Source organism: Tyto alba, unplaced genomic scaffold (genome assembly GCF_018691265.1).
Source record: "Tyto alba isolate M040663 unplaced genomic scaffold, T.alba_DEE_v4.0 Super-Scaffold_2, whole genome shotgun sequence".
NCBI classification, from domain to species: domain Eukaryota; kingdom Metazoa; phylum Chordata; class Aves; order Strigiformes; family Tytonidae; genus Tyto; species Tyto alba.
Genome location: NW_024881282.1, coordinates 19,399,671 through 19,520,024, shown reverse-complemented (window position 1 = coordinate 19,520,024; position 120,354 = coordinate 19,399,671). Strand labels below are relative to the sequence as shown.

At 42.1% G+C, this 120,354-nt stretch overlaps 2 protein-coding genes across 6 annotated transcripts; both read left to right on the top strand.

Annotated features, from left to right (window-relative positions):
- Positions 1-2,129: 2,129 nt before the first annotated feature.
- CRYL1 (crystallin lambda 1) lies at positions 2,130-63,032 on the top strand. Of its 3 annotated transcripts, none has more exons than XM_032990765.2 (8): positions 2,130-2,355; positions 5,541-5,648; positions 20,234-20,360; positions 33,780-33,941; positions 38,005-38,199; positions 46,735-46,840; positions 58,722-58,828; positions 60,835-63,032. In XM_032990765.2, exons 2-8 carry the CDS (start codon positions 5,566-5,568, stop codon positions 60,946-60,948), a joined length of 894 nt encoding a protein of 297 aa, XP_032846656.2. In that variant the 5' UTR covers positions 2,130-2,355; positions 5,541-5,565; the 3' UTR covers positions 60,949-63,032. The 3 variants fall into 3 exon arrangements, with proteins under 3 accessions (XP_032846656.2, XP_042649102.1, XP_042649103.1); XM_042793168.1 differs by lacking the exon at positions 2,130-2,355 and adding an exon at positions 2,578-2,722; XM_042793169.1 differs by lacking the exons at positions 2,130-2,355; positions 5,541-5,648 and adding an exon at positions 20,073-20,141.
- A 30,633-nt stretch (positions 63,033-93,665) lies between these two features.
- Positions 93,666-104,815, top strand: LOC104365701 (gap junction beta-6 protein). Of its 3 annotated transcripts, none has more exons than XM_042793214.1 (3): positions 93,666-93,839; positions 94,245-94,363; positions 102,996-104,815. In XM_042793214.1, the coding sequence occupies exon 3, from the start codon at positions 103,018-103,020 to the stop codon at positions 103,807-103,809; it is 792 nt and encodes a 263-aa protein (XP_042649148.1). In that variant the 5' UTR covers positions 93,666-93,839; positions 94,245-94,363; positions 102,996-103,017; the 3' UTR covers positions 103,810-104,815. The 3 variants fall into 3 exon arrangements, with proteins under 3 accessions (XP_042649148.1, XP_042649147.1, XP_009970835.1); XM_042793213.1 differs by having other exon boundaries at positions 93,667-93,839; positions 94,245-94,319; XM_009972533.2 differs by lacking the exons at positions 93,666-93,839; positions 94,245-94,363 and adding an exon at positions 102,391-102,470.
- Positions 104,816-120,354: the final 15,539 nt, after the last annotated feature.

Here is a 120,354-nt window from a genome sequence, read left to right as displayed (position 1 = left end):
GGACTTAGAAGAAGGAATATATATGCTGGTGAGTGCATATTTGCTCCACTTGGGCCTTTCCTGCTGCCAGTACAAGCCCTACTTTTCGTTCTCTACTGGAGCCCAGGACCTTTCACCATATTATTGGCTACTGGGCTTTTATGTTTCTGGGCTTAGGGTACCTCCTGCCCTTCACATGTGACTTGCATAAGAGGAAGGAGAATCACTGTCCCTTATTTGTGGAGGCTGCAAGTACTGGGCCTAAAAATTCTTATGCTATTACACAAAAATGAAACTTTGCCCTTTTTTAAAAAAAAATCCTATTTTCTTCCCTTGATTTACACTTCTGAGAATTTAATTCCTTATATTTTCCTTTCTTCTTGCAAACTTCCCTCTGTCTCCATTTCTGATCCGTTCGTTTGGACCTGCCAGTGTCTCATCACCACAAACAATGGGGAAAATGGCTGCTGTCATACCCTAATCAACTAATGCAGAGCTATGTGGCTTTGTCACTGGTATATGAATAATAATAATATAGCGCAGATTTCATTGCCACAGACCTCTTGTTTTGTTCACCCACAAAAGGCCCTGCAATTGTTACTATCGCAACAGTGATTAGCTCTCAAACCCCTGTAGGAACACCTCCTGAACACTTCAACTGAGCTTTTAGTTTTGCTGAATCCATTTGTCTATCTGTAATGGCTTTTGTCTCTAATAGTCTATTACTTAACACAACGTATAAATACACATCTCAGGAGGTCAAAGAATATTAAAATAACCTCTAAATGGGAGTGATGGTGAACTTGTTCTAAAAACCATGCTTCCAAAGCCAAGGAGACATCAATGTTCTAGGAGCATTTTTTTTTTATTTGAAGTAAAAATCTGAGTACACAAAGTAAATACACATTGGTTGCTTCAGGTACTCTTCGGCTAGTCTTTGTAACATGTACCACGTCATGCCATTTCAAATTAGTCTTCAAAGGCACACAATTGGTACTTGCTACAATTATAAAATTATGCTTTCTATGCCAGCCTACACAAGCTATGAGCAGTAGAATTGGCATGACCAGATGTCCTCCATGCTGCTGTCCCACTTCCTTAAATCTTCCTGTTGCCCAGTTATGACCACTTTCTTCCACTGCCATTTCCCATCTACTGGTAGGTCTCAGGTTACGTGGGTGGTGTTAAGGTGCAGAAGTCAAGGCCATACTTGTTTGGTTTTCCACCTGCTGTGCATTGAGTGGTCTTCATGAAGCCTTTAAGAACTTAGATCTCTGTCTCCTTGTTGAATGTGGCTGGAATTAGCAAAAGTGCTAGTGAGGGGATTGGATGTACAAAGTGATTATATAAGTGTTTGTTTTGTTTTGTTTTGTTTTTTTTTCTTGGAAACTAGAAGAAATGGTAGCAAAACGTTCACTGAACTTTGTCAGTAACTACGAAACATTTATTCTGGGAACAAATGTATACATTTTCTACTTATTTTTTTTTCAGAAAGCCAGAAACATGGGAAAACTTGCAAATATTTCTCAGCTATATTAAGAGTATAGTAATATAAACTTTGATAACAAGTAAGCATTTAAAAAGTTAACTTTTGTTTCTTTTTAGGAATATCCAGCAAGATTTCAGAGCAATATGCAGATGAATAGGAACTACACAGAAATAGAAAAAATGAGTAATACAGCATGCCAACAGGAACAGTAAGATGTAGAGCAGCTTAAAGAATTATGTTGACATTGTAATGTCACATTTTTGCACAGTTTTAAAAAATTATTGTATGAAAACCAAGAACAGCAAAAACATTTTTAATTCGGAATTCAAGAAGGAAGTATTTTTAAGAATAATAAGGCCTTGTTTAATGTGGAAAAAGTATGAAACTAGTTTAAAATGTGAACTTTGCTTTGGCATTCATCTGTGCCCATGTCAAAAAGTAGAAAGCAACAGGGTTTGATGTATTTTTGTACTGTCCCTGGCCAAAGCGTGATGGGGTCTTTGCATCTCCACATGTGGCTGTGAATCCCAAGGCCCAGACGCTCGCAGGTGCTTCAGTTTAATTCTGCCCTCTTCTGAAACACCTTCAATTACGTGGCCATAGGGGTCTACCCTTTTTAACTGTAGGGTAAAACCTTGGTCTTGTCCCACCAGAGGTGGGGATGATAGGCAGGTCTCTGTCCCGGCAAAGACTGAGTTCCTGTCGGCGACCACCCTCGCCTGCTACATCTTGGCGCAGCCTGAGGGGGAGCACGCAGGGCCTGCCTTTTCACGGGGGCCGCAGAAACGCTACCGGCTCCTGGAGTCGGTGGGGGAGGACTGCGTCGCTACAGTGAGAGAAGATGTCACGGCCGTGTGCCCCCTGCGGAGCAGCGGGAGGGGAAGGAGGTGAGCTGGGCCTCAGCCCGGGTGAGGGGCAGCGGCGGTGTGTCCGTGCAGGCCCGGGGGGGGGGGGGGGGAAGAGCGGGAGCCGCTCTGGGCCGGCCGCTCCGCGCGCCGCCTCTGGGCGGGTTCTTCCCGCGGCGGGGGAGCGGGGACCGCTGGGCGGCTCGAGGAGCGGCCGCTGAGGGGCGCGGCGCGGAGCCAATCGGAGCGCTCGTAGCAGGAGCCAATCGGGGTTGCCGTGACATGGCGGGAGCGGTAGGTGAGGGGCGGGCGCGCATTAAGGCAAAGGTGGCTGCGGTGCTGCTGCTTCGTCCCGCGTCTCCCGGGCCCCCGCAGGCATGGAATCTTCGCAGGTGGCTGTCATCGGCAGGTAAAGTCTCTCCTCTCCCGCGGGGAGGTGTAGCGCCCCGGGGAGGAGGTGCCAGCCCAGCCCGGCTCGGGCCTCGGGGGCTCTGGGAGTGGATGCCTGGGGACGCGCGAAGGCGCTCGGGCACCGGCCCGGCGAGGGCCGGGCTGCGGGGCGATGGGCTGCGGGGCGATGGGCTGCGGGGCGATGGGCTGGCTGCCTCAGCTCGCCCCGCTGCGGCTGGCGCCGGGTGGGGCAGCGAGGTGCTAACCAGGGGCAGCCGCGGGGTTTCGGTGTGAGCGGTGTGCCGGGGCGGGCCAGGCTGGGGCAGGGGAGCAGTGCCAGGGAGGTCTGGCCAGTTGCGGCTTCGTGGTGCTGCTGTAATTCAGGATCCTGGGAGGGAATGCAACTGTCTGGCTCGTTAAAAAGAGTGTATTTGCTTAAGGCCTGACAGCTCAGTGCTACTTTAAAAAAAACCCGACAAAACAGAACAAACAAGCATCCACAGCATCTCTACTTGAAGTCATCCTTTAGCTTTGAAGGACTGCAGCCCTTTTTCATTGCAGTGTTTTGTTTGCATAAGAAGACTGGAGAAATCCAAGCACAGCTTTAAGATCCTATTTGTCAACTGTGTCAAGAAAACTCCTAAGTTTCTCAGGCACTCCTGCAATAATACTTTCTTGCCACAAGGTACAGCAGTATTTCTGACCTGTGTGTAAGTGCATTGCTTCATCTTCTGCTTCAACTAAAACTGAAGTTCTTTATTTGAACAAGAATCTGGTGGGGAGAGAAAACACATGCCGGATGGTAATAGTTCCCTACGCACCGCTGTAACTTGGTGTTAGAAGCATGGGCTGCAACAAACTTTTATTATGGAGATCACTTGAGGTCTCAGGACATGTGTCTTGGTGCTGGCATGTGGCAGAGGCAAAGCTGACTCTTACTGGTGGCACTTGGGGTACTTTTTATTTGCCATAGGTGTGCGAAGGGTCAGGAGAGCTGGGCTCTCGCTCTCTGTGGCTGCTGTGGTACAATTGCACTGAAAGCAGAAAAACTTCCTGGTACTGGCCACAGCAGTGGTGTGAACAGATCATGTTGTTAACACATTGTCACTGAACCCAAAATGACAGTGCATAAAGTGTCAGAAAGCACTGTCATGGTGTCAGATATGCTAACATATCTGGGTTGTAATGTTGCTGTCACATACAATGGAGTAACAGTGCAGGTGTGATTCCTACAGTTGACTTATTTTGTATGCTCTGTAGTTCAAAGGAAAAACAAACCCCCCAATCCTAAAAACCTGTATTAAAATAAAATAAACTTTTTTTGTCAAACACTGATTTAAGGCAACTTAATTTAAAAATGCAATTTGATTGAAGTTATGCTAATTTATAAAGATACTGGTAGCTCAGATATGCTTGCTTAAGGTTTAAGTGATCCAAATGCTTTTATGTTAGAAATCCTTGTTGGCCAGGAGGCTACAGTAGCTAACAAACTTTGATCCAAACCTTACCTTTTCCATAAGTGTGTTTGTTCTGTAGTTTGCCTGAGAACTGCTGAGATCTGGGCATACTACCATGTGAAATTGTGTGTGTGTTATAAATGGTAAGCTTTGAGTGAGAACTTACTGTCTGCGCAACAACACTAAATGCAGTCTTTTTTTGTTATTTCCACTGATTCCTGTTATTTCCTGAAGCTTCGTGTTTTGTTCCTTTTTTTCTTTACATCTTTTTTCTCTTCCTTCTTTTCTCATGTGGCCTGTTGCTTTATCTCTGACTCTTACTCCCCTTTTAATTCTTTACTGATGCCCTAGTGGCCTTGTGTTATCTAGTTGCCAGAGGTCGATTCAGTGCTACAAATACAGTGATCTTGGAAATGGCAGGAAATGCATGTAATTATCAACACCCTGCCTCATGACAGCCATAAGCATGGAATTCCGCTCTTGTCTCTGTGATGGAGGTTTTGGGGTTGTTTTTTTTTTGTGCTCTCAGGTTATTTAAGCTTACTACACTACTGTTCCTCAGTGCTTCCATCTGAAGAGGCTGATGCCTGCTATAAATCTAATCAAGACCTGCATTGCTTTAAGAGATGTGATAAAATTGTCCATTACTGCAAGTTTCCTCTGTCTATTTCTCAGTAATGTGACTTCACCAAAAGATGTGAGCAGAACATTCCTGCATGCCTCCAGCATGGTAGGGTGCTTCATCTAGAAAAAAGGATAGTGCTAGAGGTCAGTAGGTGGAAAACCAGTATCAAATCTGTGTTGCAGGGATATTTTTGTTGTTGTGTTTTTTTGTTTTTTTTTTTTTTTCTTTTCACATGCTTATGGTACTTCCTGAATTGAGAGGACCCATGACTTTGGTAGCTGGGCCTTAGGTTTTCTGATCGTCTCTGAAGCAGGATCCTGAACTCTTGGACCAATGGGCTGGTGTCTGTCTTTAGGCTATGAACTGAAGACATGAGTTTTTAAATAAATAAATTTTTAAATCTCTAATGTAATTCCATATAACAGCTCCACATTAAGATTGCAGCTGGCAAAGCTGTTAATACTTGAGTCCAGTGTCCCAAAGTAGTAGTTCCTATGGATTTGAATTTTGCTGTCCGTTTTCTATTTCATCTGTCTTCCTCAATATCTTTCTTCCAGTTCTCAGAGAAGCTGCTACACAGCTAGGAAAGGCTGTTTCTCTGCTAGAGAGAGATTTGTTTCTTATCAATATGTTACCAGTTTTTTCATCAAATATTGGAGAGTCCCAACTCTGTTTTCCTTCGCAATGCTTGTCAGACCGCCTTCCCCAAAACAAATGCTTATTTATTAATTGGATTATATTTATTTTCTTTTCAGTGGACTGATTGGTTGCAGCTGGGCCATGGTGTTTGCTGCTGGAGGCTTCAAAGTGAAACTTTATGATATTGCACAACAACAGCTAACAAGTGCACTAGAAAACATTCGGTAGGTCATCTGACTTGAAATGACTGGGATTGTAAAGAAGCGGTGAGATTTCTGTAATTATGAATGAACAGCTATATCTTACTATTCAAGGGAACATAGATTTTAAGCTTGGAAGAAGGCTTGAACTTAGAAGTACAGATCCTGCTAAGATTACAACTGTGTTCCCAAATCTCTTAATGACACTTCTGAAGAACACTTTAATTTTGAAGTAATGATTTCAGACCTTAAGTTTAGATCCAAATTCTTGAAATTATGTTTAACCATGATTAGGTTATCTGTGGGCTAAGCTTAAAATACTTGAACATAGGAGATTTTGCATACAAAGACAACAAATACTTTCAACATGGAAGTAGGTTAATATGGATTGCTTGATACAATTATTAATATACTATAACTAGAATTTTTTAAATTCTTACACTGGTATTTTCTAGAGTCCTAGAAGAACAGATTGCTAGATCCACTAATGATTCAACTACTGATCAGTTATAGTAGAGGCTGAGAAGCATCTTCAGAAGGAGCAAATTTGAGTGTGAGCACAAGAACAATCACAGTGGTTCAGACCAACAATCCTCCAGCCCTTTACCTTGTTGCCTTGTGGCACTGCGGTTAAAGCCACATGCTTTTGGTACATGACAGAGCTTCAAGTTCAAGTCCTGCCTGTCTGCTCCCCTCCCCTAACCTTTAGTGCCCAGAAGTTGCTTATGTATTCAGTAACTCTAACTAGGTTTCATCCAAGTGTTTCCCTAACCTTCCCTTGAACCTGTGTAAATCTTTTTGCAGCCTCCTTGCCAAAGGACTTTGTGTTCTGAAGATTTACTGCTTGCTGCATGAAGAGCTATTCCCTTTTCTTTGTTCTGAACCTGGCTTCTTAGTTGATTTGTTTGACCCCTAGTTGTTACGATAGAAGAGAAAGTGTCTGGTTGGTCCTATTCACCCTTTTCTTGCTTGCCCTGGAAATACATCTTTGATAGGCCTGTGAGAGAAAGTTCATTTATAGAGTGGTTCTGTGCACAACCTTATGTTGCTTATATCCTTATCAGCATTTAATGCTAAAATTCAGGTTGCTTCATGATCAGCATTAACCTAAGTGCATCAACCCTTGCTTCATGATGCCTTGGAATGGAATATGTCGCCTCCTGTGCATCAGCTGGTATGGAGAGTAAGCTGCATCTGAAAAATGGTTATGCTGTGTTGCATCCTGATGGCTTTCTGTAACAAGGCTTACAGCAAGGTGGTGTGGCTTCAGGAGCCCCTTATATGTCAGTTCAGTTGCTGGAGTTTGGAAGTTAAACAATATGTGATATGTAGTGAGATTTGCTAAAAAAGGCTTGATAATAAAAGCCAGGAAAAATCTATCTCCTATAACTTTCTTAATATTTTTTTTCTTTCCCCAAACCTCTCTTTCCAGGTAGATGTTAGACCTGTTAGTCTCTGTTACTAGACCTAGATGACAGACACTTGTTTTTTGCAGAATTGCTGTCATAGCAGTAGCCATGATGAGATTCCGGATTATTGCAGAGGGGCAGTTTTGCAGCATATATTCCTAAACAGCACTCACCCCTCTTTTTTGCTTTTTCTAATAGAAAAATGAGGACTTTAGCCTTCTAAGGTTTTCGGCTTGGAAAAGTGAAGCATAAAATGTCCTGTGTAATTGGCTAGAGTGCTATTTGAGTGTGTCTGTGCTGTCTTGTGCCAGCATGTGCTGTCCTGTAGGAGTTCAAGGCCGGTTTTGCCTTTACATAAGGTGTTCTTAACTCAACTTATAATTAACTTGTGTATCCTGGCTATTACAACAACCTGGTTAAAAAGCCTAATTTCAGAACAACATGTTTTTTTATGACAAGAATACAAGTTATGCAGTTTCTTCAACTGGTACTCGAATGATCGTATCTTTCAAGATACAGTCAAACTTGAACTCCTTTGCACTGATTTCATAGCACAGAATCTGCAGTAAACTGATTTTGGGTTACTTGGGTAAGAGCTGTAGATTGAGTAGGTAACGAGGGCTCCCAGGAGAGAGCAACAGACCAAGCCAATTGGTGGCTACTTCTCTGGACTTGCTGGGGTTTGCTTTCCTTTTTATCTTCAACTATCTTGTTGTTTTAGGGAACTTTTTAGGCTTAGGGTTTATGTGGGTTTTTTTGTTTTGTTTTTGTATTGTGAAAAGTATTTGTTCTACTCTAGTCTGCAATGTGTGAACTTTTCATGTATGGAGGTACTCTACATATTAAGGAGAAACTGGAGTGTTGAGAGGACTGTTTCTAGTTTCCCTTTTCTAAACAAAAGTGGGATTTGAGTGGTAAACAACATTAACTTCTAAGAGGAGATGATACACATTTGACAGAAATGATACTTAAGTATTATGGGATGGACTTTTAGTACATTGACTTGTAACTCATTGTTATTTATGTAAAGGGCATCTCAGGGCTCATTAACCTAATGAATTCAGTTCACACAACCATAGGTGGGCAGCAGGGGTTTGCAGTCCTTAAAGAGGACTGGAGTGAGTCTGGGGTGGACCTGCAATGATCATGACAGACTACATATATCTGTATGAAAAATCTGAAATGTACTCTATAAATTTATTCAAAACACTTGGTTATGGGTAAAAAATAAGATTAAAGCATGGAATTTGGATCTACTGAAACAAGTGGAAATACATACCAAGTTGCCACAGTCAGTAGACCAGGTACAGAAAGAAAAGGAGAGTATGTTTACCAAGGCCTAACATGGTGTGATGGATTTGCTATCTATCTACCTGTTGCCAGACACGTGGCAGTGGGTGCCCTGACACACAAAATGACCACATACTGGATTGAACTGGGTGTACCAGTGGCATTATTAACCAGTGCCTGCTCTAATGGAACAACCTTTTGTTCTGCTGAAGAAACAAACTAATGAACAGCTTTATGCAACACTTGATCTACTGAATACATGCTGTAGTAACCTGCCTTGGACAATGTAACTTTTCATATCCAGTATGCTTTCTTCTAAGTCAGCATGATTCTGGTTTGAATTACAGATTGTTGAATTCTAAAATAATGAGAATTAGAAAAACAAGTAATATCTTATTCCTGAAAATAATCCTAAAACATACAATGTATAAATTCTTTAGTGCATGCCCCTCCTCAAACCTCTATAAATCTTGTAAGATGTAAACTTTTTTCAAATAGTTACTGTGCCAACGTTCCAAACATAATTATGTTGTTGATGAAGACTAATTAATTACAGTGGAAATGCTGTATTTTTTTCCCTATGTAACTTGCTCTTGTTTTATATAGAACAATCTTTGCACGTATAATGAAAGACTATTGTAAGGGGAAAAAGTTCAGTTGACTGTCGAGGACATTAAAACTTGTATATTTGCACATACATTTTGTCAATTCTTTCTAGAAGTAGATGTTGGTTAAATATGGTATTTAGTTAGATACAAAACTCTCTCCTCCAAGACACAGGAGCTGGTAACTGTTACGAGTATATGAAAAACAAGCAGTTAAATGCATAAAGGCTATAGCTACCTTCAGAAAAAAGTACGTAGATGATCTTAGGAAGTAGTCTGTGCTAAATATAAAGACAAGATTACTTTTAAAGCTACATTATTATATTCAACTGCATTAAACAGTAAATTTATACTAAAAGCTTTTTTTTATATCCTGATCCTTCCTTTCTTCTCTTAGCCTAAGTAGAAAAATTTTCTGGGACAGACTGAAGTTGTCTTCATGAAGTAGTAGTTGTTTCTAGGGATATGGACACATAAAATTACTATTGCTACTTCTATTACATAGGTACAAGTGAAATGAAATAGTAGTAGCAAATCATAGAAATATTTGGTTGGAAGGAAAGCATCTTTGACTCTCTCTTTATTAAATTATAGGTACCCTCTCCTTTATATTAATTGAAATATAATGAATTGAAAAGAAGTTATTAGGGAGATATGTTCTTGCAGAACAGATTTCCATAGAACCCTTCTTTATGAAAATTGATATATGGTGCTAAGATTGTATGGTACTGAATCTAAACTCCAGAGTGTTGCTGTTCAGTGAGAATTACTTGTATGTCGGCTTTATCTGACTATAGGTTGCGCTTCTGCATGGTTCAAAGACTTCAGGCCTTTATAGAGTTGGAGCCAAGCAGTCTTGAGATCAGAATATCCTACTTCCTCTCTTAAGTATTAATTTAACCATAAATTTTATTGGACTTGATATATAGTAAAGTGCAGTATTGCACTAAGCAACCTTAACTTTTTCTGTGCTGTGGGAGCACAATTGCTATGAAAAACAAACAAGATGTAGTGGCTAGAAAAAAAGTAGCATTTCCCTGCCCACTCCTGGACAAGTAGAGAGAAGTACTTTGAGTTCTGTACTGTTGTGCCTGGCAAATCGGGAACTTCTAATGAAGTGCCTGATATATGGCAGGTTACAAGTCTGAGGAAGTAAATCATATCTGTGCATATGACTTTGTTATACTCAGAGATTTGAAAGGTTCTTCCTCCTCTATAACTCAAGCTCATCATCTTTCTCATTCCAAGAGGAGACTAGTCTCTAGAACATACATTTGACTGTACATTACTACTTGCTGTCTGGTGCCCTCTTACGCTGTGTTTGTATAAAAAGGGGAATAGCTTACTGGACTGGTTTTGTAGCGTGAGGAGTATATTCATGTAGGCTTTGCTCTTGTTTCCTAGCTCATGGCATGTTCCCTGGCTGCATGGTTAGATACTTTTCCAAAGTGGAATTTTAATTCCAGTCTCTGGTTTGTATTTCTGTATTGTATTGACATCATATTTGTATCAGGGGCAAAATGCAGTTTGGCTTACGTCTTTCTTGATCATAGAATCGTAGAATGCTTTGGGTTGGAAGGGACTTAAAGATCATCTAGTTCTAGACCCTGGGCCATGGACAGGGACACCTTCTGCTTGTCCAGGTTGCTCAAAGCCCCATCCAGCCTGACCTTGAACACTTCCAGGAACAACAACTTCTCTGGGGAACCCGTGCCAGTGTCTTACCACCCTCACAATAAAGAGTTTCTTCCTTCAATCTGATCTAAATCCATTCCCTTTCAGTTTAAAACTGTTGTCCCTTGCCCTATCACTACACTCCCTGATAAAGAGTCCCTCCCCATCTTTCCTGTAAGACTTCCTTTCAGTACTGGAAGGCCGCTATAAGGTTTCCCTGGAGCCTTCTCTTCTCTAGGCTGAACAACCCCAACTCTCTCAGCCTGTCCTCATAAGGGGAGGTGATCCAACTCCCTGATCATCTTCGTGGCCCTTCTCTGGACCTGTTCTAGCAGATCCATGGCCTCCTTATGTTGGGGACCCCAGAACTGAACACAGTACTCCAGGTGGGGTGTCAGCGGAGCAGAGGAGAGGGGGAGAATCACCTTCCTTGACCTGCTAGTCACGCTTCTCCTGATGCAGCACAGGATGTGGTTGGCTTTCTGGGCTGCAAGCACACATTGCTGGCTCGTGCTCAGTTTTTCATTTGCTAATACCTGCAAGTCCTTCTCTGCAGGGCTGCTCTCAATCCACTCATCGCCCAGCCTGTATTTGTGCTTGGGATTGCCTTGACCCATGTGCAGGACCTTGCACTTGGCCTTGTTGAACTTCATGAAGTTTGCATAGGGCCACCTCTCCAGGTCCCTCTGGATGGCATCCCTTCCCTCCAGCGTGTCAGCCACACCACACAGCTTGTTGTCATTGGCAAACTTGCTGAGAGTACACTCAATCCCACTGTCCGTGACACTGACAAAGACGTTAAACAGCGCCGGTCCCGATACCTGCCCGTGAGGAACGCCACTCGTCACTGGTCTCTGCTTGGACATCGAGCTGTTGACCACAACTGTTAGAGTGCGAGCATCCAGCCAAGTGGTCCATCCATCAAATCCACGTCTCTCCAATATAGAAACAAGGATGTCGTGAGAGACAATGTCAAATATGTTGCACAAGCCCAGGTAGATGACATCATTTGCTCTTCCCTTATCCACAAACACTGTAATCTTGTCGTAGAAGTCCACCAAATTTGTCAGGCACAGTTTGCCCTCAGTGAAGCCATGTTGGCTGTCACTCATCACCTCCTTGTTCTCCGTGTGCCCTAGCATAGTTTCCAGGAGGATCTGCTCCATGATCTTGCTGGAAACAGGTGAAGGCAACTGGCCTGTAGTTCCCTGGGTCTTCTTTTTTTCCCTTTTTAGAAATGGGGGTTATGTTTCCCCTTTTTCAGTCAGTGGGAACTTCACTGGACTGCCACAACTTCTCAAGTATGATGGATAGTGGCTTAGCCACTTCATCTGCCAGTTGCCTGAGGACCCACAGATGCATCTCATTGGGTCCTATGGACTTGTGCACCTTCAGGTGCATTAGATGGTCTCAAATCTGATTTTCTCCTGCAGTGGGCAGTTCTTTGTTCTCTCAGTCCCTGCCTTTGCTTTCTGTGTCTCTGGTGGTGTAGCTGAAGCCCTTGCTTGTGAAGACTGAGGCAAAAAAAGTCATTGGGTACCTCAGCCTTCTCCATATCCCAGATAACCAGGTATCCCGTTTTCTGGAGAGGGCCCACATTTTCCCTAGTCTTTCTCTGATTGAGGTACCTATATAAGCTTTTATTGTTTCCCTTGATCTCTCTGGCCAGATTTAATTCTATCAGGCTTTTAGCTTTCCTAATCTGATCCATGGATGCTTGGACAATTTCTCTGTAGTCCTCTCAGGCTACCTGTCCTTGCTTCCACCCACTGTTGGCTTCCTTTTTGTGTTTGAGCTTGTCTAGGAGCTCCTTGTTCATCCATGCAGGCCTCCTGGTGTCTTTACCTGACGTCCTCTTTGTTGGGGTGCATTGTTCCTGAGCTTGAAGGAAATGATCCTTGAAAATTCACTGGCTTTCTTAGACCCCTCTTCCCTCCAGGGCTTTATCCCATGCTACTATGCCAAGCAGATCCCTGAGGAGGCCAAAGTCTGCTCTCCTGATGTCTAGGGCAGTGAACTTGCTGTGCGCCCTCCTTGCTGTCCCAAGGATCTTGGGACTCCACTGTTTCATGGTCACTGCAGCCAAGGCTGCCCTTGAACTTTGCATTCCCCACCAGCCCCTCCCTGTTGGTGAGAACAAGGTCCAGCATAGCACCTCTCCTTATTGGCTCCTATATCACTTGGAGAGGGAAGTTATAATCAAATTGATAGTTTATTAAAAAAATTGCTTAATTTCTGTATCGCCTCTGAAGGGATACCTAAATTGACAATTCTTATCAAAATATATTTTGATCTTGAGTGCCTGACATTCGCACACCAAGCTTGTGCTAAATCATAGGCTTGATTTTTACCTTTCAGTTTTATCCACACCCCCAAAAAGTGCAATTAACTAGCTAGGGAAAGTTGCTTCATTTGCAGAACTAACTAAAGAATGTGTTAGTAGGCATTGGAAGGGGATAGAGTCGGTCTTTCCAGAGGCTCTGCCTGGCCTTTCTGTAGTAGAAGACACCTCCAAAGGGAAATGTTACCTTCTCACCTCATTGCTGTGTGGCAGCTGCTTCCATGGGCAGCTAGAATATGTGATTTAAATAAGACTTATTTTTGCAATTACAAAGGCTGTGTTTTGAGAAATGCTACGGTGTTGACATTTGCCTGGTATTTAGAACTAACAAGTTGTCCAAAAAGCTGGTGAAATCTGCATCTTCCGAAGGCCTTCAAGGCTTGACTACACCAAACCAAGGCTAACCTCATCTCATGTTAGCATTCTGCTGCAGGTACAAGCTGGGCTGCAGACTTTCCAGAGCCCCTTTCAGCCATTTTTCAGGCTGAGTCTGCATGGTCAGAAGTGGGAATGTGAACTGGGGGTCTCCATTTTAGGTAGGCCAACTTTGGTTTTGGTGAGAATTTCCAACTTGAACCTAAACTTCAAACAAACAAAATATTAAGAACCATAGATAATGCTTTCTAGCAGAAGGTTTTCCCAGCATAAACTTGTCAGTTCTGATGCCAGGATGCTAAAAGAATCTTGACAAACCTAACAAGTTAACTTACTTAGCTCACTAGATCTGGAGACAGCATTGGAATTCATCTTCTAAGGAGAAGTGACATGTAATGGCTTGCAGACCCTGCTCAGACTTGACAATACTTGCGACTCTGCATTTACCATGGAAAAATGTAATGGGTGTAACTGCGTTTTCCTGTTACAAAATCTTTGCTCTCATTGTAGCATCCAGTTTGTTTAATGCCAGTATAGACATCCTGAGAGTGCCACGGCTGGAAAACAGTTTGTGTGTGTGATAACTTTAGGAGATCTCAGAACTTTGATTGGCTATTGTGCATCACTATGCTCTTACACTGTGTCCCAGTTCCTCTGTCACCCTTTGCTTTGTGTCTCTTCTAAACTGTGTCAAAGGCAGATGTGTAACTGTCCCTCCTTAGTATACTGCCATTGCTGTGGATGAAGTAAATTTGACAATGCTGGATCTGTCTTGTCTGGACAGAAACATGCGTACTTACGTGGTCCAGCTTGTACTGGTGTTTCAAGAAGGTGTAATGTGTAACAACTTTTCCATGGTGGTGTGCTGTGTGATTACCTTTAGTGTGGGGAAAGCAGGAAGAGGAAAGGTGATTTCTAGTGCATTAATATGGCCAATTGCAACTTGGTATTAGCTACTTATCATTTGGCTGTTGCATGTGTGGACAGTGAGCTGTCAGGCTTTTGGTTGCCTACTTGGTCTGTTGTGTCTTAGGGTAGATACATTGGCTGGTGATGGTTTGTTGTTTTGGGCTTTTTTTTCCCATGCCAACTACCCTCTTATTTATCAGACAGCACTAGATAGCAGTGTGGTGCTATGACTGGTTAATGGTCCTAGTCTTTGGGCAGTGGTGGTTGTCTGAATTTGTGAAGAATAATATTGGTGATGTCTTTTCCTCTCCCTTCTGCTTGCTCATTTGGGAAGTAAGTTTGTGATTAAGTGGTCTTTAATCTTGTAAGTATTTGCTTGTTACAACAATGTGTGCTGAATAGTATGACTGTACAACAGTAGCTGTGGATAAAGGTGAGGCAATGGGACTTGAACAAGATGGGTTAAGTATTGCCACCATTTGCAAGGCCCTTCTGTAAAAACTTTTAGAGTAGAATTTGTAACCATGAGCATCCCAGGCAGTTTATGTGATCAGGGGTGTTCTTATAGATTGGGTGCCTTATCTTGAAGCAAATACTGGCTTGGTTCCTAGAGTAGTATTCGTGTGGTGTCCTGGGTTTGATTGGGTTAGAGTTAATTTTCACAAGAAGCTGCGACAGGGTGTAGCCAGAACAGCTGACCCAAAATAACCAAGAGAATAATTGATGCCATGTGACAACATGCCCACTGTATGACTGGGAGAGCTGGCTGGGGGGAGGAGGGATCATGGCTAACAAACGGGCTGAGCTTTGGGTTCTGGGGGGTAAGCAGGTACATTGTGCATCACTTGCTTTATACATTCTTTTATTCGTATTATTGTTATTACTTCTTCTCTCCTTATGTTGTCCTATTAAACTGTCCTTATCTCAGCCCATGAGGCTTTACCTTTTTCTTTCAGTTCTCCTACCCATCTGACCAGGGTGGGGAGGAATGAGCAAGTGGCTGCACGGTGCTTAAACCATGACACGTGGGCGGTCAGGTACAGCAGTAAACCTGGAGGTAGACAAAGTGTGGGCTCTAAAATGAAATAGTATTTTTATTAATGTAAATTCTTCATTCTTCAAAGACCTTACAGGTATTAGTTAAACTCTTCAAACTGTGCACATGATACAATGGCAAAGTGAAGTCCTGTGGTGTGTTCTGTGGATATGGCTGCAGTGACCTCGGTGCTCATCCTCAGGGGTGGTCACCCTGAAGTCTAGGCTGCACCAGTAGAGGTCAGTGGTGTACTGCTGTATGTACAGACCAGTCTGGTTGGTGCCTTAATGTACGATAAGTACGAGGGGAAGCTCGCTTCCTTTGCCACAGAAGTGTGGGCAGTCTACTACCCCAGAGGAATATAAAGAGGATTTAGCATTTGGAAGACTTAAGATTAAGTTGTGGAACAAACCAGTCAGAATGTCAGTAAATATACTGGGGATGGGGAGAGGTGGGGGCAAAAAAAATTTTCCTGGGAGGGAAGGCTAAAATTCAAGTAATACACAAACTGCATTTCCTATTCCATGCTTTAAGTAACTATACTAATTTAAATAAATGTCTAGCATGAAGATTGGTGATGTTAACAGGAAGATTTTTGTTTAGGAGGAAAAATTAGTCCAGCCTTAAGTTCCAAAGTATGAGGATGGTGGTTTTGCAGGTTAATTAAGAAATGGTGTTCTTGGTGCACAGTATAGTGTGTAATAGCTTATGACAGAGAAGCAGAAATGACAGGATGGCCATCACTGGCAGAGAAGGAAAGGTATGGAACAGGAGACAGCTGCTACAAACTTCTGTAAAAATTTGTGGAAGAAAAATAAAAGTCAGATCTCTTAGTCTGTTACTCTAGCCTTTTTGAATCCCTCAGTTACCAGTCATGGAGTGGAGTTTCAGAGGACCAGGGAGGATGAGACTAGTGTCATATTGCATGGAAAGTGAACTTCACCATCTTCTTCCAAGAAATAAATAATTATGTTGTGGTCTCTTTAAACTTAAATTTTGGGTTTGTTTTTTAAAAGCAATATGCAACCTGTGAGCAAGAGGAGGATCCTGGACTTAGTCAGGTGTACCTGGGGAATGGACTTCTGATGAATAAATAGTTAAGAACTTTTGAATTAGAGGAAATGGCTTCAAGTTGCGCCAAGGGAGGTTTAGATTGGATATTAGGAAAAACTTTGTCACTGGAAGGCTTATCAAGTACTGGAACAGGCTGCCCAGGGAAGTGGTTGAGTCACCATCCTTGGAGGTATTTAAAGCACATGTAGATGTGGCTTCTAGGGACATGGTTTAGTGGTGGGCTTGGCAGTGTTAGCTTTACAGTTGTACTCAATGATCTTAATGGTGTTTTCCAACCTAAATAATTCTATGATTGCTTCCTTACCATCTCGCCTTGCAAGGTGTGAAGGAGCCGAAGTTTGGATACTCTCATTTAGGTGTACCCATTTCTTTACAGGTGAAGCACTGGCACCTTTTTTGTGCTGGAAGCCTTAAGTCTTGGATGGAACTCCTGTCTAGCAAGTGGTGGCATACACCTTCAGCTTGGAAAATGAAGCTGAAGCTTCCTGTTTCCTGTTCTTTACCACACAGATGGCTCAAAGGCAGAAGTCAGTGCTTTCCAGCTGTCCATTTGCTGTGCTGTTAAGAAACCAAATGGGGAGATAATCCAGAAACTTGATGGATTTCCTGCTTCTTTCTGTGACGCTGCCTGGAGGGGTGTATATTTGAGCACTTTTTTACTATTTTTTTTTCTTCTCCTTTCTTGAAGTGCTTTTAAACAAAACCTACCAGAAAATAATTTCTGTCTAGTTTACCTTTGGGTAGGAAAGGTCTGGGTTTTTGAGCCTAAATCCATGTTTGAGAATAAAGGCAGAAAGCTGTTAATGAAACTCTTTTCAACAGTTTCGGACTGCATAAACTGGTAGGAATACTAATTTTGGCACCAAGTCTAATGGATTCCAGGGAAGCAAACAGGACAGACCTGAGCAGTGTCTAAAAATCATATGATTCTTGGCTTCATTTTCCAGCTAAGGATGAATAGAACCTTTTCAAAGCTTTTGTCCAATGTAAACAATGCAACGCCTAGCTGTTTACCCAGGAGTGCTCTGCCTAAGAGTCAAAAATCATTGTCCGTAATTAGCTCTGACAAAAATAAAGGGGAAGTAGTACTTGCAGTACAGAAATTATTATCTGGAGTTAATTGCTGAAGCAATTCATTGGAGAGGAGAAAGTTATTGCTTGTGGAAGTTAGTGCTGTGTGTGCACATGCACATGGTTTGGTGGTGTTGGTTTTGTTCTTCCCAATTCGAAATATGGGTGCATATTCTGGTTTAGAAGGTGTACTGTCACCTTCACCAGCTTCAAACAGAGCCTCTCTTGAAATCTTACCTACTCTCAAGTTACAGGAAATTCTTTGATTTAATGTACAAAGTCCACAGTGATCTGCAGGTATTTGTTTCTTCTTGCTGCTGTGCTAAACCAGGAGCAGAACTGCTCTATGCAATTTTTGGCTACTGCTGAGTGGCTACTGAGTGCTCCTTACCATGATTTTTGATGGGGTTGCTCTCAGAATAAGGTATTGGTGCTCTGGATTGGTGTCAGAAAGGTATATTAGGAAGCTGTTTTGTTTGCTGGGAAACAAATGTTGTCTTCCACTAGTTTGATTGGAAAAAAGAACATCGAAGTAACTTGCAGAGCAGAAGATGTTTATGACCTCTTAATAAAACCACAATAAAAGTGGTACAGCCTTTATTTGCTGTATTTTCTTGAACACATCACAACTGCGTGCTGAAGTAAAATTCTGATTCTTTGGAAATTAATGGTAGACTTAGTGAGCCAGTTCAAGCTAAAGATCTGAGTGCTCAGTGAACCTCGGCTGAGGTTTGACTTGCTTCTATATAGTTAAATAGGAATTGGATTGTCTTTAAATAAATCCCTGCTAACTTTCATCTTTGGTGACTACAGAATACTGTGATCTAAATGTCTCATTCTGAGTTATTTTCTTTGGGGAGAAATAGGTACTTCCTTTATAAGACAAGACAGATTGCATTCTTGGATGCCCAAAAAAGATCAGACAAATGTACCTGAAACCCTTCTCTAAAAGAAAGCTGAAGATGATTGGCTCAGATGTGCATGTTGACAGAGTATCTGAGATGAATCCCACTCATTTTGTTTAGGAAATCTGGAGGAGGAAGCTTAATGTTTTTATTTGATCTGTGGACTCAGTGCTTGTTGACAGGAGTGAGCTCTAAATAAATGGATGGTTTGACAAAGTGAGAGTGCATTATCACAAGTTGCTCAGCAGATGGTCTGGAAAGAGTAGGAAGAGAAAAAAGATAGACACAATTATCTACATCCCTCTCCCTTTTCAATTAATGTAAAATGTTGCTTGAAAAATATAGATGACATTTCCTGTCACTTCATAAAGCAACTGAGAGCTGAAGTCCAGTTGTTTCCTGTATGGTTTGTTTGGGATTGCTGATATAAAGGTGGCTGCCTTGGTGTCACTGACAGGGGGTGAGGAAATACTGCCTTGGGATATAAATGCTGGAGCTGAACTGGAAAAGTGGTCTGGGGCTGACATCCCAGTCTAGTGGCTGCTGCCTGCCCTGCTTCGTAAGTGGTAAGGATGGTGTCTGCCTCTGGCTGCTGTAGATTGTGACAAATTTATGGCGTCCCATCTCATCTGAGGTCTCTAGATATAAAAATAAATACAGTGCTACTGTCTGGATACATGGAGGGGCCTGGACAGGTGTGTTAAGTAAGGATTGAGATGTGGCTGGGAGTGGAGATCATCTGGGCCTGTATAAATAAATTCTGCCTGCTTAACATGTACTGTGCTGTAAGCCCCTAATGAAGACTGTCATGTGTGCCCCAGTGCCACAGTCACTTAGGAAACACATGATGGATTGCTGGTTATTTTTGTATGCAGTGATATGATTTGTGAAATTCAAAAATACACTTTTTCTTGGCTGTACAGCTTCTCTGTTTGCTACAGATTTTTCCGCCCTCCAACTGGGTGGCAAGTGCAATTCATTTATTGAGTAAAAGGGCATCCAAAAAAAAGCCAAAGCTTCAGAACTACTTTGGTAGGGAGTAGAAATGATTATTTATTTATTTTTCCTGCTGCTAATCATTAACTCAATTTTCTCCTGTCTTCAGGATAAGCCATTTTTGCTGAATAATAACCAAAGGCTCAGAGGAGCTCTGGCTTGAGATAACTGACGGATTTAACCATGATAATGGCTACATCAAATAGCTTTGGGTTGATCGTGATCATATAGTTTAATCCCACTTAAATTCTGTGGAAATTGCTCCTCAAAGCGACTTATAACAGTTCTGAAAATGGCTTGCTTGCTCCGGACTTCAAAGGGTTTCAAATTGTAGAGACTTTTTCTGAGAAGGTGGCATGTCCAGCCCCTGCAATGGTGTATACTTGAACATTCATTTCAAGCTCTGGTCACTCAGTTTAGTAACTATTTAAATTTTCTGACACTTGCTCTTGTAGTCATTACTTATGTAGGGGTATGGTTTTTTTAGGAAGGACTCCTGGCTGTACAGAATATATTTATTTATTTCAATACAGTTAAACAGTGTTCCAGCAGTGAGGCTTCATAACAAAAGAGCTGTTGTTTGTGAAAATGGATGAAGTATATTAAAGGGCCCTCTCTTCCCATTAAATGCGAGTATAAAAATTCTTGCTGATCCTGCACTGGTGAAAACAGGTTTGAGGTGGTGACAGACTTGCATCTAGGAGTAGATCTTAGAGCTGTTCATGCTTGAAGACAAGAAAAGTGTTGTAAGATGAGGGAAGCAAAGAGGAATGACTGAAACTAACCATTATAGTTTTTGACTATAAATATATGCAGTGGCATGGCAAATAATGTAATACTACTGGTTTGTTAAGAAGCTTTTTTAAAAAAGAATGGTGGTTTAACAGTGATGAAGTACTTAAACGTGTATGTTGTTTCTATCAGCAAACAAATGAAAGAGCTGGAGGAGTCGGGATTCCTGAAAGGAACTTTGAGTGCGGAGCAGCAGTTGGCTCTCATTAGCATCTGTACGGACCTGAAGGCAGCAGTAGAGGGTGCTACTTTCATTCAGGTAAGCAAAGATTTAACAACTCCTAGAAAACAGTTTAGAAAGATGATCAAGAGCTGTGCTGTGCAATGGAGAGTTCAACATTATGACCACATAAGGATAGTTGTGCTTGTTAAAGTTCTTTCTAGCCTAGTATCTTGACATGGGAGATGATGCCTCTTTGCAGGATTTCCCTACTTGAGAGTCCTTGCAAGTTTCTTTTGGGTTATGTTGGAGAGGCTTGTGGCTGGCTAAGCCAAGAGAGAATTGCTGATCTCCATGTGTAACAAAGACTGTACCTGTTAGAAAGATGAATGTGGGGGGGAGTGGGAGACAGGAGATTCTTGGGGGCTAGATTATCTCTTAGGGAACACCATACATTCTAGTGCTGGGAATAAAATGTATTGTTTCCTCTCCAGGTACTTTGGGAAGGCAGGGGTGACTTCTGTTCTGACTGGGGGGAGCACTGTAGCCAAAAGCAGCTATCTGACAGAGTGTTAAGAGTATTGTAAACAGGGTTGATGTATAGAGCTGGAATCTGTGCTGTTAAATAAAATTAGAACGGGGAACAAGCAGTATTACTGAACCTGATAGTCTGTGACTGCTTAACTATTAGTATGCTCACTGTCATGGGGCATAATTCAGTGAATAGGTGAATTGGGGGGATCATTTCTGGGGTAAAATATGAATGAATTTGCATTGGACTTGGCATCTTCTACCCTACATGGTCCCCCAGTATTATTCCAGTGTTGTACCATTAACTGTTCCTACATGTATGTGTGCTGCACCCAAGAGTTTACAATTTATACCGTTTCAGACTGTAAACCCCACAGTCTGCTTAGCTGCAATACATCCCTAATAACAAATTGGATTAAAAGGGGATAAATTTCTAGAACTTCTCTTCCTCACAAGTTGAAGTGGAGGGCAAGAGAACGTGAGGCAGAGCAAAGCCTCACACAGGAGTCGAGGTGTGAATGCAGTATAGATTTTTGCAGTGGTATACTATTTTTGTGTTCACTTCCTTTTTTCCAGATCACGGAACTATATACTGTTGCCCCCATATCTTACTCCTTCATCAGTAACAAGCTCAGAGCTTGTTAGTTCATATTATCGTTTTCGCGTATGTATTGCCTACTTCTACGGAATTTAATCTGCAAACTTATTGTCTAGTCATTCAATCCTGTAAAGTCCTTCCACAAATGTTTGTGGTTGTGATGATGGTCACGGACTTAATTTTATGAGCTAACTTTCAGGTCAGTTATGAATGGATGTAGCAAAGGGCACAGATCTCTGTGAAACAACTCTGGTCAGCATCTTCCACTGAGTAAGAACTGATTGTTCTTCCTACTGTCTGCTTACTACCTCTTCACCAGTTACTGTCCATGAAAGGACCTTTTATCTCACGTATGACCAGTTACCTTCCTTGAAAGCTTTTATTATTTTTTGTTTCAAGACTTCTGGGCATTCATGCTGACTGCATCGGCTGCATGACTCCTGTGCCTGTGCTTCCTGCTTCCTTTAGAGAATTCTACCAGGTCTGTGAATCAGAACTTCCTTCTGAAAAAGTTGCTTTGATTCTTCCCCATTTATGTAATACTCATTCAGTGTTACCCTTTTCTCTTAGCATTCTTGATGGAGACATAAGGCTTACAGTCTTATTATTGTGATCTTTCCTGATTTTTCCCTTAAATGCTGCATCATACTTGCCATTCTTCTGCTTTCTGGTGCCAAAATGGTGTACATTCAGCTTTTCTTCAAGTGAGCAGTTGTATATCACGGTTACTGTGTTGGGTATTCAAACCATATCAAAACATGTCCTAGTACCTTGGTTCTGGCGCCTCTTGACTCTGTTCTATGACTTGAGACAGACCCTGGGAGTCCCCAAGACTAAGACTTCAGTTTTCTTCAAGGATTAGAAGGAGAAACAGAACTGTTGCAAAGAAATCACTGTTCTTTGTGTGTTTTCCAGATGATCATCCTTCTGTACTCTGATCGTATCTTGGTTCTATACATTCTTCTCCATGCATTTTGAAGAAAGAAGGGAAAAATTTTATTTAATTATTCCTCATGTAAATTACAGGGGGCCAAGGAAAGGTCTGCTTTGTTTTGTCTTATTTTGATAAATTAACAATCCTACATGGCCATGTTCATTTGAGTACTGCTTCAACTTTGTGAGGGCTGCCTCCTTGTTTCTAGTAGATTCTCCTAGTTCTGCCTGTTTTGCTCTTTCAGCTGTTTCTTACTACCTGGTATGACCATATGGTATCTTTACTTTTCTCTGTACGCTACCTGTAATGATCTGATTCTTCTTACTGTCAGGTTTGCACCTCCTTAGTATCCTTATTTTTGTTTAGTATCTTCTTTTGAAGCTAAATACAGCTGTGACTGAGTTCTTGGCTGTTGTTGCTCCTACAGAGATGCTGAATCTTAATATGCTATTGTTTCTCTTGGAGAGGCTCTTCAGCAGTAAGATTTTTTGAACAAGGTGCTGCATGCTACTTCAGATTAAATCAGGGGCTGCATTATTCATCCCTCTCACCATCAGCTGATCTATGAAACAGGCATTGGACAAATGTTGCAGAATCAAGGTAATTTTTAGTTGGAAGAGACCTGTGGAAGTCATCAGGACCAACTTAGATCAGCTTGCTCAGAATTTGTGCAGCTGAGTTTTGAATATTTCTAAGGATAAACACTTCTGGTCTCTTTGGGTAACTTGTTAAAATATTTGATTACCCTCACTGTTAAGCTTATTTCCTAATATCTCATTGGAATTTCCTTTCTTGCAACTTTCACCTCTTGCCCCTCATCCTGCCATCATGGACTTCTGAGAAGAATCTGGCTTCTCTGTGTGTTCCCTTCAGGTAGTTGAAGACAGCAGTGTTGTGTTGGTAGTCTCTGAATAGCAGCAATCTACCTGGGGTAACTCAAGCTTTCCGGTACTATTTTATGTTCCCTTAACCCTTTTAATATCTCTTAACATGTAGTCGTTAAGCATATAAATAAATGGAGTAGCTGCAGTATGCCTGTGAGTAACAAATTGTATGTGCAAAACACTGTGGTATTCATTATGAGCTCATCAGTTTCAAACCATAGCATCGAGTTTTGGTTTGATACAAAGTGTTAACAAATACACAATGTAAGTGGGCAAATTATTTGAACTAGTCTTTAATTTGCTCTTGGAAGCGGGGTGGAATAGATATAAAAGAATCTTAATTCCAGGCTCACAGTCTTATTTCAGCTATGAACAGACTACTTTCTGGCTGACTATTAAACTTTAGAAACATTGCCTATTGAAGCTTTGAACATGGAAGGACAAAATGCACTAATTGTAATTTACGACTGCAAGTGTTCTGACTTTTTAGTTACTTTAATGCAACTGATGTGTTATTTTTTATGTTAGTTGAATATAGGGGACTCTATTTTCTTGTTTAATGATATAACCTACTGATTAACTTGTCAGAAGACTTCCATGAGAACTACGTTTCTTTACTCTAGATTTCAGCTGGTTAAATCTTACCTTCTTTTCAAATTTGGGCTTAGTAGACTAAGTCCGCTTCGAGCTTTAAAAATGTACTTGATGTTTGCACTCCTTGAATGAATCCTGCAGACAGTTGCCTTCTGTGTCATTTTCATAGGACTTAAACTTAAAACAAATGGGAAGAAGTAGTAAAAAGTGGAACTTCTTAAATGACATTAGTGAAGATATGAGTGAGAAATATGCAAGAAATAATTAGAAGGACTGAGTGAGAAGAAAACTCGTAACAGTAATGCCATGAACCTTTAAAAACAAGGTATGCCTTGATGCATATTATTGTATATATTCCCTCTCCTGAGCATTTTTATGAAGTAACTTGTCTTCATTAGTGTGCTTTGTATCAACTCCAGACAGAGATCAGTTTGTGTTTTGCTCTAAAAGTGAATATCCACCTAGTTTCACTTCTAAAAGCTTTTCTGTGCTACTTAAAGTAGATAGCCTATGGCATTTAGGTGAATGTGCACTGCAAGCTTCTTGCATCACTAAAAGCTTTAATTCTGAAATAACTTTTTCCATTAGCTGAAAACTCCATGGAGACAAAATAATGAATACATTTGTACTATAATGTCCCTCGCGTGGAACTATCATGGGTGAGGTAAATGTTTCTTAATACTGTGCTCTTAACTTCCCTATATGATGACTTTTGTCTTTTGTCCTTATGTGACTACTGGGAACTGAACCTGTTAGTACTCTTTTCACTATTAAAAACAGACTCGGGCAGATGTGTGTCTAGTTCCTAAATAATATAAGCTGAATAGAAATCAGTGCAGCACTTGTATGGTATTTTACCATAATGCTAGTAAAATGTAAACATCTTTTTAAATGCTCTGCTTTGGAACAATTTACTAACAGAATATTTAGTAAAGTTTGCTTTATCTTTATCTCCGAGAGGATAAGATGATGAACTGTTGGTAAGATCTTACCCTTGATGCCTGACCGACTGCGTAGACTTGTGAGTTGAGTCCTGGCTGAGCAGGTTGAAGCCACACATGGAGGGTAGCTGGGAGGTGATCTCTGAACCTGTCAGTCGTGCTGTGGCATGGGACAAAGCAGATTGGCAAGGGGTGAAATTAAGCTTGCAACGTATACCTTATGGTCTGAGGTATTTATCGTTTTTCAGTTTAAAGGAAGTCTGCTTATAAGCCTTACAATAGTATCTTTTTTTTTTTTTCCCCTGCCTCTTTAAAAAGAGAGGACATGCCCTGTGGCCCCTTACACCTGCAAACTCTTTTGAACTGGTGATAACACTACAATGGATCTTCAGCCTGGTCTCTTTTAGGTCTTGCTTGTACTTTTATCTCTGCCGGTTAGACATACTGTAGAAAAACAGTGTTACCAGCTTAAAAACAGTTTTCAAAAAGCCTGATGGTGCCTCAGACTGGGAAACCAGCATTGACTTGGGAGCCTTGACAGTAGGTCTCTCATGTCTCCTGTCATAAAAATTTGTCTTTGATTGTCCTGTACCAGTTTTTGCCACTAGCTTTTGTTTTACTTTCATGACGACTCTCAAGAACCTTTTTACTTGTGTGGATGAGGGAATATCTGCAGACAGCAATGGGTGAAGGTGTCTTCAGCTGCCCTGATCTCATAGGATAGACAACCATCCTGGTTTAGAAGCTGCATTGATGATGTTCCTCTGTAAATACCAACCTGCTGGAAGGCAGAGTGTGCAAGCATTGTGGTAACATGGCTTCTTCTGGACTAGTCACTGGTCAGCTCTGAGCACTGGACAAACAAACATGGGTTTGTTTTCTCTCAGCTGGGTAAATATAACCTTAGGCATGGTTTTACCCTTAAACACTGCCCTGAGGCACCAGAAGTTATGTTTTGGCTTCTGGGGGAGCTGGTTTTAAGCATGTCATCTGACTTGCTGTCGTAGAGGTTTTAAGAAAACTTTTTTTCTGTTTTTAGGGTTTGAAACAGTCTGATATCAAAGACTTCCTGTAAAAATACTTTATCAAGTCAGTGTTTGAGTTGAACTGAAAGATGATGTTTGGATAAACAGTTTTCCAGTGTCACTGCTGTGGTGCTGCTGCTGAATGGACGTTTGTCCTTCCAGACTTTTTAACATTCACACCTCATCTATCCTGTGCATATAACAACTGTTTTGTCTACCATTACAGACTTGAATATGGTTTTGGTCCCCATTACTGGTGGTAGTCATTGCTATAACTATCATCCTGCCCAGCAGTTAAGCTTGCTCTTCAGGTTCAGTTTCAGTGCTCCCTGGTCTCCTTTCTAGGGCTGTATTGTATTTCCATTGCCTTTCCTAGATCACTTCCCCTATTTTTAAGGGTGGATGGGATCACGGTAGAAGGAAAGAGAAGGTTTGATCCTTTGCGAAAGAATGTGGGGAGGAGGATGTCAATCAACCTGTTTGAGATACTACTGCCCTTCCCTAAGGAAACAAAAAGGATCTTCATCTCATCTGTAGCAGCCTGATCAGCTTGTCTGTCTGTCTTTTGAAAGTTTTGTAGGGGACATAAACATCGTGGAGAAAGGTGGTCCTCTTCATGGCATGATACTGACACTAGTTGGAGCAAAACTTGCCTTCATTTGTTGTATGTGTTTTAAACAAAACAAAAAATACCACACAGTCCCCTACAACACTCCCAAATCTGCAAGTTTGATTTTAGAAAATGTAGTTCTGAAAACTAGTACTTCCTAAAATCCTGTTTTGTATTTTGTACTAAAGGTTGAACAGACACTTATAATTCAGTCATTTATTCTGAACAGTGTAAAATGGCAGTAACTTGATACTCTTATTGCTCCCGTTCCTTAACAGGGTATGTTTCTGAACTGTAGGAAAGTACAAAATGTTTCCATCTAAATGCTGGATTTCACCTCACCAAAGTGTTATTTACTTGTACGGTATCATGTGATAGTCTTTCATGTCATGCAGGAGGCAGTGATTTAAGAAGCATCAGATTTCACACTGGTATGAGCTCATAAATTCAAGAGAACTGAGAAGTTATCACTTCTTTAGATTTGAAGTGAGTTATAGCTCTAATTTTTTTTTTTTAATTAGATTAACCTGAAAGTACTAGTGTTTTAACTGATGCTTTTGCAACTGCTCTGTAATAATCTTACTCATCTACTGTCCTTTAGTTGATGGTTTTGAATTCTATTAAAGCTTTTCTGAGTATGAATTTACTACTGTTCTAAATGCCAGGCACTTGTAGCTTTGCTGTAAGACACTTTTATAACTTTATTTTGAATGGAAATTTGAACAAGTTCAAACCCCATGAATCAGAGTTAAACTCCTATGGTGGGATTTTCACCACATGCCCCCCCAGTCCTCTACTCCTCAAAAGAACAGTGTATGAGAGGACCCCACCGTTATCAGAAGATTCACATTTACCTGTGCTGCCCTACCAATTACAGAGTTATCCAAAATCAGGCTGAAAGGGGCTTCAGAGGTTACTTAGACCAACCCCTGCCCCAAGGCAGGATCAGTCATACCTAGACAACAGTCTGTCAAAAATGGGTTAACCTGTTCTTAAAATACTCATGTGATATGATTCCTTCTCCTCCCCTGTGTTAAGCATTTTACTTCAGTGCATACCTACCCTGTAGCAAGTCTGTATGTAACTGAAGCCCCAGGATGTGAGTATATGTGACCATGCCATTCTATTTTATGGGGGTTTTTATAATTGTGTCAAATGGGGATAATGTGGCCCTGTCATTAACGAATTACCAGTATGCTTTTCAGTTAAAGGAGCTGCTGTCCTTATCCTGCTTTCTTACCCTTGGCTTACAAGATAACAATTCTTGTTCAAGTTGAAAATAAAGTTTGGTTGCCAAGGTTTTGTGGTGTGTTTTGGACTAACTTACAGCTGTTTTGCATCTAAGGAGTGTTTTGTTGCCAAACATTTTTGTTAACAATCTGGTATTTGGACATGTGCTTGAAACCATCGTGGAGGAAGTTGTGTACCAATGTATGGAGAATGAAGATCTGCAGGGGGAAAAGGGGCAATCAACCTAATGAGCTTCTGTTCACTTATGTATATCCCATATGGTTTGGGTTCATGCATCACTTCCAAGTGTTTCAGGGTCAAGTCCCACTTAACCTTACCTCCCTGCTGTGGTGCACTGCCAGGTTGCTCCCCCTGCTTTCCCCACGACCCTAGCTGCTGGGGGCTCAAGTTCTAGTTATGCTTTAACATAATCACGTCAATTATCAGTGTCTATGCTGCTGGGTGTTTTGGGGGACTTTTTTTTTGTGTGTGTGTTTTTTTTTTTCCTTATTTTAACTGCTCAAAATGCACTGAAGGGTTTGCAATAGCCTGAGGACTCCTTCAATAACAGCTGTATGTACGTCTCATGTTTCTGTGCTGTGTCCCAAACCTGTAGAGCAGTGAGAAAAAAGTGTGTCTCCTGCCCAGCTGCTGTCCCTGCCATGAAGGTAACAGCACTTTCTAAAAGGAGGCTGAAGTAAATAGGTTTTCCTGCCACCATGTTTGCAGTTTGAAATGATGCATTTTCATTTGGCACCTTGTCTTAATGAATATTCTGGTATATCCACGTACTATCCATCTTTAAAGTATCTCAGAATAAGCATCTAAAACTACTTTGCTGCTTTGCGGGGGAGCATGACAGGAAAGTAAAAAATACTTGCAGTCAAGTATTTACCTTTGACATATGTAGTAATTTTTAATTTTGTGAAATTACCAAACCAATTTAATGCATGAAAAATTTATAGATAGTTGACGTAAATCATAATGATTAACAATAGTATCAGAAGAAAAATTTATATTCTGATGTAATAATTTGTTCTAACATTAAAAATACCGTTTTATTTCTCTGCTTGTTTCACTAGCTGAACTCACAAACTCAATTCAAAATGTCACATTTTTTAATTGCACGTGGTGTAGTTCCTCAGATTCATGTGCATGATTTTTTACTGAGTAGAATGTACATCAGTGTCTGACATGGAACACAAAAGAAATAAGATCTAATTTCCTTAATAGAAGGTGCATCTTCAGTCTTCCAGACCAGAAATACAGACCTAAACCTTACAAGGGAAGATCAAACTAGCATGTCAATACAAAATCCTAAACAGAAATAATAATAATAATAATAATAATAATAATAATAATAATAATAATAATAATAATAATAATGATCATCACTGAAATACTAATGATAGTAGTGAGCATTTTAAACACTATTTTGCTTAAAATATAATTTGACTTTAATATGGATTCTGTAACATGGTGTTAACGACCATTTTGCATCTGCAAGTGGAGCAAATAGATGCAATCTTGCTTTGATAACTTCAGTAACCTCAGCTTTTTGTATTGGGGTAAACAGGATTGGTTGTAAAATTTTAGGATTTAATTTGCAGAGAGATTATTTTAGCATACGTAATTTTTCTTTCTGAAGTCAACTAGGTTTTTACAAGACTATTATTTAGATGAGGTTAAATTATCTGGAATAATTGTATTTGACTGTGCAGTCACTAGCTATAGTAATAGTGCTTTGAATTCTGTTTGTCCCTGCTTCATGTAGATTTATGTTAATCAGGCTTTGTTTTAGAAATGCAACATTCCAAATACAATATTCTAAAATGACTTGGTAGATTGAAAATAGAACAATTATGCCTGAAGTCTTTTTGGAAAGTTCTTTTTCCAATGGATTGTAACTGTAGAAGATAATGAAAGTATTTGTATAAATGGATTAGTCACCAAAGCTTTCAGAAAAGTTGCTTTTCTGAGATTCAGAACTCTTTTTCTTAATCCTGTGAAGATCTTCATATTTCCACAAAAAGCTGGACATAATGTGGTTCCTGTTGCAGGAGTGCTGACAGTCTGGGTCTAGCTTGTGAGATAATTCAGAGCTTTGAAAGCTGTTGCTATGTCTTCGTTCTACAAGCGGAGAGGATTGTTGTTGCTTGACTCTGGGAACTATTCCTGAGAAGTGCCTCAAAACTATCATCTAAATAGCATCACTGAAAAGCTGAGACCACTTAAAATGCTGTAACTTGTATGTATATAAATAGAGGGACAGCCAGCGTTTCTGACCCATTTGGATATCCTCATTTAACTGCTGAAGATGAAGGGTGTCCTTGTAGCAATCAAAGTAGCTATGGCTTCTAAACAATTTACCTACTACTTGAAGCCCTATTGAATTTAGTGGGAAGAGAGAAGTCATGGAACTCTTGAAAATAATTTCCTACCTCAGTTGTGGTTAGGGCAAGGCTACAGGACCCTTTTTGTTGTAGCAGCTGCAGCATGGTAGTAAAGTGCAGCTTTTGGGGGTTAAGTGGTGCAAGATGGGTAGGAGAGGAATAGCTGTGTAGGGTACTTAGCACATGCTGTGAGCTAATATGCAGAGCTCTGCCTTGGTGGGAATGAGGAGCCAGTTGAGAGCTTATGAGTCAGGGTTGACAGGACCACCAATGTGGAAGACGTTGCAGTAGATGTCTGCTACAGACCACCTGATCAGAAAGAAGAGGCCTTCAGACAACTGGAAGAAGCCTCACATTCACAGGCCCTTGTCTTCATGGTGGGACTTCAACCACATAAATATCTGATGGAGGGACAGCACAGGAGAGCGTAAATAATTCAGGAGGATTCTGGAATGCATTCCTGGTAACTTCCTGACACAGCTGAGGAGCTGAAGAGGAGACATGCTGAGCTGGACATCATACTTACAAACAAGGAAGAACTGGTTGAAGATGTGAAGGTTGGGGCGAAGCTTTGGCTACAGTGACTATGAGATGGTGGAGTTGAGGATCCTTAGAGGAGAATCACTTACAAACAAGGAAGAACTGGTTGAAGATGTGAAGGTTGGGGCGAAGCTTTGGCTACAGTGACTATGAGATGGTGGAGTTGAGGATCCTTAGAGGAGAATCCACGGCCCTGGACTTCAGGAGAGACAACTTCAGCCTGTTCAGCCCCAAATCTGGAAGAATCCCGTAGCATAGGATACAGTACTGGAATGAAGAGGGTCTAGGAGAGCTCAAGATTGATCTAGCTTCACTTGTAGGAATTTACATTATCATAAATCTTCATATTAAGAATGCCGGGGAGACATTTTTTCTTGATTATGTTTTGAATATGCAGCAGCCAGAATCTAGTCAGGAGGTGGGAACTCAACATTGTGTATCTGGCTTTCAAACTTCTTTATACAGTGGTTCCTTATGCTTGGTGACTACAGTCGGACTTTATACTTGCTGTTGGAAGGGCTCAGTGCTGCTCCTTGCAACAGTATCTCCAGATGTTCTTAGAGAAAGTGGCTTGCTTGTTGCTGAATGGTTGCTAATCTTTGACCTTCTCCATGCCAGTTTAAATCTTTGACTTTCATCTTGTGTAGGACAATACTTATTTTAGGACCATACCACTGTGTTGCAGTGCTTTACTTCAGGGCATGCTTTGTTTCTAATAAATCCATGGCCTTGGCAGCAAATCCCATTGCTAGTGTAAGGAGAAGGTATTTTGCAAGGTAGTGCTTTGGGGAGTGTTTTCCTAGAAGGTGGTACAGGTAGGTTGCTATCTTGGCATATCTGAGAATGGATGGGAAGAACCTGGGTAGATGCCAGCATTTTAAATATCGGTAAATGAAGTTGTGCACTTAAGTGAGTGTGGACGTGTGTGGGAGCACAGATGGTGGATAGCATGGTGGGAAAAGCCTGTACAAAAACAGAAAGATACTGGATTTAAATAGATAAAATTCCCTAGCTTTCTGTGTACTGCCATTAAAGGTGTTGTGTCATATGAATGCAACTTTTTAATGAGGGGCAAGATATCAGCATTGTCTGCTAGGGAGAGAGTCTGGTACATGTTTATCTTTGTGTAGTTCTTTTAGGAGTTCATAGGCTGGTCAAATAGCTGCTATGTGTTCTCTGAAATGCCTATTACCTTTAAGCCTTTAATTCAATACAACTCTTCCAGGAGGTGTGTTTTCAAAATTAACAACTGTCATGTTCTGATCAGGCTGTTAAAAAAAGATGTCTAATAAAGTTTAAATTGGAAGACAGATTAGTAGCAATCTTGTTCAGGTGTTCAGGCCTTGGAATAAAGATGTCCTGTTCACTGCAAATGAGAAGTGTGATCTTCTCTACAAAAAGTGAACAGAAATATACAGTGTCACTTAAAATGCGTAGAAGTCTATGCTAACCTTTTTTGCACTGATTCTTTAAGAGAGACTGTGGTAGCTTTAAAACAGTGTCTTATCTGCTCACTGTTTGATCTTCTCTTTCTCAGGGTAAACAGAATAGCTTCAGACCTCTCCAGGCTCCATAACTGACAGCAAGTGAGGTTCCTGTTTAATGGATTGTTTAGAGCTTAATTTTCCCCTTGTTCTTCAGGGAATTGGTGCCTCTGAGAAAATAATTGCATGCTTGATGAGGACAGAAACTTTATTGCAGTGGTCCAGCAACCTGAATACAATTGTGACACTATTCGAGAAACTTCAAGCAAATGGCCCATTCAGAAACCTTACGTAACTGTGGCAGGTTTGAGTTTCCAGCAGATTTGAGTTTGCCTTTTTGATTATTGTCTGATGTGAGAGGAGGCTTAGAGTTTCAAGTTCACAATAAACCTATTCAGAGCAACTCTTTTATTAGCTTGAACAGTATCTGCAGGGTTCTCTTCATCTTTGGCTTTACTAAAAGAAACTATTTAAACTTAACCAACAAGCAGGGATCCTGGAATTATAAACAGAGTATCATTTTGTTTTGATAAGGCTGTCTACTACTTTGGGCTCTATCTGGAGTTCTTAAATGACCCCATTTATCTCTTCTGTATTGTGGAACTTTTAGTACTGTCCCTTGCAGCTTGCTTATTTTTTTAAAACTTCAAATTACTTTTAACCCATTTACTAGGTTAAAAACTCTGGCCCTGGGCATACCTGCCACAGAGGCTGAAGCTGCAGATATTAAATTTTTTTGTTATATTAAATGTAAAGCCTTTTTCCTACCCTCGTGCAGTTCAGCATAACAGGAAGGACAGAATGAAGTACTGACAGGTGGGAGAGGGTTAGCGTTGGAAAAAAGCAGGTATTTTCTTGTGTGTTTTAAGGGAAAAGCTGAGGTTTTAAATGTTTGGGGATCCTGTTTGGATTTTTTTTTTTTAAACCCTTCCAAAAAACCCAGAAAACAAGCTGACTGTGTTCCCCCGTTTTCTTCTTGTAGACTGAAGTCTTTCCTGTTGATTGTGGAATCCACTGTAGTTATTCTCCCATGTCCTCAGTGCTCCCAGACTGGTGGACTTCTGCATGCTCTCCTTTAGGCAGCTCCTGGGGATAACTTTGAAATTCTAGTGACTGTAGATTGTGACTCTTAGCCCATACATTTGAAACATGCTCAATATCTTTGGGAGAAGTTCTGATAACATGCATTCTACTTCAGAAATATTTCTCAGAGTTGAAGTGAATGGAGGTATTTAAGCTTTTGAAGTGTGAGGGTCACTGAGAGGTGTTTCAGTGCAGGTTCCAGAATTGTACCTTGGAATTTCCTGCCATAGTTCTGGAATTTGTAAGTTTGTTTTCTTTTGAGATACACCTATTCATTTCCATCTTGTCTGAGAGAGAATACTGACTTATATCGTGTGAGTTTCTCTTTAAAAAAAAAAATTAAAGCTAGGTCTTATTCCTCCATACTGTTACCACTGTGTGTGAGTAAACGTCTGTATTTTAGATGAAGCAGAATCATTTGTTTTATGTTAAATCTCCTGTGGTGTGTGGTGGTCCATCTTCTAATATAGAGAAACTCTTGGGGGTTTCCATTTCCTTATATGTGGGAAGGTATTTTAGTGTTATGGCTCACTGGTATATCTAGGCTAATTAAAATAGATGGTTTGTGCTTTGTTCCTAGGTGTCAGGGTAGGATCAGTGAAGTCTGAAATATACAGATAAATACTATTGAACTAGTAGACTTCTAACACTGATTTTTGCTTTTATTCCAGGAATGTACACCGGAGAACCTAGAACTGAAAAAGAAGATTTTTGGTCAATTAGATCTTATTGTTGGCGACAATGTTATCTTGAGCAGCTCAACCTCTTGTCTCTTACCCAGCAAATTGTTCACTGGCCTTAAACATGTTAAGCAGTGTATTGTATCACATCCTGTAAGTATGATGGCATGTTTTGTTTTTGTAGTAGTAGTACAGGTGTCTAGTTAAACTGCATCCCAAACTCCTCCCTGCAGACTGAAGGATATAGGAGGATATTTGGACTGTTTGTGTGATATTGTTAGTGTGCAGGAGCCTCGCTTATCAGAAAAACTTTAATGTGGTCATTCTGTGAGCAGCAGCAGCGTCTACTAAATTGAGAGCATGTATGCATGTTTCACACTGTTGGCTCAAGACACATTCTGTGTAAGCTGTTGTGCTCATATTGTGTGTTACTCAAACTACTGGCTCTCAAAGCGTAGGAATTCTGTGTTTTGAAGACAAACGTATAATATTCCCCACTTTCTTCTTGTGGCATCTTTAGTCTTTACTAGTACCCTTTTTCAGCTGCTGTTGTGTAGCAGAAAGTATCCAAACAGTGAACTGCATGTGCTTGTCAGGTAATGTCAATGAAAGACTCTGGTTTCTTCAGACTTCTGATGCAGAAGCAGTCTACCTGAAGAGGAAAAGCAGGTGGATGAAATGGAACAGACTGTGCTTGGAGCTGAATTTGCATGCTTTGTGACCAGCTGGGACAGGGCAGTGATGCAGAAATGGCAGGACTAGACGTGGCTGCAGAACCTCAAAAAGCTGAAGGGCACCTGTGAGCCTCTGTAGAGGTCTACTTGGGGCTGCCAAACAGCAGTTTGTCACATCTCTCCTCAGCATGGAAAAGCACTTTGTCTTGATCACTGGGTTTCTTACTGTTTCTGTTTTTCACTACTCAGTAACTAATGAGTTTGTTAGTCTGGTGTTTGACAGATCAGTTAAGAGGACTGTTGTTAGGAAGGTTTGCAGTATCTGGAGAAAGGTACTGCTCTGCTGTCTGCAATTTGGTAGCTGCATGTTGTCTCCAGGGCATCCCTCAGGTATAAAATAAATGTCAGTTCCCTGGGCATGCTCAAGAGTGGCAGTATGAACACAAAAATGCATCACTACTTTACTGTAATATCTCTACAGCTACCTGTAGCCTAATGCTACAGTGTCAAAGTATTTGGTCAGGCCCCTTCTGAGACCACTCCACCACCACCATTGTGTCTTGATGTGATTGGGAAGCGAAAGGAACAAAAGGATTCATTTCTTTCTTTATAATTATTTTTTATCCCCTTTTAATTAAAAAAAAAAAAAAGTCGAACTTCAAATTGTGTATCTGTGCCTAGGTTTAGCCTTTCTCCAGTCTAAAATTCAGTAATTCCTTATCTCATATTTCCAGTGTTGTAACTTTCTGTAGTGCAAGAGAAGAGATTATGTCCCTTCTAGGCTTCTGTATTAAGTAACTATAGGTAGGATTTTATTTTTTTTTTAATCCCTGGGCTTCTGCCTACTCTCTGTTTGTCAGTCTTTGGTTTTACATTATTCTTTCTTACTGTTTTCCCAAGTTGGTCTTTACCAGTTGACTTGTTTAGTCTGAGCTGCAGTCTTTATGGGAGCCACTTCTGAAACCGGGTTTTATCAGATCTGGAAGGGTAGCTAGTACCTGCATAAACATTTTCTATGTTGCTGTTTTGAGGATATATGTGTTTTCCAAAGCAAATACTCTGGAGTGACTTAAAATGTCTGATCATTTTGAAATGGTTTTGCAATCCCACTGAGAGTATTTTCTTAGTAATCTCAGCTTCACTCAGAGGGGAGTGCACTGGAGAAACTGTGAGCCAGTGTGCTCTTCCAGGGGCCCTTCTGCATCTGTTGTATCAGGAAACATGCATGCTTTGTAGTAGTTGTTGGCTTTTGGTGTTTTTTGTTTTAACCATGGCCTTACTAACATCTTGAGCATGACAGTAGGACATGGGGAGTGGTAGCTGCAGGAGGCTGGCACTCTGGAAGACACTGTGAAAACAAGAAGTGTGGAATTTGATATATGAGAAAAATTAAAAGCTAAAGTTGTAAAGCCTCTGGCACAGGTAAGCATGTTGAGGAGAAATTAAATTAAATACCCAAAGGGCAGGAGGAGTTCATTGATTTGCTTGACATAGCAATAGGTTCAGTAATTAGAAAAAATAAGTGATCCCATAGCATAGCTGTATGATAGAAATGCATGCCACGCTTGTAGGTACAGCTGCTCTCTCTGCAAGCAGTTTCAGGCAGTGTATTGGTAGAGGTCTTCTGCAGAGCAGTTCATTTCTCATATACTATATATGCCTGCTAGGTCACACAGCTAGAAATACAGAGCTAGACGAGACTGTGCCATTAAGTGAAGTGCCTTGCTGTACAGGAAGCCATGTAATCAAATCACCTTAAAAATGTATTAGGCTCTATCTGTTAGATTATTTTTTTTTTAACTCCACTACTCCTGTTGAAGTTGTTTGTGTTTTACAGTTTTTGTTCCAATCTTATTAACAGTCCATTAAAATTAATTTTATGTTTGTTGGCTGCTTTTGTGTAGCTTAATTCTTCCTCTGTACTTTGTCATCTTCTTTCTTAGCTTTCATTTTGTTAGGCTGAGTAAGGTAAGCTCTTCTGAAGAAGGGCTTTGCATTCGCCTTCTCATTATCAGAAAGCTTCCCCCACCCCCAATCTAATCCCTGTTTTACCACTTTCAGTTTTTACCAACATCTGTTGTCTCACTCCTAAAAATTGTCTTCCTAAGTCTCCTCAGTGTGCTCATGAACACACCCATGTACTCCCCGAGCCAAGTTCATGAAATAGAATATTTCAATAAGATGACTGTCAACACTAATCTTGGAAGAAATTTATAATAGCCTCAGTCTCTCTCAGGAATTAACTTGTCCTCTTCGTGATTGGAACCTGTGATATATTTAAGAGTTAGAAAAGCCTTCAGAGAACTTCTTGGTGCTTGCAGTGTTTCGGATCTTGCTAAATTGCCTGGCACCACACCTGCGATGGTGTCCATCGTGCCATTCTCAGCATTGGTGGTGGCACTGCCAGAGAGACTGATGTGAGAAAGGTTATGTTGGAACACAAGGCACTTTAAAGGGAATGAAATGTGTTTCATCAGTAGTTAGAGTAGATGTGACCTACATCAGGTTATGCGTTAGTCAGACCCTACAGTAAAGGGAACCATGTAAGCACTGCAAAGAAAGAACAGGCAGAGGGGAAAGACTGCCTGTATGCTGCTGTGACTGAATCCTGTACTTGCTTTTACATGACAGTTGATAGAGCAGTTGACTGTAAGGGAACATGGTGAAAGAATTAGTAATTACTGTCCTTAAATACCAATGTTATTTCTGGTAGTAGTTTATGATACGTTAGCTCCTTCAACCGCCTGGAATCTAGACCAAGAACTGAGTTTAACACCTTAAGATATGGCTGAAGGACTGCTGCTTTTGGAAAGAGTATGCAGGCAGTGACCTAAAGAACTTCTGGCTGTTTCTAGGATGTTCTTTAGAATTTTTTGTTTATTACTTCAAAAATACATTACACAAAGGTCTTGACTTGATGAGAATTTACATTTGGGAAGAGTCAGGGAGAGGTAATTTAAAATTTTTAATTTTTTTTTAAAGTAGGTGCTGTGTTTGAAGGTAACCTGTTCTGCAACTTTTTTGAAGCACGTTTTAGGTGATAGCTGTTACTGTGTTTAGCATATATTTACAAGCTTGGGCCAGTAGCAGCTTGTCTGTTAGGTGTTACATCTTACAGGTGGTGTTTAGCAATAATTTTGTTACAAAGTTCCTGAATATCTAAAAGGAAATGCCTTGCTTCATTTGGAAAGACAGATGCTGACCTAGAACAACAAACAGCGTGGATATTGAGAAAGCATCAGTTACTCAAGTCAGTAAAAAGTTTTCTAGTACTGTTTAAATGCTGTCATCTTTAGTGTAGCTTCGTGAACTTTGAAGGGGTTAAACAGAGTTAGATTTAATGCAAGATTAATTATTTCTTTAATTTGAATTAATACACCAGCTTTTATTGGATTGATGCAGTCTTTCAGGGACTGAAGATCAGGCTTTCTGTGTTCACTGGAAAATATCCACACTAGTAGCAAGCTATAAAGATAATTTACATTAACTTGTTCTGTTAATCTGTCGATAACTGACATTCTTCTTTTGTGTTTCTTCCTGAGGTAAATCCACCTTACTTTGTGCCGTTGGTTGAAATCGTTCCTCACTCAGAAACAGATCCTTCTACCACAGAGAGAACATATGCCCTGATGAAGAAGATTGGTCAATCTCCTGTCAAACTAAACAGAGAAATTGAGGGGTTTGTTCTGAATCGGCTGCAGTATGCAGTGATAAGTGAAGCCTGGAGACTTGTGGGTGTATGTATTTTATTTTTTTTTTTTCCACACACACACACTCTGTCAGTTTTGTAGATGTGACAAATGAGATTGCATATTTAAATTTCCCAGAAATTTGTGTCATCTTTGTTAAACTGTCCCTTATGAGCATGAAATATATATTAACATGTAAATTAAAAACAGTAGGAAGTGATGTCAGTTATAAATAACAAAGACAAAATCAAAGTGATATGGTCACAACAACTGTCCTTTATCCTGCTTTCTTTTCAGAATACTGTCATTTTCAGGACAATCAACAGTCCTAAAAGCACAGAATTCAAAATATTGATTTTTCTTTTATCCAGATTGTCTCATAATTTCCTGTTATTTTCAGAGTGTTGCTGGCCTACTGCACAGTGGTTATGAAAACAGTGTTTTAAATTATTTTCTCTTTGGCCTCTCGAGAATTGCATTCATAGGTTCAACAGTTATTTGATACTTGCAGGTAAAGACAGATTTCTCCTCCTCCTGCCCATTCAGACTTCTAGCTAAGAATCATCTGTTTGTGTCCCTTCAGTTTTTCCCAGTTACCTCTTCTGTGCTGCAAAGTCTGATCTTTCATCAGGAAGAGCTGAATTATAAGTCTATTGCTATTTTGTTGAGAAGAGACTCAGCTTGGATTGAGTAGTGCTTACATTTTTGTCATGGAAAGTGTTTTGATTTTTCAAGTGGTTTAAAACAACTGTGCACACAAATATAGGTAAAGATCTTAAAGCTAAGTTAGTATTAACATCATGAACAAAGCAACTCTTTTTTTTCCAAAGCAGTATCTAAAAATAGCTGCTGAACTGATTTTGATTACCTGTAGGTTGCTTCCACTAGCAACACAGTAGAACAGTATAAAGGAGGTGTTGAATAATAGTATGTAAAACAATGTTGTTAGGAATGAACTGATCTTCTACTGGAGATGTTTCTTTAGATTAAAAAAAAGGTTTCTGTTACAAAAAAAATTAATACAAAGTCTTAAGTATATGATAAGAAAAATCCTTTCAACATGACTGCAGCTTTTTGAAAGACACAGAATAAAAAGGATAGTAACTTCTAAATTATTTTTGAAACTGTAATAACACTGGTGAGAAAAAGATTTTTTTGAGAATAAGAATGGAAAAATAACTAGTAAAAACTGTGAACAAGGAAGGTAAGTTCATGGGGAAAAAGCTAGCTGAACTGCAATGTTCAATGTAAAGGAGGTTCCCACACTGTAACCTTCCCTTGAAAGGAAGGGATCTGATGTAGAAGTAGAACAAGTCATGCTAAGAACAAAATTTTTGGAGGAGGAAAGAGTAAATGAGTAATGGCAGACTGTAAAGGAGAAATGGAACTTTTCTGAGAATCCCAAACCTCAGATATTAAGTCGATGAAATACTGATTTAAGCCCCTTTTTACAGACTAACTAGCATAATACTGCAGAAATGGAAGTTAACACACCTTAGCTCTTTTAAGAGTTCAAGGAGTCGTTGGGAAACCATGGACCAGTACGTCTGGTAATAGGTAGGCATATTGATACAATACCCTTAGTCAGTACAGGTATCCAGGGCAGAAACACCTTAAAAATCTACTAGGATTTTTTCATGTCTCTGAGAGGCATAAACTGAATTGTGGAAGTTGTTGCCATAGGAACCTAGGATGCTAAAAATATGAATGCATCAGGGAACATTTAGACACATTCATGTTAGAGGAACACTGCAGAAGCAAATTCCAGCTGTTGAAGTCTCAAAAGACTGGACTTCTCAGAGCTGAGGCAGTACATATCATTGAAAGTATCACTCTGTATTTGGTCTTTGGTTACAGAAAGAGTGTAAGAACAGTTCATGGGCTACTGTTGGAAAAGGTATTGATTTGAGGTGAACCTTTAGTATGAACTTGTACAGATGCTTTTGTGTGGGTGGTGGCATGTAAATAGTAACAAAATAGTGCATGAAGCACCGACAGATAATGAAAGTTGCTTTCATTGTGCACCATCAAAGTTTCTAAGTTGTTCTGGTTTTGTATAATTTTATTTCATTTTAGGCAAATACATATTTAAACTGTAACAACTTTGAAGCTGTATTTCCATTCCAAAAGCCTGGACAAATAACAGCTATCAAAGGTGTACAGTTTCAGCTGTGTGACTTCAGGCTACACACTGCCTTTGATGGAAGGAGTATCACTGCAGATAGATGAGAGCTGCAGGCCTGAGGCAGTTTCTGTGTTTCTACTCTTGTGCTGCCAACTCAGCAATTTTTATTGCAAGTCATATTCTTTTGGTGTTTTCCACTTTCAAAGTGGGGAAAAATACTTCTTGCTTCTGATTTTTAAGTCACTTTTCAGTCCTTATTGTTAGGGGGTTAAAATAGTGAAAAAGTCAGCCTCTCTACCTCACAGTCTTTGAGAGGCTCCTAAAAATCAGGTTTTACTCACATTGATTCTTTCTGGTAACAAAAGTTTTCATTATTCTAAAAAGCACTGGGAGTGGAAGATAAACTATGAATATTAGCAGGAGGGAACATACTAATAAAGCGTTCTTGTCCAAAGTGACCACACTATCAATCCTTCTGTGGCTAAATATGTAAATCACATGTATTGGATGAGTTAATCCAAGTCAGCTTGGATGCAGAACACAGACATTCTTACAAAATTATGAACACTGTGGTATTTTGATGCTAATAATTGTATATTGCTTTTGACTATTGTAAACGAACAATGAAACAGAACCATAAAACATAATTTTGATGTAAGTTGTTTTATTAGTGGTTGTAAAGTTTCTGAACAAGTATCTTTGGATGCCTACAGTTACATGTCATAAACTGATCAGTGCTCCTATTTCTGTTACAAGTTATGAGAGAAGGTAATTCAGGGCAAAGAGGTGAAAGCAGCAGTGAGAAACCTGGGTATTTGGATACAGTTTGTCTTTGCCAGAGGTGCTGGGGTCCCCAGGAGCATACGCAGGGAGGCTGAGGTTTTGAAGCTGGGCACAAAATGAGTGCTGTGGATGCAGGAATGAGTCAGATGTGGGAGTGGGAAGTATGGAGTTAGGGTGGTGAAAAATTAGGAGTCCTGAAGGTTGACATCTCAATTTGTAGAAAAGTAGGAGAATGAAAACTCATTTGGACACATGCAGTTGGGTGCTGAGAACTTTGGCCATGTGGATAATTAGGAAAATGGAGTTAAGGATGCAGACACTTGACTTTATAAGAACTTAGAAGCGAAGACTGTAGATTCATTTATGGGCCTAAAAGAAGGAATTCAATCAAGTGCTCCCTTTTGAGGCAAGAATGCTACAATGAGATGTTTCATTTTGGATCTGAGTTAGTCTTTTGTGTGACAAGATGTCTTTCTGAACGTTGTTTTGACTTGCAAGTCATGAGCACTTGGGTAGTGCAGGTGTTTGCGGCAGCAGCTTTTTACATCAGTTATCTCTGTCTCCCCATGCTCCACACTTATTCCATGAAAATGCAGATATTGGGAACACTTCAGTCTGTCTCTTTAAGTTCATGTATCTGAGAACTTTCTGTAGGATCACACAGTATGTGGGAGAATGACGTTCTTGTAGGTTTCTTATTTATGTTTTTAATTCTTAGGTCTCTGATAGAAGTGTTTCAAAGCTGATTATGATGACAGTAAAAGATGTGCTGTGAGATGTTGACATTCCTTATTCCTCTCTTCTCAACCCTAAATTTTGATACTACAGGTTTGGAACCATTAGAATAATCTGTAGCCGATTATAGGAAAATACCTCAAACAGCTTTCTTTGTTATTCCCTTTTACCATTTATTTATATTTCATGCCTCCATTGACAGTGGTCACTGGTATATCCTATTTTATTCATAACTTCTTGGAGCAGAGACTTACTGCCTTTATTTGCCTGGGAAAACACACTGTGCACTGCTGACACTATTATTTTTGTATTTTTACCATTACCAGTATATTCTATAGTATTTTGGGATTATGTTGCAAAAGAGTGTTAGTTAAATAGCTTAGCTTTCTCTTGTTCTGAAGGTAAAGTTTTGGTTGACTTCATCCAGAAAATAATCAAACAGTTCCACCAATGCTTTAGATCACAGGTCTCAAACCTTACTCTGAACACCTAGGACTGTCCTTTTACTGTGGATTACTGAGTGGAAGCTTACCTTGGTGAAATATTTTTCTAAGCATTACCTGGAATTTCCAAGGTGGTCATGAAATACAGCAGCAGAGATAGTGAGGAGAACATGGCAATTTTTCAGCCCTGATCTAATTTAGAAGTTTCAGCTACTTTTAAGAACCAACTAAAAATATTTCACATGGATCATATGATAAGAGTCTGTATTTTCCTCTATATAAGCTTTTTATACTGTCTTAATTCATTTTTTTCTTTAAAAGTAGGTTTTCTTTTAGGTTATACTTATTGTAGAAGACAAGAAGAATAGGCAGACCTGCCATTTTTGTCGATCTTTTGGAAAATAGTCATGGTTTGGCTGCATGTCCACTTTAGTTCATTTTCACAGCAATCAGGTACATTGGCTTCAGTCCCTAATGTATGTACCTCTCCCTTCTCAGGTGACTAGCTTGGCAGTCCTTAAATGCTGGCAAGACTTTTAAAATTCCAAATTCCTTATTAATAATAATTGTATTACAGTACTATACAGAGGACCTTTCCAAAAGATCAAAGATAAGGTAGAGGGTTAAACATCTAGTTACAGTGCCCCATAAAAGGGGGATATCATAAAAGGAAGTTTAAAGGGCCAGGGAGAAAAATTATGTGGATACTAAGTGTGTCTTGCAGGGTGAGGTGAGTGAGGGTGCCATGGAAGAAGAAAGATAAAGGCCACCAAAGTAAGGAGGTGTGAGGTGTGTAGGACAACAAGTTTTTCAAACATGAGGAAATGGAAAGAGATAGAGCTGGTAGAGGGATCTAGGAGAAAAGTCATATGCTGAAAATGACAGGACTGGAAAAAGATGTCATCAGGGTGTGGATCGAAGTGACTTGATTAAAGTGATAGTGAAGAGAAGGGTGTGACAAATGCTGCTGAGAGAGAATGCATATATTAGTGGCAATCAGAAAAAAAAAATACTGGATTTGAGAGATACAGAGGGTGAAGTGGCAAATTTGGAGACAAAATATGTGGTCCGGGAGGGAGTAGAGTCCAAAATAACTCTATAGACAGACTGGAGTGAGTAGGAGAACATAATGAATTGGTAGTATCAGAAAAATTAAGATTGTGGGTTTTGGCCATGTCACTTTTAATATCATTACAAACCAAGTCAGTGACAGAAGTTGCGTTGTGAGTGGGACTCTCAGATGTAAAAACTATTGATTAAAACCAGGCAGGTTGGGTCAGGGCCTAAAGGTGGAGACTGCAGGACTGCCACAGGTTTTTGGAAAGGAAAAAAAGGGTCCCTGCATAATGAGAAGCACTAATAAAATACTGAAGGAGCATTAGGACAATATTGTGGCATCACAGGAGATTAAAATCTCTAGGAAGATGAGATTGTGGTATATAAATGGTGTCATAAGTGTGGAGGATCCTGAACTAGTCTAGATCTTGAAGTTTGGCTGGCCTCTGGGGTCACTAAGGATTTCAGTGGAATTTTTTTTACATTAAGATCTTAATTCTGTAGCTGTGAAAGCTTCTGGTGAACTCAAGTGTGTTACACTTCCCTCTGACAAGTGCTCAAAGCGAAGACTTAGAGGAAGGGTTTCCCCAGGATGAAGAGGATGAAAAATCCCCTTGGGAAGATTGTTTCACACCTGGACTTAAATGAGGAAGAGTTCCAACCAAGTTTCATTACTTCTTAGCATAAACACCGATCTTTGTGGAAGACACCTTGCTGACCTTGCACCCACCGTGCTGAATCATTCCACCCACTTATGATCTCCTTAACATAAGTGGGAGTAGGGTTATTCCCTAGGGAAGGATGGTCTAACTTGTTTCTCATTTATGTGTTTTTCATTTCTGAAGAGAAAACGTAAAAGGCCTTTCTTTAAGAGGATCTATATGACAAGGAGAAAGAGCTCACATGTATAAGATAATACATCTCTCAACTAGAGATATCTGTCATGTTTTCCTTCTGGTAGCAGCAATTTTTGCCTTTTAGCATGTGTAACCATAAAATTACAGCTATTGTCAAAAGGCCAAGAGCAAAGCACTCATCTCATGGTTTTGAGGGCACCTAGTATTCAAATGTCAGTACCGAAGCTGAAGGCTACAATATGAAAAGAAATAAATCAGTTTTCAATTTTAAAATTAATTTGCAATCATTCTGAATTGTTTCAAGAGCCTGTTAACTCTTGAACATTATGTTTACGGTTTTTAACTGCTGCTGTGGTTCAAATGCTTGTCTGGAATTTGTGGTTAATCTTTTGTCCACAAATCCATGTCAACCAGGAAGAAAAAAAAACAACACTCATCAAGCACAGCTTTACCAGCACAACTCATTGTTTAGATGAAGCACTCCCAACAGAAGAGCTCTTTTGTTGACTTTGCTGATATCGTTCAGAGAAGTTGTGTTGCCATGTCAGGGGAAAAAGCTTTCACGGAACGTATGGTGCCTGCTGGTTCTGTAATCTGAACGCTGTCTCAGGTTTTTATTTAGTCCTGCCTTTACACAGACTTTCCTGTCTGCCTCTAGATGAGTGAGTTCACAATGCCTATGCCTTACCTTTAAGTTGAAGAAAATAATGCTACCTTATCCCTGCCATTTTTTGTCTAATTAAATTGTTACAAGAGCTGTGTGTTCCCTATATGATGGGTAGATATAAATTACATTATATTTTCTTTTCAAGATAGTTCAAAAGCTACCTGCAGCAGGGATTCAGCCAGGCTTATTTTTGCCTACTAACAGATTGAGACTTGAGGCTGAGTCTTATAAAAGGCTCTATTTAACCCTGAGATGATGAAACTTGATGTCGGTGGCCAGCTGTAGAATTTATGTTGGTCTCTGGTTTATAACTTTCTTTAAAGTAACTGTAGATGATGTAGTTGATGAACACATGAAGACACTGTAAGTGGGATTCAGCTCACTTAAGGTGGGATTTCTACAATGTAGACATTGACATCCAAGCTCCTTACTCATCTTTCAGCTGGTGAGGAGAATTAGGCCCTTTTAGGACACAACTCATTTTACCTATTCTAGATACCTGCTTTAGGATTCTGATTTCCTTTTTCTTCCTAGTGATTATAAAAAGAGTCTAGATGTCTAGCTCAGATGTCAGTATCTACAGCAGGTCAGGAGAGCTGTCCTGCATGCCCGTAACTCTAGCTGATCACTGTGTGATATGAAGGAGCATTCAGACAGGGCCCTGCAAGAGGGAAATTTAACAGAGAAGGACATGTCTTTGGCCAAGCAGATGAGTATACATACTTGCATTCTGCAGCAAAAAGGGGCTTGTGGAGAAAGAGGAACTGAGTAGGGAGAGGACCTCAAGGTAGGGTGACAAGACAAATTAGAAGCAGCTCATCATCTCTTCCTCCTTCTTAACCAGAAGGAAATGTTTTTATGTCTCTGGGAATAAAGAGGACAACTCTTGAAACCAAGCTTTATCTGATGGAAGTGGTTAGAACAGGTCTTAGTTAATTCATATCTTTCTAGTAGGTGGAAAACAACCTCATACAATAAATATTATTCTTCTCAAGTAAATCTGTTAAGGTAATGAACTGTAACTTTTTTTTTTAACAAGCCTTCATGTGCTTGCCCTAACCTGATGGGGGCGTTGGCTTTCTTGGAAATGATACCATGTGGGTGGAACAGCAGTGCTCAACTTTTAATAGGAGAAAGGCTTTATTTTCCATGCTCTGTATCCTGCCATCTGAGATGTGAGGCTGGCAATGAACTCGAGGACCTGGGCAGGTTGAGGCTGGATAGGTTGAACGTTCGGTGAGTTTTGAGGGAGGGAGTGGCAGCTGCATTGCCGGCATGTTTGGTCCCAGCCTTTCTTGCATGTGGCCTGCACCCCCATTCTGCTGGTTGTGACTCTGCCCAAAAATCCAGCACTAAGAGAATATGAAGTGAGGTGTAAGATTTAGCCCAAACTTCTGTATTTAAAAGGGCTGGTATAGTACTTAGCTTTGATATAAACTCTTTTGAACATGTGCTATTAAGAGTGTCACTTTCGCTCTGTGTTCTCTGATGCTTAGTTTCAGAGGAAATAGTATATTGGTTAACATGAACAGCTCAGTTTAGTTTTAGTACATTAATTATTGTAAGTAATAAGTATCAGGCAAATTAGTGTGTACAAATACTACGTATTTATGAAAAATGTATTAATTTCTAAATTTAAAAATAAGATACTATCAAAATATATCAAAGTGTATTTGGATTATGAAATACAGCAATCTTAGAGATGTGAATGAGTGATTGTACTTAACAATAGGAAAGCTTGCATAATAGATGGACATTTCTGGCAAAAAGCTGTTTCTGTTTGCAAGCTAACTGCTGTTGCTAGCCTTATTTTTTATTACTATTTTAATTTTTTAATTATATGCAAAAAAGCAGGCAATTTTTCATTAAAATCAAACCTTCACAAATCTTCCTTCCTGTTCTACTTTTGCTACTTAGGAAGGAGTAATATCTCCTACTGATCTAGACCTTGTGATGTCTGATGGATTGGGAATGCGATACGCATTTATTGGACCTCTGGAAACTATGCATCTTAATGCAGAAGGTAGGTAGTTTAAAATGATACGAATATAAGGGGAAGACTTATATTGCACTAGACTCTGGAAATGTTATGTAACAAACCAGGTTAGGATTACCGCAACTATTACTTGTCTCTCTCTTTACTGTAATTATAAGAACAGGAAAATTTATCTAAAACTTGAGGTCAGATGGAAGCAAATGGATATTGACTATCCTATTGTAAGAGATCAGATGAAAGATGGCAAATCACTGAAATGCTAGCAGTGTACTTAATTTTTTTCAAGATTTGTCCCAGTGCTTTGCAAACATTGCTATACCCGTAGTTCAGGACTGTCTGAGTGTCAGGAAAAGAAAGCACTGAAACAGTTCATCTGATAATCCAGTGTCAACAGAAACTTTATGTAGATGAATGACTTCTTTTTTTTTTCTTGCCCAGAATTTGTAGCAGAGGCTCAGTGTAAATATTACTGGAGCTGGCTTGCTTTAAGCTGGCTTAGATCCTGAGTGAAGTAAAATTGCTTCTGTCTGCAAAATACTGTGTGTATTGTGTGTATTTGTCAAGTTGACTTGACAAAGCAATCAAGTAACAGTTTAACATCTGTTTTGTATAATCAAGACAGATTTTCAGATGTTCTTGGAACAGTATACACGAATCCCAGCTAAATAAAAAGTGAATTGCATAAAATGAAATAAAAATTATGGATTGGGGCTTACAAAGGTTTGAGCAATTAATTTAACAAAACATGAAAATTTCAGTAAGTGAAGCTCAACTAAATAGATTTTTAGCCCACTATATTATGGGTTGTATCTTTATTCTGGTTTTGTATGGTCCCTGACATGGTGGAACCCTGATCCATTACTTGATCATTTAGCCATTGCAATGCTTGATAATACAATAATAAAATAAGAAACCAAGGTCATAAAGTATCAGTGCACAACTAAAAGTGTTATTCTGGATCTAGCTGTTGTTAGTTACTTGACAAAAACTTTATGTCTCTTAAAGTTGACTAAGCAATTTTGTCATGAATGTGGAATTGTGGATCTTCCACCACTGTCCTTCAGCTTGTCAGTTTGATTGTATATCAGTAAATTAAATGTCACAAAGTATTTGCTTTTGTACATTGTTAGGTAAACAACATCCACCCTCTGAATAGAGGCACCTTCCTAAAAGTTTCCCTCTCCTGATCTATTAATTTCTGGTAGTTTCCAGTTCTCTCTAGTGATTTTAGTCTTACTCAATGTAAACCATATACATTCTTTACACAGAACAGAACAGATGCACATAGTACTAGCCTTAAGCACTGCAATCTACCTGGTCTTGCAGGCCAGGGTTGTCCAGTCCTGGCCCCACCACTCCACTAAGTTGCCATGCCACCCTCTGCAGGAACCATCCACACACAGGGTCTTCTGTCAGACTAACTTGCTCAACTGCCTCTACTAAAACAGAAAACCAAAACAAAATGCTTATTCATACCAAAAAACTTGTAATCCACTTTAGAGATCAAATCATACTTTTGAATACTATTTTTAATCCACGTTTTAGACTCCTTAATTCCAAAACAATGTTCACTTGAGATGAATTAAATTGTATCGATCATCTGGGTTGATTTTGATGTTCTTCCTGGAGTGCCCTCTGGCATTTGATCATGATCCACCTTAGTTTCCTTCCTTCCATCAGGAAGTAGTCATTGTTACAGAAACATTTCTGAAATTCTCCATCTCAAACCAGTTTTAGGTAGTACATACAACTGGCAGGTTTCTTGTTGATGGCAGAGATTATCCAGCTTCTAGAATTAATGCTACCTTCTGTTAGGAATTTTAGTATTCCAGGTCAGAGGAAGAAAAATTATGAAATATAATCCAGGAGGCTGGTAAACTGAAAGACTAGTCTTGTGGTAGACTTGTGAAATACAAAACCAAGATATACCTGTAGAGTTACTTTAACATTCTATAATATTCTCCATTAAAAATAACCCTAAAATAACATAATTAGTACACTTGTGAACTGGGCCACTTACACAGAAGCACCTTGTCAGCTTGTTCAGTAAGCTGGATCACGAGAGGTGTTGCTTCACTCCCAGCCTTGCAGATGCATTGTCTCTGAGTCTAGAGCTGCTCCTGTTTATGTGCTGGCAGGCTGACTCAGGCTGTCACTCTCATCAGAGATAGTTTAAATCAAAATTGCTGATGTCAGGACACATGATGGTTTATGTTCATAGTTCATACCAGTGCCAGCTTCTCTTTGGATGCCCAGTATTGCTTCACACATACATAATACGAAATAGTATAGATCTCCTGTTGATTGTCCAGGGCAATATGCTCTGATGCATTGTACTAATAGTGGCTGGTTTTTATCAGTGGATGGAAATGGAGGTAGAGATAAGAAACCCACTCTATTCTGTTTGTTAGTCTGTCTATCAGCTTCACCAACTTCACAGCAGCTTCCTGCCTTTACAACCAAAAGATACTAGTTACCCACAATTAAAAACTCTGTTAATCAATGAGAAAGGACGGTAGGGATGCAGGAAGCATGTAAGAGAAAAGAAAAATAGTGTTATTTGTGGGAGATCTTGGAAGATGAAGTCTGTCTTTTATTTTTGAGCATGATATGATATTTTTATTTGATTTTGAATAAAGAATCTTATTCCAGTAATATTTTTTTTTCTGAGATCGGTGTTATTTCTTTCCCTGTGGGATGCCTATGTAAAGATCCTCCCATGAACTTCCTATGTGCTAATACATGGTTTCCCCGTGTTAGTTCTTGCATCCTTTCTTCCATATTCTTAAATGGTCCTATCAGAAGCCACTATCCAGGCTGCTTTAGATTACTCATTAATCCATGCATGAATATTAGAAATTTTGATAATGTGGCAGTGATCCAACAGCCTTGAACATGGAACTAAAATGACAGCATCAAGTCACTAAGAGGAGCAGAGGCAGCATCAACAGTTTGAGAACAGAATTGCAACAGACAGGAAAGAAACAGTTTTTTGGGGAAAAAAAAAGCACATCCAGATTGCTTAATGTTATAATGTTGATTGCTGTTTTCAATAAATAAAATTAATATTGATTTTGGTTTCAGAGAGCTCTGTCTTTTGAGTCTGTCATTTCATGATTTCACAGGCAGCATCACAAATGTTACTTATCAGGGGATTATGTTAGCAGACACTATGTCCCTCCTACATATATATACCTGGCTATTTGTGAATATACTGAAGATGATTCAGCCTCAGTAAGATTGTATCTCCTGAATCTCGTTTCTTGAACTGTCATCTCCTTTTAAGACCTTGCAAAAAAGGTCTGTAAAACCATAGGCTAGATTATCAGACCGTGTCTTACATCTTTGCAGCAAAAGTTCCTTTATATATTTTTTTCACAATGGGCTGTCTTAGATCAGTTACTTTATTAGTGACCTATTTAGTGAGCTATAATTGGAATTTAATCTTGATCTAAACTGCTAATATTAGCAGAAAAGCTGGATAGGGGGAGGTTGAATGGCCTTTGTTGATATTTTCTCTCCTGCGTTTACAAAAACATATTCTACCTATCACTCACTGTGGTATTTGTACAGGTGTATACAGGAGCTGTGTTGAAATGGGGGCTGATGTAATGTCCCTGTAATATAAGTGGAAATATCTGGTAAACTAGGAACGAGTCTTCATGGTCAAAATTGTATTTCTCTTACTGGAAGTGGGATTGCTTGCTTGTCTTAGAAGCACCTGCCAGGTTAATTGGTTTTGGATGATAGGACCAGAATGATTGTGCTGTATGAAAAGCACAGAACATGAGAAGGAAAGAAAGGAGGGAATCATAAGCCATAGTTCAAAGGAAGGGAATTTTTCTTGTCTGGCTAGGCAAAACATAGTTTTTTAACAGTTTTTTAAAAAACTGTTTTTTAACAGTTACTGTAGAGAAGCATGCTGCCTCTGGTTCAAAAGCAGAGATTGTTTTCATTGCTATGGCCACTGGTTTAATGCTGTCATATAGGGAGCAAACCAAGCTTTAACCCAGTTCAGGAACTTTTGTACTACAAGCTAGTAAGCAGAGGGTATGAGAATCTCTAAGTTAAGGTAATGAAATCTAAGAAAAGGAAGATTGCCTCCATTTCTGTCCAACCTGTGTATTATGTTTTAGGATCATAAAACATCTCAACTTAATTTATGAATACTTGTAAGAGAGTAATACTGAGATGAAATGCCACAGTGTGGTATATAGTCATACAAAACCTTCTTCTTTCATGAGCCCACCAGTTAGTTCATACAGGTTGACACACATTCAGTTCACTTCCCAGTAGGCTGATGCAAGCAGTTTCTAGTCATTCTAGAACTGCTGTTTGCCTGTATGCAGCTACAGGGCTTTTCTGTGTGAAAAAGTTTGTGTGCAGTAAGCAAAGGTGTGAATTTTTCAGCATACTGGCTGTTGTGCACCAGTTTCCTTCTATGGAATCATAGGTGTAAAGTGGTTCCCTCCACCTTCTGAAAGGAGCACATGACTTTGCACAGGAATTCTTAATGCTTCATTGCTCAAGTCATTACAGATGTGTCCTGAAGAATACATCTCGGTGTATCTTTCTCCCTGTGCTACAGAAAGAATGTATATGGTCACCAAGTGGCTTAGACTGAGGAATTCATCCTAGATTTGAAACTGTTCTAACAAAGTAAGTGGTTCATATTAACTCAGTTTAATTCCTTGATCCAGCTCACAGCAGTCCTGCACAAATATTTGTGCACTGTTGTTGAGATGATAACACAGGACAGTGAGAATAAAGCTTTTTTTGGTGTTACTGCTGTCTTAGGGTAGTTGAAAGTATTCATGCAACTACAGTCTGAGAGAATTCATATGGGAATTGATGTAGAGTAGCAAGCATCCTATGAATTCACACCCTAACTAAGAGCATGCATCTGTGTTCAGACACACCCTTGAGGAAGATAGGATTACATTTAGAAAGTTTTCCTTGGAGCTATAATGTCTAGATACATAATCTCACAATAAGCAAAACAAAGAGGTTGGGTCTTTTTTTTTTTTTTCTCTGAACATAACCTAACCATGACATCCCTCCACAGTGTTCCTGAAATATGCCTCTTTTCTGTTCTCATCCATACTCATCTTCAGTTTTATCAAGTGCATCCTCTTCTTAGATTTTTACCTGCTAAAATCAACCCCACCCCAGTCGTTTCAAATTGTTGATGCTATTACATCAGTAGCTTGACCATCTCACCTACTCTTTTTGAGTCATTACAGTATCTTACTATGCTGCTCATCGGGTTCAAAGTCATCAAGTTAGTACTCGGTATCGTGAGGCACCCTCTGTCTTTGGCATGTTCCCTGTCCATGCCAGTAACACTTGCTTCTGTCTCTTGTTTTCTCTCACAAATACCTCCATGCCTTCCTTGTTCTGCCCCTTGTGTAGGGTCCTTGCCAGACTGGTTTACCAAGTTTGCTTGCTTGCATCCTTCAGCCTTTATGCCTGTTGCCTTTCTTATGAAGAGGAAGGAATGAGACTTAGTGTACAAGAAGCTAAGATACTTACATACTATAATGAATGAACATACTACATTTTATACTGTCATGTTTTCCCTTCTTTTTTCCTACTACTCCCACCACCTTTATGTTTATGAACTTCACTTGTGAAGAGGTCTTCTCAGGGCAATGAAGCATTTTATGCATGCTTTTAAGCTAAATATCTGTCCTGAGTTCATTTCTCTTCATCAATGTTCATCTTGATGATGCAACTAGCGGCATTTCACTGATACCCATGTTTGCACCACACCAGTGCAAGTCCTTTGGGTAAGGACCTGAAAACCTGAAGTATAGTTATATGAACAAATTCTTCTGGGACAGTTCATTAGCTGTTTTGGAAACTGCCTGGACTCTCATTAAAGCTAAATAAACAACAACTTACTCTTCCTTTCATGGTGGTATAAAGAGCCTTGGGTTTCCTAGATATATATGGGCAGCTGAAGAGCCTTGAAGTGTCTAGCTGTAACTATACTGTACAAGTCAGAAATGCTGAGTGGGTTTGGGACTAGAGTATTTCCCTTTTCATCTCTATAATCCTGTATTCACTACTCCCTTAGAACATTTTGTTACTCATTCCTCCTTCCACTCTACTGTAGTTGTAAGCACGTGATGGAAGGAAGATTCGGGGAACTTGTACCTTCCCTGGAGATATTTCTGTTCTTTGTTCATGGTTAGGTGCCTTCTGCAACATCTGCCTTCTCCCACAGCCACTTCCCTCCAGCAGTGATGAGGTGAGTGCGCAAGGAAGATGGAGGTTTAGACAGGGAGCCAGCAAATCACACAGAGAAGAGGAAGCTATTGTCACTCCTGTGCTGCGAATTGATTCCTCTCTGTCTCAGATGCATCTTGCATCATTCTTTTTCTCCAGTTGGAGATAGTGGGGTACAGTGTGGGCACAGCAATTAAATGGAAGGAGAGATGTTGATTGTTTTTAACAGCCGCATTTGCCACCTTACTGTTTCTCCAGCTCCCAGGTGCTGCCCTGTCTGTCTCATACTGTTTATAGATGCTATTTCTTCCAGCATTCTTCCAGTTTAAGCTGCTCCCTGGGCAGTATCAACAAGGATTAAAGTCAAAGGGATTCTGTCATATTTGTTTTCCATCTTCATGTCCCTGTGCTCCAGTCAAGTGCTCTTTTCATCCACCTTTGCAATAGCACTGACCTTTGAACCAGAAGACTCCTAAATCTAAAGGCCTGGAGTCAAATATTTGCCAGTTTTCAGTTTGCGGTTGAAAAGCAAAGTGGTTTTTCCAGCAATATTCCCCATTGCTCAAGTGCCTTCTTGAAGCTGGCAGCATAGGGTTGATCTTGATTACTGAAACCAAGTTAAAGATTGCACTAGTCTCCACTGACATTTCACACTGGGAGTGCTATCTTGAGTGCTATTTTGAAATTATTTTTTTAATCTTCAAGTGAGACCATATGTATATACAAACTTTTGGTATATTTCCTTCATTTGAGACTCAAAAGATTTTGCAGTGTCTACCCTCTGCTTGACATGCAGCATGCATGCTTGCATGTTGCCATTTCAGCCACAATGTTGAGATCAACCATACTAATGTTGCTGCTCTTCTCTAGAGCCTCACTATTAGAAGAAAAAGCTAATGTGAGCAAGGTGAAATGTAAATATCATCATCTTGTGGTTAGTGCACACATCTCATCCAGAAGTGTCTTGGGTTCCCAAGATTGCTCACGTGGATTGCATATCCTTTGGCTTCAGTTGCCAAAATCTGTGAGCCCAGCTGTTAAGATCTAACAGACAAGCACTTATGTTAGTGACAGGGTATGGTCAGTAAACCCTGATAACCAGTGGTCCTTTTCAGAGTGCTTACAGAGGTGGATGGTCTCTGCTATTCTCTCAGGGGAGAGAGAAAATTATATCACAGCCTGTTCCACATCCCACAGTAATGCTTCTCTTCCTGAATCTCACTTCCTGCCAGTGATGTTTTGGAGCCCACTAGGCAATTTGAAGGTTTTTGCCTGTGTGTCAGTCAATAAAATTGAGTAAAATACTAAATTTCCATATAATTAGAGCACCAATATACCTGTATGACCAGCTGACCTCCCTTTTTGTGTTGGAGAAGGTCAGAACATGCCAGAGTGTCTTCTACAAACACATATGCTCCATGGATAGATGACATAAGGAAACAGACTAACTAAATGCTGTTTGGCACACTGTTGGCACCAAATATAGGTTCAAGCTACTTAACAAGGCTGCTGTTTTTCTCAGAGCCTTGTTCCTTCTGATACTAGAGGATGTTTCTAGTCCATTTTTTAAGAGTTGAATACTCTCAAATCTCTTCACATTGTTCTCATGCAACGGACATGTTCTCCCATTCTGTCCTTTCAGTTGTTTATCTGATGGTCACCATGACTTCAGTGTGCTAATTTCTTAAAGAAAATTTAATACTTCTGTGAACATTTGTCCTTTGAAAGTTCTTCTGTCTTTAGTCCAGAAACAAGAGTGTTCTCTGTACTTTTACTGACCTCAGAGGCCTTTTGGAAAACCTGTACTTCAGCGATTTCAGAGATGTTGAGCAGTGTAAGTGTTGTAGTTTATGATTCATAGTTGCCAGTAGCCAGAAGTCTCCATTCGTCCACCTTTCAACCTCAACCGTGTAGAGTTAGACAGGTGTGACTTCTATTGATACCACACAGTATTGCATTCCAGGGGACTGTCTGCAAGCCGTTCAGGAAAGAGACTGCTTAATGACTCTTGACCCAAGTTGCATTCTTTTGTGTGGTAGTCAGGCCACACCACTTAAATTGAATGCATTTTGTGGTTGGATAAGACCATGAGCAGTTCAAGTTCATGCTTTTCTGTCTGTACGATCTCCTGAGTCTTTGTGAAAGAGTTGGTGACTGTAACTGCTTGTCTTTGTCTTCTGCATCTTTCTCCTATTTGCTTTGTTAATTAGCTAATAAAAAGAGTTAAGGACGCAAGTTTTTCAGCCTCTACGGTTCTCAGAAAAGGGAGATGTTTGTCACAAGCTTTTACTGGATATTCAGAACTTCCCTTCTCAGATCTAGGGTGTTCATCAGGATAATCACAATCTTCCTCATGTTGTCTTGCTTACTTCCATACAAGCATTGATCATTTACTGTTGTGGTGCAGCTCATGACTTCTTGATTGATGCATAGTGGGAAAGGCTGCCTTTTCCTTTCTTGATTATGTGGTAGTTAATAGCACTAAAAAGTCTACTAGATATATATGTCTGGCTAAAGGACTGATTTCTCGTTTTGGTCCATTTATCATTCCAGTTCCTCTCTAGTGCCTCAACAGTAATTTTTTTTGAGAATCTTACTGGAGCTGATGGAAGCTAGACCTTTCCCTAATTCAGCCAAGGTCTATTTGACTGCTGTTTTACCCATTATTACTAGTTACGTGGTTCTCAGGTTCTCTGACCACATGTTTTTTAAGATGTTCACAGCAGGGTCAGCTCTGAGGTCTGACCAAGCTGCTCAGGGTTTCATCCACTGTTTAAAACCCCCAGAGATGGAGACTGCACAACCTCTGTGGGCAACTTGTGCCAGTGCTTGAGTATCCAGTCTGAACCTCTCATTTCAGATGTGCCTTTTGTCTCTTGTCCTCCTGCCATGCAACAGCTATGAAAAGCCTGGCTCCCTTTGCTCAGTGACCTCCCCATAAGCACTGGGAAGCTGCTTTTACATCCCCTTGAAAGCTATTTGTGCTCCAGGCTGAACAAGTCCAGCTCCCCCAGCCTTTTCTCACAGAGCAATTGATCCATCCCCCACCGTTTTGGTGGCCTCTGCTGAAGTTGCTCCAGTTTGTCAATGTCTTTCTGGTGTTGGGGAATCCCAAACTGGATGCACTATTCCGGATGCAGTCTAATGAGTGCTGAGTTAAGGGGGTTAAATCACTTCCATGAATCTACTGGCTGTGCTGTTAACACAGCCCTCTGCTGCCAGAGCACACTGTTGGTTCACATTCAGCTTGATGCCTACCACAATGAGGAGTTCTTGGGGTTCAAGCCTGTGTTGTTGCAAGGAGCTCTTCCTTCTGAGGTGTAGGGTCTTGCATTTGTCCATGTTCAGTTTTTTAAGGTTTTGTACGGACTCATTCCCCCAGACTGTCTAAGGGCAACCCTGACCTCCAGTGTATCAGCGGGTCCATCCCGGCCCACCTGCCACCCCTGCACAATTTGGTATTAGTCACAAATTTTATGAGGAAATGCTGTTAAGCAGTACAGGTCTCAGGATAGATTCTTGCAATGCTCCACTTTTACTGGCCTCCAGGTAGAGTACAACCCATCAACCACTACCTCTGAGCCCGAGTATCTAACCCTTTTTTTGTCCATCTCATTTTCCAAGCGTACAGACCTTAATGTCCTAACTTTGATACCGGAATATCTTGGGAGACAGTGTCAAATGCCCTTCTAAAGTTGAGGTAAATTATAGCCACTACTTTTCCACAAATCCAATGATTTTATCATCAAAGGCAACGAAGTCAATTAGACATGATTTACACCACGATGTACCCATTGGTGACTGTCACAATCACTTTATTCTTATTTATGCACCCAGGAATTTGTTTTAAGAGGACTTGCTCCTTGATTTTTGTCAGGGACAGAAGTGAGATTGATGGGCCTGTAGTACCCCGGTTTGTTCTTTTGACCTTTTCTGAAGATGAGTGCAATATTTGCCTTCATTCATCTGGGCATCTCAAATGATGACATTGATGCATTGACTGGCATGATTTTTAAAATACAATAGAAAGCAGCCTTGCAAGGGCATGGGCCATTTCCCTCATATCCTTGAATACAGTCAGTCTCATCCCGTGGTCTCAGGTGGGGCTGAGTTCTTGCAGATAGTCACTGACTAGATTGTCATCTACTTCTGTTAGATCTTCTTGAACCCTTCTCTAAGTGCAGAGGCATAGGAGACCTTGTCAATGAAGACTGAAGCAAAGAAGGCAATGTGTAACTCCGCTTTACCTCTTTCTCCCATCACTAAATCACCCCCCCATTCAACAGCAGGCCCACACTTTCCTTGTTCAGCCTTCTATTACTAATGTAACAGTAGAAGTCCTTCTTGTTGCCCATAACGTTCTTGCAAGTCTCAGCTGGATCTGAGCTTTGGCTTTCCTGACACCAGCCCTACATGCATAGGCAGTGTTTCTGAATTTCTTCTTTACAGCCTGTCCCTGCTTCCACCTCCTGTATGCTGCTGGTTTGCACTGGAGCTCATTCAAGACAATCTTCTTATACACTTACTTGTCTTCCTGAGTATCGGGATGGACTGTTCTTGCCCTTGGAGGATGCTGGCCTCTCCGCTGATGCTGACCCACAGGGTCTCTCCCAGCCAGTTGCTCATCTCATCTGAGCTGCTCCTTTACAGAGATAGCACACTCCCTCCTTGTCTCTCCTGCTTGTCCTTCCTGAAGTGTGTATCTGTCTGCTGCAGCACTCCAGTTGTGTGAGCCATCCCACCACACCTCAGTTGCTCCAACAATGTTGTAGTTGTGTGGCCACGCATGGAACTCTTATTTCCCCTGCTTGTTTCCCAGGCTGCACACATTTGTGCACATACACTAGAGGTAGACTCCTTCTGCCTTTTTTTATACTTTCTTGAGGTTTCTCTTGTACCTGTTGCCCTGCACTCTTTTCTTTCTGCGCCCATACACCCCCTCCTCACTTGACTACAGGATGTAATCTCACTTTTCCAGTGTTCCTAATATAAAGCTTTTCTCACCGCATTGGCCAGGTTTTTGGCAAAGATGCTTTTTGTCCACTTTGTCAGGTGGATCCCATCTCCCCCTAGCAGTGCTCAACCATGAAAGAGGGTCCTGTGGTCATAAAAGCCAAATCTTTGTCACTATCCCCAGGTGCAATACAAGGTGTTCATATGCAAGATCCATCTGTTTCTCCTTAAGCCTTTCTCATGCACTGGAGACCACCTGGGTCTCCCTGCCTTTGATTCTTTCCCCCTGAACCATGTTGCTCTTGATACACTCCAGGTCAATAAATAAAAATAATAACAGGAATGTTTCAACTGATACAGCACCAAACTGAGGAGGTGAGGGCACCCTCCTTGTGGACACTGGTTGGGGAAGCTTTCTGGTCTCGAGTAGCAAAGCACAAGTATATCCATGGTTGTGTACTATACCCCTCGCGTAGCATTGCCTGCTGGTATGTAACAGTAACTGGTTTTGCAGTGAAGGCATGTCCTACATGATTTTTCCATGAACCTTCATGGAAATGTAGTGGATAGAATCCATTTTTCCTCAATGACAATTAGGTGTCTTAAGCATAAGAACACACCTTTGTTTTGGACTCTGGTTTAAGAGGGTGCTTAAGCACAGGCAGCCTTACTGAACTTGAGTAGGAGTTTCTGTTGAAATGTAATTTCTCACTCTTATTTTTAGGTATTTCAAATTATTGTGAAAGATACCGTGAAGGCATGAGACTTGTTCTGAACACCTTTGGACCAGTTCCAGAATTTTCAGGTGAAATTGAGCAGAAAATTAATCAGGTAAATACACAGTTGATAAATGCAGTGACAGTCAGAACAAAGAACATTAGCTTTTATTCTAACATTTGTACCATTTCAGTTTACTGTTAGAAGTATCTGTAGTCTGTATTTCTTGTGTGAATGTGTACTTTAAATGAAAAAATCAGTACAGCATGCATGTAAGTCCCTTTTCAAAGAACTTTGGCATACATCAAGGGAAAGTGATTTAGCAGCCGAGTAACATTATGAGACAGAGGAGTCAACTGCTAACAACTATGGGTTATTGACATTAAATCCTCCCCACTATTTCTTACCACTTCTGTCCTGTGTCCTCAACCATAATATGCACAGCTCCATTTTCCTTTCCTACATGACTTTTCTCCCCGTGTCTTCCTTCTACTCCAGTAGCTTTTTTCTTCTGGGTTTTCTTTTTCTTCTTTTTGTATACTTTACAAAGTAGAGCTTCAGTCTGTAATGTGTGCAGATACATGTTTAAGTTAAGCATGCAAACAGTCCGGTAAGGTTACTTGCATGTTTAAAGATAAGATGTGTTTAAGTGCTGTGTTGGATTGGGACCTAGTTTGTCTGTTGACATTTCTAAGCTCACAGTTTGTTTATAGTCATTATATAGGCTATTTTGTAAGACCATAGGAATTAACAGAAGTATTGTAATTTCCTAACTCTACCTTTCCATAGTTGCCTTTTTTAATGCTTCACTAAAGAACACGTGTATGTGTTGAATCATTCCTGATCAGCTGTCAAAAATTAATTCCAAATATGGAGGCAGTCTGTCTGGAAGATAGCATTTTTCATTCCTATTTATGTTAATGCAATTTCAACATCAGCTATGTTAAAAAGGAAAGAGATTCTTTTATCCTTAAACAACATAGACTGCTTATAATAACAGTCAATAATAATTGTGGAGTTATTCACGATTAGAAGCTTTTAACTGATATGAAACAGTTTGTGTTTCTTTATAGAGATCTGAATTCCACTTCAACATCTGTTTCTGTCTCTTTATTATCTTCCGTCTTCAATGCCAAAGATGGGCTTGAAGGAATCCTCTCGTCAGAGTAAAACATTAAACATTTCTTATCTTACTCCTCTGTCCCTCCCCCTGATTTTCTTCAGTCATTGATAGCAGGTCCAGGTTTTACCCAGTTTCTCAACACTTGCCTTTTAAACCTAAGACCTCAGGTGATATTTTGGTAAAGGTGACCTTTTGAACTCTACCTGCAGTCTCAGAACAGCTTTTTTCCTTTGAAAGAAAATCTGTTAACAATGTACTATCTGGCCAGAGCTTACTACCACTTGTTCTCCTTTCAGTCATACATTTAACTGGCACTTCTGAGACAACTTTGATTGTGCACTCAGAAATACTTTTTTTTCCCATTTTGTTTTAAATATCATTTTTGCGTGCTAACTTGTTCAGACTTCTACCTTGGTGTCCTGAAATAGTAGTGTACTTTCTCTCCCACATATTCCAATACACAGCAAAAATCATAATTCTGGGTTTGTTATGTGTCTTCCCCTGTAATTTTGATTATAACTGGTGCTCCTCAGACAAAATGTTTTTAATAAACATGGTGTCCCTTATTATCCCTCATAAGAGAGATCACAGCTTTAAACACACACACACATAGGAATCTGATTTAGAGCAGGTTTTCAGCCACATAAATGGCCAGGTTGCCTCCTTCCTACTTAAGAAAGGGTTATTATCAAAGACACTGGATGATGGCTGTGTGGGGCAAACCGAAAGAAAAGGCTGATGCTCTGTTTCTGTTGGCACCTTCATTGCCCTATTCAGGCCAAAGTTCTCCAAGTGGGAACACTTTTCTTCTCATACAGCTTAGCTCATTTCCAGTCACCCATGTAAGGAATTAGTGGCCTATTGCTTGTGATTGATAGACTAAATTACAGTTTGTGTCGATGGTTACTTGGTCTGACACAGGGAAAGCAGGAAAACAATGCTGCTGGGAAACTTTTTACTCAGAACGTGAGATTTAATGTTATATTTTCTGTTCCAGGCAATGTCTGAAAAAATTCCAGTTGTTCCAAAAGTCCTGGATGCCAGGAGAAAATGGAGAGATGAATATCTCACTGGTCTTGCCAAACTGAAAAAACAAATGAAATCTGACTGAGGTGCATCTTGTCTAACAGGAGAGACCAAATGAAGAGCAGATCTTCGTAAAAAGTGGAAATTTTTGGTTATGCAGAAGAGGAGACTGAATGTGCAACCAATGATATGCACAAATGTAGAGACCAATGAAACATTTGGTCCAAATTTGTTGTGATGTAATTCATTAATAACTGGAAACAGTTACTAAAAAGTTCAGTTAGAATTTATCAAATTACTATATATATTCATTAGATGTGTAAGCATTAAGTAGCTTTAGCAATATTAACATTGTGCAATGCTGGAACATAATAATCTTTTAAATAATGCATTTTTCAGCTTGCTTAGGAATTCAGCACTTGAACAATATTTGCTTATGCAGGGATCTGAAATAGGCAAACATCAGCTGTTTGTCACTCAAGAAAATAAGCCCTCACCCGCTAATTACTGCGACAGCAAGGTTAATTTGTAAAGCACTGACTGTAGATAGGAGAAGGTTCACTGGTGAGTGATCTGAGACCGCAGCAGCAGTAAGGGTCACTTCAACTTCTATCTGTAACTGTTCCACAATGTAGGGGAAAGAACTATTCCTCCTTTGGCACTTCTGTACCTGTATGATGATCTAAATGTGAGTAAAAAGAGCAGAATTCCTCCCTCATCCCCTACCCCTGGTTCTGTAAGACTTACCTGAGACCTGTTCGGTCTTTAAGACCATGCACTTGATATCCCATGACTTCACTCCCAGTTTAAGTCAGATGTTTGATGTTGGCCATTGGCATTGCTGCATAAACCTGTGCCCCATTTTAAGACTTGTCTGTGAGAAATAAGAGATTTTGATTTAATAGCTAGTTTGGGAAACAGTATGATGTGTTGGATCTGTCTGGACTTTCTCCCAAGGCTACCCCCATGACCGTCTGAGTGATCTTGGGAAGCCAGTTCACCTCTGTCTCCACGTCTATTTTGTACATTATCTGAAGCAAGGACTGCTTCTTTAGGACTCGGCTTTAGTGACTGTAACAGCTGTAGCTGAAGGGACCCCAGCTATCTGCTAGTTTGATTCCCTACAGAGGGAAAGATGCAGTAGCTTGGACGTAGCATGTATGCTCCACTGCTGCCCCTCCTACAGGAGACACATCTGCTCCACACACAGGAATGCAGTATACACCTGGAAGTGGCGATATCCTCAGTTGCTGCAGTAGAATGCTTTGGTCCACAGCAGACAAAGTGTTATTATGAATGTATGTACCCTGTAATATAGTTGGACTTTGATCTTAACTGGAACCTTGGGGCATTATTGTTATGCAGATAATAAGAATAACTTGAAACAGTGCATTGCTCCCACCCTGCTTGAGTTAAGCATTTCTGAATTTGTGCTAACTGGTCGTGTAACTTCAGTCACAGTACAGATGCAGAAGTTTTAAGCTGTCATTTTGCTAATGCTCTTGGTTTTTTACAGAGGGTGCAGCACACAAACAGGTTGCTGAAACTTAATTAGTTACCATTTTGAAGTGAACAGCAGAAACATCTGCATGAACATACCAGTACCACTCATTTCTGCTTAGGTGACAGTAAAAAAGACCCAAGATAAATTGTATCACTTGACACAAGTGGTGGGCCAAGAACACATCTCTAGATGTGAAACACGTGACATGAGGCACAATGCAGAGGTTGTCCTATGCCCCTTTGTAGTCAGTGGAGAAAAACGAAAATTTGTAAGCTCATTTTATTTTATCCCAATATAGACCTCAAATTGTCAGTTTCTTCTATTGCTTTTTATTGCTACAGTGACTGGCTCAACCTGCATTTAGACATCTGAAGTTGGGGAGGTCAGTCCTCACTCATGATGCCTTATTAAACAATGGCAAATTTATTTGGGGGGCTGATTTCCTCATTTTATATATGCTTTTGTACTTCAGACAAGGCCATAGAAGGTTCCAGTTACTTTCCAGATTAGACCTGCTTTGCTATGAGCATATGACATTGTCATAACTAATTAGCTCACATTGCTTCTGTTTATTCTGAGATGTTTTAAAACTCGATCATGTCATCAAATATCTGCCTCCACCTTTATTATTTGCTTATGAATAAAATATTTTAATGAGGATGGTATTAGCTTCTGTGCTCTAGTGTGATACTGTAGTGGTAGCACTACCTAATATGTCTTTAGAAACCAGTGCTCTGGTAGAATAAGTTGTGGAAGTAAATAGACAAGAAGTAATGGGCACTCTCCTATAGTTGGTGTGTTGGCGACTGATTGCTGCAGACACAGGGCCCTGCTGTGAGGGAATGGCTTTCTGCCCGGGTAAGAGCCCTCTGGAGAGTGCCAGAGCACTTCTGTGCACTGAGCAGCTCTGCCGCAGGGTCTGGCACACAGCAAAGCTCACCTTGGAACATCAGTTCCCACCTAGGTTCACAGAGACAAGTTGGGGAGGAGATGCTTGACAGAAAATGTATTTTAGCTGACATTGGCTTAGGATTTGAAGGACAGAAAATTATTAGTTGGTAAATGCAACTGATGCAACTGAAAAGCGTTAGGAAAAGGTAGCTAATGAGATCAGCTGTCCTCATCCCAGGGACTTGCACCCTGTTCACAATTAATCCCCTTTATCATCAGTCATTAAACTGTGTCCGACTCCTGCGCCCAGCTTGGGGCTCCCAGTACAAGACATTGGACAAATGGTAGGGGAGGCCGCCAAGATGGTGAGGCTGGAGCACTGGTCCTGTGAGGAGAGGCTGAGGGATCTGGGCTTGTCCAGCCTGGAGCAGTGATGGCTTTGGGGGGACCTACCAGCAGCCCCCAGTGCCTGGGGGGGAGGTCAACAAGGAGACAGAGCCAGGCTCTCTAAATTGGGGCTGGGTGAGAAGATAGAGACAATGGTCATAAGTTGAAACACAAGAGTTTCAGCCTGTATGTAAGGAGACACTTTTTCCTCCATGAGGATAGTTCAGGCAGAGGCACAGGTTGTCCACAGAGATGGTGCAGTCTCTGTCCTTACAGGTTTTCAAGTCCCAGCTGGATGAAAACCTGAGTGGCCTGGTCTGACCTTAGAGCTGAGCCTGCTGTGAGCAGGAGGTTCTACCAGAGACCTCCTGAGCTCCCTCCTGGCCTGCATGAGCCTGATTCCAACTTTTGTTTGATTCTGGCCTATTTTGTATCTGAAATGCTGCTCTGGCTTAAGTTAATTAACTCAAAAAAATGTACATAGATTAGTTCCAATCATCACATACATTGAGAGGACTTTTTAACCTAAATCGTAAATTAAATTTAGGATGGTGTGAATGGATGTAAATAAATCCACATTCAGGTTTTTCCATGCATTTTCCTGGGCAGATTAACATAGTATCATTAAATCGTCACAACTTTTCACATAAAATTTCCTTACAGAAAGTCTGAACCACCAAAACTGCCCACGTTATTGATCCCCAGGGCCTACCTCTCCTGGTGATGGATAAATGCTGCATTCACTTTGCTCAGCATCTCCACTGCTCCGGGTGCTGGCAGGAGCAGGGTTTGCCAGGAGGGGAGGGCCCCCTATCTCTCCCTTTTCACTTTTTTTCCTTTACTTAGCCCTTTTGGTTCTCGTAATAGCCCACCACTAATTTCTCCCAGGGTATTTAGCTGACAATTTGTACAGAACTGCTAAAAGGTTTGCAAATTGGACAGTGAAGAATCCCTTCTGGGGAGCAACTTGTCAGAGCTGAACTGCTTGTAAGATACAAATCTGAATTCTGTTGAATTGGTGTAATTATTTTTTTCAAACTTGTCTTACTCCTTTTATCCCATTACTTTTTTTCCTCAAATGGAATAGACTTTTTGTGATAGTTTACACCTAGTCTGAGGACTCTTTCAGAATTAACACCAGCAGTCCTACAAAGTTGCAGAACTGCAGCAGATATAGTCAAATATTTATTTTGTTTGATTGTCAGTAGAAGGAGCAACAGTTGCTTGAATGTTCAAGCAACTATTTTATGGTAAACTGTGAGATATTTTGGAAAAATTTATCTTGTGGTTTCTTATTTACACAATTGCATACTTTAAAATCCTGTATTATTTTTAATCAAGTTACACCTACAGAATTTTCTAAATCTGTCTCTTTGTTGCATTGTGGTTTTCTGTTTTACCAATTTAATATTTATTATTTTCCTTATTATCTGTATTTTACTATTAGTTGCTGCTGCTTATTGGAAGCGGAGTCCAATATGTTCATACCAAAGCCTTTGATTTAATACTACTGGAAATCAAACCACCTATTATGTGTGAGATAAGCAAGAAAGGGCAGACCCAGGGAAATACTCACCTGTTTCACTGAGGGAAGTCCAGTATCTCTGTTTCCTAGATCTCTGAGTGCAATGGCAGTAGTTTGCAACTTGCAAAGCAGCATGTGATTTACTTTCCCTATTCTGTAGTTATTCTTCTGTTCAGTCATGGTAATAGTTTGAAGGTTAAAATGTATTTTCTGATAGCTATATTATCTAATTGGAATGGTATTAAGAAATTGCATTATCCTATCTATACCATCTTTCAGGCAAAAAATGAAATTAACTGTACTTCATTAGGGAAGCAGGATAGTGCTTGTGGAGCTTGTTATAAAAACAGAAAAATAATTTTGAGAGAAAATGATGTCATTGTCAGTCTCAGTTTCTCAAAAGAAAGATGAGATACGCGGCCAGAGCCTATATAGTTACATGTCAGGATTGCATTGCCATAGTATGGAGTTACAAAAAGGTCTTTAAGAACATGCAGAGATGGAGACAGAGAAGACAGGAGCACTCCATGAGAAGAGGAGCCCGGCAGATGTGAACCTAGCAATTAGTGTAAGCGTCAGTAAAAAAAACAAATGGTTTTTTGCTTTCAACAGCCTACCAGGCCCAAAGGGAATGTTTCACAAATTAATTTGGATCTAGTTCGAGTAAAAAAGTGTAAATAAATACATTTGCTCTAGCTGCCTGCTCATCTGCTCCCATTCCCCCAAGCTCCAGTCATGCTGGCAGGGTAGCCCTCTGCTTGCCTTGCGCCTTCCATCAAGCCAATAGCCAAGGATTTCTTTCTGTTCTTTTCTGTGTATTCAGAAAGAGAAAGCAATTCCTCCCTTCAGCATATTATTCAGAGTTAAGTGATGATGCAGCTTAGAGCACACCACTTAGAGAAAGTTACCTACTGACTGGTATTTCTTAGAGTTCACTTTTCAGGTAGAACTTTATCCTCCCCTCTGAGTTTTTTCTTTTATAGTACAACTTCAATTTGGAAGGGTCATTTGGCCATTGAATACAAGCTAATACTCATATATGAATAATGATAAATACTGATTTTTATAATAAGGAATAACAAGGACACAGGGGCTTAATTCTGGTGTATTTGAATGTGTACATTGAATGATACAATATTCTAATGGCAAGATTTAGCTGCATATCTTAATACTCACAAAGTCGTAAATATTACTTACAGCATGTGCTAGGAGCAGATGAATAGCAAAGGTAGATTCCCCACCGCTATTTCCATACAAAGCTATCCACTGGGAAGAGTGAGTACCCACATCCTCCACTGCTGCGTGCGATGCCACAAGACACAGAGCTGTGGCTACGCAGACCTCTTGCTTCTTTTATAAATGGGACGTCAGAAAAGAAACTAGCAATTTAAATAGCAAATGCTGACACATCAATAATTTCATAAGAATCGGGGAAAAAAGATGCTAGAGTACCCTTTTGAGGCAAAACAATGTAACCTGGAATGTTTGACCCCCCCGAATTTGCTGCGAATCTCTGGTTTGCACATGCTGATGCATGACTGTGAAATGCTCAAAGGATGGTTTCAGCTGGCTCCAACTGCAAGCCAGCTGCAAGTGAAGCCTTGAACTAATGCAGCTGGTCTAGCAGTTTTTGTATAAAGCTCATCAAAAATTGGTCCAATGTCCTCCTGGTTATGCGGCAAAGCCTGCACCTCTCCTATGGGAGCAGAGCAAATTTCAAAGAGAGCTGTTGGTAAGGGCACTGTTTCCATAAAATTCAGCAGACTTGAAATACATCACATGGCTTTGTCTTCTAATTTGCTGGAAAACAGCATGACTTATTTTCTTAACGTGTATTCAGAGAAATGGTCCATGGAGTTGCACATCCCTCAGTATTCTCCCTTCTCTGGCAATTTTTATTCTTTCAGTGAGGGTGGATTGCCCTTCACCAAACACTGAAATGGAAGGATGCTTGGAATAAAATGGCACTTAGCGTGCACGAGATTTCTTCTTGAACCTGAGTATGGATGGAGATTTTAACACCTGGTTTTGTAGACTTCTTCCAGCTACTTGGATTTCAGACCTGTATTTGCAAGAGGTGGGGATGCATAAGATGCATCCAGAAACTTATTTTCCTTTATGAGTAAAATTTAGTCTAACTGGGAAAGGTCAAGATCCGATACTTGCATGTGGATATAGGAGAGCTTTGTGCAGACGCTGAACTTACTTTTTTAAAAGATTCTATAAAGTAGAGCTGTAAGTTTGCCCTAAATTGGATGTTTTGATCTGTTTAGCTTAAGCCTAGATGATGACTATTGTTATAGTATTAATGTACTGTCCAAGGCCTCCGTATGGGTCCAGTACCTCTGTGCTGGCACAGCAAATGGAGATGTTTTCTAACAGAAAACTTTAAAAAGTCTCTGTAATTTAAAACACTGTGAAAACCTTCCTTTGCATTCGTGATGTGTTTAAATTTTAACATCAGGTCTTGCACCAATTTTTCCAGTATCGTAACAGTACATACTTTCCATATGAAGCCATGGTTGCTTGTTCTTGGTTGGCTTTAACAGATTAATACTCCTAAGGAATACAATGGAGGCATTTTTTTGCAGACCAGGGAGAAAGTGATGAGGCTGGAAAATCCTCACTGTCACTCTGATACTACTGAAGAAATGAGGTTGTTGTTTATCCAGGAGTTCCCAGGAACTGCCTTGATATAACTGGTTCTTCTGAAAGAGAAATCTTCTTTTTTTTGGTTGGTTGGTTGTTTTTTTTTCCCTTGTCTTGCCCAATAATCATTTCTTCATAACTTAATACTGGCACTGGCTGTGGAAATGGACATTGCCTTGTGCTTCTCTCCAGCAGCTGCTTCAGTGAACACCTTGGCAGTTTCCGTGTAGCGCATGTGAGTTTATAAGGCGCATTGCTCCTGCATGCAGCACCAGCAGCACTTGTACAGCAAAGCTACCGGTCAGCTTTACTCCCAGCTGTGTTGCTGTGGAGCTTGTTTTCTTCTTTTTAAGCGCTACTTAAAAACTTAATGGGGTGCAATCTGTCTACTGAGCTCTTAGTAGTAATATAAAAAGTATTTCTGTGCAGTTAAAAACAAATTACTGGAATTACTGCTATAATGCAAAGGCAGCAGACCAAGAAGTGCAGAGCTTTCCACATTCCAGAGCACCTTATGACCACAAAAACAGATTTTCTGATATTACTCAGCAGTGTCATTTCAAACCCATGCAGTAATGGAAAGATGTAACTGTGCCATTTCAAACACAGAGGGTAGTGGGAATAGTGAATTGTGTAACCAGGCAGGTTAACCAAATGGGCAGCGCCTGTGCCTGTTCCAGATCGTACAGAAGCTCACGGAGTAGCATGAAGTTGCATCCCGTAATTCTGCAAACCAGAAAGATTTCTTGCATTTGCTTTTGGTTTTCCTTTTTTAGGAAGAAATATTAATTGCAAACATCATCTCCCCCTGTCAAAATCTGTGTCAGTGCATAGTAAAAGGTGATTACAGAAGTCTGAATATAGCTTCAACTGCTGAAAAAGACATCATCATACTTCACTAGTCTGTCATTTACAAAACAAAAGCTATTAAAAATAAGGATATGACAGCAGACAAAAATATAAAATGCAAATTTTCTAACAAGATGCAGGTATTCTTTATGTTACTACATATAACATATTTCATTAAGTAATAACTTGATCTTATATTTTAATCTGATCTTAGTATCTGAATAGTCGATTATAAGGAAAACCATTAGATAGGGATTAATGCAATTATATTTAATCACCAGTAGAAGTGAGGTACATGTTTGTTAGTATTGCCCCAGTATACTGTGTGAACAGTGCTTACTGTGTCTGCATATAGCTTTTGTTTTTGAGTCTCTTCTTATAAAAATTACAGTCCAGATTCCTCTGCAGAGTGCTACTTCAGGAGCCTACCAACTTACCACGCTTACTGCCATAAAACTTGCTGTGACAGCTTCCAGACTGTGGCCGCTGGCTGTAGCCTCGGGTAGTTACTGCCGTGCCCACCCTGGTAGCAATCCTGTCCCTGTGTGTATGCAGAGCAAAAGAAAATGTAATTTCCAGCTGCCACCTCTCCTGTAACCTGCCAATGTGTTTCTTGAATGCCAGCAAAAGGACTTTCCTCCGACACCCCGCTCCTGGCTGTGCTGGTGCAGGTCAGTAAACAGGCACGTGGATCTCCTTGCCCACAGTCCTGGGTTCTCCATTTCCTAGGCCAGATCACTCTGTTGGCATCCTGCCTGCCTCACTGCCTTGTTTCTGTAGCAAATGGGTTTTGGTTGTAATATCTAAATAGGCCAGTCTGCCCAGCTCATAGGAAGCCCAGCCACAGGCTGTTGCATACCTAGAAACAGATGTTAACAGCTCATCTTCCTTCACCTGTCTTCCAGGTTAACAAGCTTGGACTATTCACCCATCAAATATATTTTTTCCTTCCAATATAATTTACCTGCAAAAGCTAAGTGAGGTCCCTCTGCCCTAGCGCTGTGCTGGTTCAGGCTCTCTGTTCTGTGATCCATGCTGCAGCTTTTCTAATTTTCCCTAACGCAGGTTACCTCCCGCTGCCACCCATGTGATGGCATTACTTGAGTGTGAAGAAAGCTTGAGAACTTGCTGTGAGACAAATAACCATCCTAGCAGCAGCATGTGGCTCTTTTGCTAGGCTGTGTGTAGTTGTAGGACCTTCTTCATGTGGTCACATTGACGGCTCAGAAACCTATATTAGGAGGCAGAGGTGATCACCACTGGATGGTAGAGTCTGCAAGAAGAGCTTGAATATGATCATGGTCATGATTTATGAGTAATATGGTATAAAATACAGAGATCATTTGGAAGCTGCCTAATTAAGGCAATGTTGAGAGCCTTCTTCAACAACACATGATCACTTTGTTTATAGAAGGAAAGTACAAAGCCCAAAACTGAATGAAGTGCAGCTACCATGTGAAGACTTGTTTATTTAGCATTAAGTCCGTAGCTGTCTCTTACTTTTGATGACACTCAAGGAACTTATTTTCAATGGTGGCACTGGAACTGCATTACTCTGGTTGCTTCTTATAACTCTCCCTTTTTGGGTACATTTCCTCAATAAGTTTCTCTGAGGGAAGCAGATCTTGTATTTTCCAGGCCTTTTAAAATATCCTTTGCATGATTTCTAACCTCACGTAGCTATATGGTTATATATTGCACGTTGGTTTGGGGTTTTTTTCCTTTATTTTTAAACCTTCCCTTGAATTGTCCATTTGCCATTTACCATCCTCTGTTTCCACGTTAGTCTCTTCTGATGACCCTTTTCTTTATTATTGATGTTTCTCAGCTGCTCAGAGGATCATCTTTAATTTCAAAGCTACACATGGGGATTAACTGCTACTCATGATATTGTACCAACCTCCCATTCCAGCCCCTATAGGCAAATGGAGTTTGTGGCAACTACTGATTTTTTGTCGCTTGATAGATGGGATCCAAACACCAACCTCTGGCCATCTGGACTCTGCTTGATCATGGTTGATGTCTCAAGGGCCTGTTTTGGTTGTTCCCCAGCAGCACATTGCAGTTCCCCAGGCACAGCCAAGCTGCCCATGGGCAGCAACTCCTCTGACTCAACGTCCCTCCCAGGAGAGTGCTGTGTGCTGCTGCTGGTGGAGAGCCAAACGCAGCCTTTTCCTAATCCTCTCCATTGGCAGTGATGATTGTCTTTTCTGATTTAATCTCTTTATATGTTTCAAATTGAAGCTGCTCCCTGTTTTATAGCTGACTCAGTATTTTTCTGCCAACTTGGCTTGCTGAGATCATTGGTGATCAACTGCTCTGCGAGCCTTCAACCAAGGTATTGGCAGAAGGCCTTTTTACACCACAGGGTTTTTATATGTGGACCTAGAAGGAACAGGGTGGTCGAAGCAGGATCCTGATTGCAAGCATGGTCCCTGTAATGGGGGACATGATGTCCCCTTTTTAGGCTCCCAGGGCAGCTCTTCCACCACCACCACACCCCACAAGGATCCTGTTCGTTGCCTTTTCAACTCCTTATGTCTCGCCTGAGCAGCAGAGATCCCACCGCAGGCAGCACATGTGGTGGGCATACCAGGCTGCTGCGTGCTGCCCTCGCTTTTATCACTCTTAGTGGTGCAGCTTCGCTGAGCCCCTGTTCCCTCTGGGTCCCACTTCATATTCTTTCTTTATACTCTCCATCCATGATATATATTTTTGCTGGTTTCCTGGTCTGTTTGGCAAATACCGTCCTTCCAAATCATGGTTTTCTCAGAGAATCCTTACTCTTTTTGTTACTCGAGCTATTATTTTCACATGTTTTTTGAGGTATATCCTACAATTTTCCCTGCAGAAAACTATTTTTAGCAAATCCACAACACCTGTTCCTCTTTTTTATTCCTTTTGTGGGGAAATTATGAAATGCTTAATACATGCTTCTACTTTTGTGAGTTGTTTTCTTGGTTTGGATATGGAACCAGCTACAGTCCCACAAACTCCATCCTTAGTTAAAGTCCCCAGCTTGCATACCTGGGAAAACCGCAGTATCTGCGTGGAGAAAGTATAAATCTCCACAGCTAAATCACAAGCTGACTTAATTAAGGCAGATTTATTAGGGAGAATTTTATGACAGTATGTTTTCACCTTTGGCAATAATCTAATAGGCAGCACAGCAGATAGCACAGGGCTGCGTAACACCCCGCGCGCAGCCCCGGGGCAGTGGGAGGCTGCACTGGGTCAGCCTCAGGTCCATGTCAGCATCTCCCTTCACTGCCCAGGAAGATGGGCTACGGTCCTGGCCCGCCCTCAGTGTTTCTTTCCACCATTTGTTCATACACAGTGTGCTTTCTCCTAGCATCCCTTTTTTTGCATTTGTGGCCTTATACAGTTCCTGCCCTACTACCCCATCTTTTTTTTTTTTCTTTTTTTTTTTGTAATCCATGCCTGTTTGGGGATCCTGTGCAGTCTTCCTAATTTTTCAGCTGCCCACTCACTGCTCAAGTGCATCTTTGCATTGCTGGCTTTCCCCCCCGTGCAGCAGCTCTGGGGGGAGGCCAGCAGCCGTCTGGGTCATCTGCCCTCCTGGGGGAAGTGGGTCAGAGACAGAGGGAACTGCTGCGAGGGCTGCAAGGAGCCTGATCTGGGGGTGACACCTCGGTAGAAGCTGTTTACTCAAGCAAAGTTGTCAGCCCTGAGCGTGGCAAGTTAGAAAAGCCTGACTGGTGACCAATCCCCTCTCACCCTAAGACAGTGATAAACCAAGCAGATTTATCACCTGCTGCTTGTACTTCCACATCTCCTTCTAATGCCCATGATTTTGGCTGACAGTTATTTTAACTGTCCACTTTGTCATGAGCTTTGTTCCTTTCTGTGGACATGGAAACCATCTTCACATACTTATCTACACTCTTGGACTCACTGCTTATGAAATAGATTTAAAAATATTTTTCAAGTTTTTACAAGATTGTACAAAGTTCATCCTACATGAAAATACAAGCATCAGGAGAGTTTGATCCACAGCTTAGATTTTTAAAAAAAGTCTTCCTGAGTGTAAGTTAAGCAACTGAACGAGCTATTTTGAGCAGTTGCAAGGGTCTTTGAGTTCTTTTAGGGAAGGTTGGATACACATCTCTTGGAGATGATGCAGATATAGTTAGTACAAATCAGAAATCCTTCATCCCTATAAACATGCAAATTAAAACCAATTAAAATATACAACATTACCTAATGGTTATTATAAGCATACACCCAATGCTCATGGAGACAACAATTAGTTTGTCTAACAAAGAGACTAAGAGGAAGACCAAGAAAAAGGTGGGGTCACACTTGATCATGATAAGTAAAGGCTAGCTCTGAGAAGGTGGTTTCCAAAGAGATATTTTGGGAGAATTTCAGGTGATTGTAAGAAAAAAAAAAAAGCTCACTGTAAACCACAGGATAAATATTCAAGGAAGCAATCCAAGACAGCATGGTGGTGGGCTTTGCAGAAAGGTGTTAGCAAACATGGTAAAGCTATGCAAGCAATGCAATAAAATCATTCCCAGAAAGGTATGAATAAGCCACGGCTACTGAGACATCACCATTGCACAAAGTAATGAAGAAATTGCCAAGAGTGGATACTCATATCTTTTAGAAAGGGGAAGTCATGAAGGAAATGGGAAATAAAAGTCAAGACGCAGGAATGTGGGACAATAACACTAGTCATAAGGGAACAAACACTGTGAAGATCCAGGGAGTGTGGAAGGAGCACTCGGATGAAGGACCGAACTGTACAGTCCATCCCAACATAAGCACTGGCATGTTGAAATAATCAGGGAGCTTGTCAGGAGGGATTGGTGTCAACACTGAGGCTGTGACATATGAGGGAACAGAAGACGGAAACAGCTCCAGAGCAGGACATGGCTGTACAATGAGTGGGAAAAGGCCACTGAAACATCAGAAAAGATCTCCAAAACCAGGCGGAGTGTAAAGAGGTACCCATTGGCAGGTTTTACTGCTCTTTCCTGATTTTGTGGAAGCTCACCTCAGTGCTTCTTAGGGATACGATAGGAGCTGGTGTTGAAAGAAGCCTTGGTGAAAGTAGCTGCCAGTGGATTCACATCAGTTTAAAGGCAGCAGTGAGCATGGAAGGGCCAGTCACCCCCAACAGCCGTGCTGGGAGCTGGGGATGCCATGGGCTGGTCGTGCTCATTCCTTGAACAAGGCATTCAGGATGCAGCACTTTACAGGGAAAGCAATAAATCATGCAGATGCTCAAATGACAATAATGTCCTAAAAAAAAAAAAAAAGATGTGATTGTAGTTTTCCAAGAATTGGCAAACCTTTAGGCCACTGAGGTCAAGCATTAATGGCAGCCAAGGAATTGTGGAACTCCTGTGCTTGTAATTTTTGTGAGCAAAGATTTGGTATTTTGGGGCTGGGAGAGGTATTCCCATGGAAGATCTGAATGCTATTCCTTGGTCACTGCAGGTAACACAGTATAAATAGTTTAAATATAAATATTTAAATTAGTGACAACACTCTCTGTCGCCCTGCAAACATCATTTTTGCCAGCTTGGATTTAGAGCCTCTCATCACCAAGGTCTTCATCTAAGGTACAGGGCAAAATGTTGCCATACAGCAGCAGGAGTCGATAAAGAACAGGCAGATGCCATGTTCGCAGGAGCTGGACTCTGCACCAACAACTCCTGGTGAACGGAGATGTGGCTCAGCCACCCATGTTGAACAGTCACTGGTACACAGAACCATTCTTTGAACCTTTCTTTGGTGCTGAAGTGCAAATGTGTCCGATCCTGTGTGCGACGGGTCTGGGGGTGTTATGCCACAGAGTGGGGATGGCTGCAGCAGGCAGAAGACTGGGTAAATTAGAGATGCAAGCTTGAAGAAGCCCCGCAGATTAAAAGAATTGGTTGTAAAACAAATAAATAGAATATGCTGTGAGATAAAGGTATATAATGGGCTACAGCTGGAAAGATTATAGAGGTGATATGTAAAGAATGTCCTGAATTAATCACTTCCTTTGTGTAAGTATTTATGTTTTGAGAATCATTATCACTCAGCAATCTACGCTGTCCTTTTTATTTTTTCACAGTTAAACTGTTTCCTGGGGGTATTATCTCTGTCTGGCTCAGCAAAATTAAAACAGTATCTCATTTAATATTGTCTATAAGTAGATGGAAATACTTGGCTCCAGATGTGTTATGAATTGCACTTAGAGAATTAACATGGTTTAGATCATAGAAAGTGGGGCATACTTGATGTTCAACACTTTCTTATAGAGCAGTAATCCATGTTTAGCTTTACGGATCTTATCAAATCCTTGTTCAAGCCAAGTTACGACTCTTGCCAAGAATACTTAATGCTGCATTTCAGGTGATGAAATGTAAACCAGGAAGAGACCCAGTGGAATTGCTGGAGGCCCCCTCTGCCCTGAGGCACCCCCACCTGCCAGGGAGCCCTGTCGGACCCCCGCCCACAGGCACCCTCAGCCCAGGGAAACATCATGGAGAGTTTTGTCTAAGGACTCCTGAAAAATATCTCTGGACAGGGATTCTCCAGCCTCTCCCTACACTCCACGCCTTGTACCTCTTGGAAATGTTCCCTAGCAGCCAGTCAAAACACTCTTTGTTGCAGAAGAAAAACTGATTTCTTCATGTCTTTGTCTCTGCAGATACTATAAAAATATCATCTCCTTAAAAAGGCTTTATGCATTAGGTGATAGTTTCCATCGTTGTTCCTGATATTCTTTTTTTTGGACTGAATGAGCCAAGTTCCCCAGTTTTCCCTTCTGAATCCCTTGGTCTATATTTCTTCTGACTCTTGTGCTCCTTGAATGCTCCTCACTTTGTCCAGGTCTACAAGTGCCATGTCCAGACCAGGACCCAGCACTCCAGTTGATTAATTCAATTCATATGTTAAATCACACCAAACTGATGCTCACGTCTGTGTTAGAGGCGTGAAGATAACACATGTCTTCTCCCAGTCCTTCTCAGACCGACTTGCTGCCGTGCCAGCACAACCCACACAGGGTTTGGTGATCCCAGCCGAACTCCGGCGCGCGTGGACCTCCCACCTGGGCTGCCTGCGCCTACTGCCCTTCCTCTCGCACTCTGTTATTTTCAGGCCTGTCTAGATGAGCAGAGAGCAAATGGGTGGAGGGCAGGGAGTGGATGGTAAGTGCCTTTGTTCTCCTCCTCCTCCCTGAAATCTGCTGCCTGGCACTTGTGGCCGGCATGGAGGGAAGCCAGGGCAGGGCTGTGAGTCACCCTCCGTTCCCGCTCCCCCCAACCCCGAGTCAGGAGCTGCACACTCCCCTCCAGCTTCAAGCTAATGTCAAGGCTTTGGTCCCATGCTTGTGGGGAAAAAAAAAGTCTTCCCTTGCTGCGCACATCCACTGCTGTTGCACAAACGTGGACCTACTTGGAGCAACGATTCCTTCCCATTTTTCAGGCAGATGAGCCCTGCACTCCTCCATGTCACTGTGGTCAACGGATGCCTGCTGCTACCCTGCTGCACCACCCAACCAACGGCCTCACTGTGAAGAATTTCAGCATTAAAAATGGGTCAGAAAGTCTGAAGAAAAACAGCAATTGTCTCATGGCATTGTAATACCTGATGGAGAGCTGAGATAGTTTAGATCTGCTGTGTGGGCATTTACAAACCTGCAGAAAGCCAGTTACTGTCCTGATTATTAGCAAGGAAAGCTTAAACGTGCTATGTCATTTTACTGACAGCTGCATTAATGCTAGAGGTACAGAGCTAAAGGTAGAGGTGAACTGAGGAATTAATCATTAGATAGATTTTAAGTGTTAAAAATCCCATGTCTGTGGCCATAGCATTCCGCTGGGAGTTGCCTTTAATGCCTGGGCCTCCCAAACCCCCAAGCTATCCACTGAGAAATGCTCTCCACTGGTGCCCGTCCATGCTCCAGCTGTGCGTGGGGCAGGACAGACCCTGCCCAGGCTGTGTTGAAGGAGCTGTGTGATCAGAAAAAGGGTGCACACACCCTGGCACTGCTCCGGTACTGCCAGCTAAGGGGCATCAATCAGTCAGGAGCCTGGCGTAGAAATCACGTGAGTTTTTATTGTAAAGGACAGTTTTTATTAGTTGTTGTTAGGGGTTTTTTTATTAATTCTTTTCATTAAAGCAGATGGCTACTTTAAGATGACTTCTTGTTTCTTCTGTCCACAGTCCTCAGGATCATAAATGTACTGTGTTAGCTGGTTTTGATTTGACATCTTCTGATTGCCTGTGTTGTTTGTAGAGACTTTGACATACTCCAGGTGACCCAAGCAGCCCTGGCTTTTCAAAGAGGGCGTCTATCATTACCCAACACTTGTAAAATACCGCAAAATCATGAACAGTATTGCACGTCCGTGTCTTGGCCTTTGCTTGTCATTTGTAATACATTTTTAGATGGTTCTGTATGAAGGTGCTGTGCAAGAAGTGCCGGTTCTCATGCTGCAGTGATATTTTGCAGTTCTTTCCTATGCAAAACCTAATCCCTCCCCATGCGTGAAGGGGAGGGGAGACCCAGGTTCAGCATCTCTGAGGGAAGGGGAGGCTTTCCTCATCCTGCCCTCTGCTCCAGCAAGAAGTGGCCCTTCTCTCCTGTGCACCAGCACCACAAGGACCTGCCGGGGTGGCATGTAGTGAAGCCGCCCGGGTGCTAACTAGGCCAGTCTGGGGCCATTAGTCATCCACTCTTCCCATGCCTCATTGCCTGCGCCCTGAGCAGACGTGTTCAACTGCCTTTATGTAACGCCCCCCCCGAAGGGCTGGCTGGTGCTGGGGGGTGGCCACTGCACCCACTGCCCACCACTATATACTACGCCGGCGCCCATCGGGGACCGTGCGCTTTGAGAGTCTTTGAAGCCTGCCAAGAAAAGGCAGAGGGGCAGGAGGACCTGCTGCAACAGTGTCAGCCCCAAGCCAAAAAGCCCACCTGGAGCAAAAGCCCCAGTCCTGGCTGGTAGAGCCACCCTCTCCTCCTGCCCTCCTGGCTGGGGCCGCACCACCAGGATAGAGAGCCGCCGGCAGTTTTTGTGTTGGAAGAGGTTGGTTCAGCCCCCGCCTGGCCCCCCAACCCACAGGCTCTGCCCCACCTCAAGCCAACAGTCCTGGTGTTTTTTTAACAACCATGAGGGATTTGGTTTGGTCTAATCACCTGTGCAGCCAGCAAGCAAGTTCTTATCTTGACTTAACCTACAGGTAGAACGACTCCGGTCATACTGCCAGCATATTTCAGGGGTTTATGTCCACACCCCTGTGGCGTATGCACTCCAGTATCCCTCAGGTAGTCTTTCATCATTGGTTAAGCTTCAGGCCTCTGCAATCAGATATGGTTATCTGAGCAACAGAGAGAAATATTTACCAAAATGAAATTTAGAGGAGAAAATGGGGAAGAAAGAAAGAAGGGAGGAGAAAAGAACTGAAAATGGAAATTCAATGTTATTTGCAATATGCACTGATGCCTGTTAGAAAATGAATTGGTTTCTCTTTTGCACATTGGCAGTTCTATACATGAAGATTTATCTCATGCAAATATTCTTTGCATTCTGGTTTACATGGTAATTTGATTTTTAAGATATTTGCTTCTTTCCTCTCTCACATGTTTAGCTAACGCTGAGGAAGGTTGGTGGTGAGGACCTCAAGAGAGGTGGTGAGCCAGGGATGTTAGAAGTCCAGTTCGAGATAACATTTCTACATTTTCACTGTTCTTTACTAAACATCCACTATTTCTTTCCCACAGTTTAATTTTATGGGATGCTGTCTTGGCTATGATCCACAGGGGATGGCTGAGATCTGGGTACAGATTGCTGAACTGAGGTGTTACCACACACTGAGACACCCCTCTGTGCAGGTGACCAACCCCAAATACCATTCACCAGCAGAAGCAGCCTGTTAGGCCAGGGAACACACCTTCCTCAGGACCCTTTAGTCCTTGTATGTGCAAACAACACCTTGGCTACTCCTGTGGCCATGACTTCGGGCAGAGCAGCTGAATGACCTTGTGTTCTTCTACCAAACTCTGGGGATGGCTGACAACATCATCTGTCCACCCAGTGTCCAGCTGGGAACTAGGGGAGACAATGGAGAAGCTGCTATAAACAACAGCTTAGTGGACCATCACCATTTATCACCACCCCTGTGTGGGAGCATGCTGCTGAGGAAAGCAGCTCCTGGGGGCTGGCAGGTGCTTTGTGCTTGCCTCTGCTCCTGGCTGGTCCCCTCCACACCCTGCTACATTGCTTCCCCGTGCCTGGTTTTCAGGAGGTGTTGTGTTGTACCTGGCAGCCGGGTGGGATAAACCCCGCTGTGGTCTCCTGCAACCACACAGCTCAGGGTAGGACAGACAGCAACAGAATTCATAATCACATTTTTCTTGTAGCTAGGAAAAAAAAAAAAAAAAAAAAAAAAAAAGAAAGAGTGACAAAGCCTGAATGGTCTTGTGGAGATGACCTTAGGAGACAGGCTGTGGGCCACAGTCTTGTCTCCTGGTCCTGTGCTGACAGCTGCTTGACGTTAGGGCACTCGGGTTGCTTTCACCATGCTCTGGTGTTCCTCACCTCTAAAATGGAAATTTCTGTTTCCCCGATGGCAGATTAGGCTGGTTAATCTCCATGGACTTCTCCAAGCTCTGGAAATGGAAAGTTGCACCAAAACTTGGTGTTGTTGCTGCTGGGACCATCCACAGCCCTGCGGGATTCAAATGAGATTTCTGCTCTCTGCAAAAGTTGCTCATCTGGCTCTTCTGGACAAATGCTGACTTGTGACTGCCACCTCAGCACTTAATGAAGGGGTTAACGGACATCATCTTCTCCTCCCTGCTCAATACAGTGCTTAATGGCAGCCTGGACCCTCTGGGGAGGGAGGGCATGAATGGACCTCATCAGGGATCTCCTTTACAACACTAAAACACGTTTCTGAAATCACTCACGCTGTTGCCTTATGAATATCTGATGTGGCACGGGTTATAGAGACATCTTTGTGGACATGGAAAGTGTTAAAAAGTACCTACTTACTGTGTTGCAAAGGCCATGTATTGCAAACTTGGGAAAGTATGTTAGGCAGCATGAGTTTTGCCCTTAAGCAATAAGTAATACGTGAATTACTTCTTAAAATTAGTATCCCATGCTTGTTAGGATTTGTTTTTTCATTAAGTTCCTTTGCTACCGCCTCAGCCCATGTACGTCTGACATGTATTATTATTCTTTCAATTACTGTACACTTTCTAGCAGGCCTGCAGGGATAAGGGTCCTCTGTATTAGTTTTTACCCTGGGAGATTGTGATCTGCAGGACAAGAGCTGTTGATGAGAACGTGAGCGCTCTGGAGCAGTCCAAAAGTAAGTAGGTATGCGTGCAGCTGCACCACCAGCCCCCAGCCAGCCAATGCCAAGGTGAAAGTGTTACCCTGACTTTGCAAAGGGGGAAGAGGTTGAATCAAGATGAGACTTAAGTAGCTTGCATAAAATTTTCCTTCTTAACTCCTGCCTCATGCCAGAGGTCCCCCAAGGAGAAGCCGAGGGAACACTTGTTCTCTAGGGTTGGGCTGGGAAACTGAGCAGGGAAGCCAAGCAGATGTGTGATTTCCCAGGAGGGTTTGGAAGACCTACACATTCACAATGGGCTTGATGGGTGGGAGGTTATGTGTCATGACAACGTCATGGAGGCATGCACAACGCAAGCTGGTCTGATTCCCTCTCCTCCGTGAGCTTTACTGTATGCTGATGAGATGGACTTGGAGGCACAGTGCTTAGCACAGAGAGGGCCTGAGAGTCCTCAGAGATGGGGGAAATTTGTGATGGTTCAGAATTTGGGCTTTATTCAGCTTGTATCCACTTCAGAAAGGCTGTCTTCAGGACAAATATTTATAAAAATTAGAAGAGAAGGAAAATAGAATAAGCTTACTGAGGGAATAGCAGAAATGGAAGGGTAGGTCTTGGACACCGTTTGACAGAGCAAAACTCCAGGTAGGAAGCCAGCAAAATGAGAAAATACTTTCTACCCCTGCTCAGCTTGTGGCATGGTCCAGAGGTCGCACAGGAGTGATTGGAGACACCAATTTCAGTCCTTTCACTGACCCAGAAATTGCCTGTGTAAACCATGGCTCTGTGTCCCAGGAGAAGGCAGGGTCTCTCCTGGGGGTGAGACCCTCAAGCAGTTGCAGCAGCCCAGGCCTTGGGCAGCTGGGTGAGGCTGGTCCTGGGAGGGTGTGGGCCATTCTGGGAAATACCACAGAAGCACCTGGACAAACTGGAATCCTCTGGACACCTGTGCCTCACAGCTCTCCTTCCTGCTTGCATTTGGGATGTGGATTTTATGCACGGGACTCATCTCTCATAAAGGCAGGGAAAGAGCAGTTTTTTACCCTGCCTTGTTCTCTGTTTTTGTTAATTTGCTATATAATTTTGTTTTACAGGTAGGCAGTGACTTTCATTTTCTTACTGGTGCAGTTATTTTCTGGTTGAGGAAAGGGCAGAGTTGTGTATGAAATACCAGGTAAAGAAGGAGTCCATGGTGCTCCAGGGCCTGGTGATGGAAAAAATACTGGACTAGGGAGAACTCCTCTGCTCGCACAAAATACAAGAGACTTTAACAAAAAAGTCTTGGGTTTCCCTTTTGAAAATTCAGAATTTATTAGAGTCTCCTGAAGCAAGAAAAATGCATCCATGGGAAGGGCGTGCCAGTAACAACAGGCCTGCACTCACATCCAGTGGTAAAATTGAAACAAGCAACAGTTTCCCCTGAGGCAAGGGGGATTTTGGAAGTTAGAGACGTTTATGGTTGTGGAGAGTTAAAAGGCTTCTTAGGCACCTTGGCTTCCCCCTTATATCCTGAGCACCTGGGGGTAATGCAACAGCCCTGTGGCACAGGGAAACAGGCCGTCAGAGTGCTCAATTTCTGCAGCTCCACCTTCCACAGGGAGAGGAAGAAAGACCAGAACAGGGAGGTGGGTAAGTGTGGACAAATCCTGCCCTCCAAAATTCCCGGTGAGGATTATTTACATGTTCCTTCTGTGCAGGAGACCACTAATTTCTCACGAGCTAAAGCCTCCACTTGTCCTAGTTGAAAACAACTACTCTTGTGAGATCTGCTTTGTTAAATTTAAGTCAACTCACACACAAATGAGGCACTCCAAATTCAATGTGAGTCATCCTTTACACACTGATCAACTCTCCCATTCTCATTCCTGCATTTGAATTATTCTGTTAAACTTCTTGCATTTTAAGACCTTTCTCTAATGTGACTTTTGGCTTGACACCAAATATGAATAATTATCCTGCTCTAATAACATCTAGATTCCATGAGCACTCCTCCTGCAAATGTGCCATGTAATCTACACATGCATCGATCCTAAATTAAAAGACAGCATCAAAATCTGAGTCACTTCTACACATTATTAAGTGTCCGTTTTGGTTAAGCTGGTGATGGTCGCCAATCCCATTTTATACCTGCCCTTCCCTTTTTCTAGTCTTTCTCTCCTCCTGGAAGAGGACTTCGTAGATGACCAGAGCAGTCTAACATGTATTTGTGTCTGCCTCTCACTTGGCTTTCATACGGATTTTGTCTCATGTCTTATTCCAGGGACGCTTTGGTGTCCTCATCCAGTTAATGGTCTCCCTTCTCACCCATCTCTCCTGTCTTGGCTGAGATGAGTGACCAAAAATCTTGTACAGAGAAGCTGAACTCAATAGTCCAAAACAAATTTCCTGGCTATGTTTTCACTGGGTGGAGAAAAACAAATCTGGTTTCATGGCTAAGAGGCAAATCTTTCCTCCCCTGTAGCCATGGGAGTTCCTGAATGTGGTGGAAGGAAAACAGTTTTGCTACACGGGGTGAGGGAAGGAAGAGCATAATGCAGTTTCCACAGGGTGACATCACTTCTTTGCTCTACACAGCAACATGGGAAGACCCTGTGCTGGGAGGACACCCGAGAGGCTGGTGGTTTGCAACCATAGGAGATCATGGCCAGACCCTGTTATCTCCAACCACGCAAACTGCTGAGTGCCAGAACTGCAGAGATGTTAGCCCGTGCATACTACAAAGGGGATGACTGGCAAGACAAAGTAAGCAGGAGCCCGTTCATTTCTGGGCTGAAGGTTGGGGTAAATCAGAAGACAAGCCGGTTTGCTGGATGACGAAGAAAGGTTCTCCTGTAACCTCAATGTACCTAGCACAGACTCAGTGGGGACCTTTAAGTGTCATGAGACAACAAGGCTTCCCACAACCTGAGTCAGCTCTGTAATCCCCACATTGCAGATTACCACACAGACATGCATCCAAAGCAGCAGAAAAAATTGGAGATTGCATCCCTCGGGAGCCACGGGTGCTCCAGAGGCCTTCCTGCTGCTCCGTAAAATAACATCATCATGGAAAAACAGAGGGTGTGACTGTCCTGCATTGCCCAACCTCTGCCCACTCAGCCGACATGTCTGCTTGGCCATGCTGGTACAGGGGAGAGGGGGAGAAGGGCAGAGAGGGAGAGAGGGAAGAGGGAGGGGAGGAGAGGGGGAAAAGGGGGAAAAAAGAGGGGGAGAGGGAGAGGGGAAGAGAGGACGGGCTGGGCACTGAGACAGGGGGAGCACGTTGGCGTGTTTAGCCCATGGTTTGTTAGGAGCAGCTGTGGCCTGGAGTGGTTTTTGATGGGCTGGGCTGTCCCCGGGTGTAATCCTGGCTGCAGTGTCTGACGGGAGACAATGGCCAAGCAGAAACCATCTCGTTCTACTGAGCAAGCAACAGATGAGAGGCACTCACTGGCCACTGAAAATCAGTAGTGTTGGCTGAATGAAACCTCCTAGATAATACTAATGCATTCAGTGGACAGGCCTGAAATACGCTAATAGTCACTGGCTGACCTCAGCACCCTCTCTCTAACAGTAGCCCACATTCTTCAGGAGATGGAGGACACCTCATGGGATTTCTGTAATGACCTTCTATGGGGCGAGGGATATATTTCTTACCTCTTCAGGTACAATGTCATACAGGCCATAAAGTATGAGTTGTACCTGACTAAGTTAAAGAGAAGTTATGACTTTAACTGGGACCATTCTGACAAGACTGGCTTGACTAGCCTGGCCTATCCACCTGGGGATCCTAGCACTGAACAAGAGATTATCTCAGTGACTTTGATTGATGGGGACTGAGGATCATCACAGAGGGTTGAGAGTCAAGAAGATCCCTTCTTCCTTTCTCTTCCTGAAGCGTCTGGCAGCCCAACTTAGTCATCCTCTCCTGAGAGGAAGAGGGGATGTCTGTCAAGTCCTTCATTAGTCACTCCATCTGCATACCTTAAGTCTTTCTAAAGTTAGGCAAGTGTTGGGGCTGGGGACAACAGTGCTTTTGTGCTGCTAGCTTTCTGCTCAGCCCATACCTGTGTTGCAGAGTCCAGTTTGCTCAGCTTGCGTAAGAAGTGTAAAGCATTTCGCTTCTGAGATGCTTCCGTGAGCGCATGCTGGGAATGGCTCCTGTTCAAATTCAGTAGCTGACATAGCAAAATCTTGCACTCAGTTGTTGAAAATCATTAATTCAAAGTCACAATCCATCTGGACTAACTCCTGGAAACCCATTATTATTTTACCACTGCTCGTTGAGCTGCTTAGATAATCAAAATGCTTGTGAGAACAGGCAAAATCTCTTGCTCTTGGCCTAAAAGGTGTAAAGAGCAGTGTCACATCTCAAGTGAGAAGCAGCAAGATGTGTGGGAGGACAGAAAGAGGACTTGGGAGGATAAGAGCCATGAGATCCCCTGGAGCCTCAGTCACATGGATCTCATCATGGTTAAACTCAACACTTCCTTGAAAAGGCTCTTACGTGCTCTCTCATTTCATTGGTAAGGTGCAAGGGAGATAAGAATGTAATGTGAAAATTTATTTTTTTTTTAATGGCTAGTAAGGCAAAAGACCTTGACATGTTTTGGAAGCTCAGCACTCCTTAGGATAGAGACAACATAGGAGGCCTGGCCCGACTGTCCGGGGAGAGCTGGGAAGCTCCAGGAGAGCCTGCTCCTCTTTCATTCTGGAAGTCTGTGAACAGGCAACAAATTAATGGGGAACATTTCCTTTAAGTCGGTAGGAAAAATGTGAATTACCACTGAGGTTTCTATTCTGTACCAGTAGGGAGCCATTTTTCTACTCTGGCCAAAGATGTTAAGGAATATTTGGCATATGAGAACAGTGATGGCTTTGTGCATTTCTATCACATGGGCTTGAGAGTGATGCCATTTACTGATCCAGGGCTTGATTCTGCACATACATAAATAGGTGAATACCTGCTTATTCAAATGGTCTCTTTGAATGATTTTGTGGATGTATGAAAATATCAAGGTCAGACCCTCATAGCCCCAGAGGTGTCAGGGAAGATGCCCACCTGGAGCTCTAAAGATTGACATCAGTTGTGACATTTCCAATAGGAAGCTAAATAAGGACATTTCTTGGATATGATCATACACAAAGTGAAAAATGTCAATGTAATAGATTATATTTGAATGTAATAGACTACATTTGAAGCTATTTTCTTATGACTAATTATACATCTGAAAGTGAATATGCAGCTCCAATTACCAACTGATGGGGCAAAGTCAAAGGCCCATAAATATACTCTAACCATAATCATCCTTTTTGCCAACAGAAAGCATGTTTTTTCACAGCTAAAACACATATAACAGTGTAAAATATATACGAAAGCAGTGACACTGTGTAATTATGCAGTTTCTGTACAAAGCCATGGAAGAAGAGAGCAAAGCATTTGAAAGAGCTAAGTCATTCAGGAACTTTGCTGCTAATTCATTGTGGCTCTTTCTTTGCATTTCATAAGCTTCTGCCCCATACTGTGTCTCTAAGGCTAAGTTATGCAGGCCCTTATCAGCTCACATTTAAGGTTTAATTCATAGACTCTCTGTCCTTGAAGAATATGATTCATTGTTCTTTGCACAGATGCATAAAACATTGTAAACACTTAATAGCAAATAATCTTGGAGTAGGAAAAAAAAGGCAAATCTTCAGAGGAAGATGAGTTTTTTGTGGTATGCCTAGATGCTGTGAAACTGAAGTAGCTGAATTAGAGGGTTACAGGTATTTATTATGACTGAATGAGCCAGTAAGGAAAATGGACAGTTTGTGTATTTCTAAACTCTGTATTTATCTATTATTTCCCAAATTAATGTCTCCAACTGGCTGGCAAACAGGAGCAGATACAAATGGTTATACTTCTTTGCCCAAACTCTGCTGTTAGCTATATCCAGCAGCATTCACTCAGCTCTTCCAGACATAGACTGCATGGGGCTTCTTGGCTTTTGCCATTGGGGTGTTGTGTGCGTGTAAGGAATGTGAGATCAAGCTAATTTAATAGCATATGACCTACACAGAACCCCTTGACCTAACCCCTGAAATGTTGCCTCTACGAGATGCCCCCAACATGGCCACTCTTGTTCCTTGGAAGTCAGCCGCCTTTCAGATGCATCAAAATGATTACATGTGATCTTTTTGTTTATTTCTCAGTTTGAGATAAAATTATAGAATCATAGAATGGTTTGGGTTGGAAGGGTCCTTAAAGATCATCTAGTTCCAACCCCCTGCCATGGGCAGGGACACCTTCCACTAGAGCAGGTTGCTCAAAGCCCCGTCCAGCCTGGCCTTGGACACTTCCAGGGAGGGGACAGCCACAATCTCTGTGGGAAACTTGTTCCAGTGTCTCACCACCTCATTTGCATAAATAATTTTGTAAAAGTTTTCTTTTTTTCTCTCTGTCCTCTTTATTAGAGCATATTGACACCAGGATAATTAAATCAATGATACCAATCAAAGCCCTGCAGTGAAAGGACTTGCACAGGTTTAGCTTCATTTGCAATTTCTGAAGGAAGTGCAGAATGCTTGATATCAGTGTTTTCCCAAGCTGAAGAAGTCTCTGAAGTACAGGGTGGGGCTGAAAAAGGGAACAACTTTAGGCTGTCATTAACATTTTAGGAAAGGACAAAACACTTCACACCAAATAAAGGTAAAGCTATAAATACTTTTGTTTATGTTTACCATCTATGCAGCTATTGTTCTTGCCGCAGGGGTGCTTTGAAAATACAAATAGAAAGGCCCGTTGTACATGGAAGGGCAGTTGTCCACATTTCTCTCTTTCTTAACATGTGCTCCACACTATGAAAAGCCTCAAGTATCCATATTTTGCACATATCAGCTCAGTGAATGGAACCACTATCAGAAAAATGCCTTACCAGAAGATGGAAGATGTCAAGAAGAGTCTGACACCCACTAATTCTAGAACTAATTTTAATGTTATTTTAATTACCATCGTGGAGAATGGAATGAAGAGTCTGTGGCCCAGTCCTGTTCTCATAATATTTTATGAGAGGTTTGGCACCAGCTTTCATGAGAACAGGGCCGGGTTCATATACTAGTAATGTGAGAGAGGCTGCCAGTATCTGTATCATCTGTAAAGTCAGAGGGCCTTTGTAAATGAAGTAAATGAGCTGAAGCCAACAATAGGAGGACCTATAAAGATTAATTCAGAGCGGGTTGCTTGTATAGAGGAGAGAATGGATGTCAGAGCAGTGAGAATATGACTGTGTTGCATTAACTAGGGTATATACCAGCTGTGTATCCTGCCTTGCCCACCATGCCAGGTGTCCCTTAAAGAATTGCACTCAGGTTCAGGAGCCTGTAAGAAAAAGTAGCAAACTGAAATGGATTTATAGCTGAATGAAACAAACATGTTTTGGTGAAAGGAAAACTTGTGAGGCTGCATTCTAAAAAACCAAAGACCCAGCTCTCCCAAAGCATCTTCCAAGTTTCTTAGGTATTTGAAATCAGTGGAGTCTGGCATTGGAAAACCAAAAGGGTCTGAAGAACAATACCCTAGGAATACAACAGCTTTTACATGCATGAAAAGCAGTGCAGAGGCAGGTTAATTCATTGCAAGTGAACTGTCAGCCATGCAATGTAGGATGAATAAAGACTGGATAGGAAGAAAGAGTTATCTTTGTAGACAATGAAATCCCCTCCTCAGGAAAACATTGACACATTAGTGAAAAGAGAGAGCCAGAGGAAGGAGGGGCAACACACCCTGAATATGTTCCCAGGAATACAGAGGCCAGCTGTCAGTTGGCCACTGCGTGATGGGGAGACAAGCAATCCTTCCTGAACTTTCTTCCAAGGTAGTTGGCAACACAAGAAAAATAGAAAATGGGTAAATACAGAGAGTGAGTATAGGCCAGAAAGTATGACATGGCGAACAAGGCCTGGTCAATGCAAAGCCAGGAGAGATCCATGCTCACGCGAGATGCTGTACGTGCTGGAGTGACAGCACAGGTAGAGCTGACTTCACCTGTATGCACTGAAGTGGCCAAGGGGAAGCCTAGGCTCATGCTGATCATTAGTATAAATGCAAACTTACAACTCGACACACCTACTTTGAAAAAGTAATTCTCTGCTTGCAGAAGCACATGTCTACTCCTAGCACTGATATCAAATGGATAGTGGAGCAGAACAGCAGAGAAAAGAGGGTGAGATATACTTGTATCTCATGTTTCTGCTGAACAGAGACAGGGAAATGCAGAGTGATAAGTGAAAGAGGTTTGGGGAGATTGGGGAATGAAGTGAGAGCCAGAGAGTGGAGGATCAGTGTGAAACCTGAACCATCAGTCAGAACATTTTAGGTGAAAACAAAAGGCTATATTATGACTTAAGGAGCAAACAGAGAAGATATCCTTACAGCAGACACAGAAATCTCAAAGGAATTGGACGGATCCAGGACAAGGAAGGAAGAAAGAAGAGCCAAGCCCCTGGATGATGCTAGGCAACATGCAACAAGGGGAGAGGCTTCTGGATGATACCTTAAAGGAAGAGAAAACTGGGTACAGGCAAGTAATGGAAATGAAAGAAAAAAGGAGAGCACCAGACAAGTACTGCTGCTTGTGTAGGATTGCTAGGCAGAACAGGATAAAAAAATCCCACTATAAGAAGGGCAATCTGGGGGACATGAAGCAAGTGAAATGCAAAGTCTTTGGGGCAGCTCAGGAGAGAACTTTAGAGGAATCACAGCAGAGAGGGTTAATGTGGGCTGCAGTGGTGAGAGCCCTGGGAGGAAAGCCAGAGGCAAGTCCAGGGCTAAAGCCAGGGAAATGCAGAGGAGAAGGATGAGGAGGATTAGAGGATAAGTGAGAGAAGCTCCTTGGGTTGGGGAAGAGCTGCAGAACAGAATGGAGAAGCAGGAAGGGAACAAAGGATGTGGCTAGAGGAGAGCAGGTCCCAGGAAAAAAGCACATCAGTATAGGGGAAGGGACAGAGGTAGACAGCACAGGCTAGAAGCCATAAACCATGCTGGCAGTTAGCAGCAGGAGCTTGCTGATTCAGCAAGTCAGGTGGTAATTAATTAATTAAATCAAGTCAGGCAGCAATCAGTCAGTTAAATCAGGTAACGATGACTCAATTAAGTTGAACTGGAGAACAATGAATTTATTAATCAGCTGGAAGCCTCCATGGGTCTATCTGGAGCTTGGGCTAGGTGCCACTGGGGCAGGGGACTCTCACTACAGCTGATGACCAACAACAGCAACTGTGCATCTCTGCTGACAGCCTCTCGTCCCCCTTTGCCCAGAGCAAGAAAGGACACAGCAGACTACAGCTGGTCTGATGAAATATTTGTAAAAAACCAAAGGGGTGGGGAGATGGAAACTGTCAGCTTCCAAATTGGCAATAGTGCTGCAGAAATTACTAGGCTCCCTGAGGATGGAGAAAGCTCTGCCTTTCAAATCAAGGCGATGCTGGGTATTCAGAACTGTCAGCTTAAGAAGGGGACTGAGAGGCTTTGATGGGTGCCTGATATAGTCTACCTAGCACGCATTGGAACACTTTCCAATGATGTCCTGGAAGAGCATGGCTATGTACTAAAAGAGCTGCTTATGTCCATTTTGAAGTAAAAAGTGTAAATTATATGGATTGGCATGAGTCAGGCTGGCCATGTACTGGCAGTGCTAGGAACTATTTTCACCCTGCTTTTGTTGGTCCCCCCTGTCATTTGGGGTTGGGGTGGGTTATTTTGTTCACTCCTGTTCCTTCTTTTGTCTCCACAAGCAGGGAACATCACGGAGATCACTGAGTTACCTTAGCAGGAAAGCACCTGGTACATTTCTCTTGAGATATTTCATGAATGTCAATTAACCGAAAATAAAAAAGGGAAGGTCTCACTGATGAGGACAACCTGAGGTCAAAAAGATAAGGGAGACAGCCATCTGCCCCATTATTCAAGGAAAGTACAATTCTAATTGCTCTGTAAGAGCACCTGTAAGGCCCTTGTAGGTGGGAAAAAGTATGGCTTGTCATAGCAGTACAAATGCTTGAGGAGCTGTAATGGTTAATAAACAGCAATATTACATGGGCAACCTTTATGATACTACACATTGTCATTAAAGTAATTATATTGAAAAGGAAGTGACTCTTTGGGTGTCATTTCTGGCTAGATGAGGTTTTGGGATTTGCCAAGAGTGTGTAAATCTGGGCCAGCACAATCCCTGTAGGAATGTTGGCCAATAAATTAAACTGAAAATAAAAGCTGAAGAAGAGCAGCTTCCTGAGCAGCACACATCATGGATGGCTCTTGATCCAAGATTTAGCATATACTATCAGTACCACCTGTATGCATGTTGTCCTGTAATGAATGTGCCACAGCAGAGTGTGCACTTTGAGACACACCTGCACAACAGTTTCACACTTGAGGGACTGGACTTACTTTTGGTTTTCCCCCTCTGAACTGCTCAATAGTCAGAAGGAAAAAGAGTCTAATTAAGAGATATGAATGTTTGGATAGGAACCAGAAATGTTCAGGAAAACTTCCCACTTCCAGTCTTCACCACAATGTTTAAGCCATAATCCTCCACAAGAAAATGGAAAAGAAGCTTCCTCATGTTTTTTTTTTTTCTCCCTTTTTATCCTTTCTGAAAAATAAGAAGATTGAGAAGTTGGACTTGTTTTGTACAAATCTTCAGTCTAATGAAATACATGAAAATGAGGTTAACATTTCAGTCAAAAGTTCTAGTCATCTCAGACTCTGGTTTGATTAGAGCTGTCAGGAGGAAAGCTTGACCCAAAACAGTATTTTGAAAAGGGTGCTCATGATTTAAATGCTCTTACAGGACAGTCAACCTTGCCTGTGATTATGACCTTATAGATGATGATAGGCACTACCAGAGAGACTGGCCTTATCCTAAAGTTAGGCTTTGTACCTAAAGCTGCTCTTGGTCCTCAATATTATGTTGTGACAAATTCCTCTGTTTTCCAAAAAATTTATTTATAAATAAGTTTCTTTCATATCTGAATTGTCACATGAGGCATCTAATGACACAAAATTTCTGAACCCTGTAACTTTAATTGTACTCTTTGTTTATATGTCAATAGTAGATGGTTTCTATGTTTAACCATCCCTTTCTTCTCCCTTTTTACTTAAAAATGTTGCCAACAAACAAAATATACTCATGCATATTACAGAGCACAGCTGCAGCTATTACCGGAGGTTGGGTTGTCATCATTTAAAAGTAATCAATTTACATATATTTATTTCACAGGTTTATCAAACAGTACTTCTTATATGCTTGCTAAATAAGAGGCAAACTATACCTCATATGTAAAGGAACAAGTACAATTTAGCTCTGATTACTAAGTAGTCAATTACTAAATATATCTAAGTTTTTCCCCATAATTAAAGAAAAAACCCTGGGATTAAAACTAGAAAACCCTTTTTCCGCTCCTTAAATTTCCAGCACTGACCCATCTCTCATTCTTTCTACCTAGTGTCCCTTGCATCTTCACTTATAATCAAAGAGCATGCTGTTGTTACCAGGTCAGAGAAGTAGCATTCAACAGATGAAAGATGAAAAAATTACCCAGCAGAGGAGAACCTGATCCCTTGCTTCCCACCACCCATTCATCTGGTGGTTCCCACTGTGGTTCCATGTAAAGAAAGACTAGTTAGACATTGCCTCATTTTTGAAACACAGAAAATGACTAGATTTCCACCAGAACTGGGTGTGTTTTTGCCTTGGGATAAACACAAGGTGTTAGCCTCTAACTGTAACACCCTCCTGAAGGCAGTGCCGTGAAGACCTGATGTAAGGAGAGGTCCACACTGTACCCCTGCCTGCAGCTCAGCCCTTTAGGTAATTTCACAGTGAGACCCATAGGGTCTTGTCTCCACTAGCTTTTCATAATACTTTTTTTACTGAAAAAACTCCCTCTTTTTGGCAGCAAACACAGCCTTGAAATACAGCACAAACTCAAAATCCTCCACTGCAGCTAAATAGACCCAATGCTTAAAGTATTTTGACCTTGAAATAACAGAGATGGGATATGATTTACTTTTTCAATGTCACTGAAACAAGCTAGAAGGTGACTGGGGAGGGAACAACACATGAGTTCCAGATGCCTCTTCTAAAGTTTTTCTTACATTAGGAGATGGGCTTCCCCTTTTGCAAAGTGCAGACGCGTGGCCGGGTGCAGAGCTACCTCTCTTCCTCTTACACTGTACACATGAACCTTGAACGTCATCTGAACACACAACTCCCACAGAAGCCAGCGGATGCAGGAAGACTCAGGCCTCAGGTATTTACTGCTTGTCTAGCTCAGCGTAGCATCATATACCTTGGGCCTGGTCCTACAGTTGCTGCAGTGAACAGACTCCAGCCACAGGAAGCGCTGAGTCCCCCATGGCTGGGGCATAACTGCTGAATGGTCTGAGATAAGAACTGACCCTGCTTTGACCAGGAGGCTGGACTAGAGGCCTCCCGAGATCCCTTCCAACATGAATTTTCCTATTGTCCTAACATGCAGGTTCCACGGATCTAGGTGTAAGGATAGGAAGGGGTGGTGAAGGAAAGATGAGTGCCACAGAGACAGAGGCTAATGTTTAAACCACAGCTGATGGCAATTTCTTACCTGTCAAGTATAAGATTGAGTTGCTTGTGCTAGAAATTTCTACCTCTTCTTTCTAAGCATGAGATCAATTAAGCCATTTACTTTTGCAAAAGATTTTCCCTTAGATTATTTTTGTCTAGGAAGTAGAGTTGAAGGTCAGAAGAATTTAGCTATAAATCATTAATTGTTCAAGCCCTAATACCGGTCCTCTAAACAAGCACAAACACATGCATTTTTCTCACAAAGCCTGAGCAACTGTACTGTTGCTGCAGTTGTGCTGTATGTTTTCTTTGGAAATTTAGTTAAGAGTGTTAGAAACTATTTAGTCTGATGTGCACGTGTGCAAGACAGAGTATGCAGTTTTGGGCAGGGATTTTTCAACCCAGAGTAAATTGTTTCCTCAGCAACTGTTATCCTTGGAAACAGAAAACTTTCCAAAATAGGTCTTTGCACTGACAAATATCTGCAGCTCTGTGAAAGCCTGCTAGTTTGCAGGGCACTGCTGTAGCATTTCAATCACACTTGAAAATAAACCTCAAAAAGCCATCAACTATTGGCTCTTCCTTCTGTGTTTGGCCACTAATTCCTTAATGATTTCCAGGAGAAAAGGCCTGGTGGTTTTTTTTTTTTGTTTTTGTTTTTTTTTTTTCTGTCCCAAGGCCCTTCTGAATACCTGGATTTGACAAGATGGAAATATGACCCTGTTATCTTAAATAGATATGCATTTCCTCTGAAAAAAACACGCATCTGCGGTTATCTCAATTTCCCTTCCCCTCACGCTCTCCCCCTGCAACCTCAAACCAGCCGCTGGACGGTGAGAAACGGTCGGGGGGTGGGAGGCAAATCCCCCCCCAGCCGCTTCCCACCGCCCCCAGGGAGCGACAGCAGCCCTCCTGCTCGCTCTTCGAGGCTTAGTTCAGCCGTCCCACCCTTTATTTTGGCTGTTTTCCCCTCATGTTCAAAGCCCTGATCTCCATACAGCACCGAGGATGGGCGCCCAGCCCCGCCCCGGGCTCCCCACCGCCTCCGCGGGCGGCCGGAGGAGCCGGGCGCGGGCGGAGGCGGGCGAGGGGCGGGTTAAAAGGGGCGGCAGGTGAACGGGGAGGGAGGGACCTTAAAGCTCCGGGGCGGCGAGGCTGGAACCGGCCGTCTCTCAGGCACCACCGGACCCGCGCAGAGCCCCGCCGCCCGCCCGCGGTGCCTGGCGCCGGGAGCTCCCGGCGGGGCTGACCTTCCTCTGCGGCTGTGGGCATTGATGAGGCAGGTGAGGGGCGCGGCGGGGCCGGGCTGGGCTGCGCCGCCGGCGGGGGAGGCCGTTGCCGAGGGCCCGGCGGGGGTGGGTGGCGCGGCGGGCTCCGCCGGCCCTCGGCGCTCCCGCCGCCGCACTTGTTGCGCCCCAGCGAGGGACCGGAGCCCGCCGCAGCGGGGCCGGCGGCGGGGAGGGAGCGGGGCCACCGGCCGGGGCGGGCGCCGGGCGCGCTGCCCCCGTGTGCCTGACAGGATTTGCCCCTGCTCGGCCGGGCAGCTCTTAGTTTCCCGGGGTTAAACATGAGGGGGAGTGCTGGAACCCCGCGCCCGAGTTGTAATCGGGAATACTCTCGTCGCTGTTGATTATCCATTTAACTTCTAACAATCTCTCTTTTTTTTTAAATTCATGTTTTCCCAGCAGCTCTCTGTAAGCACGTTATGTGAAGTATCCGACCAGCTAAAACACCAAGTAAAATAAAGGCTTCCGCAATTACAGGTAATTTGCGACACGCCTACAGATGTTAGGAGAGCTGCATGAAGGTAAACAGCTTGCATCAGTAAAACTGACAGGTCCTGTGTCTGATCACACACTGGAAACATTCCTCAGAATTACAGGGGGAATAGGAAATTAGAGGTACATTTATTTCTGAGTATCGGGGCTGGATAAGATCACACGAGGAATGAGTACTCAAGCCCTTAAATAAAATGTGAGGGCAGGGGTGCTTGCCTAGCTGATGGCAGTAGCTGGTAGCTGACCATGTTCCTGTGGTGTGCTGGGCATAGCTGTTTTTCCTGTCACCGGACTTTCCTAGATTGGATGTTACTTTTCCAATCTCTTGTGTTGAAGAATCTCATTTTCTTTCTTTCCCCAATAGAAGAATTAATTTCTTTGTCTTGTGCTCCATTATTTTTCACTATGTAGCCTAGAAATACTTTAAGGGAACAGTCAAGGGTTTGAAAGAAGGAAGTGGCCTTTTGTCTTAAGAATGCTTTTAAACCCAGGTTTTATGACTGACAAGGTTTTATTGGCTGTGGCCTGTGTGAAATGATATGAGGGTTTAGTCCCAGGGTTTGTTTGGAATTACCACGATGTACATGTGTGCACTGAGTTGAGAGCAGAATAAAATGTACTTTAATCCTTGATTAAATTAAAGAAGTTGTATGTGGTTTCTGGTATCCCTTGCTCTCCAGTGTTCAGCCTGGACACCCAGATTGCTAGATGCTTGGCTTGGAGAGCCCCAGACGAAAGGCAGCAAGCAGAATGATGTGCATGTGATTGTGTTAGGTTTAGCTCAGAGGACAAGGCAGTGGTGGGCCAAGTCTCAGCCTGGAAGGAGGAGGCACCTCCGTGTGTTAACTAGGCATTGCAGTGTAATTTTTCCAGGTAGGATTTCCAACACATTTGCATCTCTACTTCATGTGTCAGGGTTTCTGGGAGACTTCAGTCCCCAGAACTGTCAGTTTCATAATTGGTAGGACTCCATATCAGAGCTTTAAAATAGAACAATAAAAAGCCATTCATATTTCTCTGGAAGAATTAATTCTGTCCTGACAGGGCTAGCAAGTTCTCTTGACTTTCTGAAGCTTGGACCTCTGGCTGTGGTGCTGTTTTGCATCCCTTGAAGCCTAATCCAAGTAGATTACTTGGGCAACCTCATTTAATTTGTGCATAAAGTAATTGTACAATGAAAAAGGTATAGCAGACTATCTCAGTAGCTGGAAAAATAGCAGCACTTTGAAAGATAAGTACAAGTTCTTAGTAACAGTCATTGCATAAACTCAGTTGGTACCTGTGAGTAAAGAGGGTGCTTTACAGGTTGATTCTTTCTGTTACTTATGTGAACAGTTCCAAGGAAATCAGTGATCCCAGAAACTGCACCAAACAGGAACATGGGTGGAATCTTTGTTTTGTCTTTTGCTGGTTTCCCTTGTTCTGTTGCTCACTAATTCTTATTTTGTGATGACTGAGTTATCTGAAAAGAGGAGAGCTGACTCTTGCCTGGCTGAACACCAGTTTGTGTAAGGAAAAATGTGAAGTGATGATGTCTGAGGAGAGATAATGTGCTATCAAAACAGAAGGAATGTGGAAAAAGAAAACATATCTCCTATTAGTTGATAAAGTTGAAAACTAATTCTATTACTTATCTCATACAAATGTTTCTTCCTATAATAGATTTTTTTTAAAAGGAAATGCTTTCTTTTGTCTTTACTTTTGATGAAAGAAATTATAATGAAATACACACTCAAGGGGAAGCTGCACTGCAGTATAAAAACTTGATGTTTATAAATTTATTTAGAATTTCCAAAAGGGTGCAAGTTCTGTCTGTGTGTGAAAGAGACAATGACTTGCCAATTTTGTGGGAAGTATTACTTTGAAGTTGGAGTGGACAGATTTGCAGAAGGGATGTAGACATTTGCCTAAGTCTGGGGGGAAGGAAATAAGAATTAAATAACAGGTTAAAAAAAAAGTCATAACTAAAAAGCTGCTATTTTTATGACTGGCAGCAGGGCACAGCGTATATAAAACTTTATTTAAAAATATGGTAAATGGGACACTTGCATCAGTGAAGACATATTCCTCAGGAATTTGTCTTTCTTTCAAAGTGAGAAATTTTAAAACATATTTTGAATTAAAAGTTTATGGAGAGGAAAACTGCTGACAGAGGCCATGTTCTGATAGGACTTGTGCTGTCTTGTTATGCCTTCAAGTGTGACTGGCACATCTGACTTCCTGTTTTCCACAGTCGGAGTGAATTTTGTGCAGAGATGTTCTGGAGGATGGTAATCCTCCATTTACAGTTGTAGGTTAGTAAAATAGCTATGGGTATTTCCAAACATGCTTGGAAAAATACTTAAAACTCGTGTAAGTGAATATGGGACAGTTACAAGGGGGGGGGCATTGTGGATAGAACTGAACTCTTAATGCTGTTGATACTTAGCTAGCATACTTTTTTAACATTTAACTGCAATATCTTTTGTATATATTGGGTCCTAATCTGCTGTGTTAATTTCATTGGAGCAAAGAATGCCTCCTGTTTTCATAAACTTGAGTAGACGAAAAATACAATGTTTGCAGTGTTCAGACCTGCAACTGTCAGAGGTTTCCTGTTCTTGTGTCAAATCAGATATACTGTGATTCCTCTGTCATCGCTCTTCTGTTCTCCGGTTTCCACTCTGATCTGGAGATAGGTGTTCAGAACAAAGTTTAAGAGCTACTAGAGAGAATTGAACAGGCTTTTGTGATTGTTAGACTGCTCTTTTGATCTTTCTTCAATTTTTTAGAAAAGTGGAGATGTTGATATTTCATAGTGTTCCAGCTGCATGCGCCTTGAAGTTTTTAATATATAGCTGTAAAATTAAAATAGCTGGAAGCTGCCTATAATACTGAAATTAAAGGATTTTGGTTGCCAAAGTCTGAGTTCAAAGTTGCATCTTCTTACAGTTTGAACTCTAGATATCCCTGCATTGCTGTAACTTTAATACATTGGTTTTTAGATAGCAGGAACATCCTGGATGATTGAATTCAAGCTCTGTACTTCTAGCTTTGAACTAGTACTTACCTGTCTTGACCCACTGATAACAAAGAATGAGTCTGTGAAGCCTGTAATTGTAGAGGAGCATTTCAGAACAGCACTGTGAGATCATGAGATTTTGTTATCCCCAGTTTAATGTCTGGGAAACTGAGGCATGGAGCAGGCTGACAATCAGGTAGGAAGTCTGAGAGAGTTAGCAAGTAATTGCTATAGGCTATAGGGCAGCCCTTCTTGGTGAAATGAAAGGATGCTGCCTTTTGAAGATGTTAATCTGTATCTATTAGAAGCTTCCTTAGTTCAGTCCTGGCAATGCTGCTGTTCTTGTGGTACAGTACCAGAACTAACTTAGCAATATAAATAACAAAATCTATACATTAGCAATTAAGTGCTTGCTGTTTTACTTAGCAATAAACTAGACCCCAGGTTGACAGGGTGAAGGTATGTCAATACAAACCAGCTGAAATCAGATTAGCGCGTTCTTCAAATGTGGGTATGAAACAGCATATACAGCTCTGAGACACCTTGATGCTGGTATCAGCCCCTGTATGAGCTAGTGCTCTCAGTGCTAACTGCTTAGATCAAGACCTGGAGTGGAAGTTGTATTATCAGGGCCTGTGACTGCACACTGGACCTCAACATACTTCTTGTGTGAAGTTGAGTCAAAAAATAATTTTGGTAGTGATCTCGGGGTCTGATGCAGTTTAGATGTTCTAAAGCAGTTATATGGCAAAAATTCTGCATTAGAACTGCTGCTCTTGGGTGTCTGAGTTATCTTTGTCCCTAGCTTGGGGGGTGGGGAGGGACATTCAGGACCAGTGCTTTTTTTGGTTAAAGGTTATCTTGGTTAACACATTCCCACATAGGATAAACTGACTTTTGTCCTGGCAGACTGCTGAGCTTGTATCAGTATTTGGAGGCACTACTGAAAGTGGTGGAGTGTCACACCAAGCTGGTAACTTTTAGTATACCCTACACTAAAATTCTGATAGGAGTGGAGACATCGTGAGCACCCTCTACGTTTCTGAGTAATTCTAGTAGAATAAGTAAATTGGTATCCAGTTTGTAGCTGTAGGGAGAAGGGTATAATGTTTGAATTTATACATAAGTCAGCATACTGTGGAACTCTTCTTGAATGGGACTCCTAGGTGTTCCTATAGCATAAGCAAACATTGTAATATTTGCTAATGACTACTTTTTTGCTTGATAATATCTTATAACATCAAGCACCGTGCTGTGTATGTGAAAGGAATGTATCTTCTGTTGTTTTTACCTTCACTGTATTCTAGTTGCAGTTTGCTGAAGCTGTGGATTTAACCATTGACTAATGATCTCCCAGTATAACAGTCTTTGTAACAGCGTGAAAAAAGTCTGTTAATGAGCTGTACTCATAAACACAGGAGCTCAATGATAATTGTCCTCACTGTTGTGAATTGCAGGGATTTTCACTGTGTGTATGTACCACACTGTGACTGCGTTTTTTAATGTAGGCTTACAGGAGCTAGCCTTAAAGTAGAATGCAGTCTAGCTATTGCAGCACAGAGCTGAAAACACTGCCCAGAAGCTGGAGAACTACAGAAATAGTTAAGCTGTAGTTCTTCTCTTGCTGCTGTCTAGCCTATCAGTGGAGGGGAAGGAGAAAAAAAAAAAAAAAAGAGAGAGAGAAAAACCCAAAACAAAACACCTGCTTATGTGCCTCTCTGATCATACAGAACAGTTCCTCATAACTAACTTTTCAGTGGCGAATGGTGATCTTTTATGATTGTTTAACTCCTACTGTAACAGCCATATACTATCATGATCCTCTGATTGTTGAAATGGAACAGAAGGTTGAGATGGTAGCAGAACAGAGATCTATGCTGAGGCTTGGAAAGGCTTATTTTCATGCCTAGTTGCAATTTTATACACTCCCATGTTAGAATGGGTTCTAAGTGCTCTGTTACGCAACCTCACTGACTAAGGCTATCTTCTGTTCTTCCCAGCTTTTTCCTTTATAACCAGTCCCTATCCTCATTCATACTTTACTTTTTTTTTTTCCCCAAAAAATTCACCAAAGCTTTCAAGTCTTTAACTTATTCTTGTACTGTGCTGTAATTGTGAGACCAGCAAAGCAGGTAAGTCCTTAACTGTCTATATACTGTTATTTCTGTAGATATTTATCTGGATATGCTCACATAGAAATAGTATCTGGACTGACTCTATGAAAATAAGAGTTATTACCCATCAAAGAGAAGTAGCTTTCCTGCTTTCTTCTTTGGTCAGCAAGATGGTTAATATTTTACTTGCTAGTAAAAACGTCTTAGAAGCAAGTATCTGGAAGAAAGATTTAACCTATGATTGTGAGTCCACATATTAGCTTTTGAGTAAGTTAGGAGTAAATGAGCCATCACATCAGTATTGCCCAAACTTGATGTTCAGCTGTAGTAATCTTCACTGATGGCTTAATAGTGTGAAGGGCCATACTCGTAATTTAAATTTTGCTTGGGTCACTGTGTCCCTTTATTGGAGAGAAGTGGGCACTTCAGCAGTCTCCAAATTGCCTTCATTCAATCCTCTAAATTGCATTGATGAGAGCTGTTTAAAGCCAGATACTAGGAAACACTGGGTCCAAAATGTTTTGGTGGAGTTCAAGCTGCCTGAATATGGCCCTATATAATCTTAACTGTGCCACCCTTGAGGGAGAAGACTCTGAGACTTTCCTGGTATCAGATCAGTGCATGTATCACTCTGGAGCGTCCCAGAAGTCATATGACTTTCCGCCAGCATAAAATCAAGCCTGAGGCAACAGCAAGAAAGTGCAAAGGTTAGTGACTAGCTCAGTGAGCAACAGCAAGTATATAGGATGGTGGTGGGAGGATCTGAAGAGATAGTTGGAGGATTTGGAAAGCTAGGTGAGAATGGTGAAGGGGGGAGAGTTTGGGCAGATAGGAAAGACAAAGGCTTTTCTGGGAAGGAGAGGAAATGTGTCTAGAGGATTTGGGATGAAAGGCTGCCTCTCCAAAGTGTGGTGGCTTTTTCTGCATTGATCCAGGTACAAACATGTTTTTTCTAGAATTAAAGCACCATGTTTAGTCTTAGCAAGCACAATATAAGCTCAAAGGAGATGGAGCAAATCAGATGAAGAGTATAGTTTCATGATGCATTGTCTGCAGCAATAAAGCTTTGCCAACCCCTATCACCCACTCGCTGCTTGTTCTTATCCATGCTTTGCAATTTTCAGTCTGTGCTTTAAATGAAGTTGTGCTTTTTGTATGCTTTGTGGGTCTGTGCTGTAAAGCAGAATTAAAGGATGGGTGAATGATGTGTGTAATGCCACAGTTTGCATGGTGCCAGTCTTCTACAGGATTTACGTTCAGGTGTGCATAAGTATTTCTAGTCATAATACTTAGTTGTAGTGTCAATTCTGTAAGTACTGTAATTGCAATGTGTGTGTAATAATAATAGAGAAAGCTAGTAAAGTTGTAACTGTGCCTCTATTTAACATACAATGATCTTGAAAGCAAACACTGAAAGAAAGGCAGGTCTGATGAAAAATCATATGGCAAAAAAGGGGTGGAAGTAAATATTTGAAAATCTGGCTAATATGTTTTGTAAGTATCTTGGGTATAAAGGTCTTTCCAGTGCCCTCATAGGGCTGTTAACTATCAGATACTTTCTTTACATCTGTATGCTAATGAAAAAGAATTCTCCCTCTTGGAAAAAATATCCTAGCAGGATAAGAAGGTAACTTGCTTGCAGGACTGTTTTCAGACAGATAACAGAGGTAGTAGCCCGCATAGATTCTGCATCCTGCAGGAGGCTCAGGAAGGGTTCTCTTCAATCTGCAGATGATCTTGGGTCCCCCTGTTGTTTTTTTTCCTCCTAAAGTATAACCCCACACAGTCAACCAGCATGATCTGAGGGAAATGTAGTTTATAGAAGCAGTGAAGGGAGATTGCACTTAGATTCCAATAACTTGAGGGGGAAAGAAGAAGAAAACAAGAAACCTTGCATTCACATGGCAATTAAATGTTCTCATTTTCCCTGAGCTGTTGTGTACTTTGCTCTCTATTATTGTATGTTACTGATTATATATTATATATAATTCTGCAGTAAAGGATAAAAGTTTTTTACATTACTCAAAATGGGAGTGTGAAGAAGGCAACTGCAAAGAAAAGTCTTAATTTTTTTCCTTACGCAATGTGACCCAGCTCAGATCTAGGAAAATCTTAAAAATTCTGTCATGTGATAGATATGATGGCCTTTGTACCAGTGACTTCTCTTCTCTAGAAATCTTGAAAATCTGATTTGTCTTATTTATTGGTGCCCTGTGTTGTAAATGCTAAAGGAAAATAGTCTGAGGTGCAAAAAAATTAACACAGTTAAATAAAAACATGAGGAATTTCAGAGCAAAGGGATCTGTGAGCACTTCTAGAGGGTGCTGGCTGGTAGGCACGAAAGTGCTGAATTCAGAGTAGCTTGCAGACTAACTCTCTGTAAATCCATCTGAAGTGGAGGGGTAGGAGAGGTGAGCTGAAATATCTCTAAGTGCTCTCTTTGAAAAGCTGTTGTTTGTGGAAGCTGGGCAAACCCAGACAACTGTGGTGTTCCTGGGGAGTTATGTGGGAGACAAAGGTGAAATCCTTTAATTCATTACAGTCGTAGTACTGTGAGACTCACCTACTGGAAACTATATGCTTCTGTCAAAGTCTCTGAGCTACTGCTGGCTTGTGTGAACTCTTCAAATGTTGACTTTAGTACTCTCCAAGCCTCTGAAATGTCTCCCCTGTTCTAGAAGTAATGTAGCCTGTGTTATGAGCAGAAAAAAAAAAATTAAAAATTACCTGACCAGGCATTGGCAATTGAAGGAGTTTTTTATCTAGTTACCCTAGGCTCTCTTCATAGCTAGTGGAGAGAAATGCAATTTGGAGATGTATCTTTAAGCACTGGTTTTAAACATCCAACTCAAAATGAGATGGATAATGACCAAGACTTCACCTTCATTGCCTCAACCAGTTGTGGAATTTGCTTCAACCGTAACAATACAGAGCCCTACAGTCATATGTCTTAAATTTGTGAATGCAGGGTATCCAGACCTGCTCGTGGAAGGTGCAGAGCATCAGCAGCAGTTCCCCAAGGTCTGTCTTTACTGCTGGAATGTACTCATGAAAACCTTGTTTACACTCTAAAGCTAAGGATGGACCAACTTGGCTTAATTTATATAGGAATTCTAGCTAGCTAACACTTTATTTTTTAATGTAACACCTACCTTCTGACTGATGTCATCGTGTATTCTCTAATCATTTGTTACTGTTATCAAACTACTAAAAGTTGTAGCTTTTAATTTGAGGCTGTTATAGTCAATTTCCTCTGTCTGCTTCTCCTACTTAAGGTGGCTAATAGTTGTTTTCCATTGGCAAATATACCTAGAAGCTGAATGAATGTGATACGTGTGTAATCAAGTAATTAAATATTACTTGCTGATGTGTGATGAGTTTATTATTTATGACTGCTTATAGGTAAGCCTAGTGCATCAACAAAATGTTACCACAGCCAATGGATATGCTGCAATTATATGATATTGCCTTTATTTTATATCACGTGCTTGATAGTATTTTTTTCCCATCTTGATTAATCTTAGTTTCGTTTTTGTCTTGTCTTAGGTCAGACGAGTAAAACAAGACAATGGATTGGGGAGCTCTGCATACCATTTTAGGAGGTGTAAATAAACACTCCACCAGCATCGGGAAGATATGGCTCACAGTCCTGTTCATCTTCCGTATCATGATCCTGGTTGTGGCTGCAGAGAGAGTCTGGGGAGATGAACAAGATGACTTTATCTGCAACACTCTGCAACCTGGTTGCAAGAATGTTTGCTATGATCACTTTTTCCCCATCTCTCACATCAGACTCTGGGCCCTGCAGTTGATCTTTGTTTCCACCCCTGCGTTGCTGGTGGCCATGCACGTAGCTTACAGGAGGCACGAGAAGAAAAGGCAGTTCAGAAAGGGAGACCAGAAATGTGAATACAAGGACATTGAAGAAATCAGAAAACAGAGGTTTCGTATTGAGGGCTCCTTGTGGTGGACATACACAAGCAGCATCTTCTTCAGACTGGTCTTTGAAGCAGTTTTCATGTATGCGTTTTATTTCATGTATGATGGGTTCCGAATGCCTCGTTTAATGAAGTGTAATGCTTGGCCCTGCCCCAACACAGTAGACTGCTTTGTTTCTCGACCTACTGAAAAGACGGTGTTTACTATTTTCATGATTGCTGTGTCTAGCATTTGCATTCTTTTAAATGTGGCTGAATTATGTTACTTACTGACAAAATTTTTCCTCAGAAGGTCTAAAAAAGCTGGAAATGAAAAACATCACCCCAACCATGAGAATAAGGAAGAAACCAAGCAAAATGAAATGAATGAGTTAATATCCGATAGCTGTCAGAACACAGTTATAGGATTTTCAAGTAGCTAAGGTGGTGTCAGTGCTGGTGTTCACTCTTTTTGGAGTGAATGTTCTTTGTTTAAAGGCTGCAAATGAAATTTCTTACATGAAACATCTAAGTTGGGTGAGACACTGATAGTCTCAGGTGTCAATTATGCATATCTGAAAAAAGACAGGGCAGCCTAAATGTGAAAATTGTGTGGGGATTAAATAGGAAAGTGTATCTTCCTATGAGTACCCTTACACGTTGACTATGACAGGTGGAAACGCAGTAATACCTTCATGCTGACACAGCTCCTGAAAACTACATGCAACAGCAATAAGAATAAAATTCTTTCCAAGCTAGATAATCTAGTATTCCAAGATGTTTTGTAATAGTGATAGTTTTTATGTGTGAACTGACAATTAAAATATTTTTCTAAAATCTAAGATTCCATGTTACTTAAGGTGTTATAGTACACAACTGTTGTGTTTCTTAACCAGGCATGTGCAGATGAACCCTGTAATACCATATTCATAGGGAGGAGACAGCAATAGGCAACATCTTTACAGCTTTGCAAGTGCTTCTTGAGTCTGGACAGGTAGCTTGAGGCGGTTGCATACACGCTGCTGGCTGCAGGGGAGGTTGTATGAAAGCCCACCCCATGCAGTGTCAATAATTGAGGTAGCTAGGTCATGAGTGCAAAGTCATGCCTAAAATCGGCATGACAGTATAGATACAGCCTAAGTAGACTTGCTTTAAACATCTAGCAGACCTGGTAATCTTACCCATCTTTTAGTTGCATACTACCAGTTTTATGCCAACATACATAACTTTATGTAAATGTTTATTTCTCTAATGTATTAGCTGTATTTGTTTCTTTATGCTATATCACATTATGAAACTTTTTCGTTTTGATTTGTTTGCTTTTTTTTTTTTTGTGGTAGACTGATGGTGCTGTTATGACATTAGGGGCTCTTTGGTTTGAAGGACATTGAAAAGTATCACTGGAAACGGAACAAGTTTTCTGAATAAAAGGCAAACACTTTAACCTTTCTCAGTGAAGTGGTAGTCTATATGTGAATACTAGTGAGGCCTTAAGGAGGACAAGTGCTTATGAAAAACTGATTTCAAGCAGGGACTCTACAGTTGAAGTGCACATAGCCCATACATACCCCTCCTTCCCAGCCAGAGTCCTGATGTTGTAATTCTGTTGTCTGTACTCCAGTGGAGGTACACACGTAACTCTTGAGTGCGTGGGAGAATTGCTTGTGGGAGCTGGATGCTGTTGAGCGCAGGGGACCCTGATAGTCAAACAGGTGGGTGTAGTACGAGACCCTAGCTATACTGTCTTGTGTCTGTTTCTTATTTTGGATCACTTCGTCCCACAACAAAAATGTCATGGGCACACTGACCTTAGCAGAGTTGATCCTTTTTTTTTATGCTGGTGCAAATGATTAGCCTCACTGTTTTTGTTTTGTGGAGTTACTCTTTCAAGGGGCATAAAAAAGAGCAGGTATCCCTAGGAGCAGAGATTACACTGTGTGGTTTCCTTCTGCTGTTGTATCCCACTTATAGGTGCTAGCACAGCTTTGTGTGTGTCCATGCTGTAAGTGGGTTTGGGCTGGTTGGTTGGGTTATGTGTGACCAGTAGAATGCTAACATGGTGCAGGCACAAGCAACAGGAGTGAGAAAATACCTAGTCAGCTCTGTCCCTGCATCAGGGCCTGAGCTGAGCCCTGTCATTTATCTATTCTCTTCCACTGGCAAACTCCTGATCTTTCCTGCCTTCGCAGCACATTTTCTTTTTTAATTGCCATTGTGAAAAAAAATTGCTGCTAGTCTTCTGAATGTGTCTGCCAGCAAGGTCGAGGAAAAAATATACACAAAACTGTCTATTTGTGTGCTTGCATTGTTTTCTCTGCAGACTGAAAATACAAGCAGAAGTGAAAAGTGCTACAAAAGTTTGCCTTTGTAGGTGTTGTTCCTGGTGGCCTCATTGTGACTTGCTCTCCAGGCTCCACATCCCGCTGTGGCAATGGTTTAAACCTTTACTTAATGGAGCTGCTCCTTTAGGGTCAGGAAGGTGAGTGCTCAGGCTGTACCTCACCACATCACCCTCCAGTCTGCCCGGGCACAAACAGCGAGGGCTCAGGCCCTGCGTTGTGCTGAGCTCAGAGTGTGGAGACACAGCTACTTCTGTTCCAGAGCTGTTTCGCGGAAAAACTCAAGCTATGAACTTTAATCCAGGGCATGCTGCAAATCATATACCATATAGGGAACATGAATGGAGATCAGTTAATGATTATGCCTGGTCATGTCTCACCACTTTTCTTGATCAAATTGAAATAGCCCTATGCTGAATGTCAATAAACCTCCAAAACACCTTAAGGCAGGTATGTTTTCCTCAAATGGAGGAGGGGTAGTTTTTCTTGGGCTATGATAAAGTGTAGGCCTGCTAAATCCCAAATGGGGATATGACAGTTGCTCTCTATATGGTATATTCATTTCCCGCACACAAGTTTTCAAACAGTGGTTTTTATTCCAGCAGTTGGATTTTTCTAGATCAGTTCCACGTCTGTTGTTATTTTAAGCCTGGATAAGTGGGCAAAGCTTAAATGAAGAAATTGGGCGTACTGTGGTCCTTTGTGCACCAGCACAGCTATGTGTGTGGCCATGCTGTAAATGAGTTTGGGTGGGCTGGACATTCACTGCGTGGTAGCAGGACCTGGTAAGGTGCAGTCAAGTAACGCTGCCCTGCTGCTGGGGTGTCCTGGCAGCCAGATGGGTCAGGAACAAATGTGCCAGTCCCTGGCTGACCTACACTCAGGGCAGCTGTAAATCAGAGAGCTGGAACTTACCCAAGGCTTCACTAGTGCTAAGTCATTGACTCAGCAGGGAAGATCAGTTGTGACTGAGATGTGTTTGGCTGGGATGTTTCGCATCTCACTATGTGTAACCCTAATTATGAACACTCTCCTTTATCTGAGACATCCCCTGACTTTTGTTACTGCCAAGGAAAAGTCCCTGATGGTTTCAGTGCTCTCTTTAAATAATTTGTCATCTTTGGTTGTGTTAGGCTGAAGTAGATGCCATCCCAAGGAAATGGCAGCTTTTACTGTCTTGTTTCTCCAAGTCACCTTCCACCACCTGCTGAATCCTGTGGCCTGAGCAGGGGAGGCAGCTGTGTTTGGTGGGGTGGTAGTTAGTCCATTCTACAGGGAAAAGTTGAGCTGCTTTTCTTGGTTTCAGACCTCCTCCCGTGTCTTCACAAGCTGGTGAGGCTGGCTGGGGCTGCTCTGAGCTGCAGAGCACACCCGCTCACAGCCCTTCTCTGTGCCTGCCCTTGCTCCTGCCCAGTAGCCTTCCCCTGGGGAAAGGGTCTTCCCTGCAAGTCTATGACCCACTAGTGACCAGCAGTTTGTACTATACTGGCACCACCATCACCCCGTGGCAGTTCAGCCAGTTTATCTGATGGCAGCTGGCTTAATTGTCCCTGCCCATCCCTGCTGTGCCTCCCCACCCTGTGATTTCCCCTTTATTATGCCTGGGGCAGAGATTGCTTAAATTGGCTGTGGTGCCAAATGATTAATCAGAGCCTCTGGAAAAACTCTCTTGCAAATTCCCTGCACCCCCTCCCACTCCCCCGTCTTGCTTTCCCATCAAACAGGCAGGAGCCCTGACCATGTGCAGGCGTAGCAGCAGTGTCTGCCAGACTCTGCTTTCATTAGACACAACAGCCCTTGAGGCCAGCCCCACTGCGTGCACTCTTCCATCCCTCTCTTCATCTCAGCCCAGCCCACCTGCAACTTTGGCTTTGCTTTTCCGTTGACCTAAGCCCTTCCCAGCAACCCTGCATGCCAAAATGCTAAAAGCAAATGAGACCAGTCGCGGGATGGTCTGCACCCGCTCTCCTCCTTTTGCAAAGTTAGGCTGCCCACCCTACCCCACGTACTGCAGCCGCAAACTCTTTGCTGCCAGGTCGGAGCGAGCTTGGCCTCCCCAGCCCCTCTGCTGAGCAGAGGCTCTGATAGCGTGTGCCGTGCCAGGCCAGCGCCTCACCCACCCTCGCCCCGTGATGGCGTGCTGGAAAGCACCGCCACAGCCAACGTGAGGCAGACCTCTGCTCCCAATTGCTTGGTATGCTGCGCTATTGCCGCTGTTACCTCTACTTCCTTTACTGAACCAAGGCTTTATTACAGTGCTCCCGACATAAATCTATTCCACAGAATCATAGAATAGTTGGGGTTGGAAAGGACCGTTAAATGTCATCTAGTCCAACACCCCTGCAACAAGCAGGGACATCTTCAACTAGATCAGGTTGCTCAGAGCACTGGCCAACCCGACCTTGAATGTTTCCAGGTGTGGGGCATCTACCACCTCTGGGCAACTTGTTCCAGTGTTTCACCACCCTCAATGTAAAAAATGTCTTCCTTCTGTGTAGTCTAGATCTACCCTCTTTTAGTTTAAAACCACTACTCCTTGTCCTGTCACAACAGGCCCTGCTAAAAAGTCTGTCCCCGTCTTTCTTATAAGCCCCCTTTAAGTACTAAAAGGCTGCAACAAGGTCTCCCTGGAGCCTTCTCTTCTCCAGGCTGAACAACCCCAACTTTCTCAGCCTTTCTTCATAGGAGAGGTGTTCCAGCCCTCAGATCATTTTTGTGGCCCTGCTCTGTATGTGCCCCAGCAGAGACATGTCTTTCTTTCCTGTGCTGAGGACTCCAGAGCTGGATGTAGTACTCCAGGTGGGGTCTCATGAGAGCAGAATAGAAGGGGAGGATCACCTCCCTTGACCTGCTGGTCATGCTTCTTTAGAATCAGCTCAGGATACAGTTGGCTTTCTGGGCTGCAAGCACACGTTGCTGGCTCAAACCCAGTTTTTCATCCATCACTACACCTAAATCCTTCTTCACAGGGCTGCTCTCAATCCTGTCATCCCCCAGCCTGTATTGATACTGAGTGTTGCCCTGACCCAGGTGCAGGACCTTGCACTTGGCCTTATTGAATCTCATGAGGTTCCCATGGCCCCACTTCTCAAGCTTGTCCAGTTCCCTCTGAATGGCATCCCTTCCCTCAGGCGTGTCAACCACACCACTCAGCTTGGTGCCATCTGCAAACTTGCTGAGGGTGCGCTCAATCCTACTGTCTATATCACTGATGAAGGTATTAAACAGTACTGGTCCCAGTACGGACCCCTGAGGGACACCACTTGTCACCGATCTCCATCTGGACATTGAGCTGTTGACCACTATCCTCTGAATGTGACCATCCAACCCATGCCTCATCCACTGAACAGTCCACCCATTATTAATCTCTCTTCAATTTAGAGAGAAAGATGTTGTGGGGGACCGTGTCAGAGGCCTTACATTAGTCCAGATAGATGACATCCGTAGCTCTTCCCTTGTCCACTGATATAAGTCACTCCATTGTAGAAGGCCACTAGGTTGGTCAGGCAAGACTTGCCCTTGGTGAAGCCATGCTGGCTGTCTAAAATCACCTCCCTGACCTCCATGTGCCTTAGCATAGCTTCTAGGAAGATCTGCTCCATGATCTTCCCAGGCACAGAGGTGAGGCTGATGGATCAGTAGTTCCCAGGGTCCTCCTTTCTACCCTTTTTAAAAATGGGTGCAATTTCTATTCTTCATGAAGTAGCACGTGCTGCCTTGCTGGCACTTCCCATTGCCACTGCAGTGACCGTGGCATGGCAAGATGAGGTGCAGTGACCGTGGCATGGCAAGATGAGGAGGTGCCCAGAAGCCAGCCTGAGAGAAGAGTCCCTGTTGTGTATAGTTGAGTAATAATCACTTACAGCTCAAATTTTAGCTCACAGACTGTTTACTGATTTTCAACAAAAGGAGTAGCTGGGGCCCTGGGTTAAGAACGATCATGCTGCTTCTTGTCTTTGTTACGTGATGTTCGCTGAGCTGCTCTTGCCATGGAAGGGCAGGCATTTAAGAGTTCTCCATGCACATTTTGAGTTGTTTGGTGTGTGATCATCACAGACAAATTTCTGCTGTGCTGTCAGAGAGCACAGAGCTCTCAGAGAGTGTGGCCTCTGAAGCCAGAGGGACTGTTGGTGACTGCACCGTACTGGCCACTGCTCTCCCCTCAGGTGGGCCTGTGGGCAGAAACCATCTCCACCTCAGCAAACCTCCTTGTAGGGACTTTGCACCACCGGCTGCAGCAAGAGCACTACTGTTGTATCAGCCTTTCCCCTGCAAGAGGCAGTGCATAATACCCACCTCCCTGCACAGCCCTGTATTGTCAGGCTTGTATTTCTCCGGTCAGGCACATGAAGATGAATGGCCTCCTTTTCAACTTCCACAGAAGCCAAAAATTGGCCAGCTTCACCAAAAAAGGTGGAGGTGGGGTGCAAATAACACTTCTGCAATTTCCCACCTACTTGGCCCTGTGCCCTTGATGCTAGTTGTGGAGTATGACTGCTTCCTCAGCGTACACACGCACAGCGGCGTGGCTCGGGTGGGTTTCTCTGCACAGAAGCACCCAACGCATCGTCTGACACGTACAGCAATGGGCAGGTGGGTCTGTGGGAGGAGAAGACAGGGAGAGGTTCTTGCAGAGACCTGACTCAGCCATCAAGTCCTAGCAAGGGCCCCAGTCAGCACTGTGCTTCCTCCGTGCCAAGAGGCATACGGACAGGAGTGCCGCTCCCTGCATCTTGTTACTACCTGGCTACCACCTGCCTGTGCCGCTGGGTCACCCATCTATGCCAGAAATTCTACTCCCATCTCCCCCCCACCTGTTGATGCTGTGAAAATGACATTGGCACTTTCTGCAAGCTTGCAAATGTTTCAGGGCCGGGTCCGCAGCTCCTCACTGTCACTCAGCAAATCCCTGTTGATTCCGTCAGGCTTGGGCCAGGCCCATAGGAAGGGCGTAACTCCTTAAAAACACTGCAATACCACTCATCCACTTTCTGTACAGCCCTTTTGCAACATCAGGTCCCATTTCTCACAGCAACGATCACCTCCTCACAGCAGACCTGTAAACAGGGTCAATAAGTCCCTGTTCGGGTCGTGCCCACCCACCGCAGGCAGCAATGCTGCCCCAGTGCCTTGTGGACCAAAACACCCGCACTGACATGCAGTCACGCTCTCACAAACATTTTAACTGTTTCCAGTGATTTGCTGGTGGCTGCAGGAAAGAGTTTACTACATAGAGAAGGAGGGGGATTGCTCCCTAAAGTGGTTTGGCTCTTAACAAATCTGAGAGCCTTTTTTCTCCACTGGCTTGGATGTTGAGCAGATGTTGACTTGTGTACAAGCCCGCAAATCAGAGGAGCTTGGGGTGGCAAGATCAGTAAAAAATTAGGGTTTTACACCCTCCTGGCACCCGACCCACCAGGACTCCTGATCCATGGGAACTAGGTTATTTTCCTTCCTTCAGACCCAGGGTCAGATCTGTTTATGCTCTTAACTCTCCAGAGTGGCATGGTACAGCCTTTCTGTATTATCAAAACCATAGTGAAATCTAATTTCTCTTGTATCTTATACCACCACCCCCTTGTTATCTTTTACATGATGCACTTCTCAGGTCAGGGACGCATCTCCATCATGTCTTGGGGACATCTGGGAAATTTAGGCAATTATTAAATATCAATGACAACAATGATGACAATCTGATACAAAGCATGATGATGACCTCAAGAATGAGTGGGACTGTGTCCTTTGATGCTGCTTATGGTATATGAAAAGCCTGGAAAGAAAAGCAACTGATGAACCCTGTGGCCCAGTAAGATTTCTGGGAGCTGAACTTCACAACAGTGAAACCCCGACTGACTCTTGCAGATTTCAGCTGGGCCTGGGTGACACATGAGGGAGAATTTAATCCTGTTATTAGGGTTGATGGTTTAGGTTTAACCAAAACATCTCCCAGGTAGGCACACAGTATATGTTCAGCTGGGAATAATAACAACCAGTTTAAAAGCATCCAACAGAGCCTTAATAGGCTGTCGGAAAAAATTGCCACACTCACAGTTACTCAGTTTCTGGTTCTTACCTAGTCAAAATTTAACTAATTCGCCAGTCCCTGCAAAGTTTCCCAGTGCAGATAAGATTCGTGCAGCAAGCAGAAGCACTCATGTCTTACACACTGCAGCCGCACAGATGGGGCTGAACCCAGCTCCAACCCCACAGTTCCTCAGACAGAAGGAGGAATAATATTAGTAGTTTGTATTGACACAGAATAAATGCAGCAAAAATTAGAGATCCCAGCAAATGCTTTAAATCCTGGGTTGAAGATTCAGTTTTATTTTGGCATCCCTGATAATTGTTTATGTTTAAAGGGATATTTTCATCAGAAGAGACTGACAGAAGACAAAATCATAAGGTGATGAGAGAGAATTAATTTAGATCAGAGAAGTGTTAAGGCACTTTGGGGAAAGATCATTTTAGCAGCCACACAATGGTAGGTGGAAAATAAAATGCACTTCAAGGAAAAAGTTGAACTCCCCATCCAACTCCCTGGTTTCCAGTGGCCTGAACTGCTTCAGGAGTGAGAGCTGGGCCAGGCTGGCACTTTGGTCATCTCTGCCCTGTGCCAAGAGGTACTAAAGATAAAAGCCCAAAATACCTAGATGCATAAAGAAGGAAATTAATACTGAAATCAATAACTATGTCACCCAATCGTGCTGGCAGGTGGGGGGCATGTTCAGCTATCCACAGGGGGTCAGAGACATGAAGGATTTGCTCTTGAAGACACGTATGCCTTCTGGCACGGAACTGGAAGGTGTGCTTCAGCAGAGGTGAGGGATGATGTCCAGAGACACCTTCTTATTTCTTGGTCGCTGTAAGGAAAAAAAGGGACATCAGTAAGAGTAACTTTTTCACTTGTCACAGACATATGAAACCGATAACCCAGAACTGCGCTGACTGTGTGATATTTCACAGGATTTAGAGATGAAAGGGGAATACTGCATAACTGGTTTCCCTCCTCACAGCCAGGGGGGATAACCTTGATTCCAAGATTATTTTTGTTTTTATCCACTGCTTATTGCAAAACATAAAGTCATATTGGGGTTTCCTCCAGAAGGAGAGCCTGATCTGCCAAACTGCGGCCCACACTTTCTCCCTCCAGCATTTCCTCTCTTCTTGCCACACGGAGGTGGGGTTGCATGGAGGGGTGCCCCTTCTCCACCCCCCTGGCCCCTCCAGGGACACCGAAAAGAAGAGATGTGGGTGGACTTGCAGGTCATAATGGAAGGCACCCAGTGAATTCAAGTGCCTGGAGGGCGGGGTGGCAGCTGGGAGGGGGTTTTCTTTATTGCAGTTCTGTACGTAGGTGTTTGAGATTTATTTAAAACCTATCAAATACCCAAATAGTCTCTTGGAACTCGTCCCAAAACCTATCTAACCCCTTTATCACTGTGTAGGAAAATCTTGATTAGCAATCAAAGGTTTTGACAAAGACATCAACATCATGTATCAGCTACTCACCTACTCAAGGGAGCTCTTCAGACCCACCAGTGCCTCTGGAGACTGACCCAAAGGACAAAGGGTGGTACAGCTGCATGTCACCAGCCCTGAATGGTCTTGCAACATCACCTTGTTCGTTCACACATGATTCATCAGCTTAATTTACTCCTCAGCAAGCTAACTCTCACTTTTTTTTTTTTTTTTTTTTTTTTAACAGTTCTAGTATTATACAGCCTCCTTCACTAAAGAGCTAGAAGGCATTATCCAATTAAGCACTGAAAAATTAATCACTGAAGAATAACCACCTATTAAACATGATTTAAAAACAGCAGCAAACGCTTTTTTTTTTCCTATCGGATCTGTTGGGAGATGTTACTTTTTTATACACACACACACCAAACAGGAAAAGTAAATATCAGAAATGAGAGGTCACACAGCCCAACCTACAAATCTGAAGAGAATCAAATTCACCTGGGTCATAGGTGAGGTATATTTGTCTGACATGGCATGCTTGAAATATAAGGGATATCTGGTTTTGCTAGGTCTTTTTCTGTATCAAAAAGGCTGTTTGGATTAACTAAATTAATTTTATATTTATCTTGATAAATTCCTGGAGATTTCCTGTCGTAGATATGCTTCAATTAGTATAAAGCTTGTATACATTATTTTAGCTTAATCTGGTAAGCCATCAGTGCTGCTAAATCAATTTGAACATTGGATAAACTGTCAGAACTAGTCAATCCCAGCAACACTGCCAGCAAAATCCTGCATATGGGTTGTTTTTGGGACCAAGTATCACTTTTGGAGGGAAGTTCTTAAATTCTCAACTCCTGAAAACAAACCAAGCTCAGGAGATCGCTCTTCCACTTGTGTGGACCCACGTAACATGGTTCCTCAGGACACACCTCAGTGAGGCACCTCAGAGCTCTCCCCCTTGGCCCCCAGCATGGCTGTGGGGTGCCCTCAGGACACCTCGTCCCTTCTGCACCACAAACCCATGGTCATGAAGGAGCCACCGATGTCCCTGAAGGATTCTGTCAGCGTGCTGCAGACAAGCCTGTGTGTGTTTGGGCACGATCTGCACTTCACAAAACACCTCCTTTCCTAGTGGAGCTGGCTGGATAGTTGTCTATCGCTCTGGGTACATCTGCCTCCCAATAAGGAGGAAGCCCAGACCTGTATTTCCTTTAGACTCCAGGGTTCAATCCCACATCTCTCTTCCAATCCCACTTCTCCATCTATTCTACTTCTCTCCTTCTCAAAGTTGGCAGCCAAGTGTGGGGGCAGGGAACTCTTCACTCCTGTGGGACACTGCTCAGGAGGACAGAGAGCATGTAAGATGGGTTCTGACTCATCTGGTGGCTAAGATTGGCACCTAGGAAAGCAGAATGATACTTCTGAGTTATATTTGCAGCCTTTTATTCAGTGTTTAATGTAAAATATGTAAACAAACCTGGGAGCAGAGACTCCAGAGCCTCCTCCCCCTTCCCAGCTGAGTCCTCTAGTCCTCAGGGAAAATTCTCACACAAATTATCTCATTCCCTCCTCCCTGTGTCCTTTTGTCCTGCTGACTTTTGTTCCTCTCTGTCCAACTGAATAAATTCTGTGGGAGAAGTGGAGACCAGTATCACCCTGGTCTAACCCGGTGGTTATGGCATTCTGTAGGGAGTAGGAGATAAAGGTTTGAGTCCTCTCAGATCAAACAAAGAAAAAATCTCCACATCTTGGATGAGTTTGGGACAACCTAATGATGTTACCACATTAGCATTTTAACTGGGGACAGGAACAGGTTGCTGAAGTGAATCCCCTGATTACTTCCACTCTGGTGTTTTGGTTCACACGGAGGAATCAGCCTGGACCTTTTTTGGATTGAGCAAAACTGGAAAAACTTCCCATAGAGCTCCAGGTGTCCCAGCAATCAGTCCATGGGGACTGGCCCGAAGCAAACCCTCTAGACATCTATTCAGTGTGACTGCTGGATCCTCGGGACCAGCTGCTTCTACGAACTGCTCTTGCTGGGCTGCAGTGGTTGCTAATGTCTGTAGCTGTAGTCTGTGCCTGTAAATGTCACATGGCAGTGTTCTGTGCTGTAATATGGTGTAATGTACTTTAATGTAACGCTACGTAGGCATAGCCAGAAGTTATTCTATACATGAGACAGGTGTGAAAAAAAGAGAGGATCCTTGATGGATTCTACATTTTACATTAAATCAGCAGCATCAGCAGCTGTTCTTAGAAGAAAGCAATCTGCTCATCTTTTGGTAGGAAAAAGCTGTGGCAGTGTCTTCTATGCCAGAGGAGTGGCTTCTGGGCTCCACATCCAAAGGGATGGTCTAACCTCAGGAGAGAGAGGTGAGAGTACACCCCCTGCCATTGGCACAGCTCACAAGCCCTCCCTAGCTGTCCTGGGGTGTGGTATAGAAATGTAATGCTTACCAGAAAGTGCTGGATTTCAGAAATCTGGCCAGTAGCTTCTAGGGCTTATTGGAGAGTATTTAGGCAACTTCCCCATATCTTCTTTTGCTCTCTGGAATTTCAAAGGGAGTGCAAGTTTTTTTGTTCCTGAAGCCAGACTGTGGCCACAACTCTGTTAGTTATAACACATATCAAATGAGCAAAAGGAAAAATAAAAATTAATTTAGCTGGTCTTAGTGATCTTGCTGTGATTTTCACATCAGCAGGCAGTGCCATTACACTAGTTGGGTAGTGTTAAAAGTGTACTGAGTGCCACAGAAAAGAAAAAAGATATGAAAATCCAATTAAGCAGGCCAACTGAACTGTGCATACCTAAAAGGGCATGAACAATCTTGGGGTTTGTGCCAACATTGCATGTCTCTGAAGTTATAGACATGCATGTGTATTTTGCTGATTTACAGGCAAAATATCTGTTCCAGGGATGTACAATAGGCTACACAACAATGCAACATGTCTTGACACAAGGAAGAATGACCTCACCTGAGATTGTGGGTTGCAGTTTGGAAATCAAATGTTTCAACAGCAATTGCAATCACTGGTGGGAACTGGAAACTACACGTTCTGATCTTGCCTGGAATTTCCTTGTAGTTTCACATAAATGCTGATGATAAGAATAATTTCCAGTAGATTCTATCTCTTGAAATAATAGAAACTACTGCAATTGATTTATGAATATGCTTGACAGACACTCTACCTGTAACAATAAAATACCTAGCAGTAAAACATCTTCTGTGGTTTAGGCCTGATTTATTTTACATTTTTTCCACAAGCTAGACATGTACAGAGTTGCTGTAAGGTTGTTTTAATCCCATTTTTCTGCTGTCCAACAGTTGGTCCCTGTACAAATCAGGCCATCAACCAGCCTGTATCGTGCAAACGCCAACAGAGCTGCTCTGTTCCCCATACCAATCCTAAGAGGTGAGTCCCACTGTGAATGTCTCCTGGTAGTGTCTGGTTTCATTTTGGTTCTGAACCCCACAGCCTGTAGGTCACCAAGACCTGAAATTTGCCTCTCTTCCCCTCCTCTCCATTTTCACTGAAAGCCGAGCATATTTGGGGAAAGCATTTTTCCTGCTTTTTACTTTTGCACAAAAGCAGGCATAGCTATGACCCAAACCAGCCCAACACAGTTCCCCTGTTCTGCCTTGACCAGTAAATACATCCCAGTCCCCCATGGTGCCCTACTGGGAAGGGGCTGCACACCCAGGTCAGGAGAAGAGAGAAATTGAGGTGTATGCGGCAGAGGGACTGCAAGCCTGGGACTGCCACTGGGATCAGACAGAGCAGAGCAGCATGGGACAAGTGTGAATCACAGATTCATAGACTGCTTTGGGTTGGAAGGGACCTTAAAGATCATCTAATTCCAACCCCCCACCATAGGCAGGGACACCTCCCACTAGACCACGTTGCTCAAAGCCCCGTCCAACCTGGCCTTGAACCCTTCCAGGGAGGGGGCAGCCACAGCTGCTCTGGGCACCCTGTGCCAGTGTCTCACCACCCCCACAGGAAAGCATTTCTTCCTTATAGCTAACCTAAATCTACTCTCTTTCAGCCTGCTAAAGGTGTGGAAGCTACTCTGGGGCTCTCCGGGAGGACATCCCAGCACAGCTTTGATCTCCCGCTTGGCAGCTGTGGACAGCCTGTGTGACACACCAGAGTGTATGTGACGGTGCTGGGGAGCAGGGACACGGAGGGGTGCAGGACAGAACGACAGGCGAGTGCAGCTGTGGGCTGAGCCAAGAGGGGGGTCTGGTAAGGAAGTCCCATCTAACACAACACCGCGTTCACTCAGAGTGTGGGGTTAGGACATTTCCTTTTGAGGGTGACCCAAATCCCTCCAACCTCTCTTTCTGAATGTTACCTTTTTATGTAATCAGATAACAAAGGAAGAGCTTTTTTTTTTTTTCCATAGTCAATTTATTCTGCCACCCACCATTCACTCATAAAAAAGTCTGTTCATACAGGAACCACTTAGCAGCAGGCACATTTTGGTGCTGAGAAAGAATCTCAAACAAGAGGGAGCAGCAACCTGTCAGAAATGTATTTCTTAACAAAAGAAATTATCTACTGACCCATTAAAAATATGCCAGCAAGTCACCAAGTACCTGTTTAGCTAGAGCCCTTAACTTTTAGCAGTAAGTACTGAGAGTACACAAGTAGTGCAAACATTGCAAAAGACAGTGATTTTTTGGATGTCCACCTTTCCTTGCCTGAAGCAAATCCCTTTATGGTGTAGTTGAATAAAGCAGAGAGCAGAGGCAGAAACATCCCTGTCCCAAGGGGGTTCATTATTCATTCTCTTGAAGTGTTGGTTGAAAGGGATAGTTCTTGTCGCTGCCTGGAGTTTTTGTAATCCCGAATTCATACATTGCTTAGGAACAATCTCAGTGGCTTTTCTGAGGACATGCTGTGTGGCTCTTTGTCATTCCGTGGTATGTGGCTCTGTTTCTTCTGTGTCTACAAGACCTCTTCCCACAGATGTCTGCAATGGGCTCTGCTGGGACTTCTGCTGTTAGCGGCATGATAACAAGCAAGGTGGAGAGACATTGGTACCTGGAACATTACCTGCCCTGGTGCTCCACCACCTTTTGGAGCCAGAAATTAAGGACTTCTTCCTCATACTAATTTAGCAGTAATTATTGTTCCACTCCTGAATGATCTGGTCCCTTTGGCTTGGTCCAAGTCCAGCTGATTCAGTCTAAGTGTAGATTTGATAACCTCATGGGCTCCTTCCCCAGGTTCTGTGCAGTTGAAGTGCATCTGCAGCTGCACAGAAATCCTGGAGAGATCTTTCAATGAACATCCTAGCATTCTGCAGCTTACCTTTCCGTGTCAAATCAGCCAATACAACTGTTTCCCCAGAGAGCTCGGAAGTCAACTTCCACTGTCTGAGTGAGGCCCAGGGAACAGGCTTTCTTCTCTCTGGGAATATTCTGAACCAGGGACTTCTTGGTCCTCAAGAAAAAGAAACACATAAGTGAGACTAGTTCTCAGTTTTTCCAGCCTGTGGCAGCTGCTGACAAAAAGACTGGGTAGGGTGACAGGGCTAAAAAGACCCTGTTCTTCAGGCAAGGAAAAGGAGCTATTAGGAAAGTCCAGACTGGGAAGCACAAATGTAAAGTTCATAAGGATGTCAGGGAGAGCCTAAAATATCAGACAGACAATTCAGACTACCAGGGGAAGAGTTCCAGGGATTTCTTCACCAGCAGCCTTTGTACCCCATGGATACAGTCATGATCAAAGTGTCCTCCACCTCTTATTGCACAAAGCTGGGGAAGAGCCAACATCATTATGCCTTTTCATCCTGTTACAGACAAGGGCTATGATACTTCGATGAATACAGAACAACAACAACTTCACCCTTACCGTGGATGTTCACAATGGTTTATACTGTCATAAATTACTGACTCCTAATGAACTGCTGGTTCAGCCCCTAGCTGTTTTCTCTAATTTTATAGTGGGGGTCATAAATCATAAGCATTGATCATTATATAGCCCTTAAATATTATAAGTCCAACTATTTATACTGAACATTTGCTTATCACCTGTAGAAATGCAGCAAAGGAACTTAGCAAAAGCAGAAAAATTTGAGCGTGAAAAGGGTCACACTTACTGGCCCATGGACATTTTAGTCAACTGCAGGAGAATTATTTCAGTAAAAAGTTTGGTTGTTTTTTTTTTTTTTACTTATGCTAGCAAGGTATCTAATATTTCCTGTGTTTTTACTTGTATGTTTATCTATTGGGTTTTACATATCAAATACAGTGTCTGAGACTCATGCTACTAGCCTGGGGTTTGCATATGCCACAGAACTCAGAAGAGAACTTCCAAGCAGCAGCACGGTGTTGTAGTCCAGCCCCACCTCCCCCAAACCCCATTGAAGCAAGATCTGCCTTGCTCTGACAAAGAAAGCTGCCCTCAGCTCAACAGCATTTTTGTGTACTTTGCTATTTGTTTTTGTGTCTGGTTGTTCCAGGTCAGCAGAATCATTCCAACAAGCTGACTTCATTCCCCACTCTGCGGGTAACATTTCCCTCTTAGGTATGAGGTAGTGTATAGATCATCGCTGGTATCTTTTCAAGTTTGTGGAACATCAATGAGTAGACAGTATCTGAATCCTTCCTTAATGCTATTTAGTGTCCAGCATAGACATCAATGAACCATAACTGTCATTCAAAAAGCACTACTCCCCAAGAGGAGGAGTGAATCTGGGCAGATACTACTGCCTCACCTATTTTGTGTTCTTTGAAGTATGAGTGGTTTGTTTGCCAGTGCAACCTCTGTTACTTTATGTGGCAGGCTCCCGTTGACCTTCCCAGTACATATATAATCTGGGAATATATCCTTTTCATTATATACTCAGTGGCCCTTGGCCAAACAGGTCTTCCTGAAGCCTACTTAAGCTTCCTTTATTATTTCCTGTACAGTGCAGAGCCTCACAGTCTTGCATAATTTCTGTTGACTTTCCAGCTCCAAATTGTTGCCCATTGACTAACAGAAGTCAAGCTTGAGCATGCAGCTGACTGCTTGGTTTTCTATCATGACAGGAGCTCTACTGGTGGTTGATTCTGCACAGGGGCACTAGTGCCAGCTTTGCACGTAGCTTTGTGTGCTTCAGTGCCCAAGAGTTCTGCAGGTGCTGTACATTTTCCCCAATCAGTATCACTGCATCACCCTGTCATGCCA

Excerpts from the sequence above, each read along its gene's own strand:
- CRYL1 (XM_042793168.1), top strand. The coding sequence starts at position 2,691 with ATGGAATCTTCGCAGGTGGCTGTCATCGGCAG. Across the intron at positions 5,649-20,233 it reads AGTGCACTAGAAAACATTCG|CAAACAAATGAAAGAGCTGG; the intron begins GTAGGTCATCTG and ends TGTTTCTATCAG. Across the intron at positions 38,200-46,734 it reads AAGCCTGGAGACTTGTGGGT|GAAGGAGTAATATCTCCTAC; the intron begins GTATGTATTTTA and ends TTTGCTACTTAG.
- LOC104365701 (XM_042793214.1), top strand. The coding sequence starts at position 103,018 with ATGGATTGGGGAGCTCTGCATACCATTTTAGGAGGTGTAAATAAACAC.